Genomic DNA, 115,594 nt, shown 5'->3' with positions numbered 1-115,594 from the left:
AGTAAGCATAAGCATTCAAACCTCATTTCCTGTTCTTTTTTTCCCCCCAAGGACATTGCACATTCATGCAGGTATAGGAAGGGGGGGGGGGGCTGTATTAAGTAAACCTTAGTATTTGCTACCACATAATGGTACATTGTCACTTTATTTTCTAGTCTAGGGCAAAGTTATTGATTCAAATAAAAATCTACCCCAAGTCACACGGAATTGAAATTTGTTTCCAAAATAAAATGATGAATATGACAAATATTTGGTAGATTGGGTAATATTCAATAGTGAATTACACAAGAGGTGACCATCTTTGCCAACCTTCTGGTACCAAATGGAAATGAACTGTATGATGGGAACAGGGTCTCAACTAGATACTTGGTCAGCAGGGGGCAAGCAGACACTTCGGCGCCCCCTTGTAATGCCAAAGGAAAGGCGCGGTGAATTTGAAAGGGGGGAAATTTGCACCCTCCCTTTTGACCCATGCCTGGGGCACCAGACTTGTCTGCCTCCCTCCTAATTGGGGTCCTGGATGGGATGTAACCAACAGGGCAAAAAGCAAAATCAAAATGTGGAAGTGTTTATTATTGTATTTTCACCAATGATACAATAGACAGAGAATCTGCAAAGTGTCAAATATGATAATGATCCTGGTACTGTAACAGGGGACAATACTTTCACAGCTCCAAGTATGCAAACTCAAGATTCACTGATTTGTCGTTGAACAACAATAATCAAATAGTCATTACGAAATAATGAAAATTACTTTCAATGATACATCATGGTAACTATCACCACATTATGTTTTATCAATTCACACATGAATAAAATACCTTAATTGAAAATGAAACAATGTAAGGAAATGATCCTCAAAGTCTTGGGGTGATTGTTTGAATCATATGAATACACCATTTCATAAATTTTACGAGTTTCTTATGCCCAATGCTTGTTCAAGTTCTGCTCTTCTTTGTTGCACCTTACTGTAGAAATAACGGCAGACAGCTTCCTGAGCCCAAGGCTGATAGTAGAAATCAGACCTTCTCTCTTCTTCTGGATTTCCAACAACATCGGTCATTGTCTGCAAAAGAGAATGGGATGAAAAAAAAAATGAATAGAAGTATATTATTGTCTAACTATAAAAAAATATTCTTTCAGAAACTAGTGAGGAATGATAAATAAGAAGGATATATGATTAAACAAATATTGTGTACAAATTTCTAATCTTTAAGTTTCCAGGCAAAATTAAACTAAATGTTTTATCTAGACACGTGGCAGACATTTTAAGTGGCAGTGAAGTGATTTTCAATACTGTCCAACTCATACTAGTATTTATAGCAGCTGCAGGTTCAGTCTAAACCTGTCAAATAGAGCTCATGTTTTAATACCAGATGATGTTATAAATACTACTCTGCCTTCAGCCTCAGTCATCTCTGGACACCAGAGGAGTTAATTTTATTGAAGATTTCTACCATAGGTGTACACAAAGAGTGCACAATTTCTGGCGGCTTGTGAATGTTGTTCCTCACACAACATGAAAAGTATACCAGTTAATGGCCTGCGAGAGGTGGTTTTGGAGTGGCACACGTGTAGCCACATGTCAAAACCAGTTTTTGTGTGGGTCAGAGTGCTGCAGGCGTGGATTCAACTCTATTCACAGCTGCATCTCCTTAATAAATGAAATAAAGAAAACCCTTCAGGCAAACAGTAAATAAGGGTGTCTACAACACACCCAAAAGGAAAATTTCAATAACTTTTCTTTGACTTATTTGGCAAAATTGCTGATTTAATACTTGTTATTCGGCGACATCATTGGAGATTTAGCACTTGCTATTTTGTATAAAAGTGCTTTTCCTTGCAAATGAAACATTTCATTGAAATTCAGAGCAATGACCAGTGACAATATAAATCCTGGTTGTTTCAGCTGCTCACTGCGAAGACCCTCCCCCCATTTTTTAATGAAAACAATTTTGCGTTTGGAAATTACAGATGATCATCTTTAGTCTCTCGCCAACTGCAAGATCGCACATATTTACCAGTATCGTGATGGTCATTTTCTGCACACGAGGCTAATTAGACCGGGACCTACAATTTATTGTCGATTCCGAATGGCAGGCTTGTTTTTTATACTCGTCGAGAGGTTGGTGCACTAACCCTTCGATGATTTCGTGATGATAAGGCTGATATTGAAAACTTAAAAAGCCATAATTTGAATAAGGTATCTTATTCGCTTGTAATAAAAGATTTGAAGAAAAATGGATAATAAAAAAACAAAAGAAAAGAACAGTCAGATTTATTGATTTTTCCTTAATGATCTGGGAAGAACCCTTGAAAATAATAGGTACCCCTCCCCACCAAGAGAACATATTCAATGTATCAAAAATATTCTCCCCTGAAACACCATTTTATGTTTAATCCAAAAGTTAACTTTTCTATCTAAACAATAACTGTTACACACAAACATGGATTGGTTTATAATAAAGAATACAAAATCATCATTACGGACCTTCAGATCTCTCATTTGCGATATCAACCACTTGTTGATAAACTGCTGTGGATCTTTAGCAAAACTCAAGAAAAATTCCCTGTTAGTCTTCAACTGATTTATGGTTTCAACAGTTTCATGAATCTGTATAAAGAATAATTAATTTTCATGAGAAACAATATGCATATAAATATGTAAGAAATGAACTGAAATAAATTTAAGACTGAAATTCCATCCGAGCTTTGTGTAATGAAATTTCTCAAGCATTCTGACTTCAAATATGTGTTATGCTCACATACACTTTTTTTCTGAAAAACTTCTTTCAATGTAATTTCTGTGAGAGATCCCCCTTTTTTGTTATCTCAAGACATTTTGCTAATTAAAAACTACATTTTTGTATTTTACTTGAAAAACAAATGATTTGACACATACACAATACATCAGACTTCCATATAACATCACCTCTAGGATCAACTGTAAGTCAATTTATAAACGGGGTGACTTAATAAATACAAATACAAGGCCACAACAGACAAAATGCCCAATGAAGTGGCTGAGAAAAAAAGATGCCCATAACAAAAATATGGATGCCATATATTTCAAAAATACAGCAACCTCATTAAAAATGCATTTGTAAAAACTAAAAACTTTATATACATGATAAAATATAATACAATGCCCATAAAAATATTTATCGTTGTCTTATTTAAGTACAGATAGCTTCTTGAGTTCTCCAAATATGTTTATCACATTTCTTTTTAAATGTGTCAATTGTGTTAAAATCTACTATCCCTGGGGGTAAGCTATTTCATTTATTAACAACCCCTATTAGAGAAAAATTCCCTGCTACACCACAACCTAGAATTGTACCTTACCAATCGATACTGATGTCCCTTTGTCAAAGCAGTCAATTAATGGCATATTAATATAATTCATGGTCCATCCTACCCACCCCATTGAAAATTTTGAATGCTTCGATCATATCCCCCCACTCTGACACCTGCATTCTTTCAATGTAAACATTTTCAAAAAAATGAAGTCTCTCTTCATATCTTCATAACTCAAGCCCCGTGTGCCAACAAGGACATGCATAGCTCTTCTCTGCACTCTTTCCACCAAGTCTATGTTTCTCTGTAGGTATGGTCTTTATAACCTATACATAATAACATGTATAGGTCTCTTTAATACGTTTCTGCAGTCTAAATAATTTTTTTTTTTTTGCTGTTGTGCGGTTGTGTGGGCATCATGCTGCACTCTCGTCCTGAAGATCCAGGTTCAAACTCCGTTGACGGCAGAGTGGTGGTAGGCTGAAGTTGGTTTTCTGCGGTTTTCCAGCTTCAAGGCACGAATGTGAGCCGGTCTCCCATTTGAAAAAGTCTCTCTGCAGAGAGCAGGCAGGCCTACAATACGATACTGACAAACATGAAAATTCAAGCATTTCCATCTTTACTTCAGAAAATGGAAGCCAGATGGCAACATAAACACGAAACAAATGCAACTCGACAACATAAATACGTTAGGGCCAAGCATACACTCAGAACTCACATTCTCTCTCCGGCAAATGCGGATTCATTAGAAATTCCACAGAGGAATGTGTATAAGGTACATGTTTGGTTAAGTAGTAGTAGTAGGCTAAATAATTTGAACCAAATTTTCTCATTTTCTCAGAACGTTAAATAATACTTATTGATGAACATGGATGTTGTGAGAACATTTTGACAATATTTAATGTAAAAGAGATAATCTGACATGGATATGACTTCAATTTAGAATTCACAGTCATTTTTCATTATTGTCAATTGAAAATTTGTTTTGATTTGTTACCAGTGTAACAATCTCTGTTAGGGGAACCTCAGACGAGAAGACATGGCTGTCTATTGTGGCATATTCAATTTTATCAGGGTAGCTTTGCATCTGGAAGTTTACATTACACTTTGATGCCAACCTTTGTATTCATTTGTTATTCGTAACAAAATTTTGTAAGCAACACTGTAAGTGGTTCTGGAATTTAAGCATGGGAAAGTATAACAAAGAATTCTTATTCCGCCACCTGAAACTTTTAAAAACCGATGCAAAAAGCAGGATGACTAAAAACCAGACGTTATACTGAGGTCTCATTGTGACAGATGGCAGCACTAACATACAACAAAACAAGCATAATTTAGACAACATATATAACTTAGGGCCACACAAATAAGCACACAACATGTTCTTGCACGTACCAATTTGTCAGAAATTCTGAGGTGTATGAACAGTTAAGTAGTAGGTTTTTGTATCATTACGACAAAGAAAAAAAATTACCTTATTGTCTAATGTTTGAATTTCTTGTTGACTGGCAGTTGATAGAAGAAAGTTGTTCATTTGTGCTTTTAATGGGTCATCCTAAAAATGACAAATTAATAAAAATTTATCACAAAAATAAAATTCAAAATTTATGAAATTTTCATTGTATAAAAAAAATTTTAGAGGGAAATAATTAAATGGCAAAAACCATAAGCAAAAGGTTTTTATCCCCTCCCTCTCTCAAAATAAAAACTTCACCTGAGGCATATACTCAGAGATACTGTTCCACTCTAATTTATTGGTAGAATCTGGGTCCTTTTTGAGTGAAAGTGGGTTTGTCTTGGGAAAAAATAGTTGCCCCTCCCCCCCAAATCACTGGTAGCCTACCAATGGCAATCAAAGAAATAATTTATTTATGAAAACACATGTCTACATATGAATCCAAAGATTCACTAAGAAAAAAAGTTTAATTTATTGGTGTTTAATTACATTCATTCCAAAGTATCCCACTGGTATAGAAAAGTTGCAAAGAAAACATTAATACTGAGGAATTAACATGTGAAACAAATTCAAGTTAACCACATTATCAGAGGCGGATTTAACAGTGGATGCATTGGGCACGTGCCCTGGGCCCCAACTTCTAAAGGGCCCTCGAAACCCCAACATTACATTTTTTCTAATTTAAAGGGCTTAATATTTTCTTTTGCACCTGGAGCCTCAGCTGACTTTAATCCGTCTCGACATATTATATCATCATCAACCATTTTCAATCCACTGCTGGATGAAGGTCTCCTCTAAATTTTTCCATTCTGCTCTATCTGATGCTTTAGCCATCCAGTTGACTCCAGCCACTTTCCTGATCTCATCAATCCATCTTGCTTGGGGATGCCTTCTCGGACATTTAACACCATGGGGGTACCAATCTAGAATACTCATGGTCCATCTGTTGTCCTGTCTTCTTGCAATATGTCCAGCCCATTTCCATTTCAAACATTGAATTCTTTCCATGATATCATATACCTTTGTGTGGTTCCTGATCCAAGTGATTCATTTTCTATCTCTCCTTGTGATGCCTAACATACATCTTTCCATGATCCTTTGTGTTGTCTTTAGTCTTTGTATCGTCTTGCTTGTGAGTGTCCAAGTTTCAGCTCCATAAGTCAGTGCTGGTAGTACACACTGGTTAAAAACTTTTCTTTTCAGGCATAATGGCATGCGACTCTTCAGAATTACAGTTTTTGCCAAAAGTGCTCCATCCAATCCTGATCCTTCTGTTTATTTCATTAATGATTCCGTTGTCCATGGTAATTTCTTGTCCCAGGTATACATAGCTTTCTACTTCTTCTATCTCTGTGTTGTTGAGCAAGATTGTCCTCTTCAATGCAAAGGGGTTGAACATAACTTTAATCTTTTGCAGATTCATTTTCAAGCCCACCTCAATATTTGCCTTTGCCAGTTCTTGTATCATTTCTTCTAGTTCGTCTGGATTACTGCTGATAACAACAATGTCGTCTGCAAAATGCAAATGGTTGAGAAATTCTCCATTTATTTTAATTCCCTTTTTATCCCAATCCAGTTTTCTGAATACTACTAAAACAGCGGTAAAGAGTTTTGGCGAGATAGTATCACCCGTCTGACTCCTTTTCCGAGGTTAATCTTTGCTTTTCCTTTATCCAAATGAATCGTTGCAGTTGCTGTGTCATGTATTTTCTTGATGATATTGATGTAAGTCTTCTCTACCCCAATTATATCTAAAGCTTTAACAGCAAATGTGAAAACAGAGTCAAACGCTTTCTCAAAATCAATGAAGGCCATACACAATGGTAATTTGTATTCCTTGTGTGTCTCTATAAGTTCCCTGATTGGATGTGATAAATTGTGTATTTTTTTAGAGGGTTTTTGACTGTAATCCTCCACGCTGGCCAGTGCAGGATGGAGGAAGCCCATCCGTGTCCGTTCACCATGTGTTAAACATGGCTACTTACAGGCTGCACCACAAGAAGGTGCGGATTGAACTTTAAGTCTCAACTCCTAGTCAATTTCTTCAAGTCCTCATAATGAAGCAATTAAAGGGTCTTCTCCTAGTTAGCAAGTAAAGACTATTCAACAGCCCATATTATATTACAGCAACATATTATATATTTACTAATAAATCAGTCTAAATTCTCTTCTGATTGGTTTTTCATTTTAGAAAACATTAGCTCTTTCAATAATGTCCTCTGAATAAATTTAAAGCAAATGTGCGTGTGATTCTGATGATCATCCCCTGATTCATTTTTTTTTTGAGTGATTTCCTGCTGGAATGATTTTTTTCCCCTCTCTGATGCTCCACAACTGTGGTCTACTCCCATTTAACTGTCACATCTTTCACACCTGAATATGGGGGAACTATGTCAGATTTCTATTGGTGAAACCTAACTGTGTGCTTGTGTAACCAGCATTGTGAGTGTCTTGTGCTCAGCAGGTGGTGCTATTCGTCCTCGGAATCACTAATGCACAAATTTACAATTTAATGCATATTTGTGTCATACATTTGATGATCATCATGGTAGGGGTGACTTGAGACAAAATCTCTATCTAAGCAAGACATGTTTTTGTCACCCTTCTGCCCACCACCATCCCAATTTTTTTCCTATCCCAGCAATCCCTAAAAAATTATAATTTTTTAAGTCCTTTCATCTCGGATTTGACAACCATTCTAGAGTGGACAAATATTTTTTTCAATCAAAAATTTGTTTCGCCTTTTCATTTTGGATTTGGCACTCCTCCTAAAGTGGCACCACTTGGCTCTGTATATCCCAAGAACTGCCTCTGTATCGTAGCAGCAGAACTTTTTTTCAAAAGAATTCCAAACTTAAAGTTGGAAAACCTCAGAAAATCTTAAACCATTGTGACCAGGAAGGTCCCAAACCACATTTTCAGAATGTGAAACGTCCAACTCCATGGCAACTAGATGACAAAACTCTGTTTATGATTATGCGTTAAGATTCTGTTTTTTTTTGTGACAATTCAAATGAGAGATTCAATCCTATATGATTTTCCAAAAGCCACAATCTTGTGAGAACAAAGCGGATTTAGGCAGTAAATACATCATCTCTGACGAGGGTGTGTAGCCGCCTAAAAGTACTGTAATTTCCGATACATAACTCGCAAGGGAAAAAAACCCCTCAGAAATTAGAAATTCAGTATAATAGCCGCTCATTTAGGAATGCAACTTGCTATCTCATCAGTGTAATTAGATGGCCCGTACCAGTACAGTGTAACCTACCTCCTTTGTACTTAAAATTAGTGAAATTACTTTTCAAGATCATGACATGCCATGATATACTACTTTATGCACACTAACTTCAGTCATATATCGCCTTACAGCAATTTCCAACTTGTAGAGATGGGTGAGAAATGATAGCACCATCTATCGGTGGTCACCCCAAGTTCGGTAGGTAAAAAACTTATTCCCGATGTTATTAGATCAGATTCGAACTTGTGGAACTTAAATGTAATCTTCATAGTGGAAGACGAGCATCTTACCACGGCGCCACTTGGATGCTGATCATGATACACTGTGAGGGAGAAGAAAAAGAAAAACGCTGGTACAGAGGTTTTTCTCTCCATAATTTTTTCCCTCAAAACTCAGAAGGTATGTGTCCCATGAGACATGTGAAGAAAATTTATATGCACCCTTTCCTAAAGTTCCGGGTATTATTCTATGCACGTCAACGTCACCTTTGATATACTGTTATATAATCTACCTCAGCGTTTCTCAAACTGTAGTTTGTGACTATGGTACTGGTGGTTAAAAGGCAGACTTGATAATTTAATTCTAGTTGAATAAAAAATTATTCAATTGTGAAACCAATGTGTTATATCCTGTTTGGGTTAAAAAAACGATACCCACATACTTTAGGTGACCATATTTCATCATGAAAAATGCAGGCAATTGCAATCGTATATACAGGATGTCACTAGTTATTACCAGAACATGGCAATGAAATCATTCTTAATGAAATTGTCAATTATTGCTGAAATTGAAAGCTACTGCAAGTTGCAGTAAAAAATGTATTCCAAGAAAAAAATTTTAAAACCTGGTGATTACATTTCATTGAACAAGAATATGGAAAACTGGGATCTTGCACATGGCAAGATACAGGACATCATCAATTGTCACCAAAAACTGTCATAACATAGCAAAACTACCAATTATTAAGAAATTTCAAAAACCACCAATAGGAGGAAAATAAGGAAGTTACCGGAAATCACATTGAATTACAATTAAAATTCAGTTCCCAGGGAAGAAACCAGAATAACAAACATTTGTACAAAAATAGCCAATTTGTAGTCAAAATTAACACACTTGCAAGATGAAAATTTTAGTGAAGATAGCAGATTAAAATTAGCTTTGGTGAAAAAAAGAGATTGTACATAAAAAAGCTGTTACAATGAAAAATACAGGAAAATGTTCTGTAAAATATCATCTTACTGGTTCTTCGGTACAAAAGGTTGAGAAATACTGATCCCCACTTACTACTCATATACACATTGAGGGCTTCATTGAATCGCAACTGCTTCTCATAACTGTAATACATGGCTGTTGCACCTGCCTAGGTGATGTGGCCACTCAAAACTTAAGCATTGTTTGAGAGCCCACAGAAAGATGACTGAACTTCAACACCGCATTTCATGGGAAAATAGAGGCCAAATAGAATTTGACACCTCTCCAGAAAGGCACAATAATTGGTTCTTGAGCATTGGGTACATTGACAACAAAGACTACAGCATTTGCTTGGTGCAGCTGTTGAAATAGCAGGAAAATACTACAATTATCTCCAAGAAACAAAAGTGAAAGGGCTCGTAAGAATGGTGACACATTAATATGAGGATGGTATAACCCAGTTTTAAAAAAATAAATTGCATAACACCACCTGAAACTATGGCAGAAATAAAAAAGAACCCACTAGAAGAAAAAAATAAAACACCTATATCTAACTCAACGACACTGTGATGCGTCCAGGCCATTTTCATGCCAAAGGTGGACCAACCAACTATTATGTATATTATTTTAATTCAGTGATATGAAATAGATGAAGCTGATTGAATTAAAAAAAAAATTCAATTCAGTTTTTTTCACATGTGAGGTTTTATTCAATGTTTTGCCACATGGTTTAAATGTTGTTATAAAATTTTTTTATTACAATTATACTGTGATTTTAATTCCAGTTTAAACAGTATTTTGCCTTTTAACCCTTTAAGCGGTTTTTAAAATTTTCCTAATCTGCATTATAACTGCCACACTGGAAATAAAAACATGTTAAGAACCCTATATATATATTTTTATAAATAATGATAACGTGATCACCACATATCCCCAAGAGATCTTTACAATCTGTCCAGGGAATTTGTTAGTGTGTTAGTACACATTCATGCCCGAATCAGGATTTGAACCCGGAACTGAACAGTCAGAAGCTAGCTAATCACTGGACTGCCGGGCAGATGTCCAGTGGTTATATTGGAATGACTGAAATAAAGATGATCAAGTTTGACGAGATATCTTGGGATATCCGCTTTAAGGGTTTAATGCTTTTTCACAGGAAAAACAAATTCACAAATTCAGTCAGCCCCCCCCCCCCCGTATTCGCGGGGGTTACGTTCCTGGGGTAACCGTGAATACGGAAATCCGCGAATAACCGAAACTATAGGGTTTTTTTGTTTATCTCGTTTATTGAACATCATGAGAAGAACAGGGTGACGCAGAGGTAGAAGGGAAATGTAAAAAAAGGTGCAGCGGTTGTTGCCGATGCTTTCTGAAAGAATATTGTGATTTCTGTTTGATGTTTCTTCTTCTTCATATCATCAAGTATGTTGGAATATGTTGACAAGGCTTCCTCTACTAATTTTTCTGCATGTGAAAGACGTACCATAAAGGCATCAGTGAACTTGTCTTCTACTTAATAGCTGCCACGGCTCTAGTTATAACAGTAATGGCATTAGTGATGGTGTAATTCTTCCATATCTTCATTATGGATTTGCATCTTCTATTGCATGTACAATCATCTCCATTGAGTGGCGTGTATAGTGAGCCTTGAATGTTCGCTTTACCCCCTAATTTAGGGGCTGAATGATAGATGTTGATTAAGAGGCATATAAAGGAGTTCCACACCATCAGCTTTGAACTCATTGACATCTTGTTGTCTAGGAGCATTATCCAGTATCAAAAGAATTTTGAATGACATGTCTCCACTCTCAAGGTACCTCCTGACTTCCGGAACGAAACACTGTTTAAACCAATTCAGGAAAAGTGCTTTCATAGTCCAAGCCATTTTATTGTTCATCCAAAATACTGGAAGCTTTGACATCCTTTCTCTTCAATGCTCACGGATTCGCAGATTTGAAAATTACAGTGGGCTTCACCATGTACCCATACGCATTTGCCCAAAACTACATAGTAAGTCTATCTTTAAACCAGGCGCTCGATTTTCTTCTTGATTGATAAATGTTCTTGAGGCATTTTCTTCCAAAATAGCAGTTTCATCAATGTTAAATACCTGATGAGGTGCATAAATCTTTTCTTCAATAATTTTCTGCAAAGTCTTTGGAAATTTTCTAGCTGCCTCCTGGTCGGCAGAGGTTTGTTTGCCAGCGATTTTTACATTGCGTAATCTGAATCGTTTCTTAAACCTATGAAACCAACCTTTACTTGCATGAAGTTCTGATGAAATAGACGTTTTACCAGCCCTTCCCTTTATAGAAGCGTAAAATGTTATCGTCTTTTCCATTATAATATTACAATCAATTGGAATACCTTTATGTAGCAGTCTTGTACTCACAAAAAACAGCATTTTCTGTACGAGAAACACATGGATCCAGTAGGCGATGCAAAGTTTTCGCTGCCTCAGGTGCAGCTACAGCCACGGCTGAACGAATTCTGGATTTCTTTTTCTTGATATATCCTACCGTAGATTCGTTGATTCCGTAATGGTAGCCCACAGCACGTATTGATGTACTTTCGCCAAGCATAGTCAATATATCCAATTTTTCTTATAAACCTTTCCCTTTTTTTTGTCTTTCCGAAGCATTATCAGTAGCACTTGAAAAATGAGCCATCCTAAACACACACAACTCAAATTTTGCAAACAAAACACGTGAATGGCGATTGCTAAGTCTTTCAAAAAAAAAATTCCAAAGGAGGATAAAAACTGTGAATACGGGGGGAGGGGGGGGCCCTGACTGCATTTATTTTTCCTACATTACATTACAAAAATAAAAATTTGGGGAAAAATGAAATTGATAAACTCACCACTTCCACATCTATATCATAGCATGCTGTCTTTTTTGTATCTGGGCCTTCAACACTGTCAAAAATTTATACAAAACAAAAACATCAGTGATCCTTATAAGATTTTCATAGTAGTCATCAACCAAGGTGCTAAAATGGTCCTTGGGAACAAAGGACCATTATTTGTATGACTTATTTTCTTCTTAATGTTTTAACACTGGCATCACAGAATGTCTACTACATATGCAAAGGAAAATTCTGTGACCTTTGTTAATAAATAATTCCCTGAAATTTGCCTGTCCAATCAAATAAGCTTTACTTGACTCTTTTGTTAGAGCAATGATACACAAAGAGGTCTAGAAATGACTAACAAGTTGCTATGTATCAAGAGTAATAACTATGTTACGGTGAATGAGGTAGGAGTATTTAGCAATAAAATTCGGACATTTGTGACCACCCCCAAAACAGAATATATGAAAACTGTTGCACCACAAATTTCGGGAAGAATGTTAATGTAGAGCAGTTTTTAAGGAAAAGCTCACTCTGGCTATGCACGAGTATAAAAGTATAAAAACATGCATTAACTTCTGACGGCGCACAATGTATAAAGAAAAGAGCTCTTCTGCGTAGAAAAAATTATGGGTTTTTTTATGGTAGAACATTTTCAGCCAGCTCATTTCAGAACAATGCAAAACATTCTGCTTTAGAGGCAGCCACCATCCTCACAAATGAAATGTATGTTTAGGCATATAAAGCAGGGTAGGCAGATTTAAGTCACTTGATTTTTTAAAAAAATCATTGATTTAAATCACAAAATTAAATTTTTTTTCAAATATAATTTCAATGATTTTGAAATAAAAGTAACCTAGTACAGTATGCATGTTATTGATATGTGATAAAGTTTGTGATTAAAAGAAGTATAGATCTTTGAGGTAAATATAGGGATATATAATATAAATCATAATCTGTATCTGGGGATATACAAATATATCCCCAGATACAGTGCAGAAACAAAGCTGCTCTATTTCTAGATTTTGTGTATGAAAAAATTGCAGAAAAATATAGGGAGCTAAACTTAGATATAACCACACTAAGTATTTTCAATGCATTGCAATGTGGCACTAAGGTTCCCCTGATTAAAAAACAGGAATAATATTTTGTATAAAGCCTTGAATTTTATGCTCTAGTTGCTGATTCAAAATAATAATAGATGTTGTACGAACATATATATATATAGTTGGGTTTTCAACTTTACTTTTTGTATTAAAATTTTGAGTTTGCTAATTTTTTTTACCAAAACTCATTAAATCTGTGAAAGAATAAAAATGTGCAGACTATTAAGACCCAAAGCAGAACATGCCAAAATGTGTGACGCATGTTGCAGAACAATCTGAAGAATTAAAGGAAAGTAGAAAAAACTATTATGGGAATTTCTACTGCAGAAAATTTTCAGTTAGATGAAGGATTATTGCAGAACAATGTAAAACATTCTGCTTCGGGACTATTAAGCATCATCATGCAAGTTGGAAATACATCTACTGATTGCTTGCGCAAGAAGCAATCTTGTCAATAGAATTTGTTTTTATTTAGTTGAATGGTTCTTTGGTTGCACATCCAGTGAATTGAGATACCAGCACCATATGTGTGATACCGAGTTTCCACCACGCATTCATTTTAAGGGGGGGGGGTGGTTCATGAATAAAAGTACTTTTTTATACACAAAAAATGTTAATCCACAACGTTAATTTAGGCTCACAGACCTTTCATTTTACATAAACATACATTTTTGGTATTCATATTTTTTGCTTGCATTTCTCATTTGTAGTTTATTCATTACTGCTGACTTAAATTTGAGAGATTAGGAAAAAAAAGCAGTTAAATGATACGAAAATATACATTGTTAATGATTAACAAGATTTAATTAATAAGCAGTCAGTTAATTTTAATTAAAAAAAACAATTTAAATAAAGAAATCTGATTCATAAAAAAAATCCAATTTTTTTGGATTTTATATTGAGTTTACCATAAAGTTGTGTTACCCATAATTGAGTATTTGGTTTCAAATCCCTCTGTGCGAAGACCCAGTTGATGTAGCTATGTGTCTGAACAGTCATTAAGGTATTACATATCTTTCACGAGTGATGGTACTTTCAGTCAAAAAAGATCATGACAAGAAGTGAACCAGTTTAAAAACCATAATGCCTCTAAATGTTCTAAATGACCTAAAAGTACATCAGGCAATGTTATGTGTTTAGGAGGTGCTCCGATTCATGTTTCAAATCAGTCAGAAGTGTGAAACTAATGAGATGGATGAATTTTTTTTAGATTAATCTACTTTCCAATTTTGTGGGTGTGGTTCCTGCTGGATTCTAGCACTTTGGTTACTCAGAAAGAAATTGTTGCAAAATGGGAGAAACAATTCAGGAAACTGATGTGATATTTTTGGTGCTTTAGCACTTGTTATTTTGGCGACATTGGAAATTTCGAACTTGTTATTGAGTGATATCATCGGCAATTCAACGCTCCTTATTTAGTCATATTTCCAACCACCATGGAACGATTGTTAGAACCTATTGGGTTTCCGTGATGGGAAGCCCAAAAAAGCCATGATTTTTTGGGATAAAATTCAGTGCAGGAACTTAATCTGAAATTTTTTTTAAAATCAATTTCTAAAAAAAATATGTGATCTTCTCTCTTGGTTTGTAACCTCTTGGCTTCAGTGACCCTTTTCCACTTTTGTGACTGTTACATGATGGTAGACACCCTGCATCATCATGAGATGTCATAATAATCTCCAAAGCAGAATATGCCAAAATCTGCAACTTACGTAGCAGAACAATCAGTGCTACTACAGAATAATCTGGAAAAATTTTAAGAAAAAAAGTAGAAAATACTATTATGGGAATTTTTACTGCAGAACATTTCCAGTCAGTCAAGGGCTCATTGCAAAACAAGGCAAGCATTCTGCTTTGGGGCCAAACCAACACTGGGAAATCATAAGAAAATGAAAAACACAGATGATGGCCCTGAGAAACTATTTTTCAATTAGTGAATGTAGCAATCAGTTTGAAACATTCACTTCTGATGGTCAAAGATTAACTAAAATGCTGAAAGATGCAAACCTAATAACATGATTTATGACAATGGGATCTGCTGGATGAAGCAGCTGATGAAGGCGTTGAGGAATCTCTGCAAATTTCATTCGAGCACACTGGAATATCTGGGAAGTAAAAATACAAAAGCACATATCAAATCTTTTTATCAAAATAAAAATGCACAAATGCTGTATGCAAAAAAATTGATTAAAAGAATTAATAAACGAAGCCTTCATAATGCTGGACAATGCACTGGCTTCATAGAGTGATATGAATATGTGAAAAACTAACCTGTTCCAAATACTTGTCACAGTTTATGTATTCTCGTTCATGGGAATCTTGCAATTTATGAGTCTTGATGTACTGCCACAAAGCACTGATTATTATGGGTCTTGTTTGGGTGTGTATACCGAGTAGTCGGGCAAGTCGTGGATCAAGTTTGAATTGCAAAGGCTGAGGAAAAGAAACAGTTTTAATTTTCATAATAGAAGTTGGAAAGTTCATAAATTGATATTAGTTTTCTAATTATATTTATAAAATCCAAAAAAGGTTTGAACTTTCTGAATTTGTAGTTTGTTGCATGGTTGAAATTGTTGCACTTGGCCCCTAGACACATCATAATTGACGTATATACTAGAGCCAACGAGAATACAATCCAACCCTGTTGTAATGTCACCATCTGTCCCCAAAGAATTTTGGAACGATAACGAGTTTGGTATAATATCAGATCATAATTGGAATAGCATTTCAGAGAAGCTCCATTACATAAATTCACGTGTTTATTGTGAACTACTATTATCTCAGCGTCTTATTATATGCATTAAATTTTAAGTTGAGGAAATTCATAAAATTGAAAACACTACGCAATTACTCAAAAATTTCTTGATATGAAAATTAAACAGAAAAACATACAGTCAAACCTTGTTAGTGCATCACCCGGGTTACATGTCACACTGCTTATTGGGTCACTTTTAGGAAATCCCAATTGTCCTTTATAGGATTTTAATGTTATTAAACTGCTGATATTGCGTCTCCCCACTCTAGCTAAGAATACAATTTTGTGAGAGCACTTTTGAAAATTACCATTCGAATCAGAAGCTCCATGATAAGTTCAACATTCACTCTTACCATGTTAAAGATCTACCTAGCATTTCAAGCAGAAGCCACAGAAGCCTCTGCATTTACCCCCCCCCCCACCTTTTACTACAGGCTTCTTGACAGATTCTTTCTACATTGGGCTATTTCGTATTTGGGAATGGTTAAGCAAGAATTTTTCTTTCCACGGCGAATAGTGGTTCTTTGTGCAGCTTGGACTAAAAAGTGCCCATGGGAGAACAAAACTCGCCAGTATATTTTTCGATGAAAAATAAACTTTTTTCAAACTCATAAAGAATTTTTAATTTTAATTTGTGATGTTCCAAAAGAATTAAATCACCATAAATGATGACAATACTTTGATTTTTATAAACATACAGAAAAATTTGCGAATATTCAAAAATCGAAAAAGGCAATATTTTGTGTTATTCAAATGCATATTTACGTAGCAAATGAACATTAATTAAGGGAAACTTGAGTAATCAATTTTCATGACTAAACTCGTTTAAATTCCAAGAGTGACTTACTAATGAAGTTTGACTGTACTTATCGTTTAAATGATTTTAATTCTACATATATTTAGTGACACATTTTGTAAGTACAAAAACAAAATAAACAAAGGGAAATGATGGAGACATTGCTTTTTTAGTCCGCATTGGTTATAAGTTATAAAATCATAAATTTCCAGTTTTTTAGATATTGAAAGACCAACTCCTTTTCGACATGATTTGAATGAAGAAACTCGATGGAGATAATAGCACTCAAAAATTCCCATAAGCAACTCCAGTCCTCTCTACAAATATCTCAATTCTTCCTTCTACCCTGAGCTGTATCTTAACAATTCTAATAACAAGACCTACATATCAGCCCTTTTGCAGGCTTGCTGTAATTTTGTACTGGGTTGTAGCCATTTAAACCACTACTACCCCCTATGACAGGCAATGTCCTACTGATTTTAACATTTCTTTTGAACCTGCCCTATGTTAATCTCTCCACGCGATCACCTTTTCGATGCTTCTCACCCTTCCCTTTCCGATTTAATAAATTGTGTAAAAATATAGATTGACAACACTCACATGTAAATTACGTTTGTTTTATTCTTTTAATTGTATGTATTTGGTGTTGTTCTCACCAATGTCTTTAGCGTGTATATATCTCAATTCACCTCTCTCCTGTTGTTTAATGTAACTTTGTTTGTTTGGTCGCTCACACGATTTGGCCTAAAGCAGAAATAAAAATACTACTACTAATGAATGTGTAGATGCAGTGTATGCATGGCCCTTGACATTTTTATGTTGTCGGATTTGAGCTTGTTTTGTATTGTTGCCAGTGCTACCACCTGTCTCCAATATTTAGAAATGAAGATGGTAAATGCTTGAATTTTCATGTTATGTAAGTACCATGTTGAAGGTCTGTTTGCCCAGAAGAATTATAGCACAAATTCATCAAATAATAAGTCATTTACAAAAGTTATGCACACAATACTCACTTGGTAATCCAGGAGCAAAAGAATCGTGCATCGCACATTTTTATCACCAGGTCGTTTAACTTGAAAACCATCTGTCTCTGTAGTAGTCGGGGTACGATGCCACTATAAAAAACAAATACCATATGCACAAATATTACATACTATAATTTTTCGGCCTATAAAAGCTATAGATTATACCACTGGTTCTTAACCAGAGGTGCAGGAGAGCATTTTTGGGAATGTACAATAAAGATTGAAACATTTTAACAATGGAATTTTGAAAAATTCAGATTTAGAAAAATTCTTGTGTGCTCAGTTGAAACCATTTCCAAAACTCGGGAAAAAAGCTTACAAACACTTCTACCATTCGCTGCCACTTATCTTTGTGAAATGGAGTTTTCATCACTTTTGATGATGGGAAAAAAAACACCCCAGAAATTGCTTAAAGGCAAGTGATATATGTGGGTAGCCCTTTCAAAGAGAATCATAATGTAACACACTATTATGAAAAGGCAGCAACAAATTAGTCACAAAATATAAAGGCCACAACAGGCTTTTTAAGTAATTACATTGATTATCCCCAAATTAAAAAGTGTAAAAATTTAATTTGTGGATAATCAATGTAGTTCTTAAAAAAAAGTCTAACAAATATAGACAACGCATTAAATACAAATATTAATAATCTATATATATAAAAACTAATGTATGTCTGTCTGTTTGTCCTTTATGCATTACTACACCATTCATCCGATCGCCATGAAACTTCGGGAAGTTGTTGAGTACATTCCCGCAAAGGTTTCTGGCATTTTTAAAAAAAAATTTTTTCCTTTCCTTCATTTCCTTGAATTTCGTTTCTTCTGAGATTGCAGCGACGCGTGACAGGTAAGCTAGTAGTATATAAAGTTTTAAGAGAAACCAACACCCATGGTAGGAAACAAATATGTGTATAGTATACATACATACCAAGGTTGGGTTTTTGACATAACAAACATAAAAAACTTGTTCAAATTGTCAAAAACTTAAATAAATGCTTTTGGATAATGTTTTGAACACAATAGGCATATAAAATGATGAAAAACTTATTTTTTACATATTACAATGTTTTATTTTTAAACCTTAATTTATTACAATTATTAAAACAAAATACAGTCGACACTCGATATAACGACCCCCCCTTTTTTTTGTCGAAAAGAGAACATTACATTGGGAGGGTCATAATATCGAAAGTAAAACATATATGATAGTCGTTCTGTGAAAACATTTGGGACTTATCCTACTTCTTTACTTTTTCTTAATATGTTTCCTGTCTTCACTACTTCTGATTGATTCAAGTTAGTGTGGATGTATTCTTCCCTGAAGAGCTTGGTATGATAACTCTTTTTATTATACAGTCAAGATTCAGCTGACAAGTAACATTTTTTGTCTCCTTTTGCTACCTTTGGTAGCAAAACCAGAGAATTCAGCATATTTCTAGCAAATACAAAAATTCTAGTTTCACCATTTTTCTTATGCAATTAAATTTTTCATGGCATTGCCAATGCCATGATTGCCTCATCAATGCGATCTAGTCAGTTGTATCTAAGGATTTCTCTTATATTTGTCTAGGCTACATCATCAAATCCAACATATTTCATTGTCAAGATTTATGTTATATATAAGCACATAAATTCAAAGGCAATGTTTAATCATCTAATCTATCAGTAATGTTCATAGTTCTTAGATGGTGAATTAGCAATAAAGCCAAACAGTTTTTCAAATCAATACTTTCTGGATATAACTATGTTATATATACATCTTCAATTTGCAAGCCCATTTCCAGGATTAAAGTTTAACTCCAAGCTGAATTTTGCAGGTTGAAATTCCCAAAATCAACTTTTAAAAATTGTTTTATATTGCGTAGAGCGAAAGATACCTGTATTACTAAAGATTGATGCCAGCTACTCTTACTTGCGATCACCTCAAATTCAAAAATTTTATTCAAAAGTAATAAAAATAATTCTTTCAGAACTCACCTCAACTAAATGGTTATCAGGCCCATATAAATCTTTGTCAAGTTCAATAACTAAACTCTTGAAGAATGAGGAAAACTTCCTCTTGACTTTGCTCTGATCTGCTTTTGGAGCGTTTTGCTAAGTGATCAAAATTAAGTATTTAAATGATTGAATACACAGAATAAATATAAACACAAATACAATCAGATTTGTTTAGCTTCGATGAGCAAAAAAACTTGTATGATACATACATCATCCAGAAGACGACCCTCTACTCTAAGTTCCCAAGATGGAACAGTAGGTTCCTCCACGCCTTCACCTTCTTGTTTACCAGGATAAAATGTGTTAGAAATGAAAATACGAAGCTTTCGTTTTTGCTGAAATGTAAAATTTTTTTATCTCAATATACTTTTCAAAGCAAGAAACTGCAAAGAATAATAAACATCACAGTCTCATAAAGGTGTTTACTTATATACATACATTTCTTGTCCCGTATACCATCTCATTTATCATTTAACCTTTGATTCATTAGCACGACCAAAGGAAAAGTTTGGGTCTTTTTTTTCTTTTCAACATAATGTCCCCTGCATGCCAGAAGCATGAATGTGCAAATTTTACCCTTTTTTATCAACCAGTTAGATTCTTTATTTTGCTATATAAGTTTTGCCCGAAAAGTGAATGTGTATCCCCATTGAAACACGGCACAATAAATTTCAGGAAAATGACTTCCATAGAGTAACATGAATAGAGTAAACATTCAAACGTCATTTCCTACCTTCCCCCCCCCCCCCCCAAGGACATTGCACATTTGTGCTTCTGGCGTGAGGGGGGACGATATAGTTGCAAGAATAATCATTCAGAATGTGACAGTAACTTTCTCTCTACAAAGCTATTGTATGGTTTTTAAATGCAAAATTGATTAGAACATAACAAATAATGGTAGAAACTGAATTATGTACGAGTAAAATACATCCAAAAAAATCTGATTACCTTCATTGGTCGTTTCAGAGCCTCCTGAATATCAAGCCTCTTCCTCATAATAGTGAAATCAAGTTTTCTCTCAAAGGTCAAAAGATCCATATAAGCTTGAGATTCTGGTACCAAGTCTCTGACTTTTTGTGGCAGAATCTTCTCTGCAAGCTTCTTCTTTTTCTTGCTGCTAGGTGTGCTGCTAGATCCCCCTGGGCCAGAACCTGGGCCACTGCTGCTTGTTGGGCCAGAAGGAGGAGGTCCACTAATGACAAGAAATGTGCAGTGAACAAATGTGAACACCTTATAGTTGCATAAAAAAAATATTATAGAAGATATGTTTTTGAAATTCATGCATTCATAATTGGCTTTTTAAATGCATCCTATCAGTAACGTAGAAATCTATGAAAGCAGATAAATTCAAAGGCAATGTTTAATCATCTAATCTATCAGTAATGTTCATAGTTCTCAAATGGTGAATTAGCAATAAAGCCAAACAGTTTTTCAAATCAATACTTTCTGGATTTCATGCTGAGGTGAACTTGGGAAAAATTTCTATTGTCTCGACCAGGAATCAAACACAGGACCTCTTGCTAATCAAGCAAGTGTGCTGACCATTATACCATGGGGGATGAAATATTTTTTCTCTTAAACAACGCATATCAGTTTGACTTGCTTAGTGGAGACACATTGCAGCCTCTCTTAACTCAGCAAAGGCCTCCAGTGGCAACAGTAGAGAACTATATTGATGTATTGTGGATCGAGGAAAAATCATTATCCATCCCAATCGGTTTTGTTTGGTTATGTTTCACTAGGAGTTTGTGGTAAAGGAATGTTTTGTAATATTTGGTGAATCACGATCACAATATTGCCGCTCAACTTTTTTTTGCTCGTAATATTTTGTGACCCAACTTTACACATCATTAATGAACCCCAGTCTCCCCCCCCCCCGTTTCCTGCTGCATTGGAAGAAAAATATTTCAACTAAATGTAAGAAGTGAATTCCGATGCCAATTTCCACTGTAACACAGTATCATGAAGAACTTTGCCGCAGAACATCTCCAGTCAGTAGAGGACTTGTTGCAGAACAATGCAAAAAATTATGCTTTGGGGGAATTCGGTTAATTTGAAGTTCAAAATCACTGCAAAAGAAAAGTGTTTTAACTATCAGATTTATCAATAAATATTATCGGGTCCATAAAATGACTACTAGGCTACTACTTTACTGCACACCAACTCTGTCATATCCCCAAACAGCAATTTACTACTGATCAAATTGGTTAGGAAATGAAGGTGCCATCTATTGGTGATCACCTCAGACTTGGAAGGGAAATAACTTATGTATGTTCTTCTCCAGGATCAAAGCTGCAGACCCGATGACAATATTCAAGGTAGAAGACTAGCATCTTACCACTGCACCACTTGGGTGCCCATAAAATGACTAGGAACTGCAAGTTAATCAACGACCTTCACATAGTGATGTTGGCTGCTACATCACTTCACTGTTCTGGAATCAGTATCACTGTGAAAATTTAATGCCGCTGTGGTGGTCGAGTGGTCATAATGACGGACTCACATCGCGAGGATCTGGGTTCGAACCCCGCCGTCGCCATAGTGGTGGTCAGCTGAAGTTGGTTTCCTGTGTTTCTCAATTTTGAGGTGCAAATACGAGCCGATCTCCCCATTAAAAAGCCTCGCCACAGAGAGCAACAGGCCTACAACGATTAATTATTCAATTATTACACTTCACTCATAGTTAGAAAAACTGGTGGCAGATGGCAGCACTACACATAACAAGCATTACACAGAAACAAACTTCACGTCAGGTTCCACTACACGTACATTCCAGCATGTACCAATTCTTTAGAGGTTCCACAGAGGAATATGGACGAGGTACATGTGTGTGGTGGTACGCTGTAGTAGTATCATTGTGAAATTTTTTGACTATTCTTAAAGCCTGATATATGAAAGGAGTTCATGATTGCTGGTTTCCGATCTTTTCTAATTATTCAAGAGGAATCAAGGAAATCTTTTGTAAGGAAAATTACTGGATGGTTGGGGCTAGCGCATGGCTGCTGATTATAAAATCTACTATATAACGCTAGTTTTTGTTAATTTTTAGTGATTTTATTGCCAGGAAGACATTTTTTTGAATTTATATATTTTTCATGTCATATTCCTAGATATTAATACTTTAAAAAGAACATGGAAGCATACCTTTTATTAGTCTGAGGACCTTGAGAGCGACTGTCTGGTCCACGATCAGGTGGAGGCCTTTTTCTTGCAGATTCCATACCCACAGCACCCATAGGACTTTGAGGTGGCATCCTGGAACCTGCTGGATAAGAACTTGTTGGTGGACCCATTCCTTGCCCCACTCTACCATGCATAGTCTGTGGTGATGGCGGTGGACCCTGCATGGGACTAGATGGATAGCTTGGTCTTGCTTGCGGCTATAAGTGAAATCACAATGATTAAACCCGAAGCAACCGAATAAAAACTTATGATGATCTAAATGTTCTCAAATGGATGCATAAAAAAATCCTTTCATATTAAAAAAATTACCAACGGAAAAATATAAATTTTATTTATTGCTTTTATCTTTGGCCTAAAAAAAGACCAGATTATGCCTATATACACTATATACACCACTGAAAAACTATAGGGCATCTACAATACTTGACATGGTCAAAGACAATGGAAGCATTGCAAGAATACAATGTTGAAACGGTTTTGATATTGTGGGTCCTGTCCCATTTGAAATTTATGAAAACAATCAGTTTTGATCACTTGATCATTTTAGTCGTAATATGGCCATTTCTTGCACACAATGGCTAATTGAACAGAGACCTTAAGCTTGCTGCTGAATCTGAACAGCACCGTTCAACATTATTATTTTTTCTGTATGTCTTGCTGAGAAGTTTGATGTCCTAATTCTTTGATGGAATACTTTTTGTGGTAGCAATTTATTCAGTGGTCATTTCATTGCCATTTATGTTCTACCCCTGCATCAGGAAATATTGAGAAAATCAGCTTACATTTGTGCGCATGTTAAAGTGGTTTTATGAACTATGTACAGTCAATTCAAGATAAGTCAAATTCAGATAACTCCAATATCTGTTTAAGTCGAAGCGTTAGAACTTTTTCCAGATTTCAGTGTTAGAATTTTCCCTTAAGTTTTCTTCCTTCAAGTCAAAGTTTTTGGGAATGAGAGTTTTTTGACAGAAAATAATCTTGTGCACACTTTGTTGATAATTTCGGAACAGGTGCTGTATAATCCAGACCGCCAAATCCAATATAATCCAGATCGCCAAGGGTGCTATAAGTCGCCAATGCCGGCGCTCTCAGTTATGCCGATCGGGCTCTCACTTGCTTTGCCGGGTTGTCATTGTTCTAGATTGTTCCTCGGTAGCTTCCATTACCCATCCATTATAGATGGCGCTTAAAGCGCGGGCGATCCAAACGGATAACAGCGTTTTTTCCCTTTGTGCAGTAACGTCGTTGTCTTGGATTATTCCCGATGCGATTACCTTTCGTTAGTTGTTTTTAGTGTGTCTTTTCAAATGTTTGAATAGTCATTTAGTGTTTTTCGTTCCGAGCGTTAGGATTACATTTTCGTCGACCGGTAGGGCTGTATCCTTTTTATTTATTGTTCTTATTAATATTCGTTATTTTATTTAATTTCCGTTATTTATTTAAAAGAATCTGGATACCCGGAAATAGTCCGGGTTTTAAATTTTTTTTATACCTATAATATGCATGACCGTTGTTTATTTTAAATAAATCTGGATACCCAGAAATAGTCTGGGTTTTGATTTTTTTATACGTAGAATATGCTTATTTTTACAACATGCATGACCGTTGTTTATTTAAGTATACTATTATATTTCATTTGTGTTTCATGATATTTTTCATATTTGAATGGTTTTTTATTATTGTTTTCCCTGCTGGTGATTTTTTTTTTTTCGGCGTCCACTTTTGGTCGGGTCGCCGGACATGTTTAGCGCCGAAAAAAAAGTCGCCAGAAATCGCCAATCTCTGGATTATACAGCACCTGTTCCATAATTTCTTTCATTTATACGAGTATCATGTGTATGCATCATCGTATTTTCATAATACAGAGTATGTAAGTCTAGTTTATTTCTAAATATTCTCATTCAATAATTGAATATGTTTGTACATTAGAATAATTTATCTTTTGGAATTTCTTTATCTCCAGTAGTAGTTTGACATGTTTTACTAATAAGGTATTAATATAATAGCGCTGTTATTTTAATAAATTTTTCTTTTTCCCACTCTGAAATCAGAATTTCAAATAAGTCGAACTAACAATAACTCAAAGCTTTTTGTTGGTCGCTACACATTCAACTTATCGAGATTTGATTGTACATAGTAAAAAAAAAACATTTTGGGAAAACAATTATTTTTAAAGTCTAAAGAATTACGAAATCATTTGCGATTCAGGTTTCCCCCTCCCAGAAATAATTATACAAGGGAAAATATAATCCAAGCATCATTTGAAAAATAAAAATCAATAAATATAACAATTCACAATACTAACTGGGTACACTGGTCCAGGAGTACCATACTGTCGACCGGGCGGTGGTCCTCCATGCTGAATCTGCATTGGTCTGTCAGGTGGTCTCATTCCGGGACCTGGAGGCCCAGGCATGGGTCCCATTGGAGCAGAAGGCATTGGCACTGGAGGACCAGGTGGACCCTGCACAGGAGGTGCTGGTCCAGCAGTTGGCACTGCTTGAGGTAACTGAGGTGGGGGTCCACCTGGTGGAACTGGGTTTCCAGGCATTCCTGCTTGAGGAGGAACTGGATATCCTCTATTCATGTTTGCTGCCATAAAACAATTATCCTATACAAAAATAACAATATATTCATTACTTACAGGCATGTATTCAAGGAAGGGGGGGGGGGGACATATACACCCAAGTGTTAGCAGACTGATATCAAAGCAGCTCCGATCAATCTCAAGGTCTCAATTTAAATAGGCCTATGATAGAATCTGGTTATATCATTAGTGCCAGGAAACACACATTGTTCACCATCATTAAAAGCTAACTGCAACATAATTGGATGTGTAAAAGTTACAGCACATACTCGTATATAAGCTGATCATTGAACATTTTTGCCACACCACTGTCATTTTCTACACATGAGGGCTGATTAGACTGGGACCCACAATTTATTGCAGATTCAGAACAGCAGCATTCAACATTTTGTCTTTTTTATACTTGTCGAGGTTGGTGCACTAACCACACGGTGCGAGACCCTGCGGTAGCAATATTTTTTTGTGGTAACGTTGTTGAAGATCTGTTGTACCTCTGCTTCAGGAATGCTTCGGACAAGAATGAATTGGGTATCAAACTCTCAACAGCTCCAAACATCCTTTGGTACTTTAAGCAAGTATCCTATCAACTTGCATGTGACTGACCCCTCTCCTCATTTTTAGAACAATTTTTTTTTTAAAGTTAAATGATGCAACCCTGTCATTCATTATGGTATTAAGCTGTTGGAAAGGCTATCATTCCATAAGCGAGGTGAATGCCAACTTGTTTTCCAACATCAAGATTTCTAATTAGTGTTTTGACAGTTTTTGTACTTTTCATCGGTGGGCATATTGCATATAAGTTTTCATATTTATTTTCTGACTTCTACTAACAGTGAGTTCCGCTTCAAATCAGACTGGGAAAACATGGTCGGCAATATGAGCTTTTTTTTTTCAGCATAGGAAATGTACCAATTTCCAATCATTTTTGACTTGAAGGTCACCAGGTTGGCGTTCACAATGCTCATGGGATCGAAGGCTGTTGAGCAAATCAAGAATAGAATAACTTTTAGAATTAAAATAAATTTTAATTTTGGAATTTAAAAATGAATATATAAAAGTTAAAGAGCGGAAGCAATGTGAACAGATAAATCAAGTGCCAATACGTGGAAAAATAAATAAAGGCTCAATTTTAACATGAATATATATAAAATAAATTGAATTTATAATTCATCATAAATAGCATATTTTCAAAAAAAAATTTTTGTCATGTTTCAAAGACGTTTGACAGTTTCGGCATTTTAACTACAATTCATGAAATAAATAGTGACATTTAAAGATACGAGAAAATAACAAAACTCTGGGCGTAAAATAATGATAAATGACATTATAACTGTATAAAATATGTTAAATTTTTAAAAAAATATAAAACAAACACTTCTTCATGAAGCTCCAATTTCTTTACAGGTTTTTCACTTTCCCTCAACATATGAAGACATGATCTATCGCAAGTTAATTTCACACATGAAGTAATAGAATTATTAAAATTAAGATAGCGAATTAAAATAACTAGACAAAATGAAAAATTAAATAAAAATGACTTACTTCTTATAGGCATAGAAACAATAAAATAACTGAAGCATCCAGCACAGTAAATACGCTGAAAGGGAAGGAGTCATGAAGAACAGAGACTAACAAAAATATTTCATTCTCTGAAATTCTCCATATATTTAGCTATCTTGTTTAAATTATCAAATATATAAAATATTTTTGCAGGGTTTGAATTCATTATTCTTAAAATTTTTATAATTGTTTTTACTGTTTTTACATCCACATCACAGTAAACAAAATAATCAGGAGATGGCTCCTAACAGCTAAAACCCTGTATAATACTGTAGTTGAAGTTGTAAACACAACACAAGTCCTTGGATTCGTTCCCGCAACTTATAATGCAAAAATATGAAAAATTAGAGAAAATTGGAGAAGGTGAGATGTTTAACGGGTTTTTATTAATTTCAAAATTAGTAAACATAACTTCCCCCTCCCAGTTGTTTTTTCAAACTTGCATTTTCGAATTTAAGTGACGAAATTGACGTTTCATTTCACGTTATCAAAATCAATGCCGATGCATTATTTTCTTCCCATGAAAAAGAAAGTATTAAAATAGTTTATTTATATTTATAAATAATAGAAAACAATTTTTGATTGGTAATGTTTTTTTTGAATGAAATCGTTGTTTGCATAACTTATATCATGAAAAATTACTAGAAACTAAGCTTCACTTTTATAACCTAAATAGCTGGATGGCCTTCACAGGAGAAGATTCCATGGTAGATAGCAAGCGTGGATCCGGGGAGGGCGATAGGGTAATAATATCCAAGAGCTGGATAATATGGAGGGGAAATTTGACCTGTAAAATACGGGATGGTCTGATGCACCTACACAATAACTCGCTTTTCTGATGCATCATCCCAGATCTGCCTGCCTCTTCATTTGCCGGCTGAAGATATCTGCCTCGGCTTCATTCATAGCTGAAGATGCCTGCCTCCACTCCATTTGTAGCTGAAGATGCCTACCTTTGCTTTATTCGTAGCTGGAGATGTCTACCTAGGCTTCATTCACAGCCGAAAATGCCTGCCTCCACTCTATTCGCAGCTGAAGATGCCTTCCTTATTTACTACAGACAGCTTTTCTTCATCTCAGTATGTTAAGGAAACAGGTATTTTCTGGATGTTATGTCAAGGTGAACTTGTTAAGGAAAGTTGTCTGGTCTCTGCTGAAACTTGAACCCTGGCCCTCTTGCAAAGAAGGTTGGTTCGAGTCCCGGCAGAGACCAGGTGACTTTTCTTTCTGAGTTCACCTCAGCATAATACAAATACAATGCCACAACAGGCAAATTGCCCAACGAGGTGGCTGACTTAAGAACATCATGGATCCCAGAGCCATTTTTGGAGGCCCTACCTGCTACTGCTACACCACACATGCACCCCGCCCACCCCCCCGCGGAACCCCCAACGAATCGGTACATGCGGGAATGTACGTGTAGTGAAACCTGACGTGAAGTTTTTTTTTTGTTTCTCTGTAATGCTTGTTATGTGTAGTGCTGCCATCTGCCACCAGTTTTTCTAACTATGAGTGAAGTGTTATGATTGAATGATTTATCGTTGTAGGACTGTTGCTCTCTGTGGCGAGACTTTTTAACTGGGAGATCAGCTCGCATTTGCGCCTTGAAGTTGGGAACCACAGAAAACCAACTTCAGCCGACCACCACTGTTTGGTTCAAACCCGGATCCACGCATCGCGAGTCCGTGACTATAACAACTCGACCACCACAGCGGCAAATCCAGAAGATACCTGTTCCCTTATTTACTTAGTTATGAAAACTGCGTAGCAAAAGTTGTACAAATTTTTAAAGTTTTTTCTTCTGTTTCATTATTACAGGTACATATGGAACTGTATTTAAAGCGAAAAATCGTGAATCCCAAGAAATAGTCGCATTGAAGAGAGTTAGGCTTGATGATGATGATGAAGTAAGGTCTAGTTTTGTGTGTTATATATGAGCAAAGAATTTTTTTTTTTTGTTCAAATGGGTGATATTAAACATATAAATTTATCATTTAATACAGGGGTTCTCAAACTGTGCACCGCCAACCTTTGTCAATGGTGCCATGGAGTGGCATCCTGACAAAGGTTTTTCAAAGATTCTTTGTTAACTTGTTCCGCAGAGCCATGGATAAGCATTGATTAGCATCAGGGATGCCGTGAGTGGGAAAAAAAAACAAAAAAAACCCTGATTTAATGTATATTCTTTTAAAAAAGAAATGGTAGAAAAGGAAGGCGCGCGCACACCCACCCACCCCATTTATACATACCATGTACTTTAAGGCTGCAAAAAATAGTTTCTCTTTTTACTCTTAATTCAAAGAATAATTAACACAAAAAAGAGCATTTAAGGGTTCATGCATGTTAACGTATTGATATACATCTTTGAAATGAATCAATTGCTAGTGTTAACTCATATTCAGTCTATTGAGACTTCACCATATACTTTTGGTGAAATCTTAATACACCACAGAATTATATATACCTATATATACGATACCCCTCGATAGATTGCCTTCACCATTATATCTTTCGATTATTTCATAAATTGGGAGAAAATTTTTATTTACATAAGCTATGTGTCATTTTTATTTTTGTTAGGTTAATAAAAAAAGGGAGGAACTATGCCATCATTTGAAAAAATTGTTCGGGTAAAAAAAAAAATTAATCAGAGGGAACTTGTGCAAATGCAGTGATTCCTCACTCAGGAATGTAGTGTGCCTTCTTGAGGCGCTCGGCCGAACTTTTACTTCGAGCCCTTTTTGAAAGGGTTATTATACGAAGTAAGCTTACAACTTCTGTCTTGACCCTCACCCCATTCGCTCAGGGCCCTGGGGCAGTGCTCCAATTTCCCTGGCCTAGTTACAGCCTTCTCTTACTCACATGTTTCTCTCAGTTGAAGATGATTTTTTGCACTCCCGGTCTAAGATATTGAATAAGAACGCTATTCACACTTGTATGCCTCTCTCGCTTGTGCTTGCTTTGTTCCCTTGCACCAGCACATTAGTGAGAGATCGCTGTACTATTTAGTAGTTACCTTGAAAAGCATATACATATCTTATCTTGAATTGAATTTTCATGAACTGTGTTGATATTTTAAACTTTATTCAGTACTTATGTATATTATGCTATGTTAATCTTTCAGGGTGTGCCAAGCTCAGCTCTGAGAGAAATATGTTTATTGAAAGAATTAAAACACAAGAATATTGTGAGGTAAGTGATCACAGTTATGTTTTCTTTTTGCTTTGGTTTACTAGAGTTGATATCTTTCAAATACACTTTTTAGAAAATACTCAAAGAAACACTTAACTGCGAGAGAAAGTACACCTTTATAAACAAACTCACAATAATGTGTTTTACATGTGGGGTTTGCCTTGAAATCACTAGTACCATAAGTAAATTTGGAATTTCGCTCTCTTCAAAATATCCCTCATCTGCATACACACTCTTGACGTGCTGAGTTCTAAATATTTTTTTTAGTGACTCCCAATGATGTTTTTAGCTGGTTATATGCTTGCTGTATGAACACATCTGTCAAGTTGATCCCATAACAGTTCTGTGGGGCAAGCATATCTAGGAACATTATCTTACTGAACAGAACAGCAAACTCAAATTCAATTGAACGGGTACCAGATGGGACAGCATGCCGAACTAGGATCTTGTGGCAGCTCTTGTTCATAATTACTTCAATTTCAATAAGTTCACCACTTAAAAAACATTTCCAGACCATAGTAGAGCCTCCTCTGTGCTTTTCTGTAGGCTGAATGCAAGATGGAAGCATTCATTTTCCAACTGCTCCTTGTACAAACCTGCGTCGGTGATTCAAAAAGCTCAAAATTATTTGATTATTCTGGGGGAAAAAACACATTTTGTCACTGATCTGGGGTCCTTTTTTGTGTTTTTTTAATTATTTCCTTTTTATTAACAGACTTAAATGGTTTGAGAAAAATTGAAGATGTTCTTTAAATCCACTTGCAATCAACGTTTTGTCACAACTTCACTGTTTTCTTTTTTTTGTTTTGTTACTTGTATAAATAAAAAACTAATCTTGTTAACTGATTTGAATGTATGCGTTTAGAGCACACTCAAATATGCTTAGCAACTTTCGGGATCGCTTGAGACGAGAGATTATATTGAAATTAATGAATGGTTGTGTGCAAGAACCAGAGAGTGCAACATGAGATATGAAAGTGCTCTTTTTTTAATTTTTTTTTTCTCCTACAAGATTCATGATTTTGTGAAAACTAGATAATTATTCATTTTTGTGTTGTTATGGCAGGTTACATGATGTTCTGCACAGTGAAAAGAAGCTCACATTGGTGTTTGAGCATTGTGATCAAGATCTGAAAAAATACTTTGACAGTCTCAATGGGGAAATTGATCCAGATGTTGTTAAGGTACTTTAGTTTATATATTAAGATTTCATATGGTTGAATACATTCAATTTTCAACGGTTCGACAGTTACATTATATGACATGAATGTCGCTCTCCACTTGTTAATACAAGATATATATCTTGTAGTTACATTATAGTTTGACAAACATCATATCCCCCCCCCCCCCAATATTAGTTGGCATGCCACTAAACTTGAGGGACACCAGACTTTTGATTGTTGAAAGGGGTCTGGTCCTTTCCTGGTATGCCAGGAAGTGCAAAGTTTAATGAGGATCACAGTATTCATTCAGTCAATTCAGTGGACTTTTTGTAATAAAGATGCATTGAGAAATTTCCAGAATCTCTGATTCGAATTTCCCAGCATGCTGGTTTCCCTTGATGTTTCCTGTCATGCCAGCTAATGTGGGGAGGGGATACAGTATACTCATCAACACCTCAGGTGTCATCAATGTAGGTGGCAGCACTGAAAAATCAGACACAACACTAGATATGCCCTTAGGTACATACAATTTATTTCAGACTCTGCCAGGAAGCTAGATTGGAGGAGATTTTGGCAACGGGATGAGTCTGGTGGCAGAGCCCTGGCGTTCATCATCATTGTGAGCAAAAATGATAAACATTCTGTTTATATCATATTCATTAACTGAATATTATACATTGGACTTTGGTTGGCATGTTCTAACCCAGTGATTCTTAACCTTTTTTCCTTCCCGCACCCCTTTGGCTAATGCCTTTTTTTTTATCTGTTAGAAAATTCAATTTTTTCTGTAAATTTTTTTTGAAAATTAGTTTTAAAATGAAACTAAAAAAAAGTAATTATTTTTAAACATTTTTTTGGGATTTGGAAAGAAAATATTCATAGATTTCAAAAAGATTCATTTTTTTCAGTTCTTCGCTTATTGATTCCAGCCGCAACAACTATAAATAATGATTTTTTTTTAACACTTGACTGAATTTTGTGACATTTTTCCTGAATCGTGTTCACGACAGTATCTTATCTAATCACTACATGCTAGTAACACAAGGTACCAATGTAAACAAATCGCAAAATAGTTTAAGGAAATAATAGTTTTTTTCTCAACTAAAATGGGAAAACAAGTAGGATCACTAATCGAAAAATAAACTTTTTCAATGCAAATTTCATATGACATATTTCTGCAAGTGAATAGAGAGGTGGTGTCGAAATATTGGTATGATCCATACTTATTTTAGAATGGAAAGATTAAAGTTTTATCATTTCAATTTTCCTGAATAATTAGTCAACATGTTCTATTTTTTTTTATCCCCCTCCCCAGAAATGCTCTCCCGCACCTCTGGTAAGAACCACTGTTCTAACCTGCCTACAGCTTTAACCAATCCATCAGAAAATTATGAAATTTGGATGCTTTAATGTTGCAATGAATGGCTGGAGATAATTTCAAAGGCATTTTAAGACATAAAATCTCCACTTTTGGTATTGAATCAGTTTTTGTAAAAGAGTCATCAGAGCAAAGCATGTTTGTGTAAATTCAAAGTCTTTAGCAAATAAATTTGAATTGAAATGGTGCTGGGGATGCTTAGATGCCCTATCATGAAGCGTGAACAGTTTGTTTCCATATGGGCAAAAAAAAAAAAAAAAAAAAAAAAATAGCACTTATAATTTGCATAGAAAACAACCTCTAGTACTGAATGAAGGAACCTTTTTTTTTATTATTTTGCTTTCAATTTTACTTTCCCATCATCAGAAAATTTTCAGAACTTTTATAGGTTTGAGATGAATATTCACAGCTGCAGCCGAACAAACGAAATTCGAGACGCTCTGCCATAACATCTTTAGATATCAAATAAGCCTTTTGTCATAAGTTGAATATTTGCTTACAAATTGGAGAATTTTTAACGAATGTGTTTCGCTGTTCATTTGAATTATTTTAAGGTTGTGTGGTTCTTTTGAATGTTTTCACATTTGTGGGTTATCCTTAAAATGCATACGGATATCATTCTCAGATTTTTTGACTGGATTTTTCATTTAAAATTGGCTCTACAGTTTCCATTCACTATTATTATCATGCATGTGTAAAAAATTCTGAATGAATTATTTGAGATAAGTATATATTATGGCTACACCAGAGTTATTTTTTTCCTTGTTTTTTAGTCATTCATGTACCAGCTTTTGAGGGGTCTAGCATTCTGCCACAGCCACAATGTTCTTCACAGGGATCTGAAGCCACAGAATTTACTTATCAATAAGGTGAGAATATTATACAGATTCATCCGTCATTACAAAATAAGTAAAATGGACAACCAATGCAAGATAAACTGTTTAAAATTTTGTATTATAAAATTATTTTAAGGGAATTTTTTTAAAGATAATTTTTCTTGGCTATCATGAATTAAATTGTCCTTGCATTTCATGATTTTGTCTTGAAAGAAAACTCCTGCCTTTCGGTCAAGTAGCTCGTGTTCTCTTCCTGTTTGACATGCCTGTACTTTCTTGTATGAAAGCACAGCTGTTCATATGAAGCCTTTAAGATTCTAGTCCAATTAGGCCTTCTGTGTGCATGAAAAGACAGTCTTGCTACAAAATGTATACTGAATAATTTAATGGAAATGGATACTTGGCTGGTAAAACCACAGAGCTTGTTAAATGCCCAAAGTTTTAGAAAAAAGGGAGCGTAAAAATTTCATTTGTGTATCCCACAATGTACTTTTACTCAGTAGAGGCCTACCTTTTTCAAACCCTGTGTTCCAGGGACCCAGGCGAGTTAAAATTGCATAACTCCACTGCTTGATCACACTTATTACTGAAAATGAAATTAACAGCATTTCAGAGAGAATTAATTGTGTGCAACCAAATTACAGTGTGTTTGCTAATTGTTTTGAATGGAGAAGTTATATGTGACAATAAAATATACATGCAGCTTCCGGTTTTATATGACAGTTTGAAAATTAGAAAGAGTGTATTTGAAAAAATATTAAAAAGGGGGCAGGCAAATAGAAAGCAAAGACTTTGATAATACAGGTATGTGTGATTTTAGCTTCTAAAACATGATACAAGTATCAAAATGGTGAAAAAAAATATGCATCACAAATATTTTGATTCTATTGACTGCTTAGTTTCACAAAATATTTTTTAATGACCAATTGTTGCAGAAGTGAACATGACATAAATGAACATTTGCTTAATTTCCTTGTGCATAAGCTTTTATTACAATAATGTGACTTAATTCATTATTCAGGGAATTCAAAATTGGTTCATTACTTTTGTGCTACAGGAAATATTTGATATCTTTTATGACTTAACAATTTTTTTTTTCCGGGCAGAATGGTGAGTTGAAGTTGGCTGACTTTGGTTTGGCTAGAGCATTTGGGATTCCCGTCAGATGCTATTCTGCTGAGGTATGAGTTTATTTACTATTATTGTAGATTCTCCATCATGTTTGAAAAGTCAGAAATTTGAGGTTTTTTTAATTTCGTGACCAAAATGTGTTTGAAAACATAGGTTGTGACTTTGTGGTACAGACCTCCAGATGTCCTTTTTGGTGCAAAATTGTACACAACATCCATAGACATGTGGTCAGCAGGTTGCATTTTTGCAGGTTTGTTGAAATCATTTTTTTTGAAGGTTTTAAAGGTGTGATGTTTGTAATCTTAGCAAAATATTTTACAATTTATTCACTATGAATAAGTAACTTAAAATATGATCATTTCCATATGTACAGTGATATTACAATTTGATCAACTAACATCTTCTTTCCAATAAGAGCTAGCAAATGCAGGACGACCACTCTTTCCTGGTGGGGACGTAGATGATCAACTGAAACGTATATTCAAATATCCTTTTTATGTCATTGGTATTTTTTAATAAAAGAAATATGCATCTATCCATGATGGTTGTATGTAGGTCCTACCACATTGGTGGACTAGAGAGAAGTGGGGTGCAGGGAATCTTTTTCGGAAAATTTTTGATTTAACTAACCTTCAAAAAGTAATTTTTTTAAATTGAGAGGAATTGATTAAAACAGTGTTTTAATGTATCTTCAATTTTTTAAATAATTTGACTGCCTGTTTTTTTTAAATTTCACCTGCTTTGATAAATAAATACAGTCGAATTTGGTTATACCATACCTTGTAGGTCATTCGAAAAGTGTATGTTATAAGCGAGGTATTGAAATTAGCTTATGTAATAATAGCATATATATTCATAAAATGCATTATTGAGATTGTGGCAGACAAAATAAGCTTATGCAGCGCATAATTGAAATGCAATATAGTACGAATATATAGTTTTTGATTGATATCTGAAAAGCTTTGCAAATTTATTAGAAAACATGATATACAACAACATGCAGACATTTTTAAAAGATGATTTTTTTTAGTTTATGCTAACGGTTTTGCTTTGAAGTTGACAGTATTGTACAATTTATTCAGTTAAAAAAAACTCACGGATGTTTTAAAATTTTATGTATACAGGTCACCAATCAATAATACACTTGAATTAGCATAGCTTTTCAACAGTGAGAGTGGATTTAAAACAATTGTTCTTTTATCACCGCCATCCATAAAAAGATCAAGTAACAAAAGCAAATAAAAAATCAAAGGCGATGCAGTTTGCAACCAAAAGCAAGATTTTATTAAATATCAAAAATTTTATTGTCAAAACAGTTCTATTTACTACTGACAGGCAGCACTAAATTTAAAAAAAAATAAAAATTAAGTGCCATCTGTTGATGAAAAACATTTTGACAGTGTAATTTCTCGTTCAGTGAAAAAATTTAGTTCTCTTTGTGAGAAAACACAACACCCACATACAATGAATGTTGTACAAAAGAAGTGGTTTTTTTTTAAATTATATTTTTCTAGTTTTTTGTAGCATCTTATATCTGAATTACTTTCTTGGTTAAAACCATTTTTGGTATGTTATATCCACAGGGTATGTTATAATAGATGTAAAAACATATAGACGTGAATGGGCCAAATTTGAAAGGATTGCACAATCATATGTTATAAGTGTACTTGACTGTACATATTTTTTATGATAAATTTCATTTAACTGCCAGTAAGTTATTAGGAACTCCAACGGAAGAAACTTGGCCTGGGATGACTCAGCTTCCAGACTATAAAGTATACATTTATACTTGATTTTTGTTTGGTTGTTTATTGCAATATCAAAAATTTTACCTATAGGATATCTTTATTTAGGTAAATAATTATTATTTGTAAAAGCGTCAAAGAGGGAAGGAAATAAGTTTTTTGCTAATTTTCATTTTAGAAATTCAATTTTAAATTTTGGAAGATTATAGTTTTGAAGACTTTTTTAAGTTTCCAAGTTTAGGTACCAAGGAGACCAGATACTTTGTTGGTTGCCTCTAATAGAAGTATTCGGTGGATATATCACTAATCTAAATAAATGAGAATAATTATTTGGAATTTTTGATTATAATCAGAATAAGCTATTTCTCCTTCTGATTCCATTCCTCAAAAAGTGTTAGATTTTGTACGGTTCAAGGCTTTTCTTTTAGTTGAAATTATTTTCAATATTTATTAAATTTATATTACCTCATGGTTTGAAGCGAGGAAAATAGCGGGTTTCTTTCGATAGAGTTTTAGAAATGGGTATTGCAAATATTTTCTGCATGAAAACAGTAGTCTCTGTATCTTACAAAAGCTGATGTGTCTGATTGAAGGAATAGCTTCCTTCCATCAAATGTGTCATGAAACTTTTTAAGCTTCCTATATAAACAGCACTACAAGAATGCTGAGTGTAACGTACACTCCAGCAGATGTTTGAGGGTTACTGACTTCTGTTACTGAGAAACTGAATAAACTGCTAAAGTCTGAAGATTTTGATCTTGAAACGGCTTAAGTTACTCTATGTGGCTTGATATGTCTTTGATGTCATGGTAAGAATGCAGTATCAAGACTGGATGATTGCTCTGAATTAGACATGCTCAATCGATTCTCAAATTAAGATTTGCAATTACTGCTATGCACTCAAGATGTCATTTGCATTTCCATACATAAATTTTTAATCATTGCTAAAAAAACTTAGAATAGTCTTCATGTTGTCTCAGTGATTTAAGTCATGAAAACGTGCATCCATCATAATTATTTGCATTTATCTTCAACCAATCACAATTCTGAAATTCAATCAAATTGGTTAGGGGCCATTCAAGTATTACGTAAGCAGATTTTTAGCCATTTTTGACCCCCCCCCCCTTGTCAGCAGCTTAGAATATTTCATATCTTCAAAAAGGGTGGTTGATGACGTAAGCAACCTTCAAACCCCCCCCCCCTTCCGATGCTGACGTAATACTTTAATGATCCCTTACTATAAGTGTTGTGCCAGTTTGTTATATTCAATAGACACATAGTGTACACTAAACAGTATGTAAAGTCTTATTTTGTTTTGAACAAGTTAGACATTAATGTAAATCCACAATGCAGTTTTCTTGTGCATTTTCAGCCATTTCCCCTTTACCACCCAACAACCAGTTTCGCTCAAGTTGTTCCAAAGCTCAATACCAAAGGAAGGGATCTTCTACAAGTGAGTTTGGTTTTGAAACTTCTCTCTAAATTCCAGTTATGTTCCCATTTTTTAGGCTTATTAAAATCTTCCGGTCGGAAATCATATTCTTCCGATTTTTTCTAAATTCATGGAAGATCCCTAAAAGTCCTCTAATTGGGCTTCGTTTGATAGAAAATATCCCTTCAGCCCCTTTTCTCAGCCACCTCGTTGGGCATTTTGCCTGTTGTGGCGTTGTATTTGTATTTATAAATCTCTGAGAAATTTTTAGTCCTTGCAATTCTAGGCTGATCATGTTTTCTCAGGAAAAATATGGGAAATTTAAGGATTTTAAGTACGAAAAACTGGTAATTGGTGCCAAATATGATGCCAAAAGCAAGCTATAAGTAGCCAATTATTGCTAAAAAATCAGGACTGTGGAAAATACATCCCGTGAAAATGGGATTTATATATGCTCACCCATTGCAATCCCCCCCCCCCCAAAAAAAAAAAAAATCCCTGGGATTTTCCTTATATTTGTGTGACATGTTTCCTTTTATGCGAAGTATGTCATCATGTGATAAAAACTACAGATTTTTCAAGTATGCTAATTGGCATCTATGTAACTACCATTAGAAGGTAGTGTTTTCTGTTTAAACGATCACTTTCAATTTCTATCAGTGTTTCATTTACAGTAAAATAATAATCATTTATTTTTCCTTTCAGAAACTCTTGGTGTGCAATCCAGCTATGAGAATGTCTGCAGATGACGCCATGCAACATTCCTACTTCAATGATCTCCCTCCAGCTATCAAAAATGGCTGATGACAGTTGTTCACGGCTGGGAAATACGAATCAACCACTTTCAGTGAATTTTTTATTAGACTTGTTTCAAGGTGCAGTTGGAAGTTAGTAAATGTAAATAACGTCATCTCATTCATTCATAATATTGAGAAATCCAGTTCATCATCTCATTCATTAATTCCTAATAATTATGTTATTGCTAACGATTTCCTAAAATCAAGCCCAAAATGGGAAACGCCATATTTTTAATTTTTTTATAATGTTTTCATTAACTTATTTTTCGATTAGAAACTTTTTGAGATACTCGATTTCACCGCAAACGTTTTTTTCTCCCCGTTGTATGTAATTATTGGTTTTAGTCAATGAAGTAAAATACAGAGCAGTAGTGGCCAACCTTGTATAATCATCAAGACCACAAATGTTATGCCGGCCACTAATTTTTATATAATTGCTCTTATTTAGGGTCAGCCAATGCTCCGTATTTACTGGATTGTCCCATATTTTGAAAAATCTCCTAGTTATCCCTGAAAATCTTAATTGAATTCAATTTCTTTTGACCCTTATTGTACCTGGCTTGCATCACTCGGCACATTTAATTACACATGCAATCAAATCTCGATAAGTCGAATGTGCAGTGGCAGACAAAAAACTTCTGAGTTATCGTTGCTTCAAATTATTAGAAATTCTTATTTCAGAGTGGGAAAAAGAAAAGATTCATTAAAATAAAACAGTTCTGTTTACGAATATCATGTCAGTAAAACATGTCAAACTACTGAAGAAATTTAAAAAGATAATTCAGTTTCATTTCATAATATTTAATTATTAAATGTGAGAATACGGTTTTCATAAATAATCTAGACGTACATACTGCATTATGGGAAACGAACACATACATGACACTCGTATGAATGAAACAAATTATAAATAAAGTGTATACGAGATTATATCTGTCAAGAATTGCAGTGATTTTCAACTGCCCTCTATTCGTGTGGAAGTCATTCACATTTTGCAAGCAGATGAATCTGCTGAATGAATCTGTTAAATTGTTAATGAAGCATTAAATTCTTTTTTTAAATTTCTCTCATTCTCAAAAACTTTGACTTAAAGGAAGCAAACTTCGAGTTAAGGGAAAATTTTAACACTAAAAATACGGAAAAAGTTCTAGGACTGAGTGAAAACTTGGTTTATTGGAGTCAGACTTATTGGAAATTCCGATTTCAGAGTTCGAAGAAGAAAAATGGTTAAAATAGCAGCACTATTATCATAGGGGTCATTCAAGTATTACGTCAGCATCGATGGGGAGGCGGTTTTCGATTTGCTGACTTGATGACAAGGGGGGGCGGGTTTGGATGATGCTTACGTCATCAACCACCCTTTATGAAGATATGAGATATTCTTAATGGCATCTTATTCTGTGCGCCAAAAATGAAAAAAAAACCTTTCGATAGTTATTGGGCACCTGAACTAACATTCTACCTGAATTGATAAGTACCCTACAGAGCCACATTAATGATCTCTAAATGTTTCACAGATCCTTCAAGTGCTCTGGAAATGTTTCCTGGCCGCTTAAGAGCTCTGTAACTGTGCTGCGCATCACTCAAATGATTCATAATTATGCCACGGATAACTTAAGTAATCTGAGAATGTTCCGCAGGTAACTTGAGTGATGTAGAACCGCACTGGGGGCCGCTAAAGTGCTCTAAAACTGTGCCACATGTCACTCAAGGGATGTCTCTAAATGTGCCATGGATTGCTTAAGTGTTCTGAAAATGTATCGCTGTAACTGTGTTGCGGGTCACTTAGGTGATCTTTGAGGCCTACTTCAGTAATTTGAAAATGTGCCACGGGCCACTTAAATGTTCTGGAATTGTGCCACGGGTCATTAAAGAGATTTGTAAATGTGCTGCTTAGTTCATTTTTACAAAATTAGGTTTGAGGGGGCAAGCCACGTCAGATAACCTTCAGGGCCACATTTGTTCTGCGGGTTTACCATATATTGCTTAAAGAGTGGATCGCAATGAATTTCTTAAAGAGAAATTTTGAGTTCTTGCCCTTCAAATAGCATTGAAATTAACAGAAATTGATTATAACAACACATATAAAGGTATTTTCTTTCGAAATTTTAATTTTTTTTTTCCATCTGTAGGGGGGGGGAGGCGCACAAGACCCCATGCCCCCTCCCGCGTACATTTCTGGTCCTACCAATATGCATTAGGAGGTGGGGGCAGTGATGAAATTTTGCTGACAAGGGGGGGGGGGTGATTTAGGTTTGCTGCCTTTTTCAACAAGGAGGGAGCAAAAATGTCTACAAATTTGTTTACATAATACTTGAATGGCCCCATATTAGTAAAACAGGTCAAACTGAAGAAAAAGGAAGAAATTTGAAAAGACAAGTTATTCTGATTTAATCATATTTATTGAATGAGGGATATTTAGAAACAAACTAGATATATATATATACTGTATTATTGGAAATGGACGCGTACATGAGATACTTAGGTATGAATGGCACAAATTATAAAGTGAATACGAGGTTATATTTTCTGTCGAAAAATTCAATATTTTTCGATTTTCTGTCGGGAGAAAGTCATTCACTTTTTGCAAGAAGAATTTGTAAATTCTATTTTTATTTCTTTCATCCCACAAAAACTTTTAGTTAAAGGAAGAAAACTTAGAGTTATAAGGGAAAATTTTTAACACTAAAATATGGAAAAAGACCTGGGGCTAAGTGAAAACTTCGACTTGAACAGATATTTGAGCTATCGTGAGTTGACTACTTTGAGAGCAAAGTTTGAAGGTTTTAACATCGCCATATATTTTGACTTAGAATGGAACCCCAGCGAGAGTAGCATAGGAGAGACAGTTAAAAAATATAGGGTCACCAATTGACTTGTATTTTATGGGACATTCATATTTTTTTCCAACAAACCAAAATGTAGAGGATTGTTATAAAAAAGGGGGGGGGAAGTCAGGTGGTTTTTATTTAAAAAATAGCTGCCCAGTGTTAAAACTGCAGAAGAGGAATGTTAAAATATGATCATATTTATTTTACATTTTAAAACTTTTTTTCATTTCATTGTGATTAAAATTATTATTCGAGCAATTTGATTATTATATCGAAGTTTCTAAGAAAAAAAATGACTTTCATAGACAATGTATTTACCAGCTCTTGAATTCTTTTATGTTGTGCCAAAAAAATTATGTTCGCTCGTGCGAGGCATCAGAAATTTATTAACTAGTGAACTTTTTTGTGTGTTAAATTGTGCAATATTCACCCATATTTCATTGTGCTCTTTCATCTCTCCAAACTGTGTGTAGTTGCGCTTTTCATTTAGTTGTAACTTGTGCATTTAAAATGTGTCAGAAGAGGCTCCCTCTGGTGTTAAGATGTTTATGTACCAGTGCAAGTTTTTTTTTTGTTCTATAAAATGGGAATTATTTTTATTCCTTGCTTGTGTTTTTATTTATGATTGAAGTTTACAAGTAAGTTATTGTTATGAATATAATGAGGAAGGGGGAAAAGGAATTAATTTGGTCAATGCGAAATAACTTTTGATTCCTTCAATTTCACATCGAGAGATTCAACTATAGATTACTATCCTCGATTATTTTCAAAAGAGAAGCATTTCCACTTTTGCGAAATTTACAGCAAAAGTAAAAAAAATGTATTTCTCTGGAATATGTTTGCTTTACAAAAGTAGAAAATAGCCCAACAGGTAATATATGATCAACATTCAAGGTAGTTTTATCCACATTTAGATTAAAATTACAGGTGGTCTGAAAAACATGGAAATTTCTGTGTCACATTGATTCCAGTTAGTTTTCACTAGCCTAGGAAGATGCATTTACTGCCCTCTAAAAGCCTTACCCTAACATAAGAAAATTATTCTACCGTAGAATCTCTCTCTCTCCCATAATGGAAACAATTTTAAATTATATCCATTAACGGACACGCTTATACTGAAGTGTATGTAAAAGGTGGATATTTTCCCTTTTGGTGGAAAACAAACTACTTTACATTGTAACTTCGACCAAAAATATTTGTGTTTGAATAATCCGAAAGATTCAAAAAAGTTAAAAAATGTTCCCTTTTGAAAATAAAAGACCTTCTCATTTGATGAGTCCAGGTTAGGAAATTTTGTTTTTACAGCTGGATTACAAGGATACCTGGTGCTGCCCGGGTTTTCTTTAGTGAGGCTTTTTGGATCACGTGATGTCTCCCTATCTTCCAGGGACATACAAACCGTGTCCAAGTTAAACAATATGGTGACTTCCTGCAGGACTCATGAAAGAAACAAATCTAGATTAAAAAAACATAGAAATAGTTTTTTTTTCTTTTTCAAGGGGCGCTAGGTATTTCGATTCCCCCCAAACTTGTTCATCTGCATATTTCAGCTTCCAAAAATGCTTAGTTAAAGCTGTGGAATTTCTTCGATGTACTTTAAGGGCCCGTAATTAATTTTAAAATATCCTAACCCACATGAATTTATGCAGTTGAATAAATCAAAAGACAATACGAAGACATTAATTTTCATGCTTGAGAAGTTGAAATCAATGTTATTGCATGCATATCCAACTCAAAAGTAGGTCCAGCTAATTACATCATATTTAATTTTCTGGGCTTTGTATCTCTGAGCAAACTCAATATTTTAAAAATCGAGAATTCAATATAATTTTTAAAGTTGTGACAGAAAACCCCACTAAATTTCCGCATTTCTACATTAAAACCAGCAATTTTAACACTAATTTCTATGAGGATCACCCTTTTCCTGACCCTCAAAGCGATGCTGATGATGTCTATTCAAAAAGCCCCATTACTGGGAGGATTGAAAATGTGGCAAACCATTGTAAAGGCATACACACATCTGAAACGCATTGATAGGGAACCACGGTAACCAAAGTAAACGTTCCGAAAGTGATTGTTGAGGCCCGACAGTTTTTTGCCCTGCTCTGATGAAATTTTAAAGTAGCCTATCGTTCAAGTTGGGTCCCATTTGGTATATATGCAAAATTTTGTGACAATCGATTTAAAATTGTATAGATTTGTATAGAGAACATACACACCGAAAATAAATTTCATATATAGATGTGTCGCACAGTTTTTGCTATTCTAGCAAGGCAGTTCCTCGAAGGCATCATTCTTGAATATTAGCAATACCTTTTTGCATTCATTCACACAAAAGGCAAAAAGACCAGGTGAGTGAAAAGTAGTCAAACTTAGAAAAATGCATAAGCAGGTGTGTTAGATATCACGGTACCCAATTTTTATCAAAAGTCTATCGTAAAACTTGGGTTTATTTCAGCACTGGCTTCATATCTCTTTACACGTTGCTGAATGGACAGAATGTTTGCATGGCAGTTTAAACCAGAAATTAAGATAGAAAAAACAACATCCATGCTGTGCCGAAATTGTCTGAATTTCCAAACTTTTTTTTCTTTAAAGATCGTTCAACAACTTGTTAGAGAAGCAAAGTCTTAACTTCTTGTAGAAAATTTTTTTCAAACTAAATATTTGCTCATACAAAAAAAAAAAAAATCAAGATTTTTCAAGTTAAACTTTTTCCTTATACGTATTTTTCTTACCCCTTCTTCCAACCTGCGGTTAGGTTAGGATACCATATTTATTGCGGATTCATTAAATAAAGATAATCCAAATTTCTCTTGACAAAGCCTTGTATATGAAATGGTTAAAGAAATTTTAACATTAAATTAGAAAACTTGGGGGGGGGGGGGGGAAGATACATAATAAAAATTCTAATTAACCTAGTTCCACTGTATTACCAGCAGGGTTGGGGAAAAAACCAAAAACCGGGTTTTTTGGTTTAAACCAGTTTTTTTTTGTTTTAAATAGTATTAACATTAAAAACAAAATTTCTGAAAAACAATTCAAACTTCTAATAATTAAAATAAAATGTTTATTAATGTAATTAACACTATTCCCATATTAATTAATCAATAAATATTTCTTACATTTTAACAAAAACCATCTTTTGCAATTTAATTATTTTTTGCTTAACTCAATGGATTACTGTGTGTTTGAAAATTCTCTTTTATTATTAATCATATAATAAAGGTTTTTCTCCAGTTACTTTCAGTATACTTAATTAGGAAGCTATTTTGCAAAAAGTAATAAACATTAGGTGAATATAATGTATTTAATGAAGCATAAATAATGCAGATTAATTAGCAATGATTTACGATATACAGGGTGATTATAACTGAGGTTCTGATTTCAAAACACTGTAAAAAAAGAACGATTGTCAGAATGACTTGAAAAAATGCAATTTTATTAAGTAAAGGGGGAAAAAAGACTTAAAAATGCAAAATTAATGACATCGTCCAACATGTGGGAAATTTGCTCGCAGAATAGAAACGATAGCCAGTCATTGGAAAATGCTAACTTAATTATAGTATTGCACGATTTTATAATTCATGGAAACATCACAAAACGAGAGTGAAGTAATTGAACAAATAGCTACAACTTACTTAAGAAATGTTAAATATGTTGTCCGTGTTCTGGCTATGAGGTTGAAAACACAATTCTTGTTCAACAACAGATCAGAGTATGCCATGGTCATAATGTGGATGTGCTTGCAATTCAGTTCTATTAAATCAAACGCGCCCCCACGTTAATTTTCCTGAGGAACTTTAGGGGATGTGCTGGAGATTGCAATTCACCAAAGTTTGCAATCTGACCACTGTTTATAACATTTTGAGGTACACCCCCCCCCCCCCCCCACAGCCAGAAGTTGCAAGGGTTAATGTGCATCCTATCAAAATGGGTCTTCAGCAGCTGCTTTGCTGGTATTGCAATGTGCATCTTGATAGAAGTTCTATCCACACACTGATGCTATGGAAGTGCCGAAATGTGGTTGCACAAAATAGATTTATACTGCAGATAATACATAAATAGATAATACACCACTACATTTAGATGTATGATGCAATCCTTATTCATGAATTTGCTTAAGATAGAGCATCAAAATGTAGCCAAAGGTTAGAAAATGTAAGAATGAGAAATTTTGGCTTTTGTATATAACTTCATATGAAAAAAAAAAAAAAAAATATATATATATATATATATATTCAGGCCACTTTTATGAGACTTTTTGAAAAAACCACTTATACCATCAGAATGTACCCCAAGAATATAAAATGTGGTAAAAATGAAAAATTTTGGCTAATAATAAACCAATATGATATTTTTCTAGAGGAAAAATGATATTTAGGCCACTTTTATTTGGTTTTTTTTTTTTAAAAACCCTTACTTTCCTTAAAACCATGGTTTAAATCAAACAACCCCTGATTACCAGTGGTTGAAAATCAATTATTTTTTTTCAACATTGCCACAAACAAATTAGTTCATAAAAAGGTACGACTCTGTGAAATAATTTATTGTTAAACTAATGCAAAATAATAAAAAAAAATCACAGGATCAAAAATATATAATCCATAAAACAGGATAAACCAGCTCCATTTTTCATTTGACTTTCTGTCGCGCGCACATACAACTCACAGGTTGCAACAGGAGAGAAATAAAAAGCATATCATTCAAGAACATTAAAAGAATTTTTTTTTTACACACAGTTGCGCTCTCTTCTTGAAATTTTGAATACAAAGTTGTTAAGAAAGAAAAAAAAAACCATAACAAGAAAATTGCACATTAATTTCAAAAAACGCAAGATACCAAAATTTCACTACAAATTTTATCGTTCGAGCAACTTTTAATGCGGAAAAAAATAATTTCATCCACAATAAACAGTTTCGTTCACACAATATTTCTCCAGCATGCACTAAAGCAGATTTATTCATATATACAGCAGTGATTCAAAGGGGGGGAAGGGATCGATCAAGACTATAATCATTAATGTGCGTAAATGAACACAGCATCTCAACATCCTAATAACGGAAGCTATCAAGAAATATAACGTGAATTCTAGTTTTTCAATAGTCCTCCTTAAATGGGAATCAATACGAGAGAATCTGGTCAAAATTTATTTACTTTCATCACGAGGTTAATCTTATTTGTTTCGTGATGTTCAGATTGATATCACTAGGTACTTACTCTCTGAAAGAAAATCTGCAGTGTTATCTGGTGACTACAGACCATATTTTGCTAGCTGTAAAAGTATAGTCATATTTAATATTTTTCATACAATTAACGTAGAAACATTTTGGTTTTGGTCAATATACTGCATAAAATTAACTTTGAAATATAATAAAATAACTTCTTGCATCATTCAAAGAAAATATATCTCATTCCACTGCCTAAACACAAGCTGATCACACGTAACATGACACTCTTTCAAAGTTTGTTGATTCTTAAATTTTAATTTGCTCTTTATTCTTGGAAATCATTTATTTACACCAAGAAAAATATGCGAAAACATTTTTGAAAATTTACAGCACATGGAAAACACATTTCATACCATCGCCTCAAAATGTTTTTTGAACCTAGGGCAGTTTACTTAACCACATAGCCTACATATAAGGCACCAGCCGACTTCTGCAAACTTCCTGTTGACGATAACAGCCTCACACACGGGCAGTGAAAACAGTCTATCTTGATTTTCAGAAAATCAAAAACTCAATACACAAAAGAAAAATGACAGCACCAGCGTCAATTCTCTTCTGTTATGTATTGTCTACACATCGGCAGACTGTATTACACCAGAGAGATCGCTATGCAAGTTTAAAAATCAAGAATACAACATTTAATGTAAAAAAATTCAACTGTTTCAAGGAAGAATCTTAGGAGACGGAAATGTATCAGTTTGAAATAAATTAAAATAGAAATATCTAATACTGTCTGATCAATGAAAAAGCATTTTTATTAGCTAATCAACTATTGCAATGAATCTAGCCGTTCATTTGAAAGACAACTTTTGATACATAAGGCTACAATTTTTGAAGGAAATTACTCTGTTCATCATAGTTCAAATGGAAAACCAATTTTACTATATCTGACACTTACTTATCCCCCTATAGCTCACAATTACGAAAAGTTTCAAGCAATGGGCTCTGCCCAATTTGTAAACACCATTCACAATCATCATTTTCGAATATTTAGAAATTAAATCAGTGATTTTATCGGCTATGTATAAATCAGTTTTCCCAAACAAAAATATTAATGCTGCTGTATAATAAATGAAATACATTTTCCCTTCCGTCTCATCTATTAAATAAGTCTTCCCTCCATATATTCTATGAGTCATTTACGCTACAGCTATTTTATTATATACATGCAATAGATTAGAAGTACAAATCAACAAAAAAGAATATACATCTGACAAATCTATTTTAAATGCATAAAACCCACATTTTTTTTTTGCCCCTTTCAATCTCATTTTATAGAGAAATACTGACATTCGAATGCTTTAGCACCAAATTAAAAACGACTAAAATCAATGCGAATTAAATTCCCCACAAGAAAAATGTGCTAATCACTTTTCAGTAGAAAAACACGATTTTAACAGATTTCGTGTATTTGCAAAAAAAAAAAAAAATTCATCACTATCTTCAATACTTCATTTAACATTCATCATAAGCCTCTCTATAGATAAGCCAGCTTTTCTGAACAAAGATAATCGGACGCACAGCAATAAATTAGTTTTCATCAAATAAGACAAAAAAAAAAAAAAGCGGGAGGGGAAAAGAAACACCACAAAACAATAAATTACCAAACATTTACCAATCATTTCATAAATAAGAATACCCAACACAAAAAAAATTCATTAACGAACATAGGAGTAAATTTTCTTCAAGGAAGAGGAGTATACTGTACATGAAAAGTGATTTTTTTTTTTTAGCTACCTTTTTGCAAAAACGTGAAGATTCAGAATTTGATAGATGAAGACATTATTGATTTATACACACAAATTTATAAAGCTGTAAGACGAAGAGAAAAAAAAAAAAGTCTCTCAGATAGTTTTTTCCCATTTCCAGGAATCTAAAGCTTCGTTTGCAGAACACAATGATGAAAGACTATTTATACATATAAGAAAAAAAATCGCCTGAGACAACTAGGAAAAAGGCCACACGATACATACCATATTTCATTAATTACACAATGACAATAAATGATAATAGCTACTATTATTAGTAATTATTATTTCGCTGCACAGTGCATTTGCAAAACGTCAATTAAACATTCGGAGCGTGGACAGAAGTCTTGGAAGTGACCAAAAGCAACCGTAGGCAGAAAGCACTTTTTCTTTTTTTTTTTCAAATTTAAATATTCTTCTCCTCCTTCTTCCCTTTTCTTTTCTTGCAAAGGAATGCATTTAAAATGACTAACTCTTCTCCACTGGAAATCAACAAATAAAATTCTTACTTTTTGCTGCCAGGAAAAGAAACATCAAATATAATAATCAATACATTGAAAAAACATTTTTACATATACACCATCTTTGTAAAGTCCAACTTTGCAAAAAATAAAATGTTCACTGAAATCAGTTTAACATCCTAGGCATTTTCAGTACCTAAAACACGTTAAGTTGAAAATTAAACCCTTTCTCAAACCAGTGAGACATAGTTTTTGAATCAAACTAGGGTTCCTGAGAAATGAAGTCTTGTGAGGAAAGATTTGGGAATTCTTACTGACAAGCGCCTTAGGTTTTCCAAACATTTTTCGGTGGTCAAAAAAGTGACTAAAATGCTCGGTTTCATTTTCAAAAAGGTCTTTTAATGTTCTTCTTAAGTCATTCTTCCTCTTTCCAGAGGCTTAATTTGTCCTGGACTGGAGCATGCTGTAAAGTTTTGGAGACCATACCTACAGAAGGACATAAACTTGGTTGAAGTGGTGCAGAGAAAAGCTTCGCGTGTTCTTGTTGGCACATAGGGCTTGAGTTATGAAGAGAGACTTCATTTTTTGAAGACGTTTACATTGGAAGAATGCAGGTATCACAGGATATGATAGTGTAAAAATTTCAATAGAATGGATAAGATGGACCATGAATTAAGCTGTCAATCGATTGCTTTGACAAAGGAACACCACTATTGATTGGTAAGGGTTGTGGTGTCACAGAGTTTCTCTCCAATAAGGTTGTTGAAGAAATGGAATTCTTTTTCTTTTTCCTTCTCATTCTTTTTCCCCGAGGATAGTAAATTTTAACACAATTGACATGTTTAAAAACAAATATGATAATTGGGATAAATAGAGAAGCTATCCATAATTATTCTCTATGGACATCGTATAATATTTTATCATGTAGTTTTTACTTCACGATTTCATTTTTAATTGGGAAGCTGTATTTTAGCAATATATGACATCCATATTTGTTATGGGCATCTTTTTCTCAGCCACCTCGTTGGCCATTTTGCCTGTGGCCTTGTATTTGTATTTAAAAAATTGAAGACCCTGTAAATATGTAAGTGATTTTCAAGCAAGTCATTTACAGTCCAGAATCCTCTACATTAAGGGAATACATATCGTTCTCCCCCTACTAGAAGCATGAATGTGCAATCTCCTCGGAAAAAAAGAATATGGGAAATGATTCGTGTTCAGGTAAAACTTGGATAACAAAAAAAGGTATCAAAACAGATTTTTTTAAAAAAAGTGAAAATTTACGAATTCATCTGGGGGATGATATACAGTATAGAACCTCTCTGATCAGATCAATAATTGGGACACTTCTGCCAAATTTTGTTGTTTTTTTTTTAACCCTGCGGGGACTTGGGTGTTCTTTACCTAAAAAAAAATTCTGTTCCAACTTTTTTTTCTATTACAACCATTTTCATTTTTGTATAACATTCTTTTTCCTCAATGTATTTGTTGTTCACTGTGATTTTTGGGCTTGCAGAGAAGTGGAAAAAAATATATTGTTCCAATCTGAGCGATTAGGCTCATCAAAATTAATTAGGCCCATGCTATCATTTTTTTAACTCTTCAATGACAAACAAACTAGTCACTACATTAGGCCTGGACTTCACATACTGGCAAGCAACATAGTCACTGCGCTATGGCAGCCAACTGAAATCTTAAAATTTTTCTCAATCCATTATATTATTTCATGATCTCCCTGCATGTTCGAAAAAGGAATAATGTAACTTAGTACCGCTATGGTGGTTGAGTAATCATAGTGATGAACTAGCATCGGGAGGTCCCGGGTTTGAACCCCACCACTGCCATAGTGGTGGTCGGCTGAAGTTGGTCTTCTGTGATTCCCAACTTTGAGGCGTGCATGTGAGTTGATCTCCCCTTTAAAAAGTCTCACCACAGAGAGCAACAGTTGTACAAACATTCAATTATTACACTTCATTCACTTCTAAAATATAGATGGCAGTACTGAAAAATCAGACACAACACTAGACTTGCATTCAGACTGTTAGATACTTACAACTCACTAGACAGTAAATTGCTGGTGGCAATAGACCTGAGTTGTGCTCAGTTTGAAAGAAAGAATCATAACTTACATTATTTTCTCATTTATCATATTTTATTGCGAGTAATGAACATTTGCTGCTTAACATGCAGGGAACCGAGATATTGTAAAGAACATGCTTTTTAGTCCATCGAGCTAAAACACCCTGTATAGCCGAGTTAGTTTTTTGTTACAGCCACGAAACTGAGTTATAAATCGGATTTTTGGCAGTGATAGAAGAGGAAAACGATTTTACTAAAAAAAAATATCATATAAATGTTTAGGTGATACTATATAATATTATAGCCAATACATTTTATAAACAAAAAACTAAAAATCATTGAATAATTAGTTTAAAGGTTAATTTTTTTACAAAACACCTGCGAAAACCTAAGATTTTATTTAAATCTCCTCTGGGCTCGAGGGATTTTTTTTCCCTGTCATCATGACTATGACATTGCTGCGGACCGCCTTGCTTTCTTTGGCCTCAGTGATGTTGGATGCTTCAATCATGGTGACTGCAACTTGGTTTCTGGGCCTTCCCCTTAAACCCAGGACTTAACACCAGTGATCACTGCACAGGACATGCTGGTGACTGTGAAGAACAATCTCCAAATGGAATTGCTATGCTTGATCATTAGCAGCTTTGGCACAAACTTCTCCTGAAGCCAAAATGGAATGAGAGGATCCAATGCTCACCATGTCTGCAAGCTCTTTGATCATGATCCCTCAATCCTGCATCACCAGGGTTCTCTCTTGGTCAATGACGATTTCATTTCTGGATGCTGAGGCCAAACATGCTTCACTCTCCACTGACGTGTGTCTATCTTTGAAGTGATTGTATCACTCCTTTATCTGGGTAGTTCTGATTGCTTCATCCTCAAAAGGTTTGTTAAGTTAAATCTTGCAGATTGTTTCCGATTTGGAATAGCCAAGCTTCACACAAAATTTAATGCAGTAGCATTGTTTAATTTTTTCTATTATTTTTTTCAAAAACCAAAGCTTGATGGCACTCACTAACACTTCTTTGGCAGTCTTCTGGCGATTGACACCTTCGGCAAGCAGGAAAAACTTGGGAATTAGGATCACCTACGTATGTGCACCTTCATTTGTTAGCTTCGTTTGTTTATGCAAGAAAAATTATGGTCTGATAATTTGGAACAAACTTTGTATATATTGCTTAATTAATTTTCTTTAAAGGAAAATATGAATCAAAATGGTCAAGGAATCATATTACTGCTTTGAATATGAAAACTTGGATAATAAACAAAACTTGACCCATAATCACCTAGATCCCAAGGTGTCTGGATTAGAGAGGTTCTACTGTATAAAATTTTCTGGTATGTTCAATTCGTTGGAAGTTCTTCAGAGATATGTGTATGGGGAGCATGTGTGGTTTAGTGGTAGCATGGTTCTCGCTTAAGACGTCATTGTCATTTGACAGGTACTGTATGTCCAGTTATAGGGAAACAAATGGAAAAGTTTCAGTGTGGTGAAAAAACAATCGGGGCGCTGAAAATAATACGTCATAAATGGAAAAACATCTTAAGCAGACACCAGAACTTCTTACACAGGATTTACCATAGAAATGTCATAATACTTTTGTGCTTAAGCAATATTATTTTGTAAACATTTTGTCTTATGATTTTAATCCAAAATTAAATGAATCAAAAATAAAATAATTGATACATAAAAGCAAACAGAAACAAATAAAACAAAAAAATAATTGTACTGCAAAACTGTAATCAATTTTTTTCTGCAGGACATGGACAATAACCACGCACACATACACATTAAACTTACTTTTAACATCTATTGCATCTGTTTTCCTGCCACCTCTAATTGCCGTAGGATCTGAAAAATCAAGGGCTTTTACTAGGCTTTATAGCAGTGACTTTCTTTCAAGGACACCCAAACAAACATTGATCTGGATTTTTTCCCAAAAAACCCTCAGAAGTTAAAGCTTGGCATAATTGATAAAAAAAAAAGAGCCAAAATCCAAAAAAACATTGTTATTCCCAACAATTTAATCTAACAAATACTTCACAAGTTCTTCCTTGATATATATATATATTTAAACTTGAGATTTGGCTTCTTCACAACTAGAGCAAGATTCTTTCATAGAAATTTAAAATTCTATCTTTACAAGATTTTATTGCATTTTAAAATCCTGACATCTATTTTTATAATAATACACACTACAGATAAATTCTTAGATTTAAAAAGTAAAAATATTTAAAAGAATTTCAAAAGAGCCAAAGCAAACAAGCAAAAAGAAATAAAATTTGAACACAAAAAATAAAGTAGAAAACTGTTAACTGTGATGGTTCTATTGCTTGAGCACAAATTTCAAAATTTTCAAGCATCAAAACGCATATAATGAAAAAATGTGTACAGGGTGTGAAGTCATTATATGCCCTGTCTTTTGAGCTGTTGGTTATAGAAACTGTTGGTTTCAATTAAAAAAGTATTCAAATAATATGCCCATTTTATAGATGTGTCATTTCTTTCAATAGGGCAGCGGTTCTCAACCAGTGTTCCGCAGAGAGCCGCTCGAGCAAAATATAAAAAACTAAATTTGAAAAAAAAATAAATTGTTTTTTAATTATAAAAGTAAATCAGCAACTTTGATGGAGAAATAAAAAGTATGCCTACGGGGCTCTGCCATAGACATTATGTACTAGAAAGGGCTCCGCGAGCCAAAAAAGATCGAGAACCGCTGCAATAGGGAGTCATTATGTACAAAGATACAAAATTTAACTTTTTTATATGGTCCTGTCCACTAATTTCTATTGGGAAAATGTTACACTGTCTATCTTGAGCCTAACAAAAGATTTCAATGTGCAATATTTCTCATGAGAAGTTAATGGCAAATCTCAGAATTTAGAAAAGTTTTAATAAGTTTTAAAAGTTTATAAGTTTGCATAAGAATGTTTAAAATTTTAGCGCTTCCCTCCCCCTGAAATTTGTCCCTTAATACATGCTTCCTTTCCATCATTTTCAGGGATTTTCAAACTCCAATATTTAGACCACATCCCCAGTGATGAACATTGACACTATGGAGAGGCTTAGTTCCAAGGTTTGTGTGTGCATGATCTAGATTTATTGCACATAGAAACATAGAATGTAGAGATAAGTAACAGCTTTCTAAATTAAAGTTGGGGGGGTCACATAAAAAAAGTTTTGTATCTTGGTATTAGACCTCCAGTAAAATAAATGACACATCTAAAATGAGCACGATTCAGAGATACTTTTTCTGATTGAAAAATGTTTCTATAGCCAATGATACAAAAGAGGGTGTATAACAGCTATTTCTGCCAGCAAAAATTATTTACATGTCACTAAATTAATGCACATAAATATGGATTTCAACAAAGACCTTTACCTCTACCCGTGTCAGCAGCCATTCTGAAATGAAAAAAAATATAAATATAATATACTGCATTGATTAAGGAATTTTTCACTTAATTTTTGATACTAAAATGCAGCAATACATGATTTATGAAAAATTATCAGTTTTGAATGTTTTCATAATTTATCATTATTCAAAAAAATTTGATTTATTTATATTCAATGTTTCAATTATGGTTTATATTTTGAACATTATTCACATATGCTGTTGAAAATATCTCATTCCACGCAATTAAACCTCTGTTGCTGCCATGGGATAGAAGGTTACACCAATAAGCATAGATTTTAAATGTGCATATGAATAGCATTATAGGGTTGAGAGGACAGTATCATCCAGGGATGAAAAAAACCCATAGCATTTGATTGTGCACACCCACCCACATACCGCTGAATTATTATGGACATTCAATAAGTATTATATTGATTAATAATATCTTCGGCTAATGCATTCGATGAAATAGAATACCCAAAATTTACAGAGGAAAAACAAAGTGCATATATAAAGTTGAGAAATTATGTAATAAACTGTATATAAATATACTCACATGTTTGGAGTTTGGTACTGCTGAGGCCTTATTCCTGTATTACTGCCACCATGAGGCTGACCAGCACGAATGGCTTTAGCTGCGAAAAAAATGAAAACAGAATATTAAAAATAAAAAGTTTTTGAATAAATTGATAAGCAAAGACCCTCTCAACACCGAAATCATGAGAAAAACAAACTTTCCCATTAAAAAATTGTGAAAAAAACATTGCTCAAATTCAGAACAAAGAAAAAAAAAATCAAGTTGTTCCTTTATTTTATAAAATATTATTCTAGATTGTTCGTGAGTCTCGTCTTCCCTCCCCCTTCAGTTTCAATTCTTAATGTAGGTGACAATACATCAAAACACAATTACGACCAAGAACAGTCAAAATGTAACAAACTATCACTGTAGTTTTCTGAGCTATGGATTAAAAGAAAAAAAGTTTAGCATGTGTCTTGAATATGGCTAACTACATATATGCCATATTCAAAAAATGATGAATTTTAACAAATTGATTGCCAATAATATGATAATTTTCATTAATATATTAACTCCTACATTCTCCTGCATGGGCCTTGGCAAATCAGTATTTTAGAAAAAAAAAGAAACATCCCACTCTCTGAATTAATTCATGTAGAAGAATCTAATAAAAAATTTATTCAACCAAGTCAATATACAGCAGGCATAAAACCAATGATTGAAATGAATGTAGTTGTTCTATTGAATACAGTATTTCTTCACCTGATACAGAAAAATTAGTACCCTTTTTAACAAGATACATTGCACTGCACTTACCAATGTGAGCCATATGACCTCTTCGTGCAATATTCTTCTGCCTCACAGCCTCTTTGATTCTATCAACTTCATGTTGGTACCTATTTTCACAAATAAAGAAAATTAAGATCGGAGAAATTTAAATTATAACTGCAACAAATAATACCAATATAGTGAACATTTCGCAGGAAATGAATTATAATAAGAAATTTGACAAAAAAGAATACTTTGAATGAGACAAACCAATATAATAACTTAAAAATTTATACTAAAAATAATTATTAATAACAAAAACATGTTAAATTCATGATCAGGAATTTTCCACAATTTTCATCAAAACTATTTTAATGTATAAGTACAGTAGACTCCCAATAATCTGGCCATGCTTTAGTCCAGCCCGTCCAGTAATTCAGCATTTTTTAGCGGGTTTATTTTGAGCCCAGAAGAGAATAATATGTCATTGCATGTCTGTGTGCAGACATTTATATTATTTAAATGGGCTTTTTCAATAGACTTTCAAGTAATCTTGCACACTCTGATCTGATATGTGTCAGATTAGCGAGAGTCTACTGAATTTTTTTTTAAAAATCTTAAATTCATGGTAACAGTTAAAATATTCAATAACGTACCTTTTCCTGTCACGCATAGCGCTCTCTTTTGCTTCTTTCAGAGCTTGTTCTAAGGTTTTAACCCTATCCATAGTGGCACGAAGACGCTTTTCAAGCTTTGGTAATTCACAACGTAGATCAGCATTATCCCTGACAAGCTAGGACAATGATAAAATGAATGTTAATAAAAATTATATAGAATGCAGACAAAGATAACATCTTTAGCAATTAAGTATGTATGTAAAGTCAATTATTTTTACACCTTCATAAAAATGGGATTTTTTGTGTGTGCAAATGGGAAATGGAAAATATTACATTGATCAGATACAACAGTGGTTCTCAAACATTTTTGGTTTGTGGTGAAAAAAAAGAAGCCAAATTTGCAATGCTGTGAAATAACTCAACCAAAACAGAAAAAATTAAATGCGTACACATTTAACACTAAGGAATGGTCATTACCTGTTTGTGTACTTTGGTAAGTTGGTCAAGATTATTTTCAAGGAATGAAATTTTCTGTTTCTGCGCCAGACTTCCCCCATTATCCTCATTGTCATCACCAATGGGAGATTTTTTAACCCTGCTTTGGAGATCTTGGACAAACAGCTTCCTCAAATTATGTAATGTCTGAAGCTCCTTGGCCTATTTGTTAGAAATAAATAAAACAGGATATTAAAACATTGCTCATTGCAAATACATGAAAAACTGCAGAGAGAGAAGGTATTAAAAAAAAATTAAATTATAAAATATTAAAATTACTTTAAATCACTCATTGGAAAAAGAAGGAAAACCAATTTCCTAAATTGATGGAAAAATTGTTTACTTTGATCCTGAATTTAATTACTCAGAAATCTGTGAGTAAGAAAGACTTCAAAGACTACACAGACCTGAATAGACATGCCAACATTCACTTAAAGCTTGTTGGTAGTGATGAATGTTCAGCTTTGCCATGGGGAGGGGGGTACCCCTCTAGGACCACATAATCATAGTACAATAAAAAAACACTATATAAAAAATTTAATTTAAAAACTTTATTTGAAAGTTTATTAGATACAGCACCTCACTGGCACTGGAACCTAGAAGGCTCGGGCCACATGAACTCCCACCTCCCGAAGCAACTTGCAGAGTCCCTTAATAATTCATGAATATTGAATACAATCCCAACCTGCATACGTGCTTGTGGGTCGTATATACGAACGTCTAGCAAACCTAGACCCCCTCCCCACCTTTGTATCAGAGCTCCTATGCGACGAAACATTCTCCCTAACACAAGTTCCGCAAGCTCGACCATGCACTATGTAAATGAAGGTGGGCCCAGAACCACTCAAAAGCTTGCTTTTAGAATACAGCATGGGGGGAGGGGGCAGTTTTGATGGAAAACAGGTTTATGCGCATTTGGGCATTCAGTGAAGTGAAGGGTTTAGATGCGGCTTTAGCCTTCTGCATGCAGACAAATCAGATAAACCAATTTTCGTAGAATTAAGAGAGACTCCTGTAGCTCTGTAGTTTATTGCACCCATCCATAGAAACTACGAACAATCTGTAGCAGTTGGCAACTCTGTAAATATAATAATCAAGGGCTGATAACAGAACCCTGATCTGACTAGCAAGCACTGAGACTATTAGTCATTCATAGTGACTGATTGCAGACTGCAAACCAACTGGGATCTAATATAAATATTTCAATTAAAAGGAATATCAAATTATACAAATACACAAAATATATGCTTTGTAGTTTCTCCAAAATTACTAGAATTTAAAAAAACCTGCAAATCACTCTGGTCCTCCATTAGCTAGCTTAATGTCATTTCATGCACAAACTAAAAAAGCTAGGAAAACTATTTGTTTTATAACTCTGGAAAAGTAATGCTAAGCACTCATTGGCCAAATTTTTAAAAAAAGCTTACCACTGTTTCCTCCAAGCCTTTCAAATCTTGTCTTGCTTGCTCTCTGCGGTCATTCATAAGCCTATGTGTTAAAATAAAACTTGTACTTAGAGATCTCAAGAATATATCATCAAAATCAAAACTAGAAAATACACAGATACTGATTTTTTTTTTTCAAATTTAAAATCACAAAAGAGTTGAATAGTTTTTCCCCCTTCAGAACATAAACAGTTAATTTTTTTCTAACTTTTTAAAGTGATTTTTAAAATTTTCCTGATCCGCATTATAGTTGCCACAGTAGAAAATCACTAATCCTTCTAGAAATTGCCACCTATTTTCAAGGATTTTTTTTTTTGTGATTGCATGGGAGTTGATAAATGCTCCCCCCTCCCCCACAAACACAGAAAAAAACCAACAAGGAAGTATCGTTTTCTGTTATTTATGCTGCACACAATCCTACACTGATTTGAAGAAAAAAACATCCATTTCTCTCTCACTTTCTGTTATCAGACTTCGAACAAAAGCTGACTCCACCCAATGGCAGTTGATAAACAGAACGGGAGGAAGGACTTATCAGGAAAAGACTTTTGTACAGAGCTGGGCTCGTCAATGTTGAAATGAAAGTGTTTTAAGAACCTGAGGTAGTCGATTTTCAAAACAAAACGGATCAAGCTAGACAAGATACTGCTATAAGGGTTAATGTACCGTTTGAATATCCTGTAAACCATTCTCTTTGCAGATGATCTCTCTCAGAGGGAAATTTGAAACTCTATGAAGGTATGTGTTCCAGTTACAAAAAATAATCTTGTCTCATGAAAAAACAAACACGTTAAGATAACGTAGTATTTCATCAGGATTCCCTGATGCACTGCAGACACCGATCGAAAAGATTATACCACAATTGCTGGATGATGTGTACCGAAAATTACATAACGTCACTCATTGATTTTTATGTTATTTTATTTTATTTTCACAGATTCAGCAAGTAATCATCAACATGAATGAATGCTAAACTTTTCATTTCCATTTTTTTAAAACAGGTTTGACTGTTCTTTGTTTCACAGAAAAGATAATTCGATAAAACATACTTTTTCATCTATTACCAATGGTTCATGTTAAAAGTATTGAGGCAGTTTGTATCCCTATTTCAAAAACATATAAAACAAGACATATGAAACACATTTAACCCGTCACCTGGCCAACCAATATTTCTCCTTTCCCCCCCTTTTTTGGAAGTTTGAAGCTAATAAAATATATTTTTTAAATTAAAATCTTCTAATTGAAATTGAGCTCATTATATTCTTCAAAATCTTAAAAAAAATTAATAATTGAAGTGATTAATAATTAGTTTTCTAAATTATGTCAAAAATCATGACTTCCTATTTTGGCGTAGCCAGATGACTTGTTAAAGCCTAGAATGTGAAACTCCTAAATAATGATACTCAAGGGACTGGAGAAACGTACTGTTATAAAGGAGTTATCATTACAAATGGAGATTTTACTCTAACTTCCCTCTGAAGTAATCTTCCTAATGACATGGTCTAATTAATTTATATTATTACAATTTATGCTCCAGCAGTTCATTGCGTTGTTAATGAAATCAATAACCACAGGCTCGTGTGAATGACAAGTCCAAAAAGACAAAATTAAGACAGTATTTACCTTTAATTAATACTCTGATAAAATAACACATTAGCATTGCACATTAGAAGTTGAGATGTGCAATATATATTTCTAGTTTACATGGAGCAATGACATTTAATATCGTTTCATAAAAGTGGAAGAGTGACTTACCCCTTATATTAAGACTATGAAAAGTGCATCAAAGAGTAACATTGTTATATAGGATTTTGTGCTGCATAATAAAAAATTTAATGCATACGAGAAATTGCTAGTAATTTCTTCTGGGATTCTGAGTATACTTTTAAATCTGCAGAAGCTAAGCTAAGACATAAAAAAGAATCTGCCAACCATTGATAAAAGTGTCATAAAAACAAAAGACAGCATGATCACGAACACTAAGGAAGAATTTTTCTCTTTACATGCAAACAGGTATTACTTGATGGTAATCCCAAGACTTGAGAACTTATCTCACAAATATTGCATCTAATGCTAATTGTTAACTAGCAACTTTTCTTTCTCTCTCACTTACCATATTTAATAGTGTTAAATTGTAAAAGAATTAATAAAAGTTAAAAAATAGAAACATACAAGGGATAGTGATATGAAAGGATAGGGCTTTGGAATTTTGTATTTCAAAGCTATACTATCCAGGTGTTAGAATTTAGAGTCCCAAACAATGTAGATCATGAAAGAAACCTATAAATTTGGCATGTAACATGTAAGGAATACAAAACCAAAGTAGTATAAAAAGTAGCAATAAACAGATCTATAAATATGGGGACAGAAATGAATTGTATCAAGGATGCAGGACACTGTGAAAGAAATTTGCATAAGGTGAATATGGTAATAAAATTCAGTGGCCACGCTCATATTTCAATAATGTTTGCAGCTGGTAAGAATTTTGTATACATGTTAAAGTGTAAGAAAGTTCAGGGTCAGAACAGATGGTAAAAGATGGAGACTTGTGAATTCTGGGAATAGTTCTCACAGGAACACCAACCGAACCAAAAGGATAGCAGTAGTGAATGAAATGCATGTCCATAGAAAAATTTTATCCAATAATGAAAAGTGAAGAGAAGTTTAGGAAAGAAGAAAATCAGAATTGGCGAATGACATTAAGTTTATTGAATATAAGGAGGAGTCGGCAGATAGCCGAAGGAAAAAAAAGGTATAAAGAGTTGAGAGAGGAGTTTAAAAAAAGAGAGAGTGAGTTTGGAAGAGAAGTAATTTCGAGAAGGATTCGCTAAAAGCCTGATACAAGAGTAGACAGAAAAATTCCAAAAAAGACGAACATGACCGGAATTGGGGTAAGTCACTCTTCCACTTTTATGAAACGATATTAAATGTCATTGCTCCATGTAAACTAGAAATATATATTGCACATCTCAACTTCTAATGTGCAATGCTAATGTGTTATTTTATCAGAGTATTAATTAAAGGTAAATACTGTCTTAATTTTGTCTTTTTGGACTTGTCATTCACACGAGCCTGTGGTTATTGATTTCATTAACAACGCAATGAACTGCTGGAGCATAAATTGTAATAATATAAATTAATTAGACCATGTCATTAGGAAGATTACTTCAGAGGGAAGTTAGAGTAAAATCTCAGATATTAAACCAGGACTTGTTGGTGAACAACAGTTTAACAATGGCAATGTTGATAAGAATCTTATCCCCAGCAAAGAAAAAAATAATTAAATTTTATGAAAATTTTTTCAACTAACGTTAGTTCTTGCAACTTTTGAGCCTTCTCTTGCTCTTCCTGTCTCAATTTGTCATAGTCCAGCTGTAACCTCTCCTGGGCTAATGTAAGCTTCTGGTTGACACTGAAAATATTTCAAAAGTAAAAAGTCAGCAATCATTGTCCAGAAATAATTCCATGACACAAAATATATTGGTGCATGTATATATATACATTGTATTACAGCAGTGGAAGCATAAAGTAACTATACAGAGCTACGTACTCTTTTAATTGATCGATTTCTGCTTGTTTTTCAGAAATTTCATCTCTCAATTGGGCCAGCTGCTTTTGGTGGGATTCTCTGTGCTTTTCAATCTGTTGCTCTAAAGCCTCTTTCATCTTCTCTGCACTGTCTTTCTCTTTTTCTTTCTCTTTGGATGCCATAATGTGCATTTCTTCTGCAAGTTGCGAGACAAAAAAAAGCCAAAATATAAGTTGCTATGGATGATTGAACACATGAATAGGAATTATTAAAAAGAAAAAATCTTTATAGATATAAGTAAATGATTAGTTTTTCACATTTGAATAAGATTTTTTTTTTTTTAGCTAAAAAACCATTGTAAATTTTAATATAGACTCAAAAGTTCTCCAAACTTTTGACAGCCCTTAGTCAAAGAAAAAAATTGCATTCATATTACTCTATAGATATATTTATGGCGAATCATTCTATTAGAGATTTGACTAAAACCACTAAAACAATTTTTAGTAAGAGACGGATTTGAATGAAAATGATAAAACTGATAAAATAATTTTTTTTAGAAAAAAGGTGATTTTATACAGTGAAGTTTATCTCCAAATTATAAATGTATGATTGGTTATTTTACTCAGAAAAAAATCTTTCTATTCTTCTTTAGAATGTTATTAGGAAAGAATATTAAATTTACTAGCACAAAACTTTTTTTTTCTTTTTGAAGCACTTATTGTGCAAAACAGTCTTTCTCTTCCCCCCCCCCCACCACTAGAATAATTTTATTCTAGAGAGCTATGGGCTGTTTAAAAATTTAGAAAATTCAGTTTTTTCACAATTTAATTCCATTACTTTTTCATTGCATGGAACAACAGACTGATTTAACGCAATATAGCCCAGTTATTTTCTTTGAAAATGATTCTGATCAGGACAACAAAATATTATGGTTGAAATATCCCTCTAGAATTTCCAAAATATTTGGAGATCGATTCTCCACAGAAGAAATATTTTTACACAAAATACACTAAAAACTTACTTGCTGCAACCAACTTAGCACATTCCTCAGTTAAAGAGTCAACCTTTTCTTCCAGTGTACGTTTCTTGTTTTCATTGTCCTTAATTGTTTCTTGCAGTGTTTTCATTTTTGCCTCGTACTGTGAAACCAACATAAAATGCATCAGGGAATTTTATTAAACAGAATTTCTATTAGTTTTTCATCAGAATTTTCAAGGAAATTTATTGTTCCTCAATAATTTGCAAGGGAAACAAAGAAGCCAAGCTACAATGACATTTTAATTTTCAATAAGATAAGAAAAAAACAATATGTAACAAGATATGAATTGGCAGAGATATAATCACAATTATGACATACCTGACTTATAAGAAGCCTGCATTCTGCAAGTTCTTTCTCATTATTCACAATTTTCTTGTTACAATCAACCTGGAAGCTTTCAAGTTGGCTACATCGCTGAAATAAGCAATGAGCAGCTATGTTAGATAATGGGAAAATGTTTCTATGACAAAAAAATAGTGACAATTACTAAGACAACAACCAAGTTTTATTCAAGACTAATTAGTTCATAGTTATTGGTTCGTTATTTACACTCATGTGCAAAATTAAGAGAATTAGCACATTATGTCAAATTTCTGAAAAAAAAACTAATGGATAGATTTCAATGAAATTTTGTATGAATACACAGTTATAACAGACAGATGTACTACACAAAAGTCATGGTACACACGCATGATTGTCAGTAAAGCTCATCATTCCAGGACTGTCCAAAATCCATATTGCGAGATTGAACAGAAAATGAGTAATATAGATATGGTCCCCTCTTACAGTCAGACAGATGGCACAGCATGATGACATACTAGACATGAGGCAGCTGAGGAGTCCCTGAGGTAATCGCTCCCACTCCTACAGCAACACAGTTTTCAGCTCCAGGATGGTTTTCAGAGGGAGATGTGGCGAGATGCAATTGCCCTCCCAGACATGTTCTACAGGGTTTAGGTCAGGAGATCTGGCTGGTCAATGCATATGCCGAATATTCTCCCTTTCCAGATAATAGTTGACTAGGTGAGTCCAATGTGGACAAGCTTATCATCCATGAACAGGAACTGATGGCCAACTGCGCTCCTGAAAAGTCAAGAATAGGGTTCTAGAGCCCCGTTCACATGTGCAAGAATTGGGGGTCACTTTGGTGATAATTACCGGCATGACAACTTTTTTCCCCTCGCAGGGGAAAAAAAGGTGGAAGAGAAGCTCATCAAAAAAATCCCATCTTTCTTGGGGTGGATTGGTGGTCGACACTGACCTTCTCTCCCATAATCTTTTGCGCCCCAAAAACTACTGCAAGTTCCTTCATCTGCCATGTTGAATCAACCACTTCCATTAAACCCACGTAACCAATGACTTCCAGAAAGAAGAGGGGGATTACCGGCATGAACTAAACGTCATGGGAATGGTTTGTAGCGAAAATCCCTGTTACCTGGAACTTCCCAGGATGTTTTATTGTACATGTGAACGGGGCTTAAGATCTCTTCTCTATACCTCCTAGCAGTCAGAGACCCTCTGTCAAACACATGGAGAGGTGTGTGGTTGTTCAACATAACGCTTGCCCAGACCATGACACCTCCATGTACCATAGTGGTATATTTCCCTGATGTTTGGGGGGGGGGGGAATAGTATTGGGTCCCCAGGCTTTTTCCAGATGAGGGTACGTCGAGAATCAGTGTCTGGACTGAATCTCGACTCATCTGTGATGAGCACGGAGCTTTACTGAAGTCATTCCAGGCTGATGTCTGCACATGCTAAATGCGCTCTCTTGTGAGTGCTGCAGTGATCGGGATGCAAACAGCGGGTCTTCTGGCATAAAGCCCTCTCTCATGAAGTCTTTAAGCAACAGTAAACTGTGAAACTAGAATTCCGGTTTCAGAATGCAACTCATGTGAGAGCTGTGATGCTGTAGCAGTCCTGTGGCACAACGCCGAAAGTGCCAAATAACAAGCCTCACTGGTCATCCTGGCTCAATGACCTTGTCCATTTTTTCTCGATATGGATCCAGTGTCCTGAAACTGTTCCACAAATTGCAGACAATACTGGGCATTACATCTATAGCCACCTGCACTTGTGATTGCCCTGCCTCCAATCTACCGATGATTCTCTATCTCATTCTGTCATCTATACATTTGTGGCTACTCTTATTTTACCTGATAATTTACCCAACTCTTGCGAGAAACAAAGCAAATGTTGCCGAGAAGTAGTACAAGCGCACACAAATAGCAGAAAACGCCCAGAACGCTTATCATCCCCTAAGATGGTCTCAGCTCTGCCTACACGTACGTGTATGCTTGGACCATAAGGCAATTGAATACTTGCATACTTCTTGGGTAGCATTATTAATACCTTTGGTTCAGTACTTTTTTGTGAAAATAGGCACAATGTGCAAATTCTCTTTAATTTTGCACACGAGTTTATTTTATATAAATTACTATACATTCCGAACTTCAAATAACAATAGAAAATGGTAAGGTACCTGTGAAAGTGCCTTGACTTCAGATTTCATTTTACTTATGTACAAACGGACTACTGTGAATTCTTCATCAACTTTGCCATCACCCGATGCCTGTAGGAAAAAAAAAAAACTAGAGTAATTTCAAATGTAAAAGCTACTTCGCTATGATTTGATACAGTCAATCGTGCACAGTAACTACAGCAAGGCTTGTAAATGCTATATTTTTAATGTTCATTTCTGAGTAACAAATGAGAGTATATAAAAATAAATTTTCTTGTTGACTGAGTAATCAAGTCCACTGTGAGTAATCAAATTTTTTAATGTATGTACAAAGAAAAAATCAAATAGATAAACTCAAGTAGAGATTTGTGTTTTAAAACCAAGTTGTGCTTCTGGCAGACTTTGAGCTGAAACATTGCTCCCATCATAAATCTGATGCAAATCATTTTCATAATTAAGCATACAATTCAAGTATGCTATTGAATTTATGGCAGATTGTATGCAGAAAGTATGAAAACATCTTTTTTTACATTATGTTATTAAATGGGGGGGGGGGGGAGTTTTAATGGTTTAGAAAAACAGTAAGGATATTTATGTGCGTACCATTAATATGGTTGTGTTTGTTTGTTTTTTTGGTGTGTAAGCAATCAGCTTTTGATTTTGAAATGTCATTCATATATATGTCTTCAAAAAATGCAACTAAATACTACTTGTTTACAGAACACCATTATCATTTGAATAAAAGATTAAATATCTCACTCACTCGAATATCTGTGACATTGCCTCCTAAAACAACACCAATCTCTCCAAGATCCTTCAGTAGATTTGTGAGCATTTCTGTCATCCTTTTTTTCTGATGCAAGCTATTGTCTTTCAATTGCTGCAATTCATTCTGAGCTGTATTTAGATTTGACTGAAAAAAGTAAGACAAATGAAAATCACTCAACTCAAATACAATGCTTGGATATTACATTGAAATAACTTGTGTTTCTCAATTACAAGGGAAAATGTGATTGAAATAAGCTTGAAAAACTCAAATTATCAATTGTACAGTGTTTTGCAATTGCCACTTATAAATTATGAGAGTGAAAAAAATAAAAAATACCATTTTTTGACTAAGTTCTTCATTCAACTGCTCATAATCTCTGTTCTTAGTTTCCACTTCCTGAGATTTCTGATCATAGTTAACAGCAAGCTCTTCAAGGGCTTGAAGGACTTCTTTCACCTCTTCCTTAGCTGACTCATTTTCTTGCTGGATGCGTGACATCTCCTGCTGGACACTTTCATAATCTTTGCGACTAGATGTTATAAGCTGTAACAATGAAAAATTAAATAATATAAGAATGAACAAGCAAAGTTTGTGAAGTTTAGAGTTTAGTGAACAAAAGCTTTTGAACAGGAAAAACTGTAATGAAATAATAAATGCAAACCTCTTCCTGCTCAAGCATCTGTTCTTTTAGTTTCTCAATCAGCTGACTCTGACGGTCGATCTCATCATCTTTTTCATCCAGTTGAGCATATAGGCGTGCTCTTTCTTCTTCGAATTTCACCCGTTCATCATTGCTCAAAGGTTCAGCTGACACTTGTGTTACTGTTGCTGGTATATTTGTAACAGAAGATGTTTCACTCAGAGACAAAGTACTAGATTCCAAATCTTTAGTTAAAAGTTGCTCTTCTTGAGGAACTGATTCACCTGTATAATGGCAAAACATAATTGAATGACAATTACGATATACTGGTAACAATAACAAGCAAAAAAAAAATCCCATTTTCACCACCCTTTTTTTTCCTTCACAAATCACTGTTTTCACCTTCATCATACTCTTTTCCAACTTTATCTATTACTAAAAATGTTTCATTTAAAACTAAATGAACATTGAACATAAGTACACGAAAATTGATAATGCAGAGTAAAACCATATTTTCATTTCTATAGCAATATTTAAATCTGACATTCTTTGTGACTTACTGAAATTTGACAGATTTCAGTGTGAATCCTTTCATGAAAAATATTGTATGGCAATGACAAGCTCTAGTAAAAATATGATTCATTTGAAACAATCATGTTGTAAAGATTCTGGTCTTTTAGAGATAGCGTGCAGGGTTTCAATGCAGCTCATTTTTAGAATTAGTGATAAAAATTGAGTGTTATAATTTACTCTTTGAATCAATCCTCCTGCTCAATTACAAACAAGATAAGTGGATGTGTTCATACTATCTAATGGTAATTTAATGAGACTGAGTCTGAATATTTCCATCTCATATCCAATTTAAAAAATTATCAATTTTTTTATGATGAATCTATAAAAAAAAGTAGCATTTAATGCTATCTTCCAAACTCTTGACATTGCTTGTTTAATTACTATTTGTGTGATATATTTGTAATTCACAAAATTTATGGAAATAAATATGTATCCTGTACAAAAACATAAGCAAATAAATGTTGAATAATCAGGACAAACATCATTCTTGTGGGAAAAAAAAAGAAAACTACAAACCATTCCTCCATCGATTTAGTTCACTTTCAGCTCTAGATAACTGTCCTTTAAGTTTAGAGACCTTTTCCTTTTCTTTTTCATATCTACGTTTCCATTCCTCAGCAGTTAGCTCTTCATTCACTATCACAGTGTTCTTAATAGTTTTCGCCCTGCAAAAAAAACAGTAACTTTAACACAGTTTCATGTATTATTTTCAACAAAATTTACATGTACTAGATTTTAAGTAAAAATGGTCTTTAGAATACACTATAAAAAATAGTTCTAGAATCAAATCCTAGTTATTGTCTCAAAAACGTGATTAAAAAAATTTAGCAACTTGAAGAAAATAATTAGCTGGAAAAAAAATTACCTTCTGCCAAATTCAAGTGTAGATTTTGTTTCTGACTCATTATATGACGCAGGAGAACAGCAAATGATGATAGTTGTTCGAGAGTTTCCACCTAAACTTTCTTGCAATATTCTTGTAAGCTTACTATCTCTGTATGGTATATGGCTCTTCTACAATGTGAAAAGAAAAAGTTTTTTTCCGCAAAAAGGTATTATACATTTTAGAGAAATATAAACAGAAAAATGAAATAAAATCCACGCAAAGCCATATTCAATGGATCAAACAAATACACCACACACATAACTATGATTTCAGAACATGCAATTTAACACAAAGCTCCAAATTTTTCATCATGATCAAATTTAAAAATAATGAATAGATCAAACAGTGACAGAGAGACATAAAAATAAGTTATATCATATAATGCTTACATTTCCATCAGCAAGAGCAGAAATGACATTTCCAAGGGCAGACAGAGATTTGTTAATGTTTTTGGCTTCATCTAAAACCATACCTTCTGCACCTGTTTTGCTAACCTGAAAATGAATTTATAGTCACAATGAATTTGGTAGAAAATTAAGAATAAGAAGTAAGAAATTAAATCTACCTAAAAAATTAAAGCAGTGTTTTTGAGTGCCAAGAAATATTTTTACTGTGCACAGTTTCCTGCGTAAGCAGCTTAGAGGGAATATTGGCTATCACTATTGTATTAAGCATGCTTAATAAAATAAACAAAAACACTAAATTAGACATAGTTTGAAAATTATTAATTACCTTTTCACTGCCAGCAAGATCTACTAAATAGAGTTTGCCACTCAATTTCTTCTGATTTTCCATGTTTTCTTGTTTCACGTTAATAAGAAAGACACTATGACTCCTAGAGCTGTGCTCGTTCATATCTGGTGGGGGAGAAATCATACAAAATGAAATCTACTAAATCTTGAAAAATCACAATTATTAGAATTCTAAAAAAATTGACAAATATCATAACTGAAACCACTTAGAATTATATGGGTCGTTCAAATGAAACACAAACTGACATCTACAAAACTTATGTAGAGAAAAAAAACTAGATTATAATGACAACATTATACCAGTCCTAGAGAGTCTAAATATATAACAGGTAACCTAGCTCTCTCTCTATATCTGTTTCTCATAGTGCATGGAAGTTGTTGCAGTAAAATTATTATTATTATCACGAGTATTGATTGTGATGCATACTAGAAGCTAGTTCAATAGCAGATTCAGTTGAGAAGTGCCTTCTTTGCACAGGAATTGCATTACTGCAAGTTGTACTTTTTCAAAAAAAAAAAAAAAATCCATCACACCCCCCCCCTTTTCTTACTAAAACATTCTCCACCACTTCACCCAGGGATGTCTCAAACTGATCATGTCCTATGGTTACAGCATAGAAACCATACTATGAAATACTAAAAACCATGCAGTGCTACCATCTCTCAATCAACCCTTCAAATATCAGTTATTGTCAACTATGGGCAACATTCCATCCAATTTTTAAAAAAAATCTCAGTAGACCTGTTATTGTGCCTTTTTTCTCTTGCATGATAATTTAATATAATGAAATATTATAGTATCCAATATAAAGAATCCCCACAGTGCAGCAAACATTCCAAGAGCATAGAAGCACTTTTGACAACACAGGTGCTGCATAGCTTGAAGGAAACATGAGCTATGCCTCTTTTATGTAAACAACCCATGTGTATTAATACTTCACGAAAGAACAATATCAACAGACTATTGTTTATAATCTATACTTTGTTGTGTTTTGTATCAAATAGTGCTATATGATTAATGAAAACTAAATCTTATTACTGTGACAAGATTTATCAGACAATTTGAATAATTAGAAAAAAATCATACATCATTTTGATATGCTCATCTCTTCAGCGAAAAAGGAAAGAAATTCACATTCCTTATGATACAGATTTGTTAATAATGCATGGTGAGAATTAAGATAATTCCTTGGGTCTTCAAGTTCCATTCAAATTTAAAAATTAACATTTTGTGACTTCAAGAAGAAAATTCAAAAACTTTCAGGACCTCTCATTACTCAGAACCTTGAATGCTTTTGAGACTATTACACAAACGATTTCTTTTTTTCTATAATATTATTGAAATTTTAGGATGAAAACTCTCCATACTCACTTGTCACAGCAATATGACGATTTGCCTTCCCTTCATCTATCACTTCCATGACTTCCTCTGGACTTGTGACGAACCTTTCAGTCGCACCCTGCAAATAAGTTAATGCTTGTTGAAAATAATTACATCAAGCGCACACAACAGGATTACTACTACTACTTAAGCATACACGCACATCTGAGGAATTTATAATAAAATTTTCTAACCTCTAAGTACAGCTTATTGCTTTATAAATGTTTGTTATGTACTGTGCAATAGCATAAGCACGACTTTCTTGGGGGGGGGGGGGGGGGAAGGCTAAGCTTTTTTTTTTTTTTTATTGTTCCCCAGTTTCCTTTTTCACTGCAAAAATATATGATGTATAATCTCGGCTCTAATCGTCCCTCCACTGATGTATGCCTATGGTATTGCACGTTTTAAAAAATTACTGCAGGAAAAGGGAGTCCAAGATATGAAAGAGGAATTTATAATGAAATAGGAAATCTGAGATAATAAAGAGGAAGTCTGAATTATACATATAAAATAACATGTCGTGACTGATTCATCATTGCCAAGTCAAAACTGCTGAAGCCATGAATATGAAATCTGGTCAGTAGTTTTATTTTATAATGTAGAAACTCACTAAGAAGGGATTTTACAAAATTCAATTCCTAAGAAGGTTCAAAGGTTATATGGAACAACAACACCAAGCTGGAACAGCTGAAGCTATAAATATGAAATTTGGTAAGTAGTTCTATTTTATTTAAGTATAATGTAGAGCCTCACTAAGGCTGGGATTACACTACATAAGTTTGATAAACACTTTTTACAAAATTTGAAAAAGAAAAAAAACCACTACCAATAAGCGCATTGGTGTAATCCTGGCCTAAGAAGGGATTTCTCAAAATTCACCCCAAAGGGATTATAAAGGTATTCAAAGTTTATATGGAGAAACCCTAAAGCTATAAATATGAAATTTGATGAGTTGTTTTATTATATAACTAGCTGTAATACCCGGCGCTGCCCGGGGTTTCTTCAATGAGGCTTTATGGATCACGTGATATCTCCATCTTTCTTTGAGGGACATACAAATCGTGTTCAAGTTCAACCAACTGGCGACTCATGAAATAGACAAATCTAAATTTAAAGAAACATAGAAATGAATATATATATATTTTTCTTTTTCAAGAGGTGCCAAGTAATTCAATTCCCCTCCCCCTCTGAAGTTCTAGTTATTCATCTGCCTGTTTCTGCTTCAAAAAATATTAAAACTGGAATTTCTTCGATGTACTTTATAAGCCCATAATTAATTTTAAAACAATCTAAACTATATGTGAATTTATGCAGTTAAACAATAAGGAGACATTAATTTTCATACTTGAGAAAATATAAGTAAAAAGTTGAAATCAATGTTATTGCATGGATCTCAACTCAAACGTAGGTCTGGCTAATCACTTCATATTTAATCTCCTGGGCTTCGTATATCTCTAAGCGAACTCAATATTTCAAAAATCTAGAATTCAATAAAATTTTTTAAAATTATTGATGTGTGGCGAAAACCCCACCAAATTTTCGCATTTCTACAGTAAAATCGCCAATTTTAACACTGGTTTCTATGAGGATTACCCTTTTCCTGACCCTCAAAGCTATGCTGATGATGATTATGATGTATATTCAAAAAGCCTCATTACTGAGAGTACTGGAAATGTGGCCAACCATTATAAAGGTATGAACTATTATACATATACATATGCTAACAGGATTAGAGAAGTGACAAACCATTGTAAAGGAATAAAACACGTCTGAAACGCATTGCTAGGGAACCACGGTAACCAAAGTAAACGTTCCGAAAGTGATTGTCGAGGCCCAAAAACCATTGTTGCCCGAAGTTTTTTGCCTGTTTGGGGCATTTGCCCTGCTCTGACGAAATTTTAAAGTAGCCTATCGTTCAAGTCGGGTCCCATTTGATATATATGCAAAATTTGGCGACGATTGATCAAAAATTGTAGATTTGTATAGAGAACATACACACACACAGACACACACACAGAAAATCAATTTTATATATATAGATGTAGAGACTCACTAAAAAAAAGAAGGGATTTTCAAAACACTTAATCCTTAAAGGTGTCTTAAGGAAGAATTTTCAAATTACCAAATCCCCAAGAGCAAAACCGCCGATAACAGCTAGTGTTATACACTGAAGAGCCAAAAAAACTGGTAAACCTGCCTAATATCATGTAGGGCCCCCGCGAGCACGCAGAAGTGCCGCAACACGACGTGGCATGGACTCAACTAATGTCTGAAGTAGTGCTGGAGGTAATTGACACCATGAATCCTGCAGGGCTGTCCATAAATCCGTAGGAGTAAGAGGGGGTGGAGATCTCTTCTGAACAGCACGTTGCAAGGCATCCCAGATATGTTCATGTCTGGGGGATTTTGGTGGCCAGCGGAAGTGTCTAAAGTCAGAAGAGTGTTCCTGAAACTACTTTGTAGCAATTCTGGACGTGTGGGGTGTCGCATTGTCCTGCTGAAATTGTCCAAGTCCGTCGGAATGCACAATGGACATGAATGGGTGCAGGTGATCAGACAGGATGCTTACGTACCTGTCACCTGTCAGAGTCGTATCTAGACGTATCAGGGGTCCCATATCACGCCACCTGCACACGCCCCATACCATCATAGAGCCTCCACCAGCTTGAACAGTCCCCTGTTGACATGTAGGGTCCATGAGGTTGTCTCCATACCCGTACACATCCATCAGCTCGAAGCAATTGGAACCGAGACTCGTCAGACCAGGCAACGTGTTTCCAGTCTGTGTTGTCGGGCCCAAGCAAGGCGTAAAGCTTTGTGTCGTGCAGTCATCAAGGGTACACGAGTGGGCCTTCGGTTCCGAAAGCCCATATCGATGATGTTTTGGTGAATGGTTCGCATGCTGACACTTGTTGATGGCCCAGCATTGAAATCTGCAGCAGTTTGCATGATCTTTTTCTGGCCGCAGCGATGTCATAGATTTAATTTTTTACCGGATCCCCGATATTCACGGTTCACTTGTGAAATGGTCGTACGTGAAAATCCAAATTTCATCACTACCTCGGAGATGCTATGTCCCATCTCTCGTGCGCCGACTATAACACCACGTTCAAACTCACTTAAATCTTGATAACCTGCCATTGTAGCAGCAGTAACCGATCTAACAACTGTGCCAGACACTTGTTGTGTTATATAGGCGTTGCCAACCACAGCGCCGTACTCTGATTGGTTCCATATCTCTTTATTTGCATACGCATGCCTGTACCAGTTTTTTTGGCTCTTCAGTTTATATATATACACATTTCAAGATACATTTAATAATGTCTAAGTTAATTGCAGGGAATATAAAATCATTCAAACTGTACAGTAAGAATACATAACTTTTTAAAATTACCAAAATATTATTTGCAGACCGAATTCTTACAAAAATTATTCAAATTTATTTTACTGTTCATCAATAAATTATTATTCAAATTGATAACACTTTTAGTGCCTTGGCAAAGTAAATTATTCTTTATTAAATCAGAGAATTACAGTAAAACCTCTCTTTTGCGGACACCAGAGGGACAAAAAATTTCATCCGTAAAAGAGGGGTGACCATTAAGGTGTTTTTACTGTATTATTTAACTAGGTCGGATAGTCGAGATTCCACTGTATTTATGTTGTCGGAGTTGGGCTTGTTTTCTGTTCTTGCTGGTGCTGCCATCTACAGGATAATTACTGCAGCAACTTCTATAATGATGTTAAAGGGCGTTGGTACACAATTAAATGTTTTCTTTGCTCGCATAAAACTATTTTATGAAAATAGTCCTCCATATCAAAATAATCAATTTTGAATTGAGCAAAATATGATAATTATGGCTTACCTTCACAAAAGGAACTCTATTTTTATCTTCATGCACTGATAAATTTGTTTTTGAAACTGTAATAAAAGAAATATATTTAATGTGCATGATAAGCTGTAACGAATATACTTTAAGATGAAATAACGGTTCAAAACAGAACTTGCTAACATGCCTGTGGAAGAATAAAAACCTATTTTATATCTTTAGGGAAGTGAGATTTATCTTTCCTTTTTTTTATAGATTGATTACCTCTCCTGTACCCTTTGTCCCTAAGAGCACCAAAGAAGAAATTTTGACAAGCAATCACCATTTTTGAGACTAAGGTAAAATGAGTATCATGGTATTTATTTAAAAAAAAGAAAGTTTGATTTTTCATTATTTTTTTTGAGAAATTTCATCTTAATTAAACTCTAGAATTCTTATTTTCTATGTTGAAACAGAAAAATTAAAAATAATTTATTTTTTTCGAACACAAGATTTTATTTTACCATGTTTATTAATTATTTCAATTAAATGAAACTGGTAAGTTATTTTAATTGAGAAATTATAACACTGTTTCAGAATCATGGCCTCATTACTATTTTCAATATAATTTCATCCCCAGAATATCTTGTGACACCTCTGGGGTGTGGTAAGTTAGCACACAGTTTGGAAATCACTGCTCTAAATAATCACATGTATTGCATTTAAATCTTCAAAAATCAAACACTATTTTTACATAAAAATTAAAACAATGATTTGATCAAAAGAACCAGAAAAAATAAAAAAAAACAATCTCACCATCTAGGAGATCCCTGATTTTATCCAAGTAAATTTCAAAATAAGATACCTACAAAAAAAAAGTCATGAAGAGCTGGATAAAATAAACTGATACATGTGGGCATTATTTTTATGGTAATGCAATTATTATTGCATACATTAGGAACATGTATAATGTAAGTAGAACAAATCCATCCTGGAAAAAAGAACCAGCATTATAATTTTACAAGGTGAAGTTTCTATAAATTTTTATTTTGCGTCTTGCCACAATCATTTATTTCATCTACACGAGGACTAATTAGACCAGTGTCTGCAGTTCAAAACAGATCATGACCTTCACCAGAATTTGAATCTAGACTTTTCAAACAGCAGTTTGGTGAGCTAACCACTTAATTGTTAGGTGATCCCCCATTTACAACCTCTGACAATAAAGTTCAGTGAACAAAGTCAGAATGGCCGATCTGACAACACTGGCGAAGCAAAACGCTGCACATGCGTAGCAGCAGGTGTTGACCATCTGCCACCACTGTTGTTCAGTTGAGCGTCATTTGTGTTCCGTGAAAGACTTGTTTTACAAAGTGCTTGTTTAGTGCCTTGGTTCTTAACTGAGAACAGGAAAATGAACGATCAAAAGATCACTGAGGATGAGTCCTGGTGTCTCATGTACGACCCTGAAAGGAAATGGCAAAGCATGGAATGGAGTTTTCTTGCATCACCTCTCGGAAAAAGGTCAGAGCAGAAAAATCACGCATTAAAACGATGCTAATCACCTTTTTTGATAGTCAAACCATTATCTACAAGGAATTTTTACCTGAGGGAACGACGATGAATGCTGCAAGGTACATTGAAATTTTGACCCGTTTCATGAAACGTCTACGCAGGGTACGACCTCAGTATGCACAACAAGGTTCATGGTTTCTTGTTCATGACAATGCTCGCCCTCACACAGCCAATATCGTCAAACAGTTCCTGGCAAAAAAGGGGGTGGTGCAAACTGAACATCCACCATACTCGCCAGATCTCAATCCTCCAGACTTCTTCCTATTCCCACAACTCAAACTCGCTTTGAAAGGAAAGAGATTTGACGATATTCCTGACATCCAACAAAACGTGACGAAGCTTTTGAACTCCTTCCCAAAAGAAGACTTCTTACAAAGTTTCCAGGACATGTATAGGAGATCTCAGCGGTGCACAGTAATGGGAGGTGACTATTTCGAAGGACAGTAAGGTAACTTTCATTAACATTTCATCTACGTTAATGTTACAGGACTATTCACAGAACTTTATTGTCAGAGGTGGTTTATTAGAAGTGTTCAAATTTTGGGTTTTCTGGGCAAAATTGCAAGACGACAAACCGAGAGAAATTGTCACTTTCCGCTGTACATACAAATATGAATGACTGGTTAGCAAGGAGATGAATTTGGTTTCCCTGCAGAGGCATGTGAATTTCCTTTTCGAAATTAATCTTTGCTTGCTATCCAATCATTCGTACTTTGCAAGACAACTGGTTTGGGCCATAGTGATGGAGGAAGTTTTTTTTAGCCATAATATCAAAAGAACTGATTTTGACCACACTTAAAATACAAACAATAAGTGATAATACTTTGAAGCTAAACATTTCAAGACAAACGAGTGGAGGTTTCTATACGTTTAGTGATGAAATAACACTTGAAAGTCACTTAAAATAATATTTAAAATGTTAATTATTTATTTCTGTTAGCCTAATATTGCTTAATAAGAACTGAAAATATATATAAGAATACAGTCAGTTTGCAATAAGTCGAACTTTGATAACTCAAATATCTGTTTAAGTCAAAGATATTTCACTCAGCCCCAGAACTTTCCCCATATTTTAATGTTAAAATTTTATCTTAACTCAAGTTTTCTTCGCTGATGCTGAAATTTTTGGGAATGAGAGAAATTAAAAAAATAGCATTTATAGATAGAATTTAGCTTTTAGCAGATTCATTTGTCTGTTGCAAAAAGTGAATAACTTTCTCACGAGAAGGGGCAAAAAAAAGAGACAGTAAAAAATCACTGCATTTTCTGACAGAAAATAATCTTCTATACACACATTTTTCTATTTGTAAGAGTATCGCATACTCATCCATTTCCATAATACAGTGTGAACATCTAGTTTATTTTTAAATATTCTCATTCAATAATTAAATATGATTAAGTTAGAATATAACTTATCTTTTCAAATTTCTTCATCTCTAGTAGTTTGACATGTTTTGCTAATACAATATCCATAAACAGCGCTATTATATTTTAATAAATCTTTCTTTTTCCCACGCTGAAATCAGAATTTCTGATAAGTCGAAAACTAATGGCAACAAAGTTTTTTGTTGGCCGCTGCACATTACACTCTTCAAAATTTGATGGTATTAATAAGTGAAAAAGAATAAAATGAAATAAAAATCTTACTTTTATATGGAATTCAATGTTTTCATCCATAGAATAGATGTGGTTGAATATGTCATTGACAATGCGAGGAATAATACCCTGCTGGATTGGATCACCCAGTACTCCCTGGAATATGATAATTGAAATGTAATTGAGAAAACTGAAATAAGTTTAAATAATCTGATTTTCCAACTACATCTTAGAGATAAAAAACAAAAATAATTTTTTACCTCCATGGTATGTGTCTTGCCACTGGATGTTTGTCCATAGGCAAATATTGTTCCATTGTAGCCCATGAGAACATCTGGAGAAAAAAAAAACATGACTGAGAAATTTTTCTACAGTTATTTTGATGTTAAAAAAATTGTATTAAATTATTTAATACAATTTTGTTTTACTCAATATATGGAAGATATATGGCCCTACCAGTATAACACAATAAATTGTTGTACTGCGACGTGTCTGGAATTTACATGAAGTAAAGTTATCTTAACTTGTAACATGAAACAAGCACGCACACAACTATACAACTATGACAACACAAATATGTTAGGGCCATGCCAAAGAGTCATTATGAGTCATTCCCAAGAAAAGTACATTCCATATTTTTGAAATTAAAAATTCAAAGTTGGAAAAAAAAAAGTTTAAAAAAGATACCTTTTTTCCTGTTGTTTTGATGGTTTTCCCATGATTTTTTTCAAAATAGCACATAGAAAAGTTTATTTTTTACACATATTTAGCTACTCAAAATCAAAACTTTTCATTTCTGACACACAATGGATAAATAATTTATAATTTAACATGTTAGTTTGAAGGGGGTCTTAAAATTGTATTACTTAACTTTCATATTTTAACTGAAAAAAGAACATGATGGAGACAGTAGTCAAGGGTTTAAATTGAAGATAACTTATTAAATTTAACTAAAAACTTCAAAACCTCTTAACTAAGAAAACTTTAAATCATAGTGTCTATTTTGTTACATTGCTCGAGTTTTTGGAAGACGTAACAGAGTGGACAAATTAGCCTAAATTATTTTCTTCATCATAAATTTAAATGATTTGTGAAAACTTTTATTATATTTTGAAGCATAACTCCATGCACTATCACTTGATGTTGATATAGATGAAAAAAAAAGAAATCTTAATTATTTATGATAATGACTTGAATAAGAGTGGACATCCGACAGAGATAAATCTGTAAAGATTTTTCTCTGTCGGATTACTAAAGACATCTATGTCTATTTACTAAAGACATCTATGTCTATTTACTAAAGACATCTATGTCTATTTACTAAAGCCATAACGTGAACATTGTCATTTTGCAAAAGTCAAATCCAAAATTGTTGAGCACAATCATTAAAAGTACACCTTTCAATGAGCTTAAAAGTGTTATTAGATTCAATCTGGTATAAAAATATATTTCTTGCATGGCCGTAACAGATTGGACATTTTAAAAATTTTGGGACACGATCAAAAAAAGTTTTTCTTCTAAATTTTATTGTCAGTTTTATTCATCTATGGCACATATATGAAATGTGATACCGAGTTTTTTCAAAAAAAAAAAATCCAGAGATATTTACACCAAGTCTTTTTGTTTAACGCTTTTTCAAGCTGGGACAGCCAGATTTTAAGGATTTGCTACAATGATTTTCAAAAAAATTAGATACCAATTTGAAACAAATTACGAAGTATCATATGACAGAATCAAATGAAGAACTAGAAAAAAATTAAAATTACTACCAGAGTGCTCTGAAATTTTGTGAAAAAAGTCTTGGAAAAGGTTTGTATGCTGTTTTTTGAGAATAACCCATATACACACATGTTCCTGCATGTATCAATTTGTTAAAAATTTCCAGAGGAATGTTTGAGATGCATGCATGGTTAAGTAGTAATAGTTGTGATTAGTTAAACTTTAAAGAGAAAAAACTTGCCTTTAACAATGGCTTTAGCAGCTTCATTGTATACTTTATCTTGTGTAGCATTCGGTTTGAAGATTTTATCAAATACATACAGTTTGCCCTGCAATACATACAAAGCACAATTCAAAATTTATAGCCACAAACATTTACTAAGTACCTACAGAAAATAAATTTCATGTGAATTAATGTAAGAAATAAACATACTGGAAGTTAAATATTTTTCATAATAAGAATAATCTTCACAATCATTACGAACCTGAGATATTGTGGGCGGGACTCATAGGGAAAAAATAAATAAAAGAGGAGCCGTAGGCATAAAGTTATTGAAAACACTGAGAGGTTATTGGAAAAGCTGGAGATGAAATATTTTACCAAAAAAGTTATACTGTGATATTAAAGCTGTGCACCTAGAGAGGCGACCAAGAGGCACAGAAGTGCATAATAGAGACTAGCGCTGAAAACAACTGTACTGTCTTGTTCTACACCACATATACTCGAGAAAGAGGCCACTCAACTAGTTGCGGGAGTTGAACAAACATATTTGTTTTCACCTCAATCTGCTGATTGGTTCATCTCATTTTTTTAAAATTTCCCTCTTCTGTGGAGGGATGATGATCATCACACCCTTACATTTCAGAATCCCTCTGGTCATTTTCTCTGTCCTCCTCCTCTTTTACTATGTGCAGACATCTCTTCTTCCACCCCATGCATTTTTTCCTTCCTAGTTGCAATTCTTGTAATTTTTACCTCTTTGCTCCACTATGAGCTCAGCCTTAGAATAGTATATAAGATGGTATCTATATTCACTAAGACTAAATTACAGAAGCGTCTTAACAGATGTGTCAATGGGCCTCAAGTTTTAAAAGAAGCGTCAAAGACTTATTTTTTCTGAAACTATTGTTTATTGAATATAAATTTTTATAATAATTCTAAAATTATTTCTTTCACTAAATATGAATTTTCATTAATTCCAAAATCATATTCCAGAATTGATAAAATTCATATTTAGAAAGATAATTTCATTAAATGCATAAGAAATCATTTCTTTCATGAAATATGAATCCTCATCAATTCCAAAATTCTTTCATTAAACATGAATTCTGATTTTTTCCCCCCAGGAAATATGGCAGGCAAAAATTAGACAAATTTGAGAATCATTAGAAGAACTCACAGAACTCTCATGGAGAGGGAGGCTAACAAGTATCTATTCCGGGAGTATTGAGATTCAAATTATTCATATTCATAAAATTTTTATGTTTTACAGATTTACTTAGAACTCAATAAGTGGAAAGGGTGGTCTCACCCCTGGATGTTAGTGGGGAAGAGCGATTAACCCGTCAAGCATCATTGACAAGATATCTTGACAGTAAGATATCCACCCAGGGTATGATGATTTAAATCACTTGATTTTTTTTTTCAAATCATTGATTTAAATCAAAAAATTCAAATTTTGTTTTTACTTTACATAACTTCAATGATATTGAAGTAAAAGCAATCCCTGGTATGGTATGCATGTTACTAATATGTGGTCAAGTTCATGATTAAAAAAAGTAGATCTTTGGTTTGGGGTAAATACAGACTTGAACTTAATCCCTAGATACAGTGCACAAAGAAAACTGCTCTATTTCTAGATTTTGCGCATGGAAAAATTGCAGAAAAAATAAAGGGAGTAGAATTTAGCACTCAGCTTAACTGCACTAAATATTTTCAATGTATTACAATGTGGCACTAGGGTTCTCCCGATTAAAAACTGAGGAATTATTTTTTGTATAAAGTCTTAAATTCTATGCCTTAATTGCTGATTCAAAATAATAATAGATGTTGTACAAACATAAATATCATTGAGCTTTCGACTTTACTTTTCATATTAAAATCCTGTAAATTTGCTCATTTTTTTTTACCAGACCCATTAAATCTGCGAAAGAATAAAAATGTGTTAACTATTAAGCAACATCATGCAAGTCAGAAACACATCCACCAATTGTGCAAGAAACAATCTTGTCAATAGAATCTGCTTTATTTAGTTGATGCTGAATGGCCCTTTGGTTGTACATTGAGTGAATTGAGATGTCTGCACCATATGTGTGACACTGAGTTGTCACCACTTATAACTTTAATGGGAAGGAGGTCCTCATGAATAAAAGCACTCTTCTCTATAAAAAAAATATTAATCCGTGAAGTTAATTTGGGCTCAATGACCTTTCATGTTACATAAACACAGATTTTTGATGTTCATATTTTTTTGCTTGTAATTTGTTTGCAGTTTATTCATTAATGCTTAATTCTGTGATGGTCAGAAAACTCCAAAATCATGTTTTTGAGATATTTTCATTGTCATTTAAAAATCAAAAATAAAGCATACAAATATAAATGAAAATGTCATACATCAGCATGTTGTTCAGCCGTACATACATATTTGTGTGCATTTATCTCACTTCTAATTAGTTATAACTAGCAAAACTTACTTTTAGATCGAAAAACAACTTTCTGGAGGTATCATGTTCTGACCACACACCACAGAATTAAATTTGAGCAATTAGGGAAAAAAAGCAGTTAGATGATATGAAAATATGCATTCTTAATGATTAACAAGATTTGTTTTAATTGACAAGCCATCAATTTTAATTAAAGAAACTGATTCAAAAAAAAAAAAAATCTGATTTGTTTCTTTTAGATCATGATATTTTCATACCCTGATCTCGCCTCCTTAAAAGCCTTTTATTTTAGTATTGGATGACAAGCCCAGATATGTTAGAAAGTTGATTTTTCAATGGAACATTTTTTCCTATACCCTTTTTGCACCTTCTGAAAATCAGGAGGCCTACTTAATTTTAAAAAAAAGATAGAGCTACAGCATTTTATATGGGGTTTCGTGACTTTCTGCTATGCTGCCTACAGGGTTAAAATGGGGGAGGGGGCAGGGGAAAGACAGGGATGGGAAAAAGTTGAGGAACACTGGTGAGCGATCAGTCATATTTTGAAAATGTTTAAATGCAATTAGATTATTCCATCATTTTTTGTCTCACGATTTAATGAAGATAATGACAAAAAACGCCAGTTCGATAAACTTTTATTTAAAATACTTCCAATACGTTAATGCTCAAGTTTTATATTTGAAGGATAGCAGTTCAATAATATTGAAATTCCAATGAGAAACCTAGAAGAAATTTTGTTCAATTTGTGTTCAAAAAACCTGAAAATTATAGTTTTACTATTATATTGCAACTTCTCTAAAAAGTGAAAAATCTGATAGAGATAATTTTTATGGCATGGAATCCTCCCACACACACAATACTTATCTGTCTGAACTGCCAGTTTTTTGAAGGGCCTCCTTAGAGGTTTCATTGTACCTAAATTTAGGACACTACTCAATTTGCCATTCAATGGGCCATAGATGCAGAATTACAGAGCACTAAAACAAGTACTGTATATCATAGTTAAATGGTTTTCTTTATTATGACTAGAGCCCGGATTATATGCACTAAAAAAGTGGCAAAATATGCTCTAAAAATATGCAAATATGCACTTAAATATGTATGCATTTAAAAATGCAAAAATATGCACTTAAAAATGCAAAAATAAGCACTTAAAAATGCAAAATGTGCACTGAAAGTTCCAAAATATGCATTAAACTCCCCAGAATATGCATTAGAAATCTTGAAAAAGTCAAAAATTCCGAAATATGTATAAAAAAAGAGAAAATATGAATTAAAAATACACCATGCAAAAAAAATCGAATGTGTTTTTAAAATACATGTTTTCTATTAGTGCATATGTATTTCATTTTTACCAAAAAATATCCCCTCATATATATGTATACAGCATATGCAAATAACTTCTACATATTTTTTATTCAGGCATTTTTTTAGGTTTCAGTTTGTTGTAGCTGCTCAATAACGAAAATAGCAGTAATAAAAGAATTTCGACACTATTTATAAAAACAAAATTAACATTTTGACACATCTCTAGAAATAGCCTTACAATAAAACAGTTAGTGGTCGTAAAATACTTTATAAATATGTATTAATTCACTAAATTTCACATACGGGGAAAAAAATCGATGTTATGAAAATATTATGAACAATATTTATTTGGAAAATTATAAAAAAAAAAAGTGAGCTTAAGTAAACCTTCAAAAATATGCACTTATACTGGAATTCTTTGATTTTATGCATTTATATGCATTAATGCTAAAAAAGGCCAAAATATGCAAATGCATATGCACATATGCATTTGCATATAATCCGGGCTCTAATTATGACAATCTGCAATTTCTCAACACATTCGCATGGGGCTATTTTTCTTAAAACTTTCATATAAATCGGGGTATTTTAGTGATATAAAGACATTTCAATATAAAATGTTGAAATATCTTTATATCACTCCCGTTTTACACATAACGACGTATTATATGTAAAACAAGAATTTTCATTTCCCGGCGACAACGTTTATTTTTTACAAAAGGGAATTTTCGTTTCACGATGCGAATGTGTGAAAAAAAAGCGGGGGGGGGGGCAGTTAAGTGAGAAAACAGCTTGCATTCTGGCAATGTCCAATTTATTCATTTTTTTGTCATTTGGAAAAATTGATTATTTAATAAAGGGAAAAATAGACTAAGGTTAAACGAATGATGGGGCACTTCAAGGGCTTGTTAGAAAAATATCCACGCCATCCGGAAAGTCGTTTGAAAAAGAAAAAAAAAAATCAATCCCGCTCTTGCGTTATTGATCGCAACACACACTGGATTGCGTTTTTCTGAAGGAGGAGATAGTAAACGTCAACGGTATCCCCGCGAATGACGAACCACCCATAAACCCGCATTACCCAAGTTTCGTCATCATTTTCTCCAGAAATCTGACACGTAATCCCCCTTTCCGGACATCTGAAAAATTCGAACGAACGCTTAGTGGGATCGTCTCGGAAACACTTATCACCACTAAATCACTCACTGCGGCGAAAATCATTGAAATAGTCATTTGATCATTTTTATCGCACCACGATAATTTTCTGCACACGTGGTGCTAATTAGACTAGGACCTACAATTTATTGCCGATTTCAAACAGCAGACCTTTTTATACTCACCGAGAGGTTGGGTGCGTTAACCTCCCGATGTGGGACTACCTGCGGTAGCAATCTTTTTCTATGGTCATGTCACCGTTTCTGCTGTACCCCCCGTCAGGAAAGTTTTCTGACAAAGACGTACCGGGTATCCAACTCGCGAAACCTCTAAACATCCTTTGGTACTTTTAAGCGAGTATCTTATCGACCTGGGCTACCGCACCCTCATTGAAATAGTTTTTGATAAGATTCAATAGAGATCAGATTGGGTAAGAACGGAGTCTGATAATGATTCTGGATGCTAAAACAAATGGCTGGAGAGATCGGAACCAAAAATAGCCGTGTGTGGAACATTTTAACCGCACGAACATCCTTAAAAAAATAATAATACCGCATAATACTAGAAACACGGCGTTATGTTGAAAAGTTTTTGACATTATCTTCTGGCCCAACATTCAAGAGACGAAAGCATCAAAACAAACTGATGGAAAACCACCAACAATTCCAAGACGCGAATTTGACAAAAAGAAAAAAAAATTATCAATAGAGTCATCACTGAACAAGGGCTACCCTGCAAGCTAAAATAGTTATCATAATCACCACCGGAAGCGCCAGACATTTTCCTAAAAATCCTCCACGGAAAAAATATGCCGTATGTCATGCGAGGAGGGGGGGGGGAAAACGTAGAGTTGAATCACACACATTAACATATTTCACGTACCACGTCACGCATAGCTAGTGAAGGAGCATGTCTATAGTCACGAGAAAGTCGTAATAAACCACTGTCGTGGCTCAGTGAAGTTTCCAGGGAGGAAAAACAAATAATGTTTGACCCGTGACACGAAGCACAAAATCTCATAAGGTGTAATCAATCGAAGATAGATTTTGATAGGTATATTACGAAACAGGGCCCGAAAGTTCATCAAGAGCCTTCAAAAGTCGGTTGAATGAGGTCAGACGGCATTTTTAAATATAACCTTGAAAATAACAAAAACTAAAAGACTGGGCACTATTACCAAAGGTCAGGCAGACTTATAAAAAGCATCCATTTCAGGCGCCGTTTTCTATCCGAACAATAGAACATTTCCCTTTTACGTAAAAAAAGATAAACGTTCATAAAGCCGCACGCGAGAACCATATTGAGTACGAGGGTGGCGTCTCTCTCAAGATGATGTCCATAAAACACTGTTCGAAGCACAGACAGACGTGAAAAATCCGAACTTTAAATGAGAGAAAATTATGAGGATATATCAGGGCCACCCTTACCAAACGCGGGGCCTCGATGAGAAAATTATAGCGGGGCTAAAAGGTGTCTTGATAATTTCAGGACACCCCTTAGCCGCGATTTTATACAGTGAAAACTCACTCAGAGATACTACGACCGGCCCCGCGTTTTGCGGGGGCCCCAGTTAAGGTAATGATATTTTCTTTCATAAATTCTGAATTTTCATCAGTTCTGGAAAAGAACTGATTTTATCTTATTTCTTTCATCAATTTGAATTTTTTTTTTTTTGATGGAATGGTCCGGGGGCAGAGAAGCTACGGGTATAACATAGGATCCTATAGGTTGCTTGAGTTGTAGGGGTGGTGGTGGGAGAAAACATTTCTGAAGGGGACGATTTGACAAAAAGGCTGGGGAAACTCTTGATATAGATGAAATAAAAACCTCTCCAAGAGGGCTATCATCCGCCTTCTTCGGAAAAATTAGCCTAATAGAGATGAATTATTGCGCGGGAGAAAATATTTGGGTTCAGAATAAATTGGACCTATTCGGAGGTCTATTAGACAGAGCCAAACTTGAGAAGATTCAAAGTATGAAACTTCAAAACATAGGGGCTTGAAATAGAATTTTAGCATACTTCATTTTCACTTCAGTTGCTTAAACGAGGTCCAAGATTAAAATTCTATTAATTTCCGGCCGGTTATATGAAAAATTTTGCCTATTCCCAATTAAAAACGTACTTACAAAGAGACACCCCCCCCCCTCCGGTCAGTTTTTCTAACGATTCTCCTCACACTGATTTTTAATGTAAATGTTTCTTAAATTTGAGGTCGATCCCCAGCGCAAGAACTCGGTCAGGCTATATATGACGCAAGATTGCTTTTACATCGAGTCGCAATAAATAAGAGGAAGCCATTGAGAAAGGACGCAATATATTCCAATCAAAAAGCATATTTCCGAATCATGCACATACGCGGGACCTATCTTTGGGAGACACCCAGGGTTCGATTTCCGCATGGCTTTACCCGCAATTTGCCCAGGGCCCAAATTCAATCATATATTTTACTAAAAAAAAATCAAACATCTTTACCATAATTGCTGTCCACCCCCCACTTCCTATTTTTGCCAAGGGCCCCCATCATGTCGGACTCTGGGTACGCTGATGAATTTGAAAGTTAGCACGGGTAAGATCGACTTGAGCAACACGTTACAACTTTATGAAAAGCCAGGAGTGGGTATATCACTACAATACGCATCGTTTATAAGCTGCTCAAAAGAAAAAAATCGCCTTCGAATGAGGGGGGAAAAAATCTCAAGCAAAATCGTAGGACAGGATTCTTATTTTAACAAAGCAGGAAATGAAAAGTTCAAACAAGACAAAAATCAGCAAGATACGACCACGACAAAAATTAGCGAGAAAACAAAAAAAGGCCATCACAGAAACGCTCTGGTTATCTTCGACCGTCTCGGTGTTCAACTACGCGGAACAGGAGAGAGAGAGAGGAAAAAAAATGAGGTCCAACACCCAGAAAGCAAATTCAAAGAAACAAATTTCGGTATCAGTAAGTTCCGGGCGAAACAAAACCAATGTTGGCAGTATGACGCATTCCACTGTATAAAACCCGATGCTTCATCATCACCCCACCTGACAGAGAATGCTCCCGCCCACCCCACACACAACTGTAATAAAAATTATGACTTGAAAAGATCATCTGTTTGGATGTTTGAACAGCTACAAGACTTGAGATGGATGATAACACGCTAGTTAAAACAATGGTGGTGTTCCCAAACGTTTCATGATGCAAGCATTTCCCTCAGATCCCACAAAATACGCGAAAAACCAACCAGTGCTGCTGCAGAGCTATCCAAAGAATTTGAAGAAAATTGTAGAAAACACTATTGTGGGAATTTTTATGGCCAAACATTTTCAAATCAACTGAGGGCTCCTTGCAGAAAAATCTGTTTTGAGGTCCCCGAAAATGCGCAGAAGGTTTGCGAATACCTAGAGACGAGAAGATGCGAGCGTTGTTGCATACCCCGAAAAATACGTGGAGGGCGTGTGCTGCCCTTGAAATATGTAGGAGGTTAGATTGCTAACATAAAAGCGCAGGAAATTTATTTACCAGTTTCGCGTATCCCTTGGAAAGCGTAGGATGCGTAATCAAGGATGTCCTCAGGAGGAGTAGGTGTGCATACGTACTCCTAGAAAATGCCTACTACGCTTTGGTAGACCTATAGTGATGCTTTGCATCTTTTTAAATTTTTTTCACTCGTAGCCGAGTTAAAAATAATTAATAATTATTTTTCGCGTAGCTCCCTCAATATGACGTCACGCCCTGCCATAGATTGAAAACCACTGCTATAGAACAAGGCCTGACCAATAATACAAAAATTTTCAGAACCAATCATTTTTGAGAAAAATGGTCCGATTTGTTTTTTGTTTTTTTTTTTAACTTTTCTGGGAGTTGGTGCAGCACCTCCTAGAGGTAGAAGGCCTCTGCACTGTTTGCCATAAACGTCATTCAGACTGCCTAGCAAGTTTGCCACATTTTGAAACACATCATACTATATCGTTTCTTCTTATTTTGGCGTAGAATCTTCCTGGTTGGCTTACAAATACCGCATAAAGATTGGATGTGGGGCATAGAAATCGCCAATTCTGAGCCCGATCATTTCTTTTCCTCACAATACTGGCAAGAGCAGGGAATTTTTTCCCTGAATATTCTGAGGGAAAATGGACTACTTACTCACGTCACAAGCAGACTGCGGAGCCCTACGTATCTCCAGGAGACGCTTTCTTTCAAACCGAGCACAACTCAGGTCTATCACCATGTATGGGCGATACCTAGTGAGTTGTGCCGGAAGTGTAACTGTGTGTGTACCTAACAGTCTGAGTGCATATGTAGTGTTGTGTTTGATTTTTCAGTGCTGCTATCTTATTCCAGAAGTGAAGTGAGTGATGTGTTATGATTGAATTACATTTGTACTGTTTGTAGGTCTGTTGCTCTCTGTGGCGAGACTTTTTAACGGGGAGATCGGCTCGCATTCGTGCCTTGAATTTGGGAACCACAGAAAACCAACTTCAGCCAACCATCTAGGAGGTGCTGCTTGGTGGCCTTTTTCTAGCTAATATGCACGCTGACATAAATCCAGAAAATTTTGTGTCACCCAAAGGTTCCAATCCAATAATGACAGAAAATTTTACATGTCAATTCATTTTTTTTTCACCATGGTGACTTGGCACCTAGGATTTGTCAACTCCTGCTATAGAATGCATTTAGAGGCCATGTCAAAAAAGCCAGGCTGGGAAAAGTCTGGACAATGGGATAAATATGGTGGCATTGTCCTGGCCTATGTATCACTCTAGAATCCAAGATCTAAGTTGGTTATTCCCAAATTGAGCGTATAATATAGCATGCCCCCCCCACCTCCTGTAGTAGGGCCCCTAGACTGGGAACCCTGGTAGGTCCCAGGTCATGTTTATCACAGGCCCTTTATAATGAATTTGTTTTGTGAAAAAAGAATTAAGAATTGTCGAGAGCCCTGTTAGCTTCACCTATGTACGGGGGGGGGGGGGGCATGGAGTGAAAACCATTGCTTTCTAAAAATTTATCAGTCACTGCTATCACAGGTTGAACGACTGATTCATCAAATTTTCATGAAAGGGGGTGATCTTTGGCTTTCCAGCCAAGGATCACAGTCAAACAAGTTAGGCTGCTGTGGTGGTCGAGTGGTCATAGTGCCATGAAGCTGGGCTGGAAGAGATCTCGGCAACAGGATAAGTCTGGTGGCAGAGACCCTGGCGTTCATTCATTCATTCAAACAAGTCGGAACAAGTCTCTGAAGCTGGGCACTTTGTTAACTGCTTGTTGCCATTGAATTGTACAGTAACAAAAAACGCCATTGCACATAACCAAAGTGGAGCTCCAAGGGTTATTGATTTGAAAGATGAACATTGACTGCAAAAGTGCATGAGGAGTGACCAACACACTACAGTTGAGTAATCCACTACCCAAATGAACGAAGAAGCTGCCAGACTAGCGTCTAAAATGGGAGTGTGGCTGACCCATGCTGATCTTCTATCCATGTAAGTTTTCTAATCGGTAATGGGTTGCATTATCTTCATGCTGCATGGATGGATGGCCGCTGTCATGTGTATCAGTGGCCCCAAAGCAGAATGTTTTGCATTGTTCTGCAACGAGCCCTTGACTGACTGGAAATGTTCTGCAGTTCCCATAATAGTGTTTTCTACATTTTTCTTAAAATTCCTCCCGATTGTTCTGTGACGTACGCCGCAGAATTCTGCATATTCTGCTTTGGGGATCAGTGGTAAATCATGCAACCATACACACCATATCACACGCTAAACTTTTCATTGCATGGTATCATTCAGCATATATCAGAGATGCCAATGTCAATCAAATACCCGGAATTTCGGAAGAGGACGCATAAAAAATTGGTTTGCGTGTCCCTGGGACACATACTTTTCTAGTTCCAAAAAGAAAAATCCTCCCCAACCTTTTCTCCTTTTTTTATTCTTTCTACCCCCTATCGTGATGGCACGACCTTGAAAAAGTTATATTATGATTCTGAAGTAGAAATGAATCATTTTACTGTACTGTAGTTATGAATTCATCTTTGGACATCAATGAATTAATATTAATCGTCATCCCTGGAACATACAGGGATCACCCAGAACTGTAATACACCATATCATGTGCTCCTGAAATGTCTGAAAACTGCTGTAAGAGCATGACCAAGATTTCCCTGGTAGTCCAATCATCCCCAACTTAAGCCAACTGTTAGCTTTTGGGGCAAACTCAATCATGTTCACTGTACAGATATTTTTCAAATGTTTTCCATCAGCTATCAAATGGGCTAAGACTGGTTTGCTTCATGCATTACCCGTGAAAACTTCCCGGCATATTATTTCGTAGCCTCCTCCAAAACCAGGGATGTCTTAAGACATGGAACCCGAATTGGCCATACCCCCGGGTATGTATAGAGGGGGAAGGGCACCTCCAAGTGCATGAGGAACCTCGTTATAATAAGATTTGGTATAATTTTTGAGAGAAAGTATGGAAATTGGTAGGCAGGTACTTCGAACTAATGTTGCCTCAGAAAATATCTTGGCCAGAGGTACCATGGTGCTGTTGAGACAGCCCTTTGAAGATCTAGATGTTCTTTGGACCATGGAAAACTGTTATTCTGAATATCAGCTATCAGGCTCATCGATGTGACTTGACAGTGTTCATGTATTGTGATGAGCCAAATGTAGATTACATTTTTTTTATATTGATTTAGGCAGAACTTGACAAATTGAAAAATAATTCAGGTGAAAGTTCCTGAGGTAAAAAAATTTTTTTTGATAAAAATGGCAAAAGCAATCAAAAACAATGGTTTTATCCCATTAATTATGTGAAACATTTTGACCCTTTTACACACTTATATATTTTATAAAATTTGTGTGCTGTCCTCAGACATCAATTTAATATTCTCGGTTGATGCCACTCTCCACTATCCATACCAAGGTTTTAACAGCTGGCTGATGCAGATATATTTAGACATTGACATATGTATTGACTATTCCATATATTTAGAAAAGACAGAAAATTCAAATGCTCTTGTGTGGAGAATCGAACCTATCATCGAATCACCAACTGGTGGCAGAGTCAGCAATTGTGAGCTTTGGTCTGAATTAGGTCAGCTGTCCATGTACGGTCCTGTTCAGTGCATGAGAGCTCTAAGAAAAGATCAAAATATTCATTGTAGTCTACTGGTCTAGGGCACTCCCCCTGCAAGGGCAGTTGAGAGAGAGAATTTTTCCTCTTTCCTAAATATATCTCTGCATCAACCAAACATTTTATACCAATTTAATAGTCACACATATAACATTGAGTGGCAATGCCAATTTTTATATAGAAAATTATTAGAATTACTTAGATTCAAACAATTATTATTCTTATTATTTCCATAATCAACTCTCAAAGTAAGCTATCATACACAAAACCATATGGGAGTATGTTATGGTAGAAGTCTAGAAACTGATACCAACTGAGATTTACGTAAACAGGCCTGTAAAATATATAAAAATAATGACACATATTTTTACAAAAATTGTTGAATCAATTATTATTTAACTTCCTGAGACAGCAAAAGTGTCCACATAGTCCACAGCAGTTATTAGTCAATATTAATTACAGTTAATGCTTGATTTTATAAATCTACAATTTATGAACCAACATGTTTATACATTCGAGTTTATTTTAGGCCTAACAATATGCTATTTAAGAGAGAGATTTTCTCAATACAGTGATCTCTCACTTACACGTTTCTTTCAGTTACAAGACAATTTTCTGCACTCCCAATCAAAGATGTAAGTAAATAATGCTATTCTATTGCATAAATGCTCTCACTTATGCATCTTTTTCCTTTTTTCCCTTGCACGACACATAAATGAGATCGAGGCAAGCTTCAGAAAGAAAAGTTAGCTGTCAGTTGTCTCCCCTGTAAAAACTGTCCTTCCCAAAGTGTGGTTTAACATAAGTATGTTTCCAGAATTTCTTTCCTAGACGTGTAGAAGGCCAAGAAAAACCCCATCCCTCTTTGTAATATGGTATTCTTTGAACCTCTTTTGACTTATGTATGACTTATGTTCAAGTCAGTCTGAGTTTATAAAAATGAGCATTCACCGTGTACGGTAATGAAAATTTCAACAGAAGCTGTAGACCTGTCTCCAGCTCAGGATTCACTAGGCCAGAATCTTTATCAAGCCTATCAGAAACCAGGGTTTTTTTCCACATATTCTCGGATAAATTTATAATGTATAAAAAACTAAAATATTACAAGATTCATCTTAGGAACCGTGGGATGTAGCCCTATCAGCTTTCTTCGTGCAAGAGCTGCATTCACAGACTTTAACTTATATCTGGCTCGTCACAGCACCTACTTCTCACATGTGCAAACACAGGACACTAAATTAGCTTTTTGTAGTTTAGGCACAAGCCCACATGTCCCTTTTTCCTGTGTACGTCCTCTGCCTCAAGGAAGACTACATATAAGCTCCAAAGCAGAATGTTTTGAATTGTTCTGCAACAAGCCCTCAGCTAATTGGAAATGTCCTGCTATAAAAATTCACATGTTTTTTTCACTCTTATTAAAATTCTTCCAGATTGTTTTACAATGTACGTAACAGTTTTAAAAATTCTGTTTCTGGGCCAACAAAAATTCATATTTTCCCACGGGCCCCTTCTCCAATACTTCCCACGCAATCTCCATAATATTTATAAAATTTTTGGTTTGAGCCCTTGCAATATTGTAAGCATCACAGCAATGGCATGGGTGCATCACCCCTAACTCAGTGATGCAAAGCGGTAATGACGGGTAATCAATCCCTCCGAAATGTTAGTAAATGACTGATATATGTGTGAAATAACGTTTTAATCTACTGTTTGTCTCTCCCCTCCCCCTTCCCGAGAAGCACCAGTTGTTCCTCTCCGAAAGAAATCCACGAGTATAGCCCTGGGTCAGAAAACTCAATTCGCATAAACACTCTACTAAGCAGTTAAACTAATAATCACAAATTGAAAACAAAGATTTATTTGGTTCAGCTTATATTAAAGCAGGGGTTCTCAAACCGTATGTCACCAACCTGTGTCGGGGCGCCTCAATGTCCCTGACAAAGGTTTTTTCTAAAAGATTTGTTGTTAAACTGCTCTGGGAAGCTGCGGGTAAGCGTTGATTAGGGAACGGGGCACCACGGGTAGAAAAAGTTTGAGAACCCCCAGCATTAAAGTCAGTGCATTCGAACTTGCTGGGGTCACTGAAAATTAGAGTTGATGAAAAACCGGATGCTTACCGAGTAAACAAAACTCGAAAATTTACCATGTTCCCCCCCCCCCTCCCGACGAAGTGATGTTTTGTAAACAATCAAAACATTGAACCCCACCCCCAATGTGATCGATCTTGGGCATGCACACATAGGCTTACACGCAACCATAAAAACGTATGTAAGCATTGAAAAAAATAATAATAAATGAGGGCTTACCGTCAAGGAAAGGCATTCCTCAGTGCCCGGCGGAAATTTCGCGATGAATTTGCTGCCGGCTTTTTCCTCGGCATCGTTCAAGGGCCTGAAACGGCAGACAACCTTGATGCTGTCTTCGGCTGGAGGTTCAATCATGGTTTGTTTGTTGATCGGGTGTCGGGAATTTTATCGCGAATATATTAAAATATATCTCTCGGTCGTCGCTAGGCTTTTTCCGTGCGTTCGAGATCCACAAACAAAAAAAATTTCCAAATTAAATATCCGATATAAATTACATCATTTAAAACGGAGAAACATCGATGGCAAGCTTAGTGAAAAAAAATTAGGTGGAGCCACAAAACTTCGATCGGTCTCTGGGTAGTGATGGTGGGGCAACGCGACGATCTTTTCAATCAACTTTTATCGATTTTGGATGGACCTCAAACACAGAAGGAAGCCGTCGAATAATTCAGATTCCCCATTTAAATGATTCCGATGACGCCTGCAAGTGTTTGAGGACAGATTAATCAACATTAGTGGCCATTTAACACTACCACACGCTCACACACCTAAAACCATTGCGTCGGCCATATTGAAAGCCGAGAGGGATCACGGGATAGCTATTACGTAAAACCCAGACGTCATTAATTTCCTGTCAAAAGAAATCATTAATTTTATTTTGATTTTAAGATCAAAAAGTACTCCTTGATAATATATAATTTTATATTTTAAATCTAACTTTATTAGTGATTCTTTGTTTTGTGATTTTAAGGAAATCTCTAAAAATCTGATGAGAGTATTTAGCATCTAGCTGCCATTATCAGGCAAAAGAAGGAGTATCATTGATTAGGGTGACCATACGTCCCGTATTTCCCGGGACAGTCCCGGTATTTTCTCTTTTTTTGGCCGTCCCGACTTTTTGGCAAAAGTGTCCCGGTTTTTCCCGTATTTCACACGAAGCCTACTTGAATTTTTATTCTTTATTAAAGTCGAAGATTGAAATTATTTTTCAACTCAAATTATTTTATGATAGTTACAACTATATATGGGATATTAATCTCCCACATTTGCCTTGGTAAACTTTTTTTTTTTTTCCCGTGGAATACATTTTAATCCACTGCAATTTGCAGTAATGCATCATTTCCCGCCATTGTGATTTTTCCGTAATTTCAACAATATTTGGCAACTTTGTTTGGTTTTGGCGTCGTTTTTGGCGATAATTGTGAAGTCCCGTATTTTCCCGTATTTGGAATCCCGATGTCCCGTATTTCCCTCGAGGAAATATGGTCAGCCTAAGTATCATCCCATGATGTATCCTATAATACCATATGACCTGCATTATATATGCATCCATAGCCTTGGTCAGAGCTCTTCAACCGTTTTCTAGTGAACATCCTTAAGCCGGGTTTTCCTAGGAGTAGAGTTTCTGCGCTGTGAGCAACGTGAAAACGCTGATTGGTCAGGGCGGTTATATTATAGCATATGGCCTTGGCATCAGCTACTCTGTCGTCTGCATGCTCTGGTTTGAAGGGAAGAGAAGGAAAACACACAAGAGTGAAGAGAATATCGGCAAAACGCGCGGCGCAAGACGCATTTGACTCCTCCAGAAGCAGTCGGCCAATAACGTCCGACGTAAAGCGCTGTCGTGAGCCGTATTGCGCTCTGTAGGAAAACGGTCATACTGTTTTTCTTATTGGTGAGTGGACGACGTGTCGCGCTGGGTGATTCACGTTGCGCACGGCACGGAAAACCTGATCTTGGAAAACCCGGCTTTACGGAAAGTTTGGCATAACAATGCAATCTTCATGAAATCGAGATGATTTCAATCCATCAATACAATTTGTACAAGGTGTTTCCTTGGGACGTTGATCAAGTGCTCACGAGCACGAAATCGAACACTAGCATCGAGCACTCTGGGCGCTTCTAGGAGCACCGAGGAGCACCGCGAGACAGGTTGAAGATGCCTCGGCCTTGGACGAAGACTCTTGGATGAAATTGTAGATTAATATTCTGACCATATTTCCCCAATAAAAATGAGAAAATACGGGACATAGCCAAGTATCACTTAATAGTCGCCAAATTACAGCAAAATTGTCAATCATGGCACAAAACTTACCAAAATTTTCTGACATACTTTTCTTTTTTTCTTCTTTCAAACCGAGCACAACTCAGGTGTATCACCATTTATGGGCGATTTACTACCTAGTGAGTTGTGCCGGAGGTGTAACCGTGTGTGTACCTAACAGTCTGAGTGCATACGTAGTGTTGTGTTTGATTTTTCAGTGCTTCATCTATATTTCAGAAGTGAAGTGAGTGATGTGTTATGATTGAATTACATTTATGCTGTTTGTAGGTCCGTTGCTCTCTGTGGCGAGACTTTTTAACGGGGAGATCTGCTCGCATTCACGCCTTGAAGTTGGGAACCACAGAAAACCAACTTCAGCCTACCATCTAGGAGGTGCTGCTTGGTGGCGTTTTTCTAGTTAATATGCACGCTGACGTAAATCCAGAAAATTTTGATAAAGAAAACTATTGATTTATTCCAGAAAATTATTGATTTGTTGTCGTTTAGCAATTTATTTTTTAAGGCCTGAATAGGTAGTAGGCCTATATACCTTCGTAGAAGTCTAAATCAGCCGTGGACGTTGTGGAAAACTTCCGCTTTCGGAAATTTGAATCTATGGCCCTCGTGCTAGCAGTGAGCTTTCTCATTAGTGATTTCCTCATTAGTAGACAGTATGTCTCGTGAGGCAGGGGAGTACGCAGGATCAACTTCTGCAGGAGACACCAGATTTTGAGGGGGGACACACACACAAGGAATTTTTTCTAGATAATTTTGAGTTATTAACCTTCAAAAAGCAGTTTAAATTACCAGAAATTGATTAATATAGCATATATAAATGCATTTTATTTCGGTATATCATTTATATATATCTTTTTACAAATTATATATTTATTTCTATAATGATATTTATAAATATTTTTAATTTTTTGATTGTCTTGGAGGGGGACGCGGGCCCCCTTTTGCCTCCTCCCTGCGCACGCCTTTGCCGTGTGGCACATTTTCTGCGCTTCCTGCCTATATGCTCCCCACGGCTCCACATTCTGAGTCAGGGCCTTAAGCTGGAATCTTTTGCTGGCCCCCAAGCCAGATATTTCATGGGGCATCCCTTGTACAGTTAGTTTATAGTGTGAAAAAAAAACGGTGGGATTGAAGGGCCCCCGAGATGGAGTAATGTCAGCCCCACCCTTGGTGGCCAGCTGAAGTTGGTGTTCTGCGGTTTTTCAACTTCGAGGCACGAATGCGAGCCGGTCTACTTGAAAAAGTCTCTCCGCAGAGAGCAAGCAGACCTTCAACACGATACTTACATAACATGCAAATTCAAGTATTCGCCATCTTTGCTTTAAAATATGGAACACAGATGGCAGCACCAGCAGGAACGCAAAACGATCACAATTCTAACAACATAGATGCGTTACGGCCATGCATTTCACATTCACGAATACAACACGTTCTGACATGTAACGATTCGTTACCAATTCCGCAGAGAAATTTATACGAGGTGCATGTTCGGTTAAGAAGTAGTTGTAGCAGTAGTAGCCCCATATCCTTGTAGGGGCCATGACCCTCCCTAAAATCTCATCCTAATAATTCCTAACAGAAAAAGTTTAATTTTTTTTATATTTTATTTGGCTTTTTTTCACCTCGGATTTGGCGCCCTTCCAGAGAGGACAGAAATAATTTTCTTCGCTATTCCTAAGCAGTGAAACCTTTTCACTCATTCACCTTAGATTTAGCACCCATCTTTAGCGGTGCCCCGTGCAGCCGCAATAGGCCGCATGGCCCAACAGCCGCCCCTGTACTCTATCACAAGGGGCAAGTGCACATTTTAGTTCCCTCATTTGGTTTTTTTTTTTCAGAACCGTCAAATGAAAGCAAAGGAAAAATTCGGTCTATCACTTGTCCGGTCCCTGGAGCACCAGAAACACTTTTGAAATAAATTTCTTAAAGTCAACTTCGTTATACATTATCTTCAAATGATAAGTATATAAGTGATGATGGGGCTCACCAATAGGTGGTATTAATCCTCAAAACACCACCTATAACTTATAAGTTATCTCAACCAATATTGAGAACGATAAAGTAATGTTGGACCAAAACGCAGAAAAACCTGCTTTAAATGCGAAGCGTGTGCTCACGAACATTCTGCATGCTATTAAACAATGCTGTGGGCTATCTTCTGAAAAAATTCAGGTTTAGTTCGAGGCACCCCCCCCCCCCCAGACTGGAATCCTGCCGCTGCGGTGGTCGAGTTTCGAACGCCATCGACCCTATAGTGGCGATCGGCTAGAGTTGGTTTTCTATGGCTCCCAACTTCGAGGCGCGAATGCGAACCGACTGCACCCGCCCCCCTCCCGCCGTTAAAAAGTCTCGCCACAGAGAGCAACAGGCCTATAAACGGTACAAATATTCAATCATCACACACACACTTCACTCTTTCTGAAATATAGAAAAATATAAAAAATATAGAAATATAGAAAATATAAAAAAATGTAGAAAAATCAGAAATAACCATGGGCGGTATACGGGGGGGGGCGTGGGGGGCATTGCCCCCACAGCGTCAAAAGTGGAGTCGACTGATCTAATGTATATATATATATATATATGTATATATGAGCTGACATCATCATCATCATCATCGTGCCCCCCCCCCCCAGTTTTTTACACTGTGAACCATGTGACAACCTTATGAGGTGACCATACATACCGCATTGTCCCGTATTTTCCGGGACTGTCACGGTTTTTTTCTCCCGACTCTTTTTCCTTATTTCATTTTTTCTTAATTTTTTGTTCCTACTTTTTTTGAAAAAAATGTCCCAGTTTTTCTATTTTTTTTGTCAAAGTTTTCTTGAATTTGTTATTTAATCAAACAAATTGATACAAATAACTTTCAACGGACTTATGGAATACAATATTATTATATTCGCATTTCTCTTGCGGGAGGGGTGATCCCCCCCCCCCCATAGAGCCGCACCTGACTGAAGGAAGGAAGAAGGACTGAACCCTAGGAGGCTGGTGTGGTGGGTGACAGGTAAGCTCGAGAGCAATAGGCCTACAACGGTACAATTATTCAATCATTACACTTCACTCATAGTTAGGAAAATTGATGGCAGATGTGGTGGCACTACACATAACAAGCATTAACAGAAACAAACTTCAAGTTAGGTTCACAACACGCATACACGGGCATTCCGGCATGTACCGATTCGTCAGAAATTCCGTAGAGGAATGTGTACGAAGTGCATATACGGTTAAGTAGTGGCTAAGTAAGCGCAAGCCACCCCTGCTTATAGATGATGTTTTCAGGAAAGTAAACACTTTCGGTTTGGTAAAGAAACTATAAAATATAGAAAGCTACGTTATTTTGATTCTCTGAATAACGTTGTGATCAGTAAAATTAATTTTGTTCATTCAGTAACTAATTGTTTGAAATGGTTTATACTGCACCAACACCTTCATTATCATATTATTTTGCTAAAACTAATGTTACCCGAAGTAGGAATGCAAAATTTTATAGGACATATTTTTAGCTTTATAAAGGGCATATTTACAGTTTTTTGAGGGCATAAATGATTTTTTATAAAGCGTTTTCGAGAAGTTTTTAGGTCATGAAAATCCTAGCCCTAGTGGCCACATTAACCCCCCTCCCCCGGTTCAATACTTGCCGAATATTGTTTTGTTTAAAACTGACGCTCTCTGTCCTCACAGATAGAAAATAGCGAAGTGTTTAGGATAAAAATCCTGTCCTAAAATGAAAATCTCTTACAGGAATTGAAAAATGTGGACAATTTAATAAAATAAATTGGAGTTTTCCTCCTCCCTTTTCCCAACATCTTAGAAGGGGTTTTTTTTCTCCTTTTTTTTGGAGCAAAGTTACAAACTGAAATGGTGCGCTTTGTGTATTGCTTCAAATATGTATTCTGATGATATGATTGATGGCCATGTTGATGACACAATTTAGAGCTTACATTGATCCTATATGGTTCACGGAACATTTGCCCCCGATATTTCGCCTCCGACATCTCGCCCCTGGCACGTTTCGTCCCCAGTACATTTGGCCCCCGGAAATTTCGCCCCGGACATTTCACACCGGGAATTTCGCCCTGACCTTTCGCCTGCCCTGACCATATCAGTGACCTAGTGAGTGACCATATCAGTGACTCAGTGAGTGACTATATGAGTGACTCAGTGAGTGACCATATGAGTGATCAAGTGAGTTAGACATTTATCCCCGAACATTTCAGCTGCCCTGACCATATGAGTGACCCAGTGAGTGATAATATGAGTTACTCAGTGAGTAATCAAGTGAATCGGAAATTGACCCCCTGTCATTTTGCCTACCTTGACCGTACGCGTGACCGTATGAGTGAATATATGAATGATAGTGTGAGTGACCACACCGGTGTGAGTCGTAAATTTGGGAAAAATATTTTATGCTTAAACTGAAAATTCTAAATTCTTAGAATCCATTAAAGTGTGAGTCACTTGGTCACTCAGTGCTACGTAACCACCTATAAAAAGGGAGGGGATGAGGAGGATCATCTTTGCAGACACTCCACCCTCGCACTTTGCCAATCACTCAATTGCTCACTCTGTCAATCACTCAATCGCTCACTTTGTCAATCACTCAGTCGCTCACTGGGTCAATCATACGGTCATTCACTTTATCAATCTTTCGGTCACTCATGCAGTCACTCACTTGGTCACACATTCACTTATGCGTTCCATCACTCAGTAACTCCCTTGGTCACTCACACGGTCAGTCCCTTGATCATTGACCTGAACACTCGTACCGTCACTCACCTGGTCACAAATACAGTCACTCACTTGGTCATTGGTCACTCATGCAGTTAACCACTCGGTCACTCATGCGGTCAGTCAGTCACTCGGTCATTCATACGGTTAATCACTCAGTCTCTCCCTTGATCACTCATATGCTCAATCACTCAGTCACTCGAAAATTTATTCAAGCATTCACTCTGTCTTTCATTCCGTCAGCCACTCGGTCACTCATACGCTCAATCATTCACTAGGAAACTTACACCAGTATTTAATTAGCCACTCACTTGGTCACTCATTCGGTCAGTTACTTATTCACTCAAACGTTCCATCGCTCAATTCCTCCCTTTGTCACTGACACGGTCAATCCCACTATCACTCACTTGATCACTCATACAGTTAATCACTTGGTCGCTCATGCGGTCATTCATTTGCTCACTCATACGGCCATTCGGTCAGTCACGTGGTCACTCATACGGTCATTCACTCATAAAGTCAATTGCACACTAGTTGATACGGTCACTCACGTGGTGAGTCATTCTGCCACTCGCTCAGTCATTTGTACGGTCACTAACGCACTCCTACAGTTCATTTCACACTCACTTGGTCACTCATACGGTCACTCGATCATTCACACGGTCACTCATACAGTCAATCACTCATACGGTCACTCGATCACTCATACGGTCACTCGAACACTCATACGGTCACTCATACGTTCAGGGCAGGTGAAATGTCAGGTGTGAATTTTTCGGGGGCCAAACGCACCAGGGGCAAAATGTACCGGGGCGAAATGTCAGGGGCGAAATTTCCGGGGGCCAAATGTAACGGGGACGAAACGTTCCAGGGGCGAGATGTCGGGGGCGAAAGTTCCGGATCCCATCCTATATACAGTATACTGATCAATAAAATGAAACAAACTTCTTTCCTTTAGGAAAATCAGAAATCTTTTTGCATAATTTTGTCAACCCTTACCGATTGCGTCAAAAATTTTTCTTCCTTTTTTCATTCCTTTCTTCTTAACTTTTTCTGACCTATAATCCTTACCCTTCACAGCTTTTTACTGGCTATCTCCTAAGAGTGGTAATGGAGTCCCCGACTTCAGTACCACTGATGAAACTTCATATATTCAGATCAGATAACCCTAGTATGTTTATCGTACTTCTTTTTAAACGTGTCATTTGTATTATAATTCACGACCCCCGGAGGTAAGCTATTCGATTTATTGACAATCCTACTATCAACAATAGTTTCAATGTTATGGATCTACTGCTGTACTACGGTGAGGCTTTTTTTCGAAGAAGAGACCTTCGCATTTCGAGACCTCGAAGTAAGAAAATCAACTTCACTTAACCATCACGGAATCCGGACTTTCGCGATTCGAAGCCATCACGCAGTGATGAATCAGTTTGGATTATAGTGGGTGCTGGAGCCCTCCACGAAATTTTCGGGAACAGGTTCGAGCAACACCAGAATTAAGTCACAAATTACTGTTTTCTGCATAAAGCCCAATCTGAGCACTCACAGTACTAAAACACTTCCAGCGCCTATGCCATCACGGTATCGAAACGATTATTAAGCATAGGAGCCGGAAGCTACTTTTACGCGACTACAGCGATACCTCGACATGCGCAATTTCGAAGATACGTGGTTTTCGGTGTAAAATGTAAATTTATGAAATTAAATCGTTATCACGAGATTATTGCTCAGATAGTAAAGATTATTAAGCGACAAGCAAGTAAAGAATTATTTCATTCGATCACAACGCGATATGTGATGAAAATACACCGAATTTTGAGAAAATTCCAACACCATCTTAAAAAACCAATTTGTTTAATATGATGTTTGCCCTTTGATGACAATGCACTTGGTCTGTAACTTTCAATTAATTTCAACTCATGGTTGAAAGTTGTTTTCTTGCCTTTAAACTCAAGAAACTCATTTCTTTCGATGGATCAAGGCAGGCCTGTTGCCAGAAATTTCGTTCGGAGGAGGACCACTTGCACTTCGCGGAGTAGACGAACAACACATTTGGCCATCTTTTACCCTTTTTTCAGCCATTTTCTCACATTTCGGGGTGGGGGGGAATCCCCCAAGGTCCCTCCCGCTACGGCCTTGGATCAAGGTGTTATCGAAACATTCAAAGTGCTTATTCTCATTACGATCATGGACGAAATATTTCATCCAAACACCAGTGGAATAAATTCAATCCAGATCTCTCTGTGCTTTCTTTCCTCTCTTCATAATCGGAAAGCTTTATTGAATTGAAGTTTTTATCCTTACCGTTTTCTCTATGCTCCTGTTAGTGAGTCTCCCCACACATATAATGTATCTTTCTACTATATACACGTGAGAGCGAACGAGAACGCGTAGGGTGATAGTGCAAAGAGAAATCTACTTTGTATACTTCTCTTTTCTACTTTATCTATTATACTGTGCTTTTCTTTTGTGTTTATTTTTCGTTCCTTTTCTTTTTCTTTTTCTTTTTCTAACGTGTGGTTAGGTTAAGACAAGCATAAGATTACCAGATTTGTCGCTGATTCGTAGAATAGAGATCATCCAAATTTGTTGCCAAAAGCTTGTACGCGAAGGGCGGACATACACGACTTTCATTTGCACGGATTTTAGGGGAATACGTTCTTTTTTTAGCGGACCGGATTGCAGTCACAAGCAGAAGTGGATTAAGCTCGGTTGAGGGCCTCCGATGCAGAAGAAAATTGGAAAAATATATTGGGCCCCCCTTAAATTAGAAAAAAGTGTAAAGTTGGTGGTTTTTCGGCGGGCGCCCGGTGCACCCACCTTTAAATCCACCTCTGGTCCCAACGCAAGTTAGATTTTATGAAGCCATAGAAGAGTACCATAGCATAGTGAGAAAGATAAAGACAGGTGTTTTTCTCCAAAAAATTATGTCCCGAGTAACTAGTATTGATATGTACACATTTCTGCAGGGAAAACTGTACCCGACATAGCGAATTCGACTTTCGCGGTCGTCATCGGTAATACTTATCGCGTAACTTCGGGGGGTGTATTACTGTAATTGAGCTTTTCTCTCCTCCCCCCCCCCCCCATCAGAGAAAAAATATGTGATTGGGTTAAGACTATGTCTTGTATTAGCCACATTGTGCCGACTTTAACATTCACTACAGCTGTTTTAATAAAGATAATAATTTTTTTAAAGTAATCTCTCTCAAAAAAAGTAGATGAATTGATAATTATTTTTCAAATCTGGGATTTATGATGTTTATTTTTGTCCCCAGTCTTTTATTTCTGGGCACAATACACGAAAGAAAGAGACTTGTCGCCACCTGGAGGCCATTTGCTGAAATTAAGGGAGGCTGCCGAGCCTCTAGCTAATTCACCACGTAATACCACAGTGCGTGATATGAGGAAAGCGATTAATTAATTATCCTCCAGGCAGCGGCGCGGTAGAGATAAATATTTTTTTCTCGGCCCACAATAATCAAAGCGAAAAACTTTCTGGTTTCTGCCGAGATAATTGAAAAATAATAATCCAATAATGTTATAATCCGAAAAAACAAGTTTTTAATATGTTTAAAAAACTATTATTAAATACATCTGAAAAAAAAGATTTTTAAATGTAAAACAAAATAAAAAAACTACACATCTTAAGAGAGTCATATTCTGAAGAAACAGTTCGATTTTTCTGGCAGTTGCTGCTCAACCTGGTGAATTTTTTGTGCGGCATGCCGGAAAAAGCGCGCAAAACTGAACGATTGGAAACACGTAATTTTCGGAAAAGACAAAAGCCGCAGCGATTCGATGCAGCCACATATTTATTCGTCTTCCAAGCAAAAAACCGCTTTCATTCCGCATAGAAGACATTGTACTCTACCACGCTAATTCATATTTATGCGAGTATTAATATTGTCGGGAGTAGGGGAAGCGGGGGGGGGGGGTATGTGAAACGAATTAAAGAGACCTCCATTATTTTGAATGGGGAAAGTATGGCTTCTCGAGGATAATATATACCCCAGGTTTTTTCATGACATAAGTTTCTTTGGGAAGAACGAATTAAACTCGCAACAAAGAGGTACCACTGTGTATGCAAATAAGATCAGAAAATCAGTGATGTGTGTTGGTAGAAGATACGGGGGTACACATATATATATATAAAAAACAGATACTAAACACTTCAGTAGTTATAGCGCATGGGGTTTATAATAACGGTTTCTCCCAACGCCAGATGTCGTGTTGCTCTCAGGTAAAGCTTGTTATTAATCGCGTTACCACCGCCATAGAAAAAAAAAATACACAAGAATGTTTTTTTTTTTGAGGCTCAGTAGCATGTCTGCTTTCTCTGGGCTTCACTGACTCACCGCTTTTCTCTGCTTCTGGTCGTTTAATAAAAATATATATATACTAGCAGTGCACACCCATCGCACGGGGCTCACGTCAAATCAATATTTAGCCCTCGTGCTAAGCTTCTTTGTTTCGGAAATATCCTTACTTTCCCATTTTTTTTTTGTTATAGTAGTGCGTGCATCGCTCAGATACATATCAGATCTCTGGGATTTTGTGCAATTAGTAGAGGACCAATCGCAACCGATACCGGATTGTCCATCGCCAATTAAAAAGTAAAATTTGATCGACATGAGATTGCTTTTTTTTTTAGGAATTTAAGGTGAAGTTTAATAGACTTTAGGTGAATCTTCTCTCCGGCAAGCATAAGTAAGTTTGTTTCTTTTTATTTATCCCTGTTGATTATTTTTCTAGATTTTAACATGAGCTACTCTCACACTAATGTGCTTCAACGATAATCAATTACCAAATTGAGATTAATTTACTTTTTTCAGAAAACAATTTACGACAGAAATATTCTCGTATATCAAAAAAAAAAAAGAATTCTGCGTGAAAATGAAATCGAAACCATTTCCTAAGCAATATCATAGTAAAACCTCTTTTAATGAATACCCCTCAGATGTGGTCACCCCTCTTTTAAGGCCAAATAATAATTTCCCCTTGTATAATAAAACTATGCATTTCAAACCCCTGATTAACGGTCACCCCTCTTTCACGGACGATTTTTTTTTGTCCCGTCGGTATCCGCAAAAAAGAGGTTTACTGTATGATGTACCGTAAAATCTTTCACGTGTCGAACAATTTGATACTGAAATTTATCCACACACATAATACAACACTTACAAAACACAAATACAGAATATCAACCCCATAATTGCCCCAGGGATTACTACAACCCGCTCAGAACATATTGAAATTAATACATATTGATATACAGTATATCGGGGCTGAGAAAAGACCAATCATTAAAATAATATTCAGTTCTCACCACATTCATTAAGGGAGGGAGAGAAAAAAAATCTTATCCACATTGAGTTGATTTTGTTGATTAGTAGTTTTTTAAAGATTTTTCTGATTTCATTTTGTCATTCAATCTATTATACAGTAATACATCCTCAAGTGCTATGTGTATATGTTGTTGTTAAAGTATGAAATACGTTATTCTATAGAATACCTACTTATTTCATGAAATAACTGATCGAGTCAGTTAAACCGTGAAACCTTGTATTTTGTAACTATAGTTACAACGGATAAATGATATTTTGAATAATATTTCTACATGTATTTGTATTTGTTATAAACAGCGGTTCCCAAACTTTTAACGTTTCGAAGCACTTTTCAGAAGAAAACTTCACCACAGAACACTAATTTCGGCAACACCCATACGTTGATGCCGTGTGTGTGGTACGGTAAATGTAATGAATCTGGTGATTATGCACAATCATCGGTATATCACATTTACCATAACATACAAGGTATTCCACGAAAAGCATCAGAGAATGAAAAAATTCCGTGGTCCGTTTTTTTAAGAGGAATTTTCATACGGAATATTACCAGCTTGTGAATTCAATTATGATTTTTTTTTTTTTCAAATAATGTGTGATTGGGGGAAAATATAAAACTAAAACTTTAACATGGTTCCCAATCAAAAAATTGCAAAACAGTTAAATTTACAACATTAAGAAATAAATTAATAACGAAACATTTGAAGAGAATTTTATTCAGATATCGATGATTAAATTTTTCGATTTTTACCATTTCTCATGCGCTAAAATGACCAGTTATGTAAAAACTCAAGACATTCGGTACTTGTCATTATTTTCAAATGAAAGTTCCAACTACTGACATTTCGACAAATATTTCTGTTGAAAAGAGGGCAAATTTTTACTAATTTATATACAGGGTGGGCAAAAAGTCCGTAGAAACTTCAAAAATTCATAAAAACCGGAAAAATAAACGAAATAAGAAACGGTTTGCAGGGTTAGCATCGCATAGGTCACGGGAATTTTTTTAAGACAGGAAAAAAAAAACCCTCAAAAACAGCCGATAGGTCGCGCTGACGTACACAAGTCAAAGAAAAGATACGCAAATAACGAACAGAATGCCCTCCAAATCGTTTATTACAGCAGCATGTGTTTCACATGACCACCACCGGGGATAACACATTGCAGGCGAGTCACAAATCCAGCAACGACAGGGTGCAGCAGGTCCACATACACGGTTTACAACGGCGAACTGGTTGTAGATTAGGAGCGCAAGTTCTTATAACCGTCTCATTTCCATATTTTCACCGAAGTCGCTCGTACCCCCCAGCGCTACCTATCAGCTGTTTTTGTTCAGTTATTTTTTTTCCTGTCAAAAAAATTCCCGTGACCTAGCGATGCTAACCCTGCAAACCGTTTTTTATTTCGGTATTTTTCGGTTTTTATTCATTTTTAAAGTTTTTGCAGACTCTGTATATGTGTAAAACCTGGATTACACTATAAAAGTTTTAGAAAAGTTCTTTTTAAAAAACGAATGCAACCAATATGCTTATTGGTTGGATTTTTCAAGTTTTATAAAAGAGCTTTTGTTAAACTTTTGTAGTGTAATATCGGCCTTAGAATTATTTAATTTTTGTATTCCTCTCAAAAAAATATTATTAAGGATGAAACTATTAGAGAAAAAAAAAATTGAATTTTAGCTGACGATTTGCTGTATTTCACTTCAACTCTCAAATGGGCCTGAAAGTGAAACAACTCGTACTTGGGTGAGGGGTCACTCTGAAAGGTTTTGGCAGCTCTCAGAGACAGCATTGCAAATACAAATACACGGCCACAACAGGCAAAATGCACCAACATGCATTGTCAAAATGCATTGAAAGAACACTGAAGACTCATGTCCACGCTCTTATTTGCATTTTTTTTGCTATGGAAAAATAAAATTGCCATTAAAGTTTAAAACATTGTTCCGATTTTCGTGGGCTTTTCTCGAAAATAAACGAAACTTCCCTAAATTTTAGAAAAATAATAAGTAACAGAGCCCCATGGTAACCAAAATGCATTGAAAGAACACTGAAGACTCAGGTCCACGTTCTTATTTGCTTGCATTTTAGTTGCAGCAAAAATGGAGTAATCTTGCTTTCACTACTGTTTTCTAGATTGAAGGGCTTGGATAGCCGCCTTCATTGGAAGTGCTTGCACATTCGTTCCGGTTTGAAGAGCTTGGACAACCGCTTCCGTTCGGGTTTGCACTTTCCTCTGGTAGACAGCCGCACATACGAACGTTATGTGCGGGTTAGCACAGTCACTTTCGTATGCGTGCCTGGGCGGCAATTATACTTTCGTTCTTGTTTGCGGAGGTTGATACCATCCGACCCGTAGAAGTGATGGGCTCGCAGTTCAGCAAGTACTTTGTTAGCGCAAGTCTGACATCAACAACTTTTAGAGTTGTTACTTAGCGATATTTCATGCTCTCTTTCACTCCTTTCTATTGACACTCCGCCCCGTAACTACTTTCGAAGTTCGTATCATCATCTATTTTCGAAGAGATTCTCTGTCTCTCCTCCACCTCCCCTCTTATTAGTTGCCGAGAAGCACTTCAGATCGATCTTCAGAGGAGATCGTGATCGATCTGGTCCCGTTTTTTGTGTTATGGGTATCGTTTGCTTTACGCGATCTCCCTTTACGAGGTTTTTCATGACGCGCTATCATTTTGCGTACCAAATAATTGCGTAAAAATCTCGGGATAGCGTATGGTTTTTGTGGCCCTTCTGACATGTACATTTTTTTTTTTTTTTTAATAATAACGTGATCCTCACGTATTCCCAAGGGACCAGCATGATCCGTCCAGGTACATATATGACACCACGGTCACCTTCTGCACACGAAGGCTCACAATTTATTTGCCGATTCCGAACGGCAGCGTTAGCCTTTTCTTACGGGGTCCTTTAAGTTCCGATTCGCTGACTTTTGATGACAGGGGGGGGGGGTGGACGACGCTTACGTCATCAACCACTCTTTAAAAAAATATGAAATATTCTTAATGGCATCCTGAACTGGCGTTTGTGGGTACCTAAACTAACAATCTCCCTATTGATAAGTCTCCTAGAGAGCCACTTTAGTGATCTCTAAATGTTTCGTGGATCCTTCAAGTGGTCTACAAAAGGTGTTTGGGCCGCTTAAGTACTCTCGAACTGTGCCACGCATCATTCAAGTGATCCGTGATTATGCCGCGGATCACTTAAGTAATCTGGGAATGTGCCGGGGGGTAACTTGAGTGATGTAGAGCCGCACTGGAGGATCGCTGAAGTGCTCTAAAACTGCCAACTGTCACTCAAGGGATTTCTAAATGTGCCACGGATCGCTTAAGTGTTCTGGAACTGTGTCGCGGATCACTTAAGTGATCTGTGAATGTGATACAGGCCTACTTGTGTGATCTGGAAAATGTGTCAACGGCCTACTTGAGTGATCTGGAAAATGTGTCACGGGCCTACTTGAGTGATCTGTAAATGTGCCGCTTAGTTCATTTTTACAAAATTAGATTTGAGGGGGCAGGCCACATCAGATAACTCCCCGGGCCACATTTGGTCCACGGGCCAAGGACTTACCATTATATGTCTTAGAGGGTGGGCCACAATGAATTTCTTGAAAAGAAATGAGTTCTTAGCCTTCGAATAGCATTGAAATTAACAGAAATCGATTATAATAACATATAAAGGTATTTTCTTTTAGCAATTCCGATTAAAAAAATTTTTTTGTTGATCGTTTGGAGTTTGTCCCCGTTTTCCTGGTACGTCTGATACATACATTTCGCGATCGACAGAGTATGGTTCTCGTGGTCCTTCTGGTACGTACAATTCGTGAGCGACAGAGTATCGCGCCCGTAGTCCTGATAGATGGAGTATGGTTCCCGTGGTCCTTCTGATACATACATTTCGCCATACATGGGATATGGTTTCTGTCGTCCTTCTGATACGTACATTTGTCGATAGATGGAGTATGGTTCCCGTGGTCCTTCTGATACGCACATTTCGCGATGGATGGAGTATGAATCATCTGATATGAACATTTAGCCATGGACGGAGTATGGTTCCCGTGGTCCTTCTGATACGTACATTTCGTGATGCACGGTGTATGGTTAACGTGGTCCTTCTGATACGTACATTTCACGATGGACGGAGTATGATTCTTCTGATATGAACATTTCGCCATAGATGGAGTATGGTTTCTGTGGTCCTTCTGATACGTACATTTCACCACACACATGGGAGTTATCTATTCTCATATAAAAATTCTATTGTTATTATCTTTTTTTTTGTGAGTAAGGAAAATATGCTGACATATAATTTTATCCTTTCTATAAAATTTGTTTGTCAAAAAAAAACCCCAAAAAATCACTTCCTTCCATAATCCTAACGTTTTCATCTCATATTTATCGCCCATAAATCTTTTGGATTTATCATAAATCCATGGATCGCATTGTGTGTATTCGTAAACATACATCCTCTATACATCAACCTTCGCTTGTGAAGAATAAAACTCGAAGCACATAAACAAGGGTGAGAAACGTCAGTTAACAAATCTGCTGTCATGTAATCGGCATCATGCATAAAACGGGCATTCGCAGTTGCTTCCGCGATGCACAAATAGCGCATATTAAAATGCAAGAGATGAAGGGATGGATATATATATTACATATATATGTATTACGAATACGCTTATAATGATGCAGGCCCTGTATTAGTAATGCATGTTTACATACTGTGGCGGTGTTATTTGATAGTGTGACTCTCTCTGCGAATTATTCTCCATCAGTGATGAAGGGAAGAAAATGCGCTTGGATCACAGCACAATGACAAGTACGACGCGCGTGTAAAAAGAGGGATGAATGAAAAGTGTGTTGTGTTGTTGGGATTGTGTCCGACTCAAATCATATTAATGTGTCGAGAAAGTCTCATCTTGTTTTATTGTTGTTTTACATTGCATTCTCAACGTGTAACACAAATCTTACTCTTCTATATATTTTTTAGGTAAGAGGGAGTGATGTCTGAACAGGCCGTCACATCGTTTCATCTGGACATAAATACCTGATCATTGGTGAAAAGTGATCCACACACACACAGTTCTTTGAGAAAATGGCAAAGATTCCTCTAGTTCCGGAGAACTGCACTCTGCCAGAACCAAGCTCTTACCAGTTCGATAACGTGTACGTCGTGCTGGCGGTGGCAACCGCAACACTGTCCTTTTACCTGAACCTGTCGCAGTTTATCGTCATCATACACCAGAAGCTGCTGAAAAACAACAAGAACATAATCATCATCAACCTGTGCGTGTCGGGCCAGTTGTCGTCATTCACCGTCTTTTGGTACATATACAGGGTGATGAGCTCCTGGAGAGCCCAGGACGACAGTGGTTACCTGTTGTGCTTCCTGGTGCCGTCCGGCTTGCACCTGCTGACACTGTTCACGTTCACGCCGCTCATAACCCTGCTTGTGCTGCAACATCATCTGGTCACGAGTCCTAGGGGATGCAGCCACGTCCAGAACAGCCAGCTGGTGGTCGCCTTGTTGGTGATTCTGGCGTGGTGCGAGGCTATCATAATATCGATAATACCGCTGACCGGCTGGAATAACTGGGACCAAACGTGTTCGGTGCCGCAGGTCTGGTCCCCTTCGTTTTCGGTGCTCATATGCGTGATTTACTTCCTGCACTACCCGATGGTGCTGATTCTCGTTATGGACCTGTGCTTATGGTCTTCCAAGAGGAACCGAACCATCTGTCCGGAGGCTGTCCCCACGGACGAATGCGACGAGAAGGTCGGTGCCGTGCTGCAGAAGAGTCCGCCCGATTTGAGCCTTAGGGGTATCGTGATCTTGTTTATCGTTTATATCATGGGGACGTTGCCTTTCATTTGCTACACCGCCCGAGTCGCGATGTACCAAGAAGCGGACGTGTGCCAGTCGTTGGTGGCCAATGAGAGGGCGGCAATGTGGACGTCGTGGGTAACGGTCGTTTTCGCGGCTGTGCGTCCACTTTACCACGCTCTCGTCGACGACGACCTCGGTGAGAGTACGGCTCAAGTGTTGGTGAGTCTATGCAAAAAACAAGAGAAAAACGTATCTTGATCTCAATGAGGAAAAAGAAAAAACAGGAAAGTGTACTTTATTTTATGAAACCATCATGACAGCATTGTAAGAATCAGTTCGTGAATCAGTTCGTGTTTCCGAAATTCATCGTACGTGGGTGAATGGAAGGGAGATGGAGGAATGGACTGGAATGTGAACAGCCAATCATCTTTCCTCAACGTATTGAGGAGGTTAAAAAAAAAAAAACTCAATAAAATATATATTGGCTCAGGCAGGGGAAGAACTCTAGATGGCCAAATATACAGGAAGGCCATAAAATAACTTTGACTCTTTGTGCAGCTGAAACTAACGAACAAAATGAGACTTTTAAAAGCATGGGGGAGATGAATATCGTGGGAAGAAAAAAAATACTGTTAAAAAAATCGCCGATGGATTAAATTTCAGTGATGTAGGAGTTAAAATCACTTTTTGAACTCAGTATTATTCAGACTTGATTCTCCAAAAGCGACTAACCGTGTGGTAGTTTCAAGGCGATTTCATAATATAGACCCACACTTTTCCAAGAGTACAGTAAAACGCCTCTTAACAAACACCCCCCCTCCCTCAAAGGCGGTCACCCCTCTTTTACGGCCAAATAATAATTTCCCTTTGTATAATAAAAGTATGCATTTTAAACCTCTGATTAACGGCCACCACTCTTTTACGGACGAATATTTTTGTCCCGTCGATGTCCGCAAAAGAGAGATTTTACTGTAATACTCTCCCATTCATTCAGAAATCGCAATATAGAACATTGGTCCCATTTTTAGCTACAGATGTCTCTAACAAGGAAAGGGTCCAAAAGTGTCGTCCTCAAAAAGTTCTGAAAAAAATTAAAGCACATTCACATCTCACCCAGAAACAAATTTAAAAAAATTGTGGTGGAAAATGCAAGTATATTAGAACCGTAAAAAATTATTAAAAGTGGCAAAGTGATAACAGTTAGCTACTCATCGCCTCTTGACGATATCTATACAAAAATCCACCTTTAAACTTTCTTTTCTCCTGCTTCTCTATTTTCTAGAGAGGAACTGTTATTCCTTTTTTCTTTCTTTTCTTTGTCTGTGTTGTACTTGTGTTGTTTGAATGGCTTCACTCTTAACACTCTAGGTTTGTGGGATTTTTTAAATTCTTTCTTGGCCTCTGTTGGCGTTAAAAACATCAATATTTACATATTTTTTTTAATAGCCTATAATAATTCCTCCGGAATTTTTCTATATTTTTGTGAATATTTAAATGCGTAGAATCAGCGTTAATTTTTTCGAAACTTTTCTAAAGATGTCACTTCGGGACCCTTTCCTTGTAAGATGGGGAAGTTAATTCATGGGCCAACCTGTAGTTATATTAGCACTATTTATTTTTTATTGATTGATTATGTTATTTTGTAAAACTCTTTCTTTTGTGATTATAATTTTGTGTTCGGGAGAGGCTATCAAAAGTGAATGATGCTTTTTATACAAGGAATTTATTACACGTGCGTAGAAAAAAAACCAATCAGAGATACCAATATTATCACAGGAAACTCTATGAATAAATACAGGAAATACACATAGTGATTCGGAACCCATGGTAGAAATTTTAAGGGCTGATAAAGTATGCTAAAACAAACATTTTCATCGAAGATAAATCGGCAATAAATTGTAGGTTCCGGTCTTATTAGCCCTCGTGTGCAGAAAATGACCGTGGTGTGACAAAAATGATCAAATGATCATCGAAGATACGTGTCATGGGTGCAAGCGACGTGTTAAGGCTAAAGCGGTCTAATTAGAAGCTATGTGAATAAAATTGTGATTAACACAAGAACTGAAACAAATTTCTTATTTGCAACATTTAGTGAAGTTTCTTAATAAAAAAAGTTCTTAAACGGGGTACACGGACCCCTCAGTAGACCTTGAAGTTTCGTGGGGGGGGGGGGGGTATTTGTAAGCTTTTGTAAGCTTGTACGAGAAAACAATTAACTTAATAGTTTTACGTTATTATATGTGTAATATTATTCTGTAATGGAGTCTGTGTTTTACTGGCAAAAGGGGTCCGTGAACTTCCCATGAGAACCTCCAGCATTATCCATTATGGGTTTTATTTCAAATGTGTAAGTTGCTTTTTTTTCCACCGGTGAAGGGCAATGTTTGATTTGGCATGCTTAAAATACTTCACTCTGGAAGAATACTCAACTTAGGAAATTAGGATGATTTAATTTGGATGAAGTGCAAAGGAAAGACAATGAAATTAGAATGATTAGAGGAAAGCTCTCTGTCATTGAAAAATTCGCATTGAACATAAGACAAAACTTTAGGGAATGTTAGGAATGTTACGAATCGGACCAACATTATCATTATATAAGTATGATTTCCATATTCACATAATAAAACAAAATTGTCATTTCCGCTGCGCCTAGCGGTAGAAGTAAAAGAGAAAAATTTTAGTTCCCAGATAATAATTATTATAATCATTCCACTATAAGTTTGGTCACACGAATTGGCACGATGACAAAGTACTAAAAGGAAAAATAATTTTTCCTCAACCAATTCTAATGGTCAAATACTCTTATTTCAACATATTATAATAGCTATTCTGTCGTAAACAAAATGGGAATTATTTCTCCATTTTTTTATTTTCCCCAGCAGGTTATCCCGTAGATTATTTCTATTTTTCCAATAAAAGATTTTATCCCGAAGACAGATAGAGAGAGCATTGAACTGATACTGCACACACCAATTTCCGTTATTGCAAGTATATTCATCATGTGCAATGACAGCTTTAATGGCGCACCAATCTCATCGATAGTTGCCTGAATTCAGGCGCCATCGATTTGTTGGATGTCACAGAATGAGTATTTTCGAAGATAACAATACGATTGCATTAGTACAGCAGCAGTTCTTAAGTGGAAACGACGTGGACCACCTGATCGAAACCATTTGCATTTCCGGAAAGGTGTCAGGAAAGGTAAGATAAATCTGACATATCACCATTGTTAATGAAGACATGTCAAACTTTGAATTCTCATATCTGTAACATTTTTCTGTAACTTCCGACATGGATTATGCAAACTTCAATTTTTTACTGAAATCAAAGTTCAAATATATCATTATTTTTGCAACTCATTGTATTTTAACTAAATATATAACTATAAATCCCACATATTTATCAGTTCTTACGCCTTTCTTTTAGTGAATTACTCATTACACAATTGCGATTCGTAGAGTAACACTTCATTTTTCGCCATTTATTTCAAGGTTTTCAGTTATAATTGGCAAATTTGCTTACTTTAAGTATCTTTTTTTGGCAATTTCCCGTATTTGGGATCTCAGATATCAGTATTTTTCTCGAGCAAATATGATCAGCCTACTCCCATATTAAAAACTATGCTTAAGGTCGACTGAGGTGATTGGAACCGCTTTTTTTCATTCTGGTACACAAAGTACAAAGACAATAACACCTTAATATGCAGAAAACTCGCAATGTTAATTAACAACGGTATGTAGGAGACACAATTCACCTCTCAAGTTTGATGATAGCCCAGGAAAATCCACATTTCCTTTCTCATTTGTCTCAAGTAATGTTGGGGGGGGGGGGGGGTAGTATTATAGGAAATGACAGAAGTTCATCCCCTCCGATGATAATTTAACTTTCAATCATAGGACGGTTAATAAATGGAATAGTTTACCTCCTAGGGTAGTGATAGGAACCGAGGCACCCAGGCTCTGTCACACTCGGTGATATAAGTACATTGTCCCTGAGAACTCAGGTGCCTCCGG

The 115,594-nt window shown here is 35.6% G+C and overlaps 4 protein-coding genes across 7 annotated transcripts; 2 read left to right on the top strand and 2 right to left on the bottom strand.

Annotated features, from left to right (window-relative positions):
- Positions 1-552: 552 nt before the first annotated feature.
- Positions 553-27,090, bottom strand: Bap60 (Brahma-associated protein 60). 2 transcript variants are annotated; one of them, XM_089249141.1, is made up of 13 exons: positions 27,027-27,090; positions 25,203-25,508; positions 22,859-23,094; positions 20,663-20,906; positions 19,924-20,049; positions 19,694-19,810; positions 17,703-17,804; positions 15,410-15,571; positions 15,146-15,243; positions 12,045-12,099; positions 4,772-4,852; positions 2,492-2,614; positions 553-1,066 (listed from the first exon to the last, which is right to left on the bottom strand). In XM_089249141.1, the coding sequence occupies exons 2-13, from the start codon at positions 25,494-25,496 to the stop codon at positions 911-913; spliced, it is 1,794 nt and encodes a 597-aa protein (XP_089105267.1). In that variant the 5' UTR covers positions 25,497-25,508; positions 27,027-27,090; the 3' UTR covers positions 553-910. The 2 variants fall into 2 exon arrangements, with proteins under 2 accessions (XP_089105267.1, XP_089105277.1); XM_089249151.1 differs by lacking the exon at positions 27,027-27,090 and adding an exon at positions 26,858-27,025.
- A 230-nt stretch (positions 27,091-27,320) lies between these two features.
- On the top strand, positions 27,321-42,148 carry Cdk5 (Cyclin-dependent kinase 5). The gene is made up of 11 exons (XM_089249128.1): positions 27,321-27,407; positions 28,863-28,951; positions 30,169-30,236; positions 31,303-31,420; positions 33,551-33,646; positions 34,720-34,794; positions 34,898-34,994; positions 35,160-35,229; positions 36,459-36,519; positions 37,862-37,942; positions 38,627-42,148. Exons 1-11 carry the CDS (start codon positions 27,371-27,373, stop codon positions 38,723-38,725), a joined length of 891 nt encoding a protein of 296 aa, XP_089105254.1. The 5' UTR covers positions 27,321-27,370; the 3' UTR covers positions 38,726-42,148.
- Positions 42,149-46,077: 3,929 nt separating this feature from the next.
- Positions 46,078-94,173, bottom strand: Khc (kinesin heavy chain). Of its 3 annotated transcripts, none has more exons than XM_089249109.1 (27): positions 93,595-94,173; positions 79,279-79,366; positions 77,579-77,652; positions 77,370-77,474; positions 74,964-75,012; positions 74,205-74,260; positions 70,330-70,417; positions 68,938-69,062; positions 68,595-68,699; positions 68,185-68,333; positions 67,836-67,984; positions 66,768-67,030; positions 66,443-66,649; positions 66,101-66,250; positions 65,359-65,448; positions 63,195-63,290; positions 62,859-62,976; positions 61,859-62,033; positions 61,619-61,720; positions 58,291-58,351; positions 56,846-57,025; positions 56,408-56,544; positions 55,800-55,879; positions 55,023-55,101; positions 54,452-54,474; positions 52,870-52,920; positions 46,078-49,010 (listed from the first exon to the last, which is right to left on the bottom strand). In XM_089249109.1, exons 1-27 carry the CDS (start codon positions 93,727-93,729, stop codon positions 48,997-48,999), a joined length of 2,949 nt encoding a protein of 982 aa, XP_089105235.1. In that variant the 5' UTR covers positions 93,730-94,173; the 3' UTR covers positions 46,078-48,996. The 3 variants fall into 3 exon arrangements, with proteins under 3 accessions (XP_089105235.1, XP_089105228.1, XP_089105242.1); XM_089249102.1 differs by having other exon boundaries at positions 48,963-49,043; XM_089249116.1 differs by lacking the exon at positions 52,870-52,920 and having other exon boundaries at positions 48,963-49,010.
- A 10,634-nt stretch (positions 94,174-104,807) lies between these two features.
- LOC149088702 (uncharacterized) lies at positions 104,808-114,880 on the top strand. The gene is made up of 2 exons (XM_089249092.1): positions 104,808-105,103; positions 110,745-114,880. Exon 2 carries the CDS (start codon positions 110,850-110,852, stop codon positions 111,837-111,839), a length of 990 nt encoding a protein of 329 aa, XP_089105218.1. The 5' UTR covers positions 104,808-105,103; positions 110,745-110,849; the 3' UTR covers positions 111,840-114,880.
- The last annotated feature ends 714 nt before the right edge of the window (positions 114,881-115,594 follow it).

This window comes from Pholcus phalangioides, unplaced genomic scaffold (genome assembly GCF_987345545.1).
Source record: "Pholcus phalangioides strain wild (caught in Gottingen) unplaced genomic scaffold, Ppha-v1.0 ptg000003l_1, whole genome shotgun sequence".
NCBI lineage: Eukaryota > Metazoa > Arthropoda > Arachnida > Araneae > Pholcidae > Pholcus > Pholcus phalangioides.
Note: the sequence above shows the minus strand (reverse complement) of the source record. Positions and strands in the feature narration are given on the sequence as shown.

Excerpts from the sequence above, each read along its gene's own strand:
- Khc (XM_089249102.1), bottom strand. The coding sequence starts at position 93,729 with ATGATTGAACCTCCAGCCGAAGACAGCATCAAGGTTGTCTGCCGTTTC. Across the intron at positions 67,985-68,184 it reads ACACTTGAATTTGGCAGAAG|GGCGAAAACTATTAAGAACA; the intron begins GTAATTTTTTTT and ends TTTTTTTTGCAG. Across the intron at positions 55,880-56,407 it reads GCTATGCGTGACAGGAAAAG|GTACCAACATGAAGTTGATA; the intron begins GTACGTTATTGA and ends TTGTGAAAATAG.
- Cdk5 (XM_089249128.1), top strand. The coding sequence starts at position 27,371 with ATGCAAAAATATGAAAAATTAGAGAAAATTGGAGAAG. Across the intron at positions 34,795-34,897 it reads TCAGATGCTATTCTGCTGAG|GTTGTGACTTTGTGGTACAG; the intron begins GTATGAGTTTAT and ends TTGAAAACATAG. Across the intron at positions 36,520-37,861 it reads CTCAGCTTCCAGACTATAAA|CCATTTCCCCTTTACCACCC; the intron begins GTATACATTTAT and ends GTGCATTTTCAG.
- LOC149088702 (XM_089249092.1), top strand. The coding sequence starts at position 110,850 with ATGGCAAAGATTCCTCTAGTTCCGGAGAACTGCACTCTGCCAGAACCA.
- Bap60 (XM_089249141.1), bottom strand. The coding sequence starts at position 25,496 with ATGGCAGCAAACATGAATAGAGGATATCCAGTTCCTCCTCAAGCAGGA. Across the intron at positions 4,853-12,044 it reads ATGATATAGATGTGGAAGTG|GATGACCCATTAAAAGCACA; the intron begins GTGAGTTTATCA and ends TGTCATTTTTAG. Across the intron at positions 1,067-2,491 it reads CGCAAATGAGAGATCTGAAG|ACAATGACCGATGTTGTTGG; the intron begins GTCCGTAATGAT and ends TCTCTTTTGCAG.